The sequence below is a fragment of the Trachurus japonicus genome, chromosome 4 (assembly GCF_045865225.1).
Source record: "Trachurus japonicus isolate A0001 chromosome 4, Traja_1.0".
Taxonomy (NCBI): Eukaryota; Metazoa; Chordata; class Actinopteri; order Carangiformes; family Carangidae; genus Trachurus; species Trachurus japonicus.
Window position 1 is genome coordinate 28,465,838 of NC_140910.1, and position 116,938 is coordinate 28,582,775.

Consider the following 116,938-nt stretch of genomic DNA (forward strand, 5'->3'; position numbering starts at 1 on the left):
AAAGATGATAATGAAAATACATTAATGACATGATGTTGGAGATCATATTCCAGCTCTCATGAGTCCAGTCTTTGTGGATGCAGTTAGCTCCTCTTGCTGAAACACTGATGAAGCCCTTTATTATACGTTTTCTGATATCACCAGACAATAAGATGACTAATGTTTTGACAACACGTAGCTCATGTGCACTGTGCTCAGGCTGCAGAAACAATCACCAAAAGTTCTCTAATAATTCATGATGAAAAATATTGGCCAAAATAAATGTATGTCCTGGAGAAGGCCTTTGCATTTTGACCACTGAACTGTCAATATCACACAGAGCCTGCACTGTGTTGTTTGTATTTTATTTTTTACGACAAGCACACCTTTTCTTACAAAGAGAAAGACATACTACAGTATATAGAAAACCCTAAAGCTAATATGGTTTCAGCACATAAGGACATTAGTTTAATCACATCATATGAAGTCATTTTATGTAATGGAGAACAAAATGCTGAGGCAATGCACAGTCAACTAACACATCAATATGTATTTTTTACAGTGGTACTAACAAGTAGTAGTAACTATACTATTTACAAACCACACAGTCAATTGACCTACTGATATATCTCTGAATCAATAGTAGAGGTTGTATTTACCCTTCTTTTTACTTAAAAAATCTACAAAATGTGTATAAACTTTATTCAACTGTGCCACAAACAACATAGTGTGTGGTACCAAAGCGCCCTCTGCTGGCGCTCCTCCGTGTTTTGAACGTGTTTGTTGGTTTGTTTTTACCTCGCTGTTCCCGTTGACGGGCTCATCTCTTCACCGCTGCTCACTGTGATTGGCTCATCTCCTCACCGCTGCTCACTGTGATTGGCTCATCGCCTCACCGCTGCTCACTGTGATTGGCTCATCTCCTCACCGCTGCTCACTGTGATTGGCTCATCTCCTCACCGCTGCAATGCACTGCTCTGCTGTGGTGAATAACAAACACTCTTCCTGGTTGCGAACAGCTGATGGTCCTGCTGCTGGCTTCTGTCTGACAGGTAGTTAAAGTTAATAAACTATTTATATATAACATAAGGAATCTCTCTCTTCCTTTCGGAGATACATAGCCTCTGGGGACCGTGGGGTACGGACTCTTCACGCCGTGACGTGACGCAGCTGTGGCCGTTTCCTTCGGGTACCTGCGCCTGTTCGCATGTTAGCTTGTAGCTGGCTGAACGACTAACGACAGGCTGCGTGGACGTGTGTCGAGGAAATTCCACACTTAACTTGTTAATATGGTCGTGACATGAATGTTTTAGTACAGAAATCACACTTACCCCCCCTGGTTCATGTTATAACAAGTGAATACAGTGATGTTAGCAGGCTAACTTTGCGCTAACTGACCTCTTGACCGCTTGGCTTTATATTAGCACAGTGACCTCGATCATGGCTGTCTCATTGTGTGACTGTGGCAAACCAAACTCTTCTTAAAAGCTTCAACAAACAACAACAGTTTTCACCACGTGATTTTCCATCCATTTTAGGAACTTTATAAGTTTACACTCTTGCAAACTACCTGGCAAACACCTGAGCAGGTGAACTGAGGAATGAGGAAACAACAAAAAAGGATTGTACTTCCTCCTGCATGTTTACTATTACTAACTTACTATTCTAAACCATCTTCATAATTATTAGTGTGCAAAATTATAAAATAAATAGTGTTGTCAGCTCTGTTTTCATTGCAAGCTGTACTTTTCTTTCTCAGTTGCTATAACTTGATGATTGTGCGGCAGCTCACCTGTAGAGCCGTAGCAAACACTCATCTATATGCCTACCTGAGAAAACCCTGGGGCTGCCAAGGCATGGCCAGACCCAGTTCAGGTAGACACTTCCTTTTACCGCATTCACATCCTCTTTCTGAAAGAGAAAAGATATCGATAGGGATCATTTCAACATAATATCAACAAGTGTTTTTATGTATTTGTGTTTGCTTTCAGATTTGGCAGCGTTCAGGGAGATTTTCTCCAGAGCCAAGAGCATAGCCATCATCACTGGAGCAGGGGTGAGTGCGGAGAGTGGAGTCCCCACCTTCAGAGGAGCAGGAGGCTTCTGGAGGAAATGGCAAGCACAGGTAGGAACATAGCCTACCTGTCTGTGATTTTAGTGCAGAGCCTTAATGTCATCCATTTATATACAGTAAGAGAGCTTAGTAACTTTTAAAGTCTGTGACAAAGTGGGTGAGGCCACACCATTTGTCCCTTTACATTTCATTACATTTCATTTCTATTTGAGTTCTCTTACTTGTTTAGTTTGTTTATCCAGTACAATATTATGCAGACACATCCTATCCCGGGTTTGGTTTGAGTTTGCAGTATATTAAGTACAGATCATTTACATCAACATGTCCAGATAAATCAAACACAGACAAGTAATGTTAAGTTAAATATGTTTATTGGTTCAGTTTATGTGCAATTAAGTTTTACAGATACATTATTGGTTTCTTTGTTTTATACTCACCATGTGGTCCAGGGGCAAAAGGAGGAAAGGTGCAGTACTTCCTGCTTTTATATCCTGGTTGACATCATCAGTGAGGTCATCGGGTAAACCATCTATGGGGGGATGGAGATATGTGTGTGAGTGTTAAATGTGTATGTTTGATATTCCATAATGTATGGTGGCACAGATGTGTGTGTATGTGATATAGATTATATAAAATCCCTTTGTGAGGAAGTGAAGATTAAAAGTGTATGCTTACCTGTTTCAGGAGAAATGCAATTCTTCCCTGCAGCTTGGTTGAGTCCAGGTGGATTCCTGTCTTAGACTCCCAGCATGCAGGGGAAGTGAGTTGAGTGTGTGGTGTCAGAGAGAGAGGACATCAGGTGTGCAGGAGAGTGCACAGTGTTTTCACTTTTGAGTTGAGTTATTTTCAGTTAAGCTGAGTTAACTGTTATTTCCTTAAGACTTTTTGTAAATATCTTTTTTGTTTATTTCACTGTGCATTTTTGGTGGCACTTTTTGTAAAAATAAATCTCTATTTTTGATAATTGAAACCTGCTTCATGAGTCTGCCTCCTACAATCCTTCACTCAGGCCTGCCCTACCACATATGGTGGCAGTTGGTGGGTCCCAGGCCATTAGGAGGCAGTGAAGAATATGTCAAGTACAGGTAGAGGAAGAGGAAGAGGAAAGAAATTCGGAGCAGCCGAGTGCTCACCAGCGCCCACCATGTCCCAGGATGTCGATGATCAGCAGGGAGCAGCAGCTGGTCAACATGAGGAAGAAGAGAGCATGGCTGAGCTCTCAAGTCTTCTGCGGTGCCTAATACAACAGCAGGCAGAACGTGATGCCAAGGCAGAGCAGGAGGGAAGACGACAAGAGGACAGGTGGCAACGATTCCAACATCAGCTTACCAAGCTCCAACAGGAAGTTCATCAGGACCGTGTGGTTCGTCAGCTGCCTAGGGACGAGGCAGGAGCACCTGGCCCATCCACCTACTCTATAGAGCAAGCATCTGATGGAGGACAGCCTCCCAGTCTGGTGAGGTTTTCGGGTTGGAAAGGCCCGAAGATGCAGCCATATAGTGAAGGTGAGGACATTGAACACTATTTAATCACCTTTGAGAGAATTGCTCATGCCTGCCAGTGGCCACAGGAGGAGTGGGCTCTCCACCTAGCCCCACTGCTGGCTGGCAAAGCACGGTCAGCGTATGTGGCAATGGACATTAATGACACTTTGGACTATGAGAAAGTTAAAGGTGCTGTTTTGCAGAAATTTGAAATCTGTGCAGAAACGTACCGTGTGAGGTTCCGTTCCAGTTTTCCAGGAGAAGAGGAGACCCCAAAAGAACTCCAGGTCCGTCTCAAGGACCTGTACGACAAGTGGATGACACCAAAGAAAAAGACAAAGGAGCAAATTGGAGACATCATCGTCATGGAGCAGTTCCTTAAAGGCCTGAATCCTGAGCTCCGCACCTGGATCAAGGAACGAAACCCAAAGACCTCCAGGGAAGCAGCAGAGTTGGCTGAATCATTCCTGGCTGCACGGCGCCCCCCAAAAGAATACCTCCCAGCCAACCCCCGCCCACCCATACCACCAAGTAAGACTGTCGGCAATGAGTTGAGACCTAGGTCCATAAGACATAGCCCCTCCTTTTCAAATCCTGCTAAATTTGAGCCAAGAAATAAAGCTCTCTTAGCATGTCATTCTTGTGGTCAGAAAGGTCATTTTAAGACAGAGTGCCCTAAGACACATGTTAGCAAAAATTACATGTGTTTTGCTCCTCAGCTAACTATTAAAGGGGTAGAAGGGGATAATGTCTTGGAATGTCACCGTGAGGAGCTCACAATAGGTGTGTTAATTGGGGACAGACCCTGTGTAGCCCTCTTAGACTCAGGAAGTGACCGCACCCTGGTCAGGCAGGACAGTCTCCCAAAGGATGTTGTTTTTTGTGGGGGAACTGTTGATGTCTTTTGTATCCATGGTGACAAAGTAGGCTATCCCATAGCCGAGGTAACTATCCAGATTAATGGCCAACAGTATACACTATCAGTGGGGGTATTTGAACATCTGCCCTATCAGGTTGTGTTGGGCTGTGATGTTCCTACTCTTGCCGATTTGATTGCAAGGCAGTCTTGTGAGGCCAAAGCTAGCTGCACCAGTGACAGTTTGCTGGTGGTCACAAGATCCAAGAGCAGCCAAGAACAGGTCAGCTCAACAGGGGGGTGGGAGGAGTTACCATTTTCAAATGAGGAAGTGCCTGTTGTTCAGCACAGACAGCTTAAAGAGCGGAAAAGCAGGAGACAGAGGCGACAGGAGAAATTGAGGGGAACCAAGGTAGCTGAGCATGTAGTCAAACCTGTAGACCCTGACATTTCTGCCATTCCAGGGGACATTGCTAAGTTACAGAGAGAAGACCCTACACTCACAACCTTGTTTTCTAAATGTGTGCCTGAGTCAACCCAAGTAACAGACAAAGGAAAGGAAGTGTTTGTGATTAAAGGAGACAAGCTGTATCGCCGTAGTCAAATCAGTGATCAGCTAGTCATTCCCCAGAGTTTGAGATCCACAATCCTGAACCTGAGTCATTCTATCCCTTGGGCCGGACATTTAGGGCAGGCAAAAACATTTTCAAGAATGATCCCCCGTTTCTATTGGCCCCAGCAGTATTCTGACACGGTTAAATACTGCCAGTCTTGTCCACAGTGTCAGCTAACAGCTCCAGGCAGGAAGGGAGAAAGAGCTCCTCTGATTAACATGCCCGTCATTGATACACCCTTTTCCCGCATTGCCATGGACATCGTCGGCCCACTAGAAAGGAGTAGTGGAGGCCATAAGTATATACTAGTAGTCTGTGACTACGCCACAAGATATCCTGAGGCCTTCCCCCTGAAGAAGATCAAGGCCCGCCAGATTGTCAACTGTCTCATTCAACTGTTTTCCAGAGTCGGCATTCCAAAGGAGATCATTACAGACCAAGGTACAAACTTTACATCAAGTTTTCTAAAAGAGGTGTACAGTCTGTTGGGAGTTCAAGGTGTGAGGACCAGCCCCTACCATCCACAGACTGACGGCCTCGTTGAACGCTTTAATAAGACACTCAAGTCCATGCTGAGGAAGTTTGTTAATGACTCTGGGTCTGATTGGGACCAGTGGCTTCCATTTTTGTTGTTTGCATACAGGGAAGTCCCGCAAGCATCAACCGGCTTCTCACCTTTCCAGCTGTTGTATGGTCATCCAGTGAGGGGGCCAATGGACGTCCTGAAGGAGGCTTGGGAGTGTCCCAGGCCACAACAGCAATGCAGTGAGTTATCATACGTGCTGAAGATGAGAGACAAATTAGAAATGTTTCAAGAGCTTGCAAATAATAATCTGGTTCAAGCACAGGAGAGACAGAAGCAGAGTTACGACAAGTCTTCAAGGAGGAGAGTGTTCCAGGAGGGCCAAAAAGTTCTTCTTCTGCTGCCAACATCTGACAGTGGTCTTCTGGCCAAGTGGCAGGGGCCATACATTGTCAACAAGAAGACGGGTCCAGTCACCTATGAACTCTTGCTGCCGGATCGCCGGAAAAAGCATCAGGTGTTCCATGTAAACCTGTTGAAAGAGTGGAGAGACCAACCAGAGAACTCCGCCACCTTGTGGGCACGCACAGTAACTGATGAGGAAGAGCTGCAGGAGCAGTATTTTCCATCGGCATCAGAGACCGCTGTGTTTCCAGATGTAAGTCATCTCATACCAGATAGACGCCAGGAATTGCAAGCCCACATGACAAAAGAGCTCTTCAGCCTTAAACCAGGTTGTACTCACCTCATCGAACATCAGATCCGCCTGCGGTCACCTGAACAGCAGCCTATCAGGGACACAACCTGCCGCATTCCAGCCAGGCTGGTTCCTGAATTGAAGCAGGAAGTGGAGGAGATGCTGGCTACAGGGATCATCGAGCCGTCTCACAGTGAGTGGTGCAGCCCTGTAGTGTTGGTCCCAAAGAAGGACGACACTAAATTGAGATTTTGTGTCAATTTTTCAAAGTTGAATGCTGTGTCTGCTTTTGATCCGTATCCTATGCCGAGGGTGGATGAACTGATCGAGCGCTTGGGAAATGCCAGCTTCCTGACGACCCTTGACCTCTGCAAGGGATACTGGCAAGTGCCCTTAACAGACTCTTCAAAGGACTTCACAACATTCAGGGTCCCAAGTGGCCTGTTCAGATTCAGAATGATGCCCTTCGGTCTGCATGGAGCTCCAGCAACATTTCAGAGGTTAGTGGATCAGATGTTGAGAGGAGCAGAGGACTATGCAGCGGCCTACATTGACGACATCGTCATCTTCAGTCAAACCTGGGAAGAGCACATGCAACATCTTGATGATGTGTTCCAGCGCATCAGGAGTGCGGCCTGGTTATCAACGCCAGGAAGTGTCACATTGCCAAGCCAGAGGTTCAGTATCTTGGCTATGTGATTGGAGGTGGAGGTATCCGGCCTCAGGTAGGAAAGGTGGAGGCGATTGCAGCTTCTCCATTGCCCAACACCAAGAGGAGGCTACGGTCATTCTTGGGGTTGGTTGGATGGTATCGCCGTCTCATTCCTGACTTTTCAACAAGGGCTGCTGTATTGACTGATATGACTCGTAAATCCAGCCCAGTTAAGGTTAAGTGGACTCAAGAAAGTGAAAATGCTTTCAATGACTTAAGAGACTGTTTGTGTCAAGAACCTGTTTTGCAATGTCCAGATTTCACTCTTCCCTTTGCTGTGCAGACAGATGCCTCTGACGTTGGTCTCGGAGCGGTGTTACTGCAGGGTGAGGAGGGGAACCAGTTGCCTGTGCAGTACATCAGTCGTAAGCTTTTTCCAAGAGAAATGAGGTATTCCACGGTTGAAAAAGAAGCTCTAGCTATTAAGTGGGCTTTAGACACTCTGAAATATTATCTTATTGGCAAAGAGTTTCTTCTTGAGTCTGATCATCGTGCATTACAGTGGATCCACAAAATGAAAGACACTAATGCTAGAATCACAAGATGGTACTTGTCTCTCCAACCTTATCGTTTTCAGGTCCAGTATCGACCAGGTCGTGAAAATGTCATAGCTGACTTCCTGTCCCGTGACTCTGAGGAGTAACGGTTTTAAGGGGGGGGGTGTGTGACAAAGTGGGTGAGGCCACACCATTTGTCCCTTTACATTTCATTACATTTCATTTCTATTTGAGTTCTCTTACTTGTTTAGTTTGTTTATCCAGTACAATATTATGCAGACACATCCTATCCCGGGTTTGGTTTGAGTTTGCAGTATATTAAGTACAGATCATTTACATCAACATGTCCAGATAAATCAAACACAGACAAGTAATGTTAAGTTAAATATGTTTATTGGTTCAGTTTATGTGCAATTAAGTTTTACAGATACATTATTGGTTTCTTTGTTTTATACTCACCATGTGGTCCAGGGGCAAAAGGAGGAAAGGTGCAGTACTTCCTGCTTTTATATCCTGGTTGACATCATCAGTGAGGTCATCGGGTAAACCATCTATGGGGGGATGGAGATATGTGTGTGAGTGTTAAATGTGTATGTTTGATATTCCATAATGTATGGTGGCACAGATGTGTGTGTATGTGATATAGATTATATAAAATCCCTTTGTGAGGAAGTGAAGATTAAAAGTGTATGCTTACCTGTTTCAGGAGAAATGCAATTCTTCCCTGCAGCTTGGTTGAGTCCAGGTGGATTCCTGTCTTAGACTCCCAGCATGCAGGGGAAGTCAGTTGAGTGTGTGGTGTCAGAGAGAGAGGACATCAGGTGTGCAGGAGAGTGCACAGTGTTTTCACTTTTGAGTTGAGTTATTTTCAGTTAAGCTGAGTTAACTGTTATTTCCTTAAGACTTTTTGTAAATATCTTTTTTGTTTATTTCACTGTGCATTTTTGGTGGCACTTTTTGTAAAAATAAATCTCTATTTTTGATAATTGAAACCTGCTTCATGAGTCTGCCTCCTACAATCCTTCACTCAGGCCTGCCCTACCACAAAGTCACATGCTGTGAAGATGGAAGCATAAGTTTCTTTTTCTTAAAAAAAAAATCACTTTAACTTAGCTATCTAAGTATTGTAGCTGTGCAGAAAAGATGAACCACTGAATAAAATCTGCAAGACAGCGTATTAAAAAAATTAAATGCATCGTTCTGAAAGTTATAAAACAGCAATAATCTTTTATAAAGGAGAAGTTTTTACTAAGATATGAGTCTGTAGTCATCAAGACACTTAATAAATCATGGGAAGTGCACAGGAAGTTTGAATAAGAGAGGAAACCATATGCATGTGCTCTGCAGACAACTTGAGAAACATTTTCTGTCGTCTTGTCTATCTTACTGAGCATAACTATCATGGAAAAGCAGCATTGGATTTGACATCTGACCACCTTGTTCTGCTGCTGTTGTGTGTTAGGAACTTGCCACCCCGGAGGCCTTCTCCAGAAACCCGTCCCGCGTTTGGGAGTTTTATCACTACCGCCGCGAGGTCATGCTCACAAAAAACCCAAACCCCGCCCACCTGGCCATCGCTGAGTGCGAGGAGCGGCTCGCCAAACAAGGGCGTGAGGTCACCGTCGTCACTCAGAACATCGACGAGCTCCATCGCCGCGCCGGATCCAAAAACATCCTGGAGATCCACGGTGAGCAGGAAACTATGAGATATCAGTGGACTAATTACTATGGACTAGTTGTGAAACCAAACATTATCAGGTTCCAGCTTCTGCACTTTGAAGATGAATGTTTATTTTCCACTGTATTCTGATTATTTAAAGTCAATCAAAACGAAAATGATGATTAGTTGGAGTTATAATCTGAATACCTGTTTTCTCTTTTAATCTTAACCCTTAAGTCTCTCCCCATGTCTCTGATTACTTTCAATAGACTATTTATAATGAATGATAATCTGTCTATTCTGGATCAGTGGCTTATTCCATAACATGTCATTAAGTCATGAATTTTGTAAACTTAATTAAAAGGTTTTGACGATAAAAAGATGCAAATCCTCAAAGTGCAGAAGCTGGAATAAACTCAGTGATTGTTGATTCATTTTCCTTATTTCAGTGCTCACTAATCTTTTCTCCATGTCAGGGAGTCTGTTTAGAACTCGCTGCATGAGCTGTGGTCATGAAGCGGCCAATTACAACAGCCCCATCTGTGCCGCTCTGGAGGGTAAAGGGTAAGAGATTCGTGGCGTTTGCTGGTTTGCTGACTTTCCCTCAATAATATGAAAAATGTGTCATGATACTGATACCGATCGTATTCATCTGAGCACAAAATGCCAACAGAGACTCAGTTTGTCAGGGAGCTGAATGACACGTGGACGAAACCGTGACTCACATGAATGAAATGTCAGTTTAAAAGCCACTTTGTCATTTATCTGACATTTAGATTTGATGTTTTTGATAAGTGACAAATGTTTCAACCATCTCACCTGCAAGAATAAAAATGAAAGAAATCATGATCTGGATTTAAAAATGAACATCAGAGAGTTAAAGAATGTGATCAAAGGAGGAGGAAATATATATATAAAAAATACAAGAAATTAATAAATAAGTGAAACTACTCTAGTGGTGAGACGGCCTGTAATAAATGAGTTGGGTGACCTCTAATGGTCATATTAATTATGACAGGATCCATCAGTTAAATCATATACTTCAAAGTGTTGAAGCTGTTGGAGATAGAAACTTATCAGACAGTAACATCTGTATTAAATCAAATCCCTGCTGCTTCCTTTGTTAAAGGGATAGTTCAACATTTTGGCAAACTGGCCCATTGCCATATAGTCTTAGCAGTAGGTTCGTTACCTTTAATTGTCAGTGCAAGCTATTTTTAGCACTGCTCAGAGCTACGCTACGGAGGCTCATGGGATTTCTTGGTTTCCCTCATCAAACTCATCAAATACACAATCCAACAACTCCAAAACGTTCTCGTGGACAAGTTGTGACCTGCACATTCACCACGCTATGAGATAATAACAGAACGTTACGAGACAGAGTTGTTTTAGAGGTAAATACAGAGACTGCTTGCTGAAAAACTGTCCCTGAAGGCAACGCTCACCATCGGTTTTGCATGAATTTACCTTGAAAACAACTCTGTCTGGTAACGTTCTGTTATTATCTCATAGTGTGGTGAATGTGCAGGTCAGAACTTGTCCACCAGAGCGTTTTGGAGTTTGGATTGTGTATTTGATGAGTTTGATAAGGGAAACCAAGAAATCCCATGAGCCTCTGTAGCGTAGCTCTGAGCAGCTCATGGCTCTGCTCCGCCGTTCTAAAAATAGCTTGCATCGACAATTAAAGGTAACGAACCTACTGCTATGACTATATGGATTATGGCAATGGGCCAATTTGCCAAAATGTTGAACTATCCCTTTAACATGGTTTGAGCATGTTGAGAGTATTTGTGTGTATTTAATTGCCCCCCCCCCCCCCCCCCATCTCCTCTTCATCAACCTGCCTCCTCAGAGCTCCAGACCCAGACACACACGATGCCCAGATCCCAGCCCAGCAGCTGCCCAGGTACAAAACACCTGTGCTCTCTTTTAGTGCTCTGCTCTTTTCAAATTAGCTTATTTGTTTTGACATAGTGTGTGTCAGTGTGTATTTGTGTGTTTCAGGTGTGAGCAGACAGGCTGTCACGGTCTCCTGAGACCAGCTGTGGTTTGGTTTGGAGAGACTCTGGACTCCAACATCCTCAAACAGGCAGAGAAAGCGTTGGACAACTGTGACCTCTGCCTCGTGGTGAGTGTGTGTCTGTGTTTGTGTTAATCAGTGATAACTGTGACAATTTTCTTTTCTGTCAAAATTTTTCTTATATTAGATTATTGATATTAAAGGAATCTTTCAACTTTCCATCTGGCCTTCAAATGTCTTGTTTTGTCTGCACAACGAGACTCTGTTTATGATGATTAAAACATTTCAGATGCTGCAATATGACAGTTTCTTTTCCTTAGCAAATCACCCAAATATACTGATTAGTTTCATATATTGAACTCTTGAGTTTTCAATAGTATGATAGATGTGTAATCTCTCGCAAAACTCTGAATTAAAATCGTTGTCGGTGTTACTTCTTGAAAACAGAAATTTACTTTCTTTGCGCTCTCATTATAGTTTCTTTTGTCATGATTTGAGTTAATGGAACAATTTACTGAATAACTCTGATGTCTGCAGGTCGGTACGTCATCAGTCGTGTATCCAGCGGCCATGTTTGCTCCTGAGGTTGCAGCCAGAGGCGTCCCCGTGGCCGAATTCAACATGGAGGACACGCCGGCCACCATGCGCTTCAAGTACGTTTAATTCTCTGTCACGTGCAGGAAACATTTTCACACACACACACTCAGGCCACATTACTGCAGCATTACCGGCAGAGATGGTATTTATTTTCGTGTTTGTGTTTTCAGGTTCCACTTCCACGGCCCCTGTGGGACGACGCTACCCGCCGCCCTGGCTCGCCACGAGACGGAAGAAAACTGATGAGCTAAACTAAACTCAGAGCAGAGAGTGTAACACTGGAGGACTACAAATACCAGTACAAATACCAAAAATAATGGGTTTAATGTGGAATGTGGAAAATGTGCAGATGGACGAAGAGTTCATGAAAAATAAGAAGAGGTCAAAATGTTACGGGTGTTAAGGGAAACTTTATCTTAAGAGGTACAATGAAGGATCAATATGAGGTATCATAGCTACACATACAAAATTTTACAGATTAAAATTGGTGTTGTAGCTTTAGATGTCCATAGTTTGTTTTCTCTTTGGGGTATGATAAGAAAAAACTGATTTAATAATGCAGTTCAAAACTACATGCAGCAAATACAGTTTTTCTGTGGTGCCAAATCACACTAATCATCTGTGCTTTCTTATAACAAAACTGTGCAACTGAATCAGCAGAAAACCTTAAAAAAATCACTCCCACAGGCTTGAGAGTAAAGTTGTATCACTTCTTTTTGCACTAAATGAAAAGCGACTGTCAGACAGTAGGGGGCAGTGTTGAGCTGCTGCTGTTGTTGGCGCTGCAGCTAAAAACAAAGATCCCTTCTGGAGGATCTGTGGCCTCTGTTGAGGATGTGAGTGTGTGTGTGGTGTGTTTGTGTCAACTCAGTGTCGTCTGACTTTATGGGCCGTGATGATGAACGCTGAGGTTCATGATGCCGGGTCAGCTCCAGTCAGGCCAGAGACACCAGTGACTGTGCATGCTCCAGTTACATGTATGTTAAAAAGGTGTGAAGGTGATTGGAACGGTTTATAACAAGAAATAAATGAAAACCGATTTAAACCGAGGGGTGTTGTGTATTTGTACATCTAAAATATACAACATAAGATGCAACACACTGCTATGTGTGTGTGTGTAGCTTCTCTGTTACAATGTTCTGCTTTAGCTGGGGAAAAGATCGTGTCTGACACTTCCCTGCTTGGCCACAACCAACCAACCCCCCCTTCACCCCGCCAACTCCCATCACCTCAGTATAAACACACACACAGCGTGCAAAGGTTCAGTCTAGAGCTGTTTGATGCACAACTTGAGCAAGACTTGAGCTTCACATTAGAAACTAAACAAATAAGCCAGTTATTGGAGAGACGAGAGAAAGGATCTTCATCAGGATTAGAAGACGATACATGAACCTGTGATGTTGGAGCTTTTGTATTTAAAATAATCATGTGACACTAGTAAACTGAGGAAGTTATTGGTCGATTTAATTACTGTTGATACTGGAATATTTTACTCTATGTGCACTGACTCTTTATACAATATGGCCAGGAAACACGACATGAATCTCACCACAAATTTCCGATTACTTTGTGTTTCATTGATAAAATCTGATTGTACTACCCTTTAATATATTTGTGTAGGTGTATAATCGCTATAAAATAAAATTTGTTTGGTTTTCGTAGCCTTATAATTATTCTTTTATATCTACATATAGCAAGGGTCTTGCTTTAGAGAGTGTCGCCATCTTGCACCGCCATGTTTGTGTGACAGATGTTGTTGGTTCGGACTTGCCCTAGGCGAGGATCGAACCCGTGTTCTCCCGCACCGCAGGCGACGATGCTAACCATTTCGCCAAGAGGTTAACAGTCACTTGGCAAATTGGTTAGCACATCTTTTACATTTGTACAGCAGCCCGAACGGAAAATCCAGCCAGCCAGAGAGCACGTTTCTCAAGTATATCTTCACCTCATCGCTCCATGCTCCTGAAATACTCCCAGTCGCAAGTTTTTTTGTCCTTGGAGGCAACCGTCACTTTGCCGACGGGACGAGTGACCACTGCAAACTAGAATCTGAACGCTGGATGTCACAGTTTTACCTCCATATTACACACTGGACCTTTAAAACGCTACCACACATACCCTAATAAAAGATGAGTCAAACTCTGTAAAATTAGCATAAAGTAGAATATGCACTGGCGCCTAGAATCCTATTTATTGTAGGTGTTATTTAACTTCATGTGCTGATAACTGTCACAAAGCTACCACTCAGGACGGGTTGTTATAGTGGTTGAGTGGTGCCTTATTCTGGTCTGGCCCATAGTGAAATGCTGCTCTGCAGACGATGTTCTGCTTTAGCTGAAGACAGGATTGGGCCTGACACTTCCCTGCTTGGCCACAACCAGCCCAACCCCCCCTTCACCTAACTTCCATCATCTCAGCACAAACACACACGGTACACCGGCCAAGTCCAGATCTGTTGATGCTCATTTGCACGAGTGGAGGATGACAACAGAGGTTATTCATATTTCGGTGGATGATAGCGATATTCATATAATCATACCGGCTTTAAGAAGATGCACCGTCTCCTTCCCTCTTTTCTCCCTCTCAGCTCTCATCTGTACATCTGCCATGTGTGTGGCGTTTGAGACGCCATGCATCCCTCCCTCCCCGGCTACGCCTCCATCACCTGCTCATTAGAGAGAGGATGATGGTCCGACGGTCCCCCATGACTCTGCTCCAAAAATAACAGAGCCAATTTCCCGCCTGTTAGGCGGCGATTTCACACCAATCTGAGTTGTACTGCCCAGCTAGGCCCGTCAGAGAGACGGAGAGAGAGAGGCAGGAATAAGGTGGAATAAAGAGCAAAAGAAAAAAGAGAGAGGAAAATGTAGGTCAGAGTGTAATGTGTCTGAAAATACAAGTTCTTTATCCTGTAAACACCCTGCCCTCATCAGTCAGCAGATACAGAGAGCAACTCAGGAAATTCAACATCTGTGCACAGATACTATTCTGAGCTGAGCTGACAGAGATAGTTTTGCATTTTAAAGAAATAGTTTGACTTAAAATAAAAATACTTTCAAGGAAAAATCTGGATTTTAGAAGACTGATGGCACTCTCATAGTGTATAAAGCGACAGCCACCAGATACTTAGCTTAGCTTAGTTTAGCACAATCTGGACAGAACCACCTTTAAATCTCATTGATCAATTCTTTGTTTGGATGAAAATGATTTGATACTATGGCTGTAAAAAAAGATGGAGGTAACCTGTGACACCATCCACAGAGTGGGCTGCTCCACTGCTGCCATCTTGGCAGTGCCCGACTCCGCCCCCCAACTCCATACAGATCCATAAAAAGGCAAAGTGGAGCTTTGTGAACATATGCTCACCTACTGTACCTAGGCTGTCAATCAAAGTGTCATGTAATGTAAATGTGCAGTATATAAAACACCCGCACAGTCATCATGAAGGAGGAAATTATCTGTAGCAACCAAAACTGTTTTTCGTACCAGGCAGGTGTAAAGCTAAACATTTTAACATGGGAGTCTATGGGGACTGACTCACTGTTGGAGCAACACTCTAGTGGCCATTTGAGAAACTACAACACTTACGTTATTAGTGTAAAAATGACAATTTAGATGGTTTTTGTTCCGTTCATATGGAGCTTGGCTAACTATGCTAATGCTATGCTAAGCTCCTGGCTGCAGCTAGCTACATGTACGGGTGGTATCTTCTCATCGGACCGAACGTGTAGCTGTTCCTTTGAAGCTAATTTATGCAGCCGAACCAAGTCTAAACTGCCAAAGCAGGCAACAGCTCCAGAGCCCCGAGGAATCCTAGCACTCCAGATTCACTTGAAATCGCTTTAATCGAATCAATTATTTTAATTTACTTTAATTAATTCGAGTGATTATAAATTTGTTAGGGCATTTAATTAAGGTTGCACGGTGCTCACTCAGTGGCTACTCTTAAGTGAAGTTTCGTCCAGAGACTCTCTGCTCTCTCACAGGTCAAACCCGGCCGCATAACTTCACCACATATTAGACAATTACATTTCATTGGCAGCTCGTTATCATGCAGATTAAGATTTTACTCAAGAAACATATTAGTCGCTTTTAAACTTTGATATTTTGTTGCAGATTTAACCATCACCAGCCACATTTAACTACTTACTCTTAACCTAGATGTATGTGTCCATTTATCTCTGTCACTCTGCCTTCTTTCACAGATTACGTAAAGATACAGTAATACTGAACAACCGTCATCCAGTTCAGCTGCTCACAATCAAATCATCATATTTAATTTCTTCACATCAGAAAGTTGGCAAAGCAGTGAGAGGTGCTGGCTGCCAGCTTTATGCCTCAACGGCACTTTAATGACATTTTTAAGTGCATAATCAATATCATTTTCCATAAACCTACTTTTTTTTTTTTTTTTTTTTTTAGCTCATAACACATTACAGTCCATTTAATTTACAGGAACCATTATAGTAGTGTGATGTTTGTTTATTTGCTGGGAAAACAGGGGAAAAAGGACAACCAATGCAAGATTAAAAATGAAGCACAAAATGATGATTTTCTTGGCTGCAGTCTTAGAAACACTAAGGTCAGGGGTCCTTGTCCCCAACACAAGCCCCCGCCCATCCCCACCTCAGACCTCAATAATAAAATCTCACAATGTTCTCAGTTGATCAGTAATGGAGACATACTGAATTATCTCTATCTTTACCTACAAGGAGTCACAATTAAATTCATGAAATCAAAATACAGTAGGGTCAGCTACTCACACCTCGTCATATGGTGTTATTTAAGTTTTATAAAGTCAAATTTCCTTAAAGAGAGACCCTCGGAGTGGTCAGTGATGGCCGCAGCCCTCTGATTGGTTGGATTCAGTTACACCTTTCAGTGCAGCACAAGGTCACTAATGAAGGTTACAAAGTACTAAATGCCAACCCTGTCTCTTAGAAATGAGATTTATATACAGCTAATTCACTTTTAAGGCAAAAAATAATTGCAAACAGATCATGTGTTTTATTAATTAAATGTTATTATTAATTTACATATTCACAAGTTGTGAATGGGTTGATACTAGCAAAGGAAAGTGTTCACAGATCAATATCAGTGTGTAAATGTGTGTGTATGGCAGAAAAAAGCTCAATACTGTATATACGGAAAAGCTGTGTGTGAATGTGGTCGTTGAGGTTCATTAAATGCATTTATTACCACATAATTGGAAAACGTTTTAGTATGTGAGGATAATTTCGAGGAGACAGGTTTTTAAATGCAGCGTTTAAATGCAACGTTTACTAAACGTGTGACTAAAAAACATTTTTACGTCGTGGTTTTCAGACATTTTCCTTGTCGGGGGCCCTTTAGGTTTCAGGATTTAAGGATGTCTGACCTTGATGACCCCCGAGTGGTACTAGAGACCCCCCAAAAAAAGACAGTGACAGTGAAAGGATTCAACAGTTCTCACCAGGATTATTTAACTTTTCTGCAAACACAAGCTTCTGACATCAACACACCTTTAAAGATGCTAATCACATATAAATGTTTCTCATAGGATTTTATAAGCAGAGCATCTATATACCTACAACCTACAACCCCCCCTGTCAGTCAGACAGTCAGTGATGGAAACCAGAGTGACTTCCTTTATAACATGATGGCGGGTGGTCGCTCAGACTAGAACAAGTGTTGCAATGAAGAGAAGAATTACAGCCCCCCCCCCACACAACCCCCGTTCAGCCAAGGCCGGAGCGAGGTTACGGTAAATATCTCCGTCAATGTCAGTGTGTCACCGACACCCACGTCAGTACGGTTACACCCCCCCGCCGCCCCCGCTGCAGCCCCCTCTCGCCACCACTTTTATGAGCTGTGCGCCCACATGTGACCTCTAATGGACGGGGTGGGGTGGGGGGGGGGGGGGCTTGTTGTTTGTCTGTGTGTGTCTGCCAGCGGCTGCGTGACTTGGGGGGGAGCAGTGTAGGCGATTTCCCAGAAGTTTGTCGGCTTTATTTTATACAAACATTTTAAAATATTTAATGAGTATTTGTTCAGAATTATCGCCTCGGGCCACATGTTTGACTTTCTGTATTTCTGTAGCCGTTAGCATCGTTAAAAGGAGAGAAAATAAGATGCAAAGTAACAGTGGATAAATGAATAAAGTTGTGGAAATTAGTATATTTATAGAGTAATATTTAAAAAAGCAAATGGCTGCACAGGAGCATTTTTGTCCTAATTTCATGAGTGTAGTTGTTCACGTTCCCACATCCCCGAGGATGCAGCCGCATGCCAACACCTCGGGTTACCTGATGGACCGACTGATTAAACGCACAGTATGTATGTGTGTGTGTGTGCATGAATAATTTGTCTCCCCACAACTTCTTATTCAGACGACAGAAGCTCCAATTAGAGAATACAACCCCACCCCCCCCCCATCCTCCTCACCCACTTTTCCCTTTGCAAACTGGAGCATCATATTTAATTCATTCGTTCGTTTGGCAAAATGTGGAAGTGAATTCACTTCCACAGACGCCGTCGTCGTCGTCCACCGACGTACCTGCATCGATTTTTTAGTTTAAATTCATCCTGAGGACAAAAAGAAAAACTTTGCCCAGTGGATCCTCGGTACAAGTGTGTGTGGGATGTTCTGGATGTGTGTGTACGAAATGTTGTGCAGATTTCTCTTCTTGTGAGGACCTTGTGTCCACACTCCCTCTTTGGGAACTTTCATATATACTGTAATGTAAAAATGCTTTGGCTCCAGGATCAGTGCATGTCCATGTTACTGTGTGAACCTTCACTGACCTAATGAACCTGGAGTCTAATCTAACACATTGTGTGATCCTCACATCTTCACGTCCTCATAAATGTCCTCACTATCTAAAATTTGACATATCAAATAGTAACACTTTATAATAAGTACACACTATTAAGCATTAGCTAAGCATGAATAAATACTGAATTCTTCATTTATAAAACATGAATACTCATTAGTGTGTAGTTTCTAAATAAAGTTAGTGCTTATCAATGATGAGTAAAACATTTTAACTGTGTTTATAAACTACATACTAATGAGTATTCATGTGCTATAAATGATTAATTAATGCTTAACTAATGCTTAATAGTGTGTACTTACGATAAATTGTAGATTGTCAATCCAGATTTAAACCTTTATAACTGTGAAATGTATAAATGACAGACAATCTAGTATCAGTGTAAGAAACTGTAGGAATGCTTTAATGAATGAATTAAGTATAGTATTAGTAATGATCAACTAATGCTTCATAGTGTGTGGTTATTATAAAAGTGTTTCCTCACTAATGAAACGTCACAACTTTAGTTAAGAAGCTTAAAATTTGTGTTTCCAAAAATGTCTTTAATACAGTACACACTTCAAACTGTCCCCAGTTCCCACACTGTCCTCACTTTCAAGGTCTGATCATTAAATTGGGTCCCCATGAAGGTAGGAGTTCAGGACTACGTGTGCACACACACACTTTGTTTACTGGCTCCACCATGGTAGAGTTGAGTGCTAATGTGTTGCTGTGGGAACTAAGATGTGTGCAGCGCCTCAACAGAGGGAAGCCTGCAGCCACGCTACTGTACTGTACTGTATACACACACACACACACACACACACACACACACACACACACACACACACACACACACACACACACACACACACACACACACACACACACACACACACACACAGACTCATCCCACATCATTTCTTGCACTCTGTTGAGCAGTAAAGGGGCATGTGCACTGACAAAAACTCAAAATCTTTCAAAGAATATTTGTCTTATTTCTTGTCAAAATGTTTCATTTATAGTCAAAACGAATCTCTTTCCACTTAAAATAAGACTCATCACCTAAAAATTAACTTGTTTTTAGATCATTTTTAGATCACTTTCACAAATTTTCAGTTGAAATAAGTAGAAAAATCTGCCAGTGAAAGCAAGTTTTTTGTGCTTGTAATAAGAAATAAAAACTTGCTCCATTATCAGATTTTTCTACTTATTTCAAGTGAAAATAGGCTTGAAATAAGTATTTTTTAGAAAGTGTCTAAAAACAAGCTACTTTTTTATGTGATGAGTCTTATTTTAGGTATAATGAGATTTGTTTTGTCTAGAAATGACATTTTGACTAGAAATAAGACAAATATTCTTGGTAAGATTTTGTGGGGCCTCTGCATGTACACTCGAGTACATTGACATTTATTTTGAAAATGTAAACTTTTTGTCGACAGACAAGAGACTGGTTTCAGCAGGTTCATCAGCAGGTTTAAGAACGGAGCTTTTTTAGCCCTCTTTAGTTTATTGTTTTGGCTCTATGGGATTTTTTTTATTGTTTGGTTCAGCTGTTTCCACCTGCTCAGCATCAAACACAACACAACTTCAACTTGGATTACAATACTGCTCCGTCTGTTGAATGTGAATATAAATAACTGTCCAGTAGCAGGTTAGCTGTTTGTACTTTCAAGTCAGGTCATGTGAAGTTTTACTGCCCTCGAGTGGCAGCTTAATCCTAATAACTGTCTCTGTCTGATCCGCTAACAAGTCATTATTCACCACTGTGCTGCACAAAAGGATCAGATAGTGCACTGTTATTATTTCCTTTTGGCAAAGGCAGCGATGAAGCACTCCCATTATCACTGGCAACACGGCTAATTAGAAAGTAGCTTCAAACATCCACCTTCACTTTTCTACTGAACAGAATCAACAAGAAGTTACGACTGGTTATGAGTAAGTTTGAAGAGGAACTATGCAAGATTTTTAATTTAACTATGCTATAGGTTTACCTTAAAGGAATAGTTCACCAAAAAATTTAATTCAGTCATTAGTGACTCACCCTCATGCTGATGAATACTCCAGAGTAGTTTATTCCTCAAAGTGCATCTGGAGACCCGGGAGGCCAGTTCGTAGTCCAACGAAAACTTTATATGAGAGTCAATAGCGCCAGACACAAAAACCTCCACACTGCTCTTCCACTGCAATCCAAGTGTCCTGAAGGGATATAGTCCAGAGTTTACACAAAATGACGTACTTTAGGACATTTTTACAGCCTAAACAGTTCTGTATTGAATTTGCCTGGGGCACGCTCTCATGTTCACGCGATGCACGCGGACGTGACCGGACATACTTGCTCTGTTGAAAACAAATGCACATGGCTGAGATGAGGGTTAGCAAAACAGTGGAAAAGCAACCGGACTTTCATAGCTCCCCTTTAACATTTCAGTGTTTTTATGTTGTGTTAAGGCTCAACGTTTTAGTTTCTTTCATTTTGTGTTTCTGTATGTTTGAGTTTCATGACAGAAGCTGTGTCTCTCTGCCCGGTCGTCTGCTTGGTGAGAATTTGAACTCGTGTGTAATGTGTAAGTTTAACACAAGATTCATACCCACCAAGGTAAATACTAATACTACTAGTAATACGTCTGACTTGTTAGTTAATATTTTCAGGATCTTGTGACGCATTGCGAATTGTTGCACATTTTCTTCCACTTGAAACCAGAAGTGTTCTCGTGTGTGTTCGCCGTGCCTCTCGGCTGTTGGTTCAGGTCATTGGGTTGATCCAGGCAGCGGTCATAACCATGTCGGTCCAAGACATGATGGTGTATGTGTAGATTTGTCTCGAGGCATCTCTGCTCCCTAGTGTCCAAAAAACTGTGAACACAGCTTGAAACTTTTTAAAATCTTTTTTACATTCAGATAGTTATTTTTTTTCCATTTGAGGAATATACCTAAATTGTTTTGTTTTGTTTGACGGTTATTCTTAGCACCTCACTCTGAGCGTGTGTGTGTGTGTGTGTGCTGCCGAACAGTGATGTTTAACAAGCTTAGCAGGATCAGGTGCTGAGTAATCTGCTGGTAATGATGCTCACAGAGATGTGTGTTCGTGTGTGTGTGAGTGTGTGTGAGCACATCTGAGTCTACATCTTTCAGTAATGACCAGGAACAGAAACACTCGGCTGCTTTTCATATAAACTCTCTCCGACACCTCGGCTCCTCCTGCTTCACCTTCTGTGTTCCTGTTTACCGTCTTTCTCTGAACGTGTTTGCGCGTTCGACACGTTTGCATCTATGTTTTCTATCCGTGTTGGGAAGGGTTTAACTGAATTAAGATGACTGAGGCTGGTGCTCTTCCCAATCGCCCCAGATTGGGCTTTTGGAGTGAAAATCCTCCAGGGAAGCACTAATCCCTGACTGTCGGGAGCAATTTTTATTCCGTAAGCAAAGCTTTCTCTCTCTATCTCTCTCCTGCTTGCTCCCTCTCTTGCTCTATCGCTCTATTTATAGCCCTCTTAAGCTGCTCTGTGTGCCACTGTTTACATTTAGAGCCCCCACTCTTTAGATTTAGAGGCCCCCCCCCTCCCCTCCTCGACCCACCCTCCTCCTCCTCTCGCTCCCGGTCGTCCCTTGGTTCCCAGGCAGGAGAATTAAATGCAGGAAATCTCTATTGACTAGCGTGCTCACATGAAGGGAGATGGGGACGAGATGGACGGATAGAGAGATTATGAGGAGGAGAGCTAGACGCAGAGAGGTGGAGAGGAGGAGAGGAGGAAAGACAAAGACGAGGGAGATGTGAAGTGACAAGCAGATCCGAATGTGTATTCCAGGCGGTCAGGCAAGCTGTCTGTGTTTGAGAAGACAGATTGTGATAGGGAGGAGGAGGAGGAGGAAGAAGAGGCAGTGTTTTCAGAGGAAAGACAGTCAGAGCATTTGTGTCTTGTTTAGCGGAACAGAGATATGGAGAAGGAGGAGAGATGATGCAGATATGGAAGCTCAAAGCAGAGTTCAACGTTTGAGAAAAACACACTTACATCATCTGAAGATGGATGGATACCACTTTGGTGTCTGCCGGGCAATCAGCTCGACTCGTATCTCATTAGTTTCTGTTTAAGCACAAACACTGAAGCGTGAACACAACAGTCTGAGGTTTGTGAATGGTCGTCGTGTGTGAGGCTGTTTCTCAGCCTGGTATCAGGACCTAAACGTAGGATGAACTTGTAGAACAGCAGATCAAACATCAGTGAGGTTTATAGGTGCTGGTTCACTACAGTTCTTATTGGAAGTTACAGGATGCCAATTTCCCAAAAATCTCACAAAAATATCCAAAACCATCCCATCTGTTTCACCTGAGGATGTAAAACTTTAAAAGATCTTCACATACTGTATATGTGTACACATAGTGTCGGTGCAAGCTATTTTTAGAACGGCAGAGCAGAGCCACGAGCTGCTCAGAGCTACGCTACGGAGGCTCATGGGATTTCTTGGTTTCTCTCATCAAACTCATCAAATACACAATCCAACAACTCTCGTGGGCAAATTGCGAGTTCCTGTCAGGGGCAGTCTTTCATCAAGCAGTCTCTGCATTTACCTCTAAAACAACTCTGCCAGGTAACGTTCTGTTATTATCTCATAGGATGGTGAATGTGCAGGTCACAACGTGTCCACCAGAGTGTTTTGGAGTTGTTGGATTGTGTATTTGATGAGTTTGATGAGTGAAATCAAGAAATCCCATTAGCTTTTGTGGCGTAGCTCTGAGCAGCTCGCCGCTCTGCTCTGCCGTTCTAAAAATAGCTTGCACCGACAATTAAAGGTAACGAACCTATTGCTAAAACAATAGGGATTATGGCAATGGGCCAGTTTGCCAAATTTTTAAACTATCCCTTTAAAATACAAACATTATGTGAACCTGTGTATTATCTGAATTGCTTAGTACAGGATGCACAATAACAGGGTACATAGCACTAGACCCAGTTCAATATAAAACAGATTTATACAACCTGTGTAGTGGTCCCTGCTCCATCTCTCCATCAGTTGAAGACCGATGCTCCACTGAGTATTTGGGGCAGCAGGACAGTGTCTGATAGTAAAAGATAAACTTACAGTATGTGTGTTGATGGTGATGCAGGGATGTGTCGCCCTAATGGAGCTCAATGGCCCAGAGAAATAAGATATGAGTTTATATGATGGTGAGATTTATTATCGTTAGTCTGGGTCTTCTCATGGGATTTGTCGACGAGAAGAAAAACACTGAATATCAAACGACTTAACCTTTTTCTAAAAATAGAATATACTCCAGTTTTGAACCTTGAAATTGTTCCACCTCCTCTCTCTCTGCTTGTGTCTGTGGAGGTCAGCTCGCCCCCTACAGCTGCGAAGTAGCAGTTTAAGGCGGCAGCTAACATTTAGCTCATTATGTAAATGCTAATCATCAGTTGTAGTAGCACAGACCCTGGGGGGTTTCAGAGAGGCTCAGACACAACTAAAGGCTGGCAAACCGGCACACGCGGCCACATTAACAATTCTACTACATAAACAAACCGATTTATGGATCGCGAGGCTCCGCTGTGCTAATCTGTCAGTTTTGCTCCTTGCACGCAGTAAAGCAGCATCGATGTAAACTAGTTATGTAATTTAATGTGATGGAGCAGCGTCGTCCCTCTGTGTATTTTACACTCAGATGAGGCACGCTGCCACTTGTATTTCCTGCCCAGTGTCAATAACGTAATCAGATGTGGGGCTCACAGCTGCTCTACCTGTGTGTGTGTGTGTGTGTATATGTGTGTGTGTTTAGGAAACAGAGGAATACAGTGCAGTGTGTGGACGGTGATACAGTCTGGTTGTGCCGGCTCATTGGGGTTTGAAATGAAACGGTGACTAAGAGGTGAAGCTGCTGACGTTGGGTTTTTTTTTGGAGGCTTGTTCTGATCACACCGAGTAAACAGCGGAGAAACTCCAGACCTGACTGCACTATTAAAATTTAACAAGGCTACAATGAGGGATACAAACCCCTTACAACATTACACCATTTGCATTTTTGACATTTGCATCACAGCTCTAAACAAAACATGAGGTCAAAGATTCGTTTGGTGATCAAACAAGACATTTAGTGCATAAATATGTTAATGGATGTTAATGTACTGTAGATTATTGCTCGTGCAGTAAATGTTGCAGGAAGTTTATAGCGTGTTTTGTCTTTTATTGGGTCTGTAAGTTAATGTTATTATCACATATCTGCTGTATAGTTTTTCCAACAAGCTCAATAGACCAAAGAGTTTGTTTCTAGTGTTAAAATAGAGACGTTTCAGCTTTGGAAATTGAAATTTCACTGGGATATAATCTTTTTATGTGGACAGAATTTATTTATTTATTTATTTTATAAATCATTGATTGACTCTATATGATTGTCTGGTTCAATAACCCGAGCATGACAGATAAAAACACATTGTGAAAGCATCTGAGGTGGTAGGAACCAATAATCCTGGTCTTGGGGTTTCTATTGCATATTGTTGCAACTTCTACGTATATTTCCCACTTAGGACACAACAAATCTGATTCTAAATAATCCGACAAGCTTGTTAGCGACACACATACTGTACTGTACTGGGCACAATCATTGTTTAAGAGGAAATCGTCAGGGAAAAGGTCCAAAAGTGTAGCTACAACTGAGCTGTGTTTGGAGATCGATGCAGGATTGAAGAGACTAGAGAGCTTGGCTCAGATGAAACAGAGTGCTTATTGGTGAAACTGGCTTATTTCTTACAGTTTGATCCATTTCTTGGATCTAAAAAAAAAAAGCATGAAAGCTCTTACAAATTGGATGGAAAGAAAGAAAAAAAGGCAGAGGAGGGCTGGCTGATTTTTACTTTAATTCTGAAAATCAAGAAGAAAGAGACTAATACGCGCTATGTGGAGTAAATCCGACCGACGCTCCTCATCATCTTGTGAAATATGAGCTGTCTTCATGAACGTCTGGGTTAAAGGTGTTTTTGTGACTCTGTGGCTCTACAGTGCTGCTCATCTATCCATTTAGCCCCCACTCATTAGCTCCCCCTCTGCCAGCTGAGAGCTCTGATCTGCAAACATTGATTGAGATCAATAATTCACGCCACGGCTTTAATATTTGATGTGTGGAGCTATAATCTGTTGGGGATAAGTGCCAGTGTTAAGTGTGAAGCACACACACACACACACACACACACACACAGAGCTCATGGTGATAATGAGTATTTGTGATTATGTCCCTGCTCTGTGTCTGCGGTCGAGCCGTTTCAGAGTCACAGAGCCGCTGCTGAATATTTGATGCGTCAGGCTGATTGTGGAGTCGACCCCGGACCGCGGCCACCGAGGGTTTCTCCGTCTCCTGCATTGATCAGACCGGCCACCTGCTACTCCCCTCATATGAAAATAATGAAACTATCGAACTGAAACTCGCAGAACAGGTAGTACAAGAGAAAATATGCTCCACTCGTGTTCATGGCAGGACTGTGAGAGCTCTGAGACGACGTCATGTCTGCATCCGGCTGTTGTTGAGCTTGAGATCTGCTATGACAACATTTCGGCCACTTTAGATAATCATGATCCCTAATCACTCAATTCTAGTTGTCTGTAAGTTGTTTGACTGGTTAAACTTTGACATTAGCTGATAATTGATCTATTTCCTGGTAATATCTGCCCTAGTTGCTCTGAAACATCTGATCAGTTGGACTGAGGTCATGTGACAAACGTGGCCACTGGCTACACTTTATTTTACTTTACTTGTACTGCTGTGCTGTAATTACAGTTGTCAGTAACAGGTAAAGTTGTCTATGTGTGTCTATGTGAAAAAAGAAAAACAACTAACTACCTCAGTGTAAAGCAACAGCTCTAATATGTTTGATCTTATACTGTAGTCAAAAAGATTTGCTGCATTTTGAGGTATTTTTAAAATGCAGCCTGCACGAACCGTTTTTCCCGGATTTCCTACCCTACATTTAAAGAAGAACTATGCAAGTCCCCTCGCTTTTCCGCTGTTTTGGTTACGCTCCTCTCGTCCATGTGCATTTGTTTATAACAAAGCTGGTGAAAAATCAATAAATGGAGCGGTGGATAACGTTACATAACATATACGATGTTAGGGCGTGTGTGTTTGTGTAGTCTTAACCGTCATAAACAAAAAGTTACGGATTACGGAGCGCGTTTGTGTCACGGTGCCGCAGAGACGAGAGCTGGGACACCGGGGCGGTGGCCAGGTACTACACTGATGTTACAAGGTTGGTTTTCAGCCATGAGACGCCAGGTGAAGGCAGAGAGCCTCCGTTGTCACTCGTAACAAGTCACAAGTCATGTAGTTAACGATCACAACTACTCCGGAGCTTTTTAATAAAGGTACAAATGTAGCATAGCCACGGGAGAAATCCTGCTTAGTTCCTCTTTAATTAACTAACCATCTCAATGCTCTCTGCTCCTTCACCTGTCAACCTGGAGCCACCAGGTGGTGATGGGCGGAGCTTAAGGCCTGAGAGGAACATCCTACTTTTTTATTGTACACGAGGTTGCTTTGGGAAAATGAGTGGACAGAAAATGTTAATTTAAGAAGGGTAGGCAACACCTTTTCGGTCAAAGAGCATTGTATTGCTTGTTGTGTTTTGTTTTGTATCTATACTTTGTCTATTGTACTTGTTTTTAAAAGACCGAAATAAACCCACGAAATAAAAATAATAAATAAAACATATATGGATTTTTTTAATTTTACAAAATAACAAACATTGTTTTTTTGCTGTTGAGGAAAATCTTTTAAATGAATGTGAAGCTGACAGTTTTATCTCAGTCACTGTGTTGGCGTTCATAGTTAGAAAATGTGGTGTAGTTTATATGATGATCCGCATGAGCAGCCTCCAGATCTAGATTTAGCTTCTTCTCTTTTTCTTTTTTTTTTTATCAACAGGCGACACTTTGAGATTTGCACAGAATCATTTGAGGAACCGTTTTTAATCTTCTCTCTGTGACTCACCTTTGGGATCCATCCCAAAAGTATAACAGCCTCGGAGGTGTGCTGGTGATACGTTGTGTGGCACATCCAGAGAGAGGCTGGAAACCATATGTCTCAGCCTGAAGATGTCAAATACAAACAGAGATATTAAGATATTAAGAACCCAGAGTGAATCCACTTCACGTCCCAGCTGCACCATGATTGAAACAATTGTGTGTGTGTGTGTTTTTTCCCACAAGCTGCACTGAGAATAAGCGTGTGAGCAAAAATCCATTTACCTTTTACTTGAGAGAAATCCTGCGCCGTATTCCACCAGGATGACCCTAATCCCACTTTGCGGTCCACGGTGACTTTGCGTGCTCCTCCTAAAAGCAGTGGCATGGAAGAAAGTCATTAGGTCGGCGACAGCTGCTCTACAGGGAATTATTATTGTCATCATCTGCTGTGTGGTGAAGTATTATTGAGTCGCTGCGGCTCAGGAGGTGTCAGCAGAATTAAACGCTTCCCATTTTTCTATCAAACTGAAAAACACCTCGAGTTGTTGATCTTTTTTTTTTCCTGAGTGGCGAGGAGAAGTTAGTCTGTTTAATCTTTTATCACCTTCAGTTTTATTATGTGTGTGTGTGTGGTGGTTTGACAGGCAGATTGTTATCTCTCATTTATCTTCATCTAGAATTGTTTCCAATCAGGATCATGTTCATATTTTAAAAGGGATAGTTCAACATTTTGGCAAATTGGCCCATTGCCATAATCCCTATAGTCATAGCAGTAGGTTCGTTACCTTTATTTGTCGTGCAGGCTACTTTCAGAACGGCAGAGCAGAGCCGCAAGCTGCTCAGAGCTACGCTACGGAGGCTAATGGGATTTCTTGGTTTCCCTCATCAAACTCATCAAATACACAATCCAACAACTCCAAAACGCTCTGGTGGACAAGTTGTGACCTGCACATTCACCACGCTATGAGATAATAACAGAAAAACAGAGTTGTTTTCGAGGTAAATACAGAGACTGCTTGATGAAAAACTGTCCCTGAAGGCAACGTGCATCAGCGGTTTTGCATGGATTTGCCTCTAAAACATCTCTGTCTGGTAACGTTCTGTTATTATCTCATAGCGTGGTGAATGTGCAGGTCACAACTTGTCCACCAGAGCGTTTTGGAGTTGTTGGATTGTGTATTTGATGAGTTTGATGAGGGAAACCAAGAAATCCCATTAGCCTCCGTAGCGTAGCTCTGAGCAGCTCGCGGCTCTGCTCCACCGTTCTAAAAATAGCTTGCACCGACAATTAAAGGTAACGAACCTACTGCTATGACTATAGGGATTATGGCAATGGGCCAATTTTTTGAACTATCCCTTTAATCGTGTTCATGTTAAATTCCCTCACAAGCAACTCTGAGGGAAATTCATGAAAAAAAAAAAAAGACACAGACAATCTGGTGTGCTGTTTTTATCTTTCAAAGACGCAACTGGTGTCATGTGAAAGAGTCCTAAAACTGTGTGTGTGTGTGTGTGTGTGCATGCAAGCGGGCACTGTGTGTATGTGTGTGTGTGTTTAAATGGTCGTTGCATTGGAAATGTTTTTCAGCTTTCCTCCGTCGTCTCTTGCTGAGGGAGATGAGGGGAGCTGACACACAGAATAAAAAATATCTCTCAATAACACTCCCACACACACACACACACACACCGCAACCCAAGAGGGGCCACACACACACTTACACACACAACCTACTGCTGAACACTCTTTTTCTGTGTCTCATCTTTTTCATTTCCCCTCATGCGCATATGGATGCATACATACATAAACCTGCTGCTTGTTGTTAAGCCTTAAAAAGACATTAAAGCGGCGGCGCAGACGTGATGCTCAGAGCTGCTGGTGGCTTCATTAGAACAATTTCAGCCTGTAAAGATTTGCAGAGCAGTTATGTGGACAATGCGGTTCACGAGGTCTTCCAGTGGTCGGATTCATTTCGGCGTTTGTGAGAGCTGGATCTATTCTGAGTGTTGCGCATGCAGGAGAAGCTACGGAGCTAATTGTGTTTGTGTGAATGGCAGCGAGCAGGTTTATTTATGAATGTAAACAACGCTGCCACAGAAGCGGCGGCAGCTTCCTCAGCCCCGGTGGAGGGCTTCCTATTCATGAATGTGCTGAAGAGCCCAGTCTGCTGCTCAGTTCCCATTTATCTGTCTCTGTGTCTCCGTGCCAGCTGGCTCCCATCACACACACACACACACACACACACACACAGACACACACAGCTACACACAGCTACACACAGAGTGGGTCCATGACCAGGAAATCACCTGGCTGTGACGACAGGATCACAAATCAAAGCTGCAATCTCGGGGTCACCTGGTTTGAGGTGGCGCTAGACCTGCTCTGACATTTTCCAAGTTTATTATAAATGTATGACTTTACTCGCTGGACACATATGCACACACACCAACGCGCACACACACACACACACACACACACTCTTTTCCACCCACCCTGTGTTTGTTTTCGCCGTGGTCGCTCCGGTGGGAAGGGAAGGGTTTTTTTGTTGTTGTGCGGTTCGGTCACCTCTGACGCTTTCATCTGCGCCGCCCCTGTCCTTCATGTCAGAGCCTCAATTTGGAGAAATGTCAGTGAGCACAATGAGCTGGCAGGGCAGGGCGCCGTGTCACCGCCGCCGCCACCACCACCACCACCACCGCCACCGCACAGACGGATACAAACACATCAGCGGCACTCATCATCTCAAACCACCTGAAAGAGAGTCAGAGAGAGAGAGAGAGCAACAATTGAGAGACAAAAGGATGGGGGGGGGGGGGTGTCAGATTGGGAAACACCTCAGCAGCATATCAGTCACAACTGCTAGCCTTACTGCCTCTGTTGCCATGGCAACGGGATGGGGGGTGGGTGGGAGGGAGGGTGAGTGTAGTGGTAGTGGTGGTGGTAGTGGGGTGTGTGGGGGGGAGAAGGGGGAGGAGGGGGCTGTCAGGCATCCTGGAGGGAGGGATGGTCCAAAAAATCTGCAGCTGTCACTTACTTCAGGAGAGAGGGAAATGGATCCTGTGTGTGTGTGTGTGTGTGTGTGTGTGTGTGTGTGTGTGTGTGTGGCCCGGCTGCTGCTGTTGCTGCTGCTCTATCACTTCACTTCATGTGTAAGATGCTGAACAGGAGACATGAGCCGGTGGGGATGCGGAGAGATGGAAAATAATGCAGCGTGTTATGTTCAAGGCCTGAAACTGAGAGCAGCTAAAGTGGACGGACGGATGTTTTCACAGAGAGACGGACGTCAGCTCGGTGTTTTACACACACAGGAGACAAATAACTCCACAGAGGAAGTAGACAAGTGATATGACAGGTGCAACAAAGTCAAAAAAAAAAAAAAAAAATTAAATTTAAAGGACAATTCAATGACGCAAATTCAACTCTGGGCTGTATTTCCCTATCATTTTAGGTCTAAAAGAAGGAATCTGAAGATTTTCTGTTTAATTGCTCCTGTTTTGCGGTAGTTGTGCCTGTCCCTGCATCACCACGGCAGCGATGAATGGGAGTGGATGTATGTTCCGCTGCTTAGGCTGTTTACATCCCTCAAAGACGTATTTTTATTCCAGAGACAGCATCAGATGGCGACTCAAACATGCACCGAGAAGTTTATTTACTTCAAGTAAGTCAAGAGTTGATATTCCTGTGTTAATGACACAAACGGGAGCTTCCGACTGCACGTGAACACACCGAGCGTCAACTTGGGTCTCGTGCGAGACTTTGAATTAGATCTAGTTTTTTTTCGGCTTGCTTGAAGTAAATAAACTTCTTGGTGCATGTTTGAGGAGCCATCTGACGCTGTCTGTGGGAAAAAATTGCGGCTTTGAGGGATGTAAACAGCCTAAGCAGCGGAACTTCAATCCGCTCCCATTCATCGCTGCCGTGGCGATGCGGGGCCAGACACAATTACCGCAAAACAGGAGCAATTAAACTGAAAATCTTCAGATTCCTTCTTTTAGACCTAAAATGTTAAGAAAATACAGCCCCGAGTTGAATTTTCCCGGAATTGTCCTTTAAGTCCAAAAATGTAAAGGGACTATGAGGAGTTTCAGAAAGCGAAAGTGTTCTCACACTACATGAGAAAGTCGGAGGTTGGAAGACGATCAGATACTGTCGTAGTTCCGACCATAAACGATACCAACTAGCGATCCGGCGGCGTTATTCCCATGACCCGCCGGGCAGCGTCAGGGAAACCGAAACTAGGAAATGCTGGGCGAGTCGACCACTAATTAATAATAACAAAATAACTATTAAGACAAAACGATATATTTATGGAAAATGGATCTATTAACAAGTGGTAACGTAGATTCATCCACATTAATATGAGACTCTTTTATAACCAAAAGCAAACTCCTCGGGGTCTCTTTAAGTGAAATTTAAAAGGAGGAGGAAAAATCGACCTTAAACCTTTATTTAACAGTCAGTGGAACTCAAATCTTACTGTCCGTCACTTGACAAATTAGTTTTTTTTCTTTGATGCCCACAGGGAGATTTTTTTTTTTTTTTTTAAATCTTTTAATCTTGTGTTACCAATTGGTGCTAATGAATGTTTCCTCTCCCCGTCCTCTGGGTGTGACGGGCAGCGGAGACCGGAGAGCGAGCGTCTCTATCTGGGACACATCTCTGCAGCACGTCAGCCATGAAAAGGTTTATAGACGAGTCTGGAGCTTAAAATCTTTAGAGGAACTGTACGACAGTGTGAGGCTCTTTCTGCCCTGTTAGCAGGAGCACTCCACAAAAGTCTTATTAGTGTCCCTTCAGCTTGAGGGAGGAGGGGGGGTTAGATTGGTCTCTCTTCTTACTGTTGTGATCTCGATTCTGCAGCCTATTGATTTAAAGCACGCTGGATGATAGTGGCTATTGACCACATAGTAATTGAGTGTGTACATGTAGAGATGTTTTTTTTTGTTGGCAGGGCCCAAAGTGCTTCGCATTGACCTCTTCATTGATGAGCCGGTCCATTGACTTTCACGCAACATCTTAGCGATCTGAGAGGCAAATGAGCAAGGTCAGTGGTCAGTTAACACCTGCTTTTGTCCTCTGAAGACGCTCGTATTGTTGTGTGCTCTGACGAGGAGCCGGTTGAGACTCTGAAAGCCTGTTATTTTTGGCTTCCTGACTGATTGGACCCCCCAACACTGACGTAGCGCTGCGACGTCACACAACGCCAGCAACCCGCCGGTAAAAACAGGATTTTATTAACACATTTCAGTTTAACTAACAGGTCTTTGTGTCCCTTGATTTGAACTGTTTCTGGATGACAAATTGGGTGAAATAAGACCAGGTGAACTTATATGTGGATTGTAAACAACACTTGTTTCCAATATTAGGGAGTAAAACATCCCAATAACTAACTAATTCAGTGTTCTTCAACCTTGGGGTCAGGACCCCATGTGGGGTCGCATGGAATTCAAATGGAGTCGCCTGAAATGTTTTTTTAACTTATAATTATTATTATTTGGCAGTACGGTGGCACAGTGGTTAGCACTGTTGCCTCACAGCAAGAAGGTCCTGGGTTCGAATCCCGGGCCGCCCAGGGCCTTTCTGTGTGGAGTTTGCATGTTCTCCCCGTGTCTGCGTGGGTTTCCTCCGGGTGCTCCGGTTTCCCCCACCACTAAAAACATGTCGGCTAGGTTAATCCTCCAGTCAGTGCCCCTGACCAAAGGCACTGGCTCATAATCTGGAGTTGGTCCCCGGGCGCTGCACCGCGGCTGCCCACTGCTCCTCAGGGATGGGTTAAATGCAGAGAAAGAATTTCACTGTACTAGCTGTATATGTGACTAATAAAGTACCTTTACCTTTACCTTTATTTTTAAATTATGATTAAAAACACCACACACACAATCTTAAACAACTGTATTCTATACTTTCATTTTCTTGAACATAAATCGAGTTCAAATAAAGTGCAGCATATAAAAATATCTGAGCTGGCGCATCTTGATTGACGGTTGCAGGGTCGCCAGAAAAATGTGATGTCAAAATGGGGTCACGAGCCAAAAAAGGTTGGGAACCACTGAACTAACTGATCGATATTCCTGCATGTCCTATGGTTCAAACACTTGTGACAAATACGTATTGGAACTAAAATATTTAACTGTTTAATGACTAATCACTTATATTAGGCTATTCAAAATGGCCCCAGTGCAGCACTGCAGTAGAAAAAAAAAAAGTTGATAAAACCAGGTCCTCAAGCCTCCATCAGTAGCAAACCTCCACACAAACTGAATGAACACAACACTAAGCTTTATTTCTCTCCAGTGGATCAACCAATGCAACAACATTATTTCTAAATCAAGCCCAAACTGTTTGCACAGTTCAAAGACATAAAAAACGTCTCCACATCGGTTCTTATCAGACAACATGAACTCTGAGACCTATATGACTATATCATTCGGTCAAGTTATTTGTTTATTTCTCTGTTTTGCCTCTTGGCTTCAGCTGAAGCAGTTGCTAATCCTCCGGGGGTCGACACATTACAATTGCCCAAACAACGTCAACACAGTGATGAAAGCAAAGACGGGTGGTTCTAGTTTTTACTTGACGAATGAAGATTCTGCTGCCTACATTAATGTATTTAAATCAGATTACCACACAGCTGAGGTCATCTAATCCAGAAGAGGAACAAACACTGCAGTTCAATCTGGAGATTCAAGTTTCTGTCATATAGATAAAGATAATATTATTGTTACTACAGACACAGAAAACAAAACCTCAGTGTTCAGCCTACACATGTTATAACTGTGACGGTGACACTGAGAGGAGTAAATGATGCACATGAACCACGGTGTTACTGTGGTAACGGTGCATCTATGTTAAATGTGGAGTTCTATGAAAAGACGAATAAACATAAAGCTCAGATACGTAAATGTCATTAATATGCATGTAAACGTGTCCTACAAACCTCAGTCCTGAGCTAAACTTGCACATTTTTATATAACGGACATGATTTTTCCTCCCTCTTAATCTTTAATTTCACTTCATGACACATTTTTACTTTAATATTATCTGTTCTTATTGCATTTCTGCTTCCGTAAGTTATAATATTTTATATCCCCAAGTCCTTATTATAGTTTCTCAGATATATTGTTCTGCAATAACCAAATAATCTAATGTTAAATAACCTATATTAGCTGAATCATAAAGGTGCAGGTTAACACATTTAAATTCCAGTACATTTTGATGGATATTGTCATGAGTGTCATGTTATAATCAGGTTTCCTTCATGTCAGTTATTGTGACTGCATCTCTACGGTTGCAGCTGCTGCTGTTTTGCACCTTTCTCTTATTATCCCATATCTCACTTCACACTTCTAACCAACGACTCCTCTCAGGTGAAACTGAGACTCTTTTTTTTCACTTTGATCTATAACGAGTTTATCCTGGTGGGTGTTTTAAGTTTGAATGTAATGCAAATGAAAAGAACTGAGATATAACTCACATTAAACGACCCCCTGTGTAATGAATGTAAATATATATTCTATGCATGCACAAAATAATATGCTAAATGTGCACACAGCGCGCATTAAGCACAACAATGGTGCATCACATTTTAAGATGCGCGACATCATTCTCACGTTTTCACTGTTAATTCAGGGGGAGCGCGCGCTATTTTTATCTCCCTGCAGGACCATTCCTCTCTCTCTCCCCCCTTTATCTCTCCCTCTCTCTCTCTTTTTAACATTTCCTCTGTTAATTGTCAGTGTGAAACGAGCACTTGATTCTGCCATTATTTTAAAAAAAAAAAAAAAAAAAAAAAAAAGAGAGAGAAAAAAAGAAAAAAGAAATCTATGAGGGGAAGAGACGCGGGAAAAACCAAATTGTTGCTATATTGGAGCATCCACCGGTGCAGCTGCTCTATTTTTAGCCGGGAACTACATCAGCTCTGACTGCAGACACAGTGAGGGGAAATCACCAGCGCTGTTTTGCTGCTGTCTTCTTCACCCCGACCGCTGACATTTCACTGGAGCGAATTAAAGCAGGGAGAAGGACACGGAGCAGCAGCACACAATATGAGATCTACTGTGTGTGTGTGTGAGAGAGAGAGGGAGAGAGATGTGTGCATGAGGAGGGAGAGAGATAGAAAGAGAGAGAGAGGGTGAGGGGTAAGATAGTAGAAATATTTTGGTGGGTGATGATGAGTGCTGTTCACTGAGCCTCGTTGTGACTTGTTTTGATTATCAACATCACACACGAGCGAGAGGGTTCTGCACCGTGTGAGTCCTGCAGGAGCGCATGCAGGATCCCCGGTAACCCGGTCTGAGGCACCGCAGGTGGTCCGAGAGAGAGAGAGAGAGGGGGGAGGGAGGGAGAGAGAGAGAGGGGGAAGAGAGAGGAGGAGGAAGAGAGAGAGAGAGAGAGAGAGAGAGAGAGAGAGAGAGAGAGAGAGAGAGAGAGAGAGAGAGAGAGAGAGAGAGAGAGAGAGGCGGTCGGGCTACTTTCCTGACGACAGACCAACAATCGTCAACCTGTGTGGATAGAGCCGGCGTGCGCTCCACTGCTGCCACCCTCTCCCTTCATACGCCGAGTCTCCCCCCTCCTCCTGCCCGACCCCCCTCTTGCCGACAGCCGGGAGGAGGAGGACGCATGTGCTGGGAGAGGGTGCCGAGGGTTCGACTCCCGAAAGGCGGCGGAGGACAGGAGGGAAAAAAGTTGAGGGGTTTGTGCGCCATCCCCGCTTCATGAATGGCCGGAACATGGAGGAGCTGCCCTGCGAAGACAGAGTCAAGAAGACCCGGCGGAGGAGGAGGAAGGGTCACTGCCCGGCCATCAGCGGCGGCGGCGGCGGCGGCGGCGGAGCGATCGCCTGCGAGGACGAGTTCAGCAGCCGGGAGCTGGAGTCGCTCTTCCAGAACTACAACCTGAAGCTGGAGCAGACCGCCACGCTCAAGGCGCTGGCGGTGCTGATCGTGGCCGCGTCGTCGCTGTCGCTGATGGAGCTGCTGTCCAGCCCGCGGCTCACCTTGTCCAAGGGCTCCTACCCGGTGCACTGCGTGGTCTTCCTGTCGCTCTTCATCGTCACCAACGTCAAGTACCTGCAGGTGACGCAGCTGCAGCAGATCGCGAAGCTGGCCCTGCTCTTCAGCTTCACCTTTGCGCTGCTCTGCTGCCCGTTCCCGCTGGCGCTGGGCGGCGCGGCGTCCGAGCCGTCGGTGAGCGCCGCGGCCCCTGAGCAAGGCGTGTGGCAGCTCATGCTGGTCACCCTCGTGGCTTACGTGCTGCTGCCGGTGCGGACGCTGATGGCCGTGGTGTTCGGGGTGATGCTGGCCGCGTCGCACTTCATTGTCTTAGCGACGTCGATCACGGGGAGGAAACAGAAGCTGTGGAGACCGGTAAGTGCTGCACCTGCACCCGCACCCCGCACCCCCAGCACTTTAACACATCGCGGCATCGAACAGGTATATGGGGCTGCGGCGCGCCCTCTCACTCGGCCACTTTCGGTCCAGGTGCCGCCGAGCTGAACTTGTGCCGTGGGTGTGTGTGTGTGTGTGTGGAGGGAAGCGACTTGTATGAATGTAAAGTGGTGTGTAGAGGTAGCGCTCTTTACTCATGATCCGACTTCCCCCGGAGAAGCTTCAAACACCCTCGCTGATCGATTTCAGCCGCAGGAAACAACAACAGCAACAGCAGCAGCAGCAGCAGAAACCTGGAGACGAGCTGCACAAAGTTTCACTTTAGCGCAGCGGAGTGATGAAGCAGAGGAGGAGCTGTCCAGCTGCCGGTGCTGAAACCGGAGCTCTGCAGAGTGCTGATCCCGGCCTGCTCCCCGAGCCCAGACTGTGGAAAAGGAGCTGTCACTTATTTTAGTTTTTTTCCTTCTCATCCAGATATTTCATTGAATCCTCTCCCCTGAGTTTTTACAACATCTTAATCTTTATAATAAGGTGGCTGCAAAACGTTTTGGCCTCTGAAAATGAAGCTGTGTCAAGTTGTGACTCCTCAGAGGTCACAAATCATCAGTTCTTCAAATGCTCTATTTGTTGTTGTTTTTTTAGGAGCCTTAAGATGAATCTGAAATAATCCCCAAGCAGAGGGAATTAGAAAAAAAGTCTGCTGCTTCTCTGCTCTGCTCACTCTCAGCCTCTCAGATTTATCCCTTTTCAAGTTTGAAAGCACAGCTGTAGTCGCAGCCCCCAGACAACAATGTAATGTCCATTTGTGAGCCTCAGTCAACGAGTGATCTTTTTCTTTGTTTTATTTTTAGAGTAAAATGGACAAATGCAAATAGTCAACCAAAAAGTCAAAGGTCAATCTGAGGTGAAAGTCTGAAAAAATGCACTTAATTATGTCTGTTTTCTTTTGTTTATTAGCTACAGTTTGAGCTGAGGTGAAGGAGGTGGTGTTGTTCTTTTATACTGGTGACATCCATCCATCCACCCATCCATCCATCCGTCCATCCGTCCACCCATGCTGGATTAGAGTGTTTTTCTGACCTCTCACCTCTGACCTTTCCTGGTTTGACCACACAGAGGGTCGTCCTCCAGATGAAGTGTCCGGCAGGATCGATAGTCTCTGATCATTGATCAGTAATGCACTTTGTCTGCCGGCCGCCGCTCCGCTGCTGTATCGCTCCTGCGGTTTCCAGTCACACCTCCAATCCATGTTGTAATCCACATGTTGACCTTGATGCCTGTCATTCAGTCCATCCTATGGATTAATCAAGGATTGCAAAGTCTAATCTAGCCAGGATGTATGATTGCACTCAGAAACACATATACATGCACAGTGTGGACAAAGTGTGTGTGTGTGCTCCTTCAGTCCCATATGTACATACAGTGTGTAGACATCACCAGCCAGCTGTGTTTGACATGTCTGTTCTTGTTTGCGTGCAGCTGGTGGCCAACGCCGTGCTGTTCACCAGCGTCAACTTGTCGGGGGTGTTTGTGCGGATTCTCACCGAGCGCACCCAGAGGAAAGTCTTCCTGCAGGCCCGCAACTGCATCGAGGAGCGGCTGAGGCTGGAAGATGAGAATGAGAAACAGGTGAGGTGTGAAAAAACACACACAAACAGTAACACAGGTAAACAAAACACACAAGCTGATAGAAAACAGCAGTGTAAGACGCCATGCATCCACATCATGTTGGGTTTTTTTTTTCTCTTCTTCCTCTTCATGAAAGCTTCACAGTCTCCTGAGAAGTTTTTTTTTTTTTTTTTTTTTTTTAAAGGTTTCAGGTGCCAATGTATTCTAACAACCTGCCCACAGGCACGCAGTAACTATGACAGCAGCTATTTAAGGAAAGAACAATTACTGTGGCACATGCACCAGCAGCGCCACACATTCCACCCCCTCCACGCACACACCTACATGCAGCGATTTAACTAAGCAACAATCAGCCAACTTCAACACACAGAAACACTTTGTTATGCGCCACACCCTCCTGCCTGCACACACACACACACACACACAACAAAAAAAAAGACGGCCACCTACACCGGTTGTTTAACAGAGAATTAATTATCCCATGTATGTAACGTGTGCTTCCTTCGTTCATACATGTGTCACCTTCATGCGCGGCACACGAGGCCGGGGCGAGTGAGCGAGCGCACATGCACCTGTGCTTTGTAGATTAGATGATGATATGCTGTGTTTTCCCCGGCAGTAACAGGCTCCCTTCTGACAGGTAATTACACAAGCAGATTGCTTTCATGGCCTCCCTACTCCAGTAAAGGTCACAGTTTATCTGGGTGAGGGAAACACACACAGACCCCTGATTTGGATCTATCATCAGCAGCAGCAGCAGCCAAGAAGCCAGCAAGCAGCCACCATGATGTACCCACGAATCAAAAGTCTCACATTTGATATTCAGCAATCAAACACTAGTTACTAGTTAGTTACTGCTCTGTTGTTATTGTTTTTTTTCTCCGTTGAGCTGGATCCACTGGTTGTGTATTGATTGCCGAACATGTGTAGGCTACGTGCCGTATATGTCTGGGTGGGAAATTGACTTCTCAGTTCAATAGCAATCTCACAACCCAGAGGCAACGTGGCGTTTCCTCTTCGCTCGCGTGGAGTAGGAACAGTAATCAAGGACGGAAGGAAAAAACTAAAACTAAAAAATCTATTATGACATCTCTTAAAAAAAAAAAAAAAAAAGTCAGCAGATCTACAAAGACAAAACAGGAAGCCAGGATACCTGCAACAAAAATCTGAATTCAAGGTCGACCTTTAAACACTGTCACATGGTCATGGGAACAAAGATGCCACTAGTCTTTTGCACTTCCAGGACTGCTCCTCCATATTTTGCCTCATCAACATCTCCATGACAACTGAGCAAACTCCCACCTGTGCTGATGAAGACTGTGTCATATGGATAAAAAGCTGTGTTAATGGAGCTTAGGTTGGGGTTTGTTGTGTCCAGAGTAAGTCGTCTCCACGAGCGCTCTCTGATCTGACATCTCTGTGGTTAAGAATGAGTTCTGGACAGAGATGAATGGAAGGTCAAAAGGTCACGCCACCCCTTCCCCTCCCCTATAGGTCTCTGTGGTGCTGTAACAATGTCATTACTGCGTCTTTGGTTAAGGCAAAAGTTAAACATAGCTAATTTGCTAAAAAGGTCGACGCAGCTTTCAGCTGCATCTCACAGTTTCTGTTCTGCTCAGTTGTTATGATTCGATTTGGTTGAACTTGACTGTCACAGCTTCTGTCCTTCAACTCCTATAATCAAATATACGAGTCCAATAACTGAACTAACTCCACATGATGAAGACTATGAAGATGCAGTTGAAAGCTTTGTGGAAAACCACTATAGTAAATGTATTTAAAGAATCAACTGTTGGTGACGTTTAGACAAAACCAACGTTCCTTCCAAAATGGTGAAACAAGAGTAAAATTATGGTAAAACATCAATATGATGAAGTTCTTTGAATACATTTAAGTTAAAGTGATGCTTCACCCAAAATCGTTAATTAACCAATTTTCTACTCACTGTCAGGCCAAGGAAGGGTTCGGAGAACTTTCAGAGTCATCAAAACGCTTTAGGAGTTCCAGGGGGGGTCCGGCTGGCAACGGATTTTCATATAATGGCGGCGGATAGAGTTCACTTTTGAATCGTCCAAAACACACACTATGAAACATCCAGATACCTCCATACTGCTCGTCTGTACTGACCCAAGTGTCCTGAAGCCGCCACATGAAAAAGTTGTTGGGAAAAAATGTGTGTGATCTCTTTAGCCTTGGCTGCGTAAGATTTGCTGCGAGATGTTCTTCTGTGTTTACATCATACATCCAATGGTTTACAAAGACAAACGAACAATCTCGCAGCAAATCTCCCGCATGCGCACAAACATCAACAGAGCCACTGGGAGCTATTGCTACAACAAGGATAAAAACTCAAACACATCAAATTCATTTTTTCCCCAACAACTTTTTCATGTGGCGGCTTCAGGACACTTGGGTCAGTACAGACGAGCAGTATGGAGGTATCTGGATGTTTCATAGTGTGTGTTTTGGACGATTCAAAAGTGAACTCTATCCACCGCCATTATACGAAAATCTGTTGCCAGCCGGACCCCCCCTGGAACTCCTAAAGCGTTTTGATGACTCTGAAAGTTCTCCAAACCCTTCCTTGGCATGACGGTGAGTAGAAAATTGGTGAATTATCGATTTTGGGTTAAGTATCCCTTTAAGTTAATTAACTGGATTTTCTGAAAGCTGTTTTATCCATAGATCACACTACTAGTAACACATCACACTACACGTGTTTATGCCGAGCTCATCTCGTTTCGGTTTGGATTTCATGAACCAGTGTTAGATGTTAAATTGTCTGTGTTATTGTTGTCTCCTCGTGATGGAAACAGGTTCAAAGAAAAACGAACAGTTTCCTCCTTTTAACTGACCGAGTGTTGGTTTCTCTGCAAAAAAGAAAAGTTGCTAAATTCCTTCAGTTTCAAATTGTTAATGTTTGAGATGCAAAGTTTTAATGGGAATTTCGGCTTCTTGTTGCAAAAAAAAACTGCAGGGTGGAGGATCAGTGTGTTCATGTGAGGGGGGGAGGGGGGGGATGAGCCAACGCGTCATTAATAAACCACCGCGGTTCAGACAAAAGCTCACAACTGAGCCCGGGACAGATCAGAGAAATAAGAACCATTTATGTGCGATGGCAACACGTTCATAGGTGAGATGAAGAACACGGATGCATGAATTATGTTACTGACACAAACACACCTTCACACTTTGGTTGACATGCAGACACATACAGGTGTACACATGCAAAATGTGCGACACAAACACACACATACACACGTCCTCCGTCAGTAGGTGTGAAGGCTCTTTCTGAAAGCTGCTCTGCACTTCAGCTTTTTTTTCTGTGCAGGTGAGGTGCGGTTGTGTGAATGGATGTAGGAAGTGAAACCAGTGTTGGAGGGAGACACAAGCAGGAGAAGCCCCGGCTGCCTCTCAGCAGCTGTTCAGCAGAGACGCCTGATGATTCATTGTGCATTCATAGCCATTTGACATCCTGCTGGAGTTTCATGCTCACTGTGCTGCTTCTGCTGCTGCAACACACACACATACACACAAACACACACACACACACACACACTGATCAAAGTGGATACAACTTTAGACTCAAGCTGAAAAGGATTCATGTTTAAATGTTCGACTGGGAATTAATTGACAGCAATTCTGTTGAGTGATGAACTCATTTTCAGGCTTGTTATGATCCGAGTCTGCACCTAAAGCCAAAGAGAGTAATTTTATCCTTAACATACCATAATAGCGTCATTTATTTTACACAACTGCAATCAGCTGACTTTAATGATCTTGGCTGCCATGAACATAGATAGAATTTTATTAACAGTCACACTAGGAAAATTAATCTGGAGTTAGATTTTTCTCTGTTTTACATTATAATGTGATTAATTTAAGTTTTAGACTCACATTGTGATTCACAATTCAATATAGATGAACATATTACATATATATATAATTATGTAGTATATGTATATTGATATGGATATTTATGTAGTAGATAGATATAGGCAACTGGACTTGTATTTCTTGTATTCCTAGACAAATACAAGTCCAGTTGCCTACGATTCAATTTGATTTGATGATGCTTATATTATTTTTTTGTTGTTATATATATTATATATATATATATATATGTTTTTTTCTTCTTTTTTTCAATATTATACACAATCGTTCGCAAAATAAATTAATTCATTCATATAATTCATTCATTCATATATATGCATGTACATATGTATGTAAGCTGAGGTCTTAATTCTTGGTGGTCTAAATATTAACAGGATCCAATACATAAGATTTCTCCAGCTTTAATTAAGGCTGCGAATAATGATTTTTCTCATCATTGATCTGATTCTTTTAATTGATCGGTCACAGCAGATAATCAATAGCCAACCTTGTCCAAGCATTTAAGGTGACAACAGAATAATTCAGCAGCTAACAGTTATTTGTCCAGATTCCTAGAAGCATTTTCCTTTTGGTTTGTTCTATAAAATGTGAAAAAACAACTGTAAAAACAAAAAAAAAGTGATGACATCCAAAGTGACGTCAGGTTAGTGTCACAAAAGACAATCGTTAATTTTCTGCTGATAAATTAATCACTTATATTATTCATCTTCTTTTCCGTTCAGATTTAAATAAGCCCAACATTAAAATTTTGTTTTAAAAAAAAGTATTCCTTTCCAGCTTAGAGGCTTTAATCAGTGAATCTTTGACATGTGTGTTAAAAAAAAAAAACTTCAATAATCTATTAATTACAGTGAAATTGATTTTAAAAGGTTTTGATTGATTGATTGATTGTTGTTTACATTGAAGCATAGAGCAGTTTGTTTACATGTGCATGAAAACAAACTCACTGTTTGTCCACACATCTGTCCACGTCCTCCTGGCACAAACTTCTAACACCGTCCTTTAACCCCTCCCTCCTCAGGAGCGTCTGCTAATGAGTCTGCTGCCCAGGAATGTTGCCATGGAGATGAAGGAGGACTTCCTGAAGCCGCCTGAGAGGATATTTCACAAGATCTACATCCAACGTCATGACAATGTCAGGTACGGTGGGGGTGGGGGGTGGGGTGGGGTGTCATGACAACTGTGGAGGGCAGACGTATGCGGAGGGGCTGGAGTGTTTTGATCCAGGTGTCACCTGCTGTGACGTCAAGGTCAGGAATAGAAGGAGAACAATTAAGATCGGCCATTAACGCCGATGCAATCAAACTATGTAAAGGTTAGAAGGAGAGCAGGGACGGAGCGGAGCGGCGTTACCAACCACCGAGAGTCTCCTCTGGCTCGGATCTAGATTGTTTTTGTTGTTTTGAAAAAGGATCTTTACCTCAAAGCAGAGAGGATGCAATAATATTCAATTATCAAAGATTTGATTATCAATATTAAACCTCTGAGAATGTTATTTTATTACAGCAGCCACGAGGAGCTGTTGTCTTTTATAAAATAAAGTCTGGAGAGATCGACTGTATGCCTGTAAAGCATATTGGTCATACTGGTGACACTGGTTTGTCGGCGCTGAAGTTTATCACAACACTGATGTGATTGGCTGTTTATATTTTTGTCCCTTCCATCTTTTCATCATGATTTCATCACATCCTTGAAATTGAGCGGAAGCAGCTTCAGGGTTTAAAAAAAACAACACATTTAAGGACAACACGATCAGATAATTCTTGTTTTCCTGGACTGAGATGGAGAATGACAATCTGCAGCTTTTGTAACTTTTGCAGATTTTACGTATTCATATTAAAGAGGACAGAACAAAAACCCCAAAGACCGCAATGAAAATAACACATAACACTTATGAATAGTGTCAAGCTGGTGTGAGACGTGTGAAAGAAAGTTGAAAATCTGACAACCTGAGTCAATTGATCATAAAAGTGTTTCACAGCTTCTGAACAGCTGAAGTTGAATATTAATTCACAAACAAAGCAATTTGAAGGAGTTTTGACCATTACGACCAGCTCTATGACCTTTTTCTTTTTTTTAAAATAGTAAATGATTCTTTAATTAACTGAATAAATGATCAGTGACGAGTAATGTCATTATTTGCAGCCTTGTCCTTGTGAGTTTTTCAGCCTATTCAGCAGCGCCCCTCACTATTGCACTCGTAATGAGGAGAATATTAGTGAGCGTGAGAACAGGGCCTGACTCGGAGCTGATTGCATTCCAACGAGGCAGGAAGGAGAAAGTGAGAGCTGTGTCAGAGCTGCTGAGTGTGGGAGTGGAGGGCTCGGTAGCATGTCAACAGCACTCCTGTCAAGAGACGATCCTCTCCGCTCTCTGTCTGCCTCCCCCTCTCTCCCCGTCTCCCTCTCTCCGTGTCTGTCTGTCTGTCTGTCTCGGCTCCCACACTCACCCACAGCTCAGGAACATCGCCGCCCGTTTGCCAGCCTCGCTGCTGCTGCTGCTGCTGCTGCTGCTTCTGCACTGGCACTCGGCCAAAACATCACGCTGCTGCACCCAGCGAGCCAGCTCCAGCTCATCTCCAGGGAGCTGCTGCTGCTACAAACACACACATGCACAAAACACATGGTGGTAAAAGAAAAAAACAACACACACACACACAAAAAAAAAACACAAACATGAGCTTTATGTTGCCGAGCAGGGCCGTGACATCTCCCTGATCAGGCCCCTCTTTGATGTGGCCCCCGAGAACGTTTGATCGCACGCCTATTTATCTCTGCCACTGCTCTGCTCTCGTCTCCTCCCCCCTCCCCCCTTGCCCTCCTCTTGCCTTCTCCTCCTCACCCGCCGCACATCAGCACGACCTGCAGCACAGCGCCATTCAAAGACAAATCACACAACAGAGCTCTTCTGTCGAGCAGCAGTCGTGATCCCGGCTTTGCATACATCAGGCTCCTGAGCAACTATACCGTGCTGCCAAAAAGAAGAGCAGCAGCGTCACAGTCACGAAGCGGAGGAAGGGCCTCTCCACACAGCTGGGGGACAAACCTCAATACATGCTGGGAGGGACTGAAATGTTTTCTTAGCACTGAGCATTCAAATCTAACAAGTGCTGAGAGCTGGTGCTGGAAGTCTGGTCAGAGTTTCCTTGTGTACTTCATCTCTCGTCTCTGGGTTGGGATTTAAGGCACAATTTTGTACAATTTCAGACAATTTCTTTGAGGCAAAGGAACAAAACAACAAAAACAACCCTACATGGTTGAAAGGGTTATGAATGTGTGGTTTACTTTTTTCTTTTTACAATATCCTTCGCTCTAAACATGACGGCCAGCACAATACAACAACTCCAAAACGCTCTGGTGGACAAGTTGTGACCTGCACATTCACCACGCAGTGAGATAACACAATGAGGCAAATGCAGACTGCTTGCCGGCGGTTTTGCATGATTTTGCCTCTAAAACAATTCTGTCTCGTAATATTCTGTTATTATCTCATATCGTGGTGAATGTGCAGGTCACAACTTGTCCACTAAAGCGTTTTGGAGTTGTTGGATTGTGTATTTGATGAGTTTGATGAGGGAAACCAAGAAATGCCATGAGCCTCTGTAGCGTAGCTCTAAGCAACTTGCAGCTCTGCTCCGCAGATCTAAAAATAGCTTGTACCGACAATTAAAGGTAACGAACCTACTCCTAAAACTATAGGGATTATGGCAATGGGCCAATTTGCCAAAATGTTGAACTGTCCCTTTAAGAGATATTTCATCCATCCACCCATCCATCTTCAAAAGGATCGGGTCACGGGGCAGATCCACCAGTGAGCCTCAGACTTCCCTTTCCCCAGCAACATCGTCCAGCTCTGACTGGGGGATCCCGAGGCGTTCCCAAATACCAGGTTGGAGATATAATCTCTCCATCTAGTCCTCGGTCTTTCCCCGTGGCCTCCTCCCAGCTGGAGCCCTTCTCCCTGGGGAGGCACCTTGGATGCATCCTCACCAGATGCCTGAACCACCTCAACTGGCTCCTTTCCATGCAAACGGAGCAGCAGGTTTACTCTGAGTCTCTCATGGCTGTCTGAACTTCTCACCTTATCTCTAAGGGAGACCCCCAGCCACGCTTCTGAGAAAACTCATTTCAGCCGCTTGTATCCGCGACCTCGCTATTTCGGTCATGACCCATCGCTCTTGACCATAGGTGAGGGTAGGAATGAAGACTGACTGGTAGATCGAGAGCTTTTCGTCACACTGATGCTGCTGCACCGATTCAGTGTCCCCTCACCCCTGAACAAGGCCCCTGAGATACTTCAACTCTTTCACTTGGGGCAATGGATGAGATATATCAGTCAGGACCGAAGACAGAATAAAAACAGTCATATGAAAAAGTAGCTTTGATTTTGACAACATCTTGTTGTCATGGAAATAGCTCATATATACTGTACCTCCTCCAAGGCGAGAAGAGAGTTAATTCCATCTTTTCGGATGAGAAATGGCACAAATGTGCTTTAAGAGATGATGATGACAAAAGGTATTTGTAGCTTAGACTTGTCTGGGCTTTTTGTGTGGAATGCAATTAGCATTTTTACAGTAAAATGTAAAAGTACTGAAAAAAAGCATTGTTTGGATAAGAGAAAACAAACTGATGTATCATATCAGCGCTGACATGAAGGCATTTCATTCCCCAGCTCTTCAGGTGCCTCTACTCCAGAGTAGATGCAGTGTTTTTGTTTTTTCTTTGGGACCAGGAGTCAATAAGATCCATAACACCTTGTTCTGGTGCCATCTGCTCGGCCTCGGAGCGAATGAATGAGGGGCTAAGTAGCTTTCAACACCTTCCTCAGCCTCACTACAGCAGCTAGCCAGCAGCAGGCAATTTAGCTGTAATTGATTTAGTGGTTGGCCTAAAAGACACTTTCACTTATCAGGGATTGGATTATGGTACTTGCCGCTTGCTTCACTTTTGATCTCCATTAGCCAATTTACCCGTGGGTGTTTTGTGCCAGGGGAAGGGGGGGAGGAAAAAAAAATACAGTTTGATGGTGTATAGTCAACATACCCTGTCAGTTTTTGTAGCTTTTGTTTTTCACTGTGTCGGGAACTGCGGAGTGTTTACTTCCTGGAGAACAGAGCAGAACGGAGAGAACACAAATCAGCTGTCATGATGAGCTGAGCTCTTCACTTTAGATTAAGATCTCTTTTCCTCTCTCCTTTCGACAGCATCCTGTTTGCAGACATCGTGGGATTCACCAGCTTGGCCTCTCAGTGCACCGCTCAGGAACTGGTCAAACTGCTCAACGAACTCTTTGGGAAGTTTGATGAACTGGCAACAGTAAGTGCTGTAGCGTTCCCTCTGGGTTTTTACTCTGACTGTGCCCACAGCCGCTGCGTAACGAAAATGACCGAATGAATAACACAACGATCATTGTTAAATGTCTTCATGAAAGTTAGAAGTATTTACACATTTAAATTATCCAAATAATACAATTATAATGTCTTATCTCAACAATACACAACATATATCCATAGATACGTATATAAAACATTCACATATCACCTTATGGAGTTTGTGTGGTGAACGTGTCAGCAAACAATTGCTTACAGCAATCGGTTCCTGAGGGAAATATCTGGCTCTTTATTTGCTAAACGCTCCACCAGTGAGTCTCTAACTGTGTCAGTCTGCTGCTTAGATAGTGTACAGTGTTTGTTTTTGTTTTGTTTTTTTTTTACAAACTTTTCTCTGAAATCAGCTGCAGCGGAAAGCAACACTATGACAGAGGTGAGAGTAAAAGCTGTGGATTGAGGGTTTCTGCATTAGACACCAAGTTAAATTTATGGCTCTAAAAAGACGTTTTTTAATACCAAGTACAATGCAATTTAATAGCCGTTTCACAGCCATACCAAATTATAGAAACCCAGTAGGAATGAAAAGGTCCTCAATTATTTATGTACATGAATTTGTGAGCGCTCGTATCTCACTCACTCACATTCACTGCAAGGCACAAGCTACTGTTTCCAAAACACCAGTTTTAGTTTGCGTGTGTGTTACAGCTGAGCTGCCAAAAGCAAATCAGATAAATAAAACAAACACACAATGCAAAACTACTGTCACCATCTATCTATGGCAGACAAAGACATTTATTTCAGATTTTTAGTGCCTTTTAAGACCTTTTCTGCTGTTTTTTTTTTTTACTTTGTAAGACCTGCAGATACTCTGAGGTCACAGAAAAACAATGAGCTGTAAGTGTTGTAAGATTATTCACTTAAGGTTTATCACTATGAGGGAACGCTTTCACATTATTTATTAGTTATTTTATGATTAGAATAACATTAATTACAGCTGCTTTAACAGCTCTCGTTTAAATAAACTGTTGTCAGCAGGGAAAATATAAAAAACATTAAACATTATGACATATTATCATCAGTCAATATGGTTATCATGTTACTAAATCATATCTTTCACATTACCAACTGTATGTCTGGCTCGTTGGCTTCCATCTTGGAGATATACTGCATGAGATTAAGTGTAGTAGGTGGTGCAACTAACAGAGTAAAGTGGGACCATTGAGATCACAGCTTCTGCTCTCACATCCTGTCAGTGAGCCGTCAGTGAGCCGTCAGTGAGCCGTCAGTGAGCTCCCTGTTTCAGCCTGTTGTTCCCCTGCAACACACACAAAAAAAAAGCCTCCAAGAAAAAAACCCGAAATGTATTATTTAGTCCTGGAGCTCATTTGTTATGCCGAGCCATATATTGATCCAAGAGCGAAAAGTAAAGCTGTGGAGAGGCTGACACAGAGGAAGAGGAGGAGGAGATGAAGGTCAAGAAGGAGAGGGAAGTGGAAGGGTGAGAAAGGAAGAGAGATGAGTGAACCGATGTTTTAGACAGAGGTGAGATAAGGGCTGAGGAAGTGGAGATTTTGTGTGTGTGTGTGTGTGTGTGTACTGTAAGTGTAAGTGTGTGCTATTGGGACTCTGAGTTGATAAAGAGTGTGTGTAATGTAGCATACACTGTTCGTCAGTAAGCCTGTGTAGCGTTGTTCTCTGGGAAAGAAGATTAGGTGAGTGATAGGTTATCTGCCGCCAGACTACTGTAATCATATTAATACTGAACGAGCTGAGCGCACACACACACACACTCATTCACTCATCATTTTTATTGCCATAGTTTTATCCCTGCTGTCAGTAAACATACAGCACAGTCACCTAACACCACCTCAGCACATCAACATCACACACACAGGTCAAAGACAGGATGGAGTTAAAGGACAATTCCGGGCAAATTCACCCCGTGCTGTATGCTCCTAACATTTTAGGTCTAAGGAAGGAATCTGAAGATTTTCAGTTTAATTGCTCCTGTTTTGCGGTTTGTCTGTCCCCGCATCGCCACGGCAGCGATGAATGGGAGCGGATTGAAGTTCCGCTGCGCTTAGGCTGTTTACATCCCTCAAAGCTGCAATTTTTTTCCGCAGACAGCGTCAGGTGGCTACTCAAACATGCACCGAGATTTTTGTTTACTTCAAGCAAGTCAAGAGTTGATATTCCTGTGTTTATGACACAAACGGGAGCTTCCGACTGCACGTGAACACACCGAGCGCGTCAACTTGGGTCTCGCATACAAACATGTCGGTTTGCTCGAAGTAAATAAACTTCTCAGTACATGTTTGAGTAGCCATCTGACGTTGTCTGTGGGAAAAAAATTGCGGCTTTGAGGGATGTAAACGGGGTAAAAATCTTCAGATTCCTTCTTTTAGACCTAAAATGTTAGGAAAATACAGCCCAGAGTTGAATTTGCCCGGAAATGACCTTTAATACTACACATCAAACAATATGCACTAAAAAAAAAAACATTATAGTAAATTATCTCAATAATACCACACAATTTAAAACAAGAAAGGTCTAAACGGGATAAAATCAAGTGATGGCTTTTTATATCCAAAAAGGTCAAAAGGTCAACTTCACTCTGACATAATTTTGTTCTGCAAAAACACTTTGTGATTCTGGTTTCACTCTGAAGTTACCTCACATTTTCACTTGGCTTTCAGGTCACAGAGTTCACACGGAGGCTTTCCAATAAGAAATAAAACTCAACTCGTGTCCAAAATGTCAGTTACACCACATTCACACTCGGCCCTCGGTCTGCCACCTGCCTGACCTCGTCTTCCACCGGGCCGAGTTATCTCTTCAGACAGTTTACTCTCGCTTTCTACATGCACACACACACACATATATATATAAACACGCGTACACACACACAAAAGATCACATGATCAGCAGGATTATCCCTCTTGAGTTCATTCTGCGTCTTAGCAATCAGTCATGGCTTAACGCGAGAGAGGGAGAGAGACAGAGGGAGAGGAAGAGCGAGATACAAGGTGATATGTGGCTCGCTATCAGTGCAGTAAGCCATTATATGGAAATCTTGTGATGAGGATGTATTGTGTGCATGCGTGTGTGTGTGTGTGTGTGTGTGTGCTGCAGCTGCATCCTAATTGAGATTTATACCCTGTCGTCGTGTTTAGCGAGGGAGAGATTCACTTTCAAACTGGCTCTGTCACAGCTGCTGCATGCTACACACACATCTACTCACCTAAACTTTAAAGGAGAATTCTGGTCATTTTTGACCCCTAAATCGTTTTCCTGATGGTCACCCAGTGTTGGGGGGAGCAAAAAACACGACTAAAATTGATGCAGGCAAACCGGAGTTACACCATGGCTACCCGGCACTCAGGATAGCGACAACACTAACCCATGGGGGCAATTCTTTCAACCACAACAAACACTCAAAAAACAATCAAATATCTATGGTACATGACTCAAATCCTTAGGAGACACCACTGAACTCATATAGTGTACAGTATAATCAGTATTTGTGTTTTTGCATAGTCACTCACCTCAGACAGCCGAACTCTGAAACATCCTGGAAAGACATTACTATCCGATCGCAGAGCGCCTGCTCTCCCCACCACAGAAACAAACACTTTTTCCTTGTTGTGATGATTTCTTTACAAAAATAAACGGTCAGAGATATTATGGACATTACCACTGCACTGCTCGACCATTTATTTTTGTACAGAGTGTTTGTTGTGGTTGAAAGAATTGCCCCCATGGGTTAGCGTTGTCGCTATCCCTAGCGCCGGGTAGCCATGGTGTAACTCCGGTTTGCCTGCATCAATTTTAGTCGCGTTTTTTGCTCCCCTCAACACTGGGTGACCATCAGGACAACGATCATCAGTCATCTGACTGAACCCTCCTCGTAACGGAGACGAAAAATATAATTCGAGTCATGTTGGAGGGGGACACAGGTTGGTTTCGGCCCCACCCTCCCCTGAATTAGACAACCCTGTCTCCAGTCAGCGGATTTCAAATCTCAAATTTGTCTCCTAAAGCAAATACTGGTACCTTTCTCTTGAGACATGGCTTGCTGTCAGCTGATAATTTCTCTCTCATTTCTGTTCTCACACACACGCACACACATACAGAGGATTCATGACAACTGCAGGGTAAGAGGCGGAGATGAGAGGAGAGTAGACGGGGTGCTCTGGTTTTCTGCTCACGGGAGCAGAAAGATTCTGGCGGGGGAGGATATGAGAATTCAGAACGTGGATGATTATCTCAGCGCTAGGAACAGAAATGGAGAGCGTGTGTGTGAGTGAGAGCGTGTGTGTGAGTGAGAGCGTGTGTGTGTGTGTGTGTGTGTCACTCAGAGGCTGCCTGCAGGCTAAGCTTTGTAGGGTCTACCATTACGATTTTCTGATGACTGTGTGTGAAGCAGGGCCAAATGGAAACCCTGTATGTGTGTGTGTTGAAGTACCTGTACAGTATGTTTGCATGTAACCGTGCAGCCGTTTGTGTTTTTCTCCAGGTATGCGAGTGTGTGCATCACTGTGTCGGCAAGGTGTGTGCATGTGTGTATTGGTGTTTGTGTGTGTGTGTTATCATTGCTGAGTTTGTGCACAATGTGCACTGTGACAAATAGCTGATATGTCTGGGAATGTGTGGGCGGGATTCTACTTCAAGAGCATGTCGGAGCAATTAGAGTTGGCCTCAACTACAAACACACTCATGGTTGCACACGCACACAACACACACACAACACACAACACACACACACATCTGATTTACATGAGCAGAGATGCAGCTGCAGAATCAATGCAGTTTTTCTGTACATTCATCTAACGATTGGTTATAATGTAAAAATGTGAATAACTCCCGGCTGATAAATATAGAGACGGACCACGGATGAACGTCATGATTTAGTTCCCACAGTGTTTCCAGTGAGACTCTGCTGAACTTTTGCTCCTTTCCCAAGAGAAACTATTTATCAGTCATCAAGTTTTGCTTTTTTATCAGCCGAGGAAGTTTATAGAAATATAATTGGTGCAGTAATAAGGAGTAAATTGAGAGGCATTAAAACTTGAAAAACGTACAATCTGATCCGTGATAGAGTATGGAGCAATTTGTTAATTAAAAAACATCATGATAAGGAAAAACCTATAATGTTGATTCAATTTCAATTAGCCCCCCCCCCCCCCCCCCATCAGTAGCTGTAACACAGTATCTATCACACCCAGAATAGATTGTCATTTACTACACATGCTAAAGGAAATCAGCACTGTGCAAATGCAGGGCAACCAGTCCAAACTACGACATGAGGAACAAGGAGTCCTGAAGCAGGTGGTCAAGCCGACAGAGTCCTGATCTCAACATAAGGACAATGATGCTGCTGGCTGCACTACAAATTGCCCTCCGGGGACAATAAAGATCTCTTGACTTGACTTGACTTGAATAAGGACAATGAGGTTTCCAGCAAATATTATCTTATGCTGTGTTCGTTGTAAGTTTTTTTGTTCTCCATTGTCTGACGTCACACACACACACACCATCTGCATCAGACTCAAAAATCTGGTATCTGTCATTACAAGTGTCAGGCCAATGTGTGTGAGAATCATGAATAAAAAGCAAATGAATATTTTGCTTTGTAAGTTGATTTACAGTGTGCGCTGGTGCGCCCCTAAATTTTCTAGGGGCGCACACTGTAAAAGTTTAAGTTACTCCCACTGAGTAGCACCAGTGTTTCCTCCAGGATTTTTTTAAAGAGTGGCGGCGAGGGTGGTCTGATGGGGGGGGGGGGGGGCGCGACCGGATCGTCGACTAGTCGCTGATGACATCATTCATATTTTTCCCATCATAACTGGGATAACGGAGGGATAACAGAAATTAGTCCACAGAACAGCAGCTTTATAAACAACAAACTGTAAATCAGTTTGTTTTTTTGTAACATATAGCCTACAGGTGCAAAAGATAATACTGTAGCTACTGTTCATTAAACAATTAGGGAGGAAAACGACACACAGGCCTCGTCACCATCACAGTCCTGCTCAGTCACAGTTTCACTCACAGTTTTTGTTTTTCCTGGTTGGTTGCTGCTGTTGTTGTTGTGCGCGACGTAAAGCTGTCGATATGAGCGGAGTTTTTTTTTTTTTTTTAATTGCCGGCAGCCCGGACACACAGCCCGCAGAAGCGGCAGTTTCTCCTGCTCTCTCTCTCCACGCCGGTCAAACATCGACCTGTCTGTAGGCTACTCGGTTTTCCACACACACAGGTCTGTCTCTAGCGCTGTATGTAGCCTATGGATGTGTGTCTTGTGTGCAGGCGCAACTCACAAATATTTATAGACGGACAAGCAAACTTAATCATCATTTATTTTATTTTGAAAATTGACCGGATTCTCTCGCCTTTTCTGTGCCCGACTTCCTGTCTGGTACGATCTCGTTCTATCCAGCTTGACGGCGCTCGTATTTTTTTCATTCAGCCACTCAGCTGTTGTTTCAAGCCGCTACTCTTGTAGCCTACTGTTACATGATCAGCGACTAGTCGACGTCAAGCTCAAAACGTCATTGTGGAGCAGGGGACTAGTCTGTGCAACCCCTAGTGGAAAACCTGCTTTACATTGTTTTAACATTAAAAAAAAAAAAAAAAAAATCATCATTCTGAAGGTGTGGCGGCTTTTATTTTGCCGTGGCGGTGCGCCACGATCAATTAGGCTACATGTAGCGGAAACCCTGAGCACTATCATTTTGAATGTGAAGTGTAAATCAACCCCAGGCTGCACTTTTAGCTGAATTTGTTACCATTTCAGATTAAAAATCATAGAGAGGTAAAAAAAAACAGAAAAAACAAAAAAACCAGGCTAGGTCTTGGATGATGATTTGTAAATGGTCTGTAAATGGTCTGTATTTTATATAGCGCTTTTCCATCTCAAACGACACCCAAAGTACTTTACAGTACATACATCACATTCACCCATTCTCACACACATTCACACACTGATGGCGGAAGCTGCCATGCAAGGCGCAAACCACGACCCATCAGGAGCAAGGTGGGTAAGGTGTCTTGCCCATAGACTGTAAAAAGAATGGACGTAGCACCCGTGACGTCACCCATTGGTTTGGGGGAGTCTGTTTTGTGCCGCTACTACGGGGGTTTGAACCGCGCCATGTTGGATTTGACTTGCCATATTTGGAGAGGTGCGGCCGTTAGCCGGCCGACGGCCCGCCCACTGGCCTCGAAGCAGCGGTCTCAGGACCTGTCACTCAACGTTTCCGCGCCCTGATTGGCCAGAACTTTAAACCTAATAATAGTAAAACGGTAGAGTTTAAAAAAAAATCACCCCCCTCAGAGTGTGTGCCAGAGTCCTGCATCGGGTCGGATCCCCGCGGGTATCCGACGGGTACCCCGCAAAAACGGTGTTCAACGGGTGGATAAGCTGTCTTGTGAAAATTCACGGGTCGGGCACGGGCGGAACTCAAATGAACACGGGTGGGTAGCGGGTGTATGTGTAGGCCTACAGAGGAAAACTCACGCGCAGCTGCATCAACCAGCGTAGCAAATCATTTTTTTTTATCACTCACGGCAACAACAGAGCAGCATCTTGATGTAATAAACGATCTTTGGCCGCTCGTGTGACCGCTCACAGCTTTCCCTGGAGTTTAGCCTGTCATGGCTTGACTGCTCGGCTTCTGGGTAAGCTACAAACACACCGATGGGATCAATGTAAAGGCTGAAGTGTCCTGCTTTCATTAAAAAAATAATTACGTCGCTATCATTCTCCGTTCCGGAAATAGCCGCGAAAGAGTACAGCTCCCCCCTCTCTCTCTTCTTTTTTCTTTTTTCTAAAGAGTACGGCTGTAGGCCTACCTCCGTTATCGCCGGTGAAGACGGCGATCTAACGGGCAGCGGGTCGGGCAACGGGTCTTAATATTGACGGGCGGGTCGGATCCGGGTTGTAGTCAGAAATAATCACGGGTGACGGGTCGGGACACGGGCTTAAAAACCAACGGGTCGGGCGGGCGTGGGTTTCCAAAATTGGACCCGTGCAGGACTCTGGTGTGTGCGGGGGTAGAAACTATCGGTTGAGACCAAAAAAATAAAATGTACCAGGCTGTAAATATGTTTTTTTAAGCTGTAAAATCGGCTATTTTAACATGGGGCTCAATTGGAGTTGCTCCCTTCTGGAGCCAGCCCCCAGCGACAGCCGAGGGGATTGCAGTTTTTTGAACGCGGAAGTGAGCTTCACTTCTCAGACCGACAACTGCCCTCTTGGTCTTGCCCATGGACACTACGGCAGCAACCGGGACAGAGCGGGATTCGAACCGCCAACTCTCTGATCATTGGACGACCTGCTCTACCACCTGAGCCACTGCCGCCCCATTTGTAATGAATGACAGATTAGGAACAAATGAAATAAGTTTGTAGTCGTTGTGTAAAGATCAATATTGGCAGTAATAGAGTGCCCCATATAAAAATTTTGTTTTGGGCCCCATGGAGACTTGAGCCGGCCCTGATCACCACCACCACTAGCTGTCGCACTAGGCCGCCATCTCTGCCCAGAAACAAATCTCCTCGTCTGCCAGGTGAAAACGGTCCTGGTAACCAATGCTGGTAACAACCTCTTATACAGCCTATGGTAACAAGACACTAGAAGCCCCTAATGAACACGGTTATCCTGTGTCCAAGAGAACCAACACAAGCAATAAACCGCGCGTTGCTGCTCTGCCCTACAAAGCAAAAAGGCAGTAACTACGCAGAGTTCCGAACAGAGAAAAATGACTTTAAAGTTATCCTGTTGGCCAGCCTAAGTAGTTGTAGGTAGATTATTGGACATGTGGCAGTTTTGTTACTTTGTATTAGCTTATTCTTTGTACATATTCATTTTCATATTTGATTTGACGTTTTACCCCTATTTTGCAGTTACTGTATTCTTGCTTTGTATTACTTGCCAAAAATGTGGCACCATACCAAGCAAAAAGGCAGTAACTGCAGATTCTTCAAAAACTATTCTGTCACAACTTGTGCTCTAGGTGTGTTAGATACACTGTATTTGGACTAATTGGAACCATTTGTTTCCCTGAACATGGATATACCAAACCCAAAGTAATCTGACCATTTTAGGCCAATATTTTCCACCTGGAAGCTGTTCTGGTGCTGAAATTGCTGCTAAAAGTGTCTTACATTGTTAACCTGTATCAAGGCCAAAATGGGGACAATTTATTTTGAATAGGACCACATTATTATGTGTGAGTATTAAATTAATGTGTATCTGGGTGTGTTTCTGTATCTGTAATGTATCTAATACCTACTACGAATCACATTAATGTTAAAGTACTGCAAAACAACTTAACTTTAAAGCAATATAGGCAAGTTATGCTAGCTCCAATTCAACAGAACCAAAACAAAATAGTTTTGCCTTAGTTTTTCTAAGGCTTTTCCACTCCACTGTGATGATAACTAAGATGAACAAGTTGATGATTTTATGTGGTGCAGTATCTGTTTCAGTAGGCTGAGAAGTGCCAACAGAATTTTGTTGTACAGTTGTACAATGACAATAAAGTAGTCTTAGTCTAATAAACACAAAGTACTGAATGAAATGAATAAATGGGACACATTAAAAATTAGTAAACATTTAATAACCTTTGCAAGGAATTACAAGGAATACAACTATCAACATATAATATATCTGAAAATTAAGTTATTGTTAAATAAATTATTTTATTATTATGTAACTAACAACACACTTTTCCTGCATAGCCTCAAGGCACCCATTTATATAGTGTATTAAATATATTAAATAAATTATTTTATTATTATGTGGGTTGAAAAAAGAGAACACAAGAAGCCCAATGCATGTACAGTAGATCATCATTACAACATCCTGTTTCAGCATTTTAATAAAAAGGCCAAGACCAAGGCCTTCACTGAGGATTAAGGCCTTTTACTTAACTGCATACTTGTAACTTTTCAGATGAGGATTTCACATAAATATGGTGAATGTATAAAATGACAGCTATTTCTGACCTTTTTCTCTTATAAAAAGCATGGAGTGTCTGGTGGAGTTCTACCCACCCCACATTCATTCACCACGTAAACGGCCAATATTTCACAAACAATAACGCAGAAGTACACAGTGAAAAGTGAAAGTGAAAACACCACAAAATGAATAGAAACCTACATAAACAAACTTGTTTTTCTCCTTCATGTTCCATTGACATTCTCATGACCTTTCTTATTCATCTTGAAAGCCTTTTAACTGGGAATCACTAGACTTTCCGGTTTTGGGCAGATGGGTATTTGAGAGCTTCTATGTATGTCTGTTGTCATGACTGCTTTGTGTGTCATGTTGGACCCCCTCAGAAATAATATGCCTGCTTATCTCAAGGGGCTATCCATACATTTGAACTACATGTATACGCAGTACTGTATAACAAGTAAACTATTTAAATCCAGCCTCACCTTCACCATGGACAATAGGAAATGCTGTTTACACGTTAAGGAATCTGTACAGACAATCTAATAAATCTGCCACAGAGGATATATTTTCTACATCAAGAGTACAATTTCAGGAGAGCATGTTGTGGTGTGTGTGTGTGTGTGTGTGTGTGTGTTATTAAGGAGTGTGAGATGGTGTTCATTACTCCTCATTCTCCACAACATTGCTCACAGGCAAAGATGACCAGAACACCCTCCTGTTTGGTGGCATGAGAGGACAAAGGTTGTGGACAATCTCTCTCTTCTTGGCCTCCTCAACCCCTATATCCCGTGGTCGCATTAGAGTGGGCACCTTCATCTCAAATTTTTTCAGGAGGAAGTCCAATTCAGTGAAGTCGGTCTCCGTATGAGAGAGCTTGAAAAACAAACTCTTGGAGCCGCGCCGCACCTGAATCTCCGCCATCTCCCCTAGCTTTGGTGCCTGTGCTTTTTTGACCTTGGTCGTTGAATGGCCAGCTCTCCAATCCAGCACATTTACATTCTTCAGTTGGACAACATCCACTTTCCTGGAGTTGGAGCTTGCCACAACACTGACGAAATCATCAAAGTCGTGCACCACACCACCTGGACGGTTCCTCATCTGCTGCTCGACACAGTGGTGGAAACTGTCGGCGCTCATGAAAGTGTGTCCCCGCTCAAAAAACTTAAGGGTGATGTCCTCCTGTGAAGTGGTGTCACTGTTGACAAGAGTGACGAGTGAGGACAGCAGGCACCAGTTCTTATTTTGCGCACTGCAATTGTCCACCCAGAAGATGGTGTGGCGTACATCCCTCTCCTTCTCCAATGCTGTGACGTATGCTGATGTTATTTCAGCTGCACTTCGCCCTGCTGTTCCCTCGTGCCACAAGACAGAGATGGTGTTCTTCTTGTTTTTTTTCTTTCCCACTGAAGCAAATGTCTCATGGTATGCCACGATGCGGCGGGTAAATACGGAGGACTTCACTCCTGGCATGCGTGGCAACATTATAACCTTCTGGAGGTCCACACTCCTAACCGATGTGTCTTCTGGCCAGTCCCTTTCTGCATCTGCCTGGTAGCTGAGGCGGCTCTCCAGGGCAGACTCCTTATGTTTTTGCCACCTTTGGCACTCCGGGCAATCTGTCTTTGCATTTTCTTCTGTGTGGCCTTTCTCATGTTCAGCATGCTCCAAACAGTCCTCACATTCCTCCTCCCCAAGTTTGGCAAAGCTGATTTTCTTATCTTTTACAACCTTCCTGTACGTTTCATATGAGCAGGCGTTTCCTTTATCCAGGTAGTCTGAATGCATCATCTTTATTGTAATGTCACTAGGGAGGTACCGCCGATGAGGGGCATGCTCCCGTCTGTAGTGGCTCACACAAGGATGGAAGGATTCAATGTGCTCATCAAGGGTCTTCACATCCAGCTTGTTGACTGCAGCCTGCCTTCCTCTCTGGTCCGTGGGTGGAGCCAATGGCTTGGTGTTCGAGTTGCCCATCATGGAAATGACTAGACTGTCATTTTTTGGGTGGTAGCCCAATGTAGAGAGAAAAAATATCTTACAGACCTGTCTTGGTGTTCCTTTGTCGTCTTGCAGTTGGTATATGAATGAACGGCCACGGCGACTTACTGGGCCAGTTGTTATTCTTTTGGTTGGCAGTGGGGTTATTGAGTAAAACATCCATGATCTTTTTTCTGCATATGTCATCTCCCAGAATTGACTCCATATGTCCCTCCGTCTTTCTTCTGAAATGTGGTCTTTACACTTTCTTTTACATTTGGCTCCACATGGCTCTTTCATTGGTTGACATGATTTACCTTTCCTCCCTTCTTCCTCAGGCTGTGGCCCTGGCCCTGGCTGATGCCTTGGCTGTGGCCCTGGCTCTTGACCTCCTTCCACTGAGTCTCCAAGTTCCACTTCAGTCAAAGTCATCGTCGGGGTATGGGTTGGGGTTGGTACATAGTCTGGGTCTGTAAAGTCATCGTCATACAGGCTGTCCAGGATGGTCCACTCCATCTCTTCAGCAGGTGGTAGGTCTTGCTGCCTCTTTGATGGGATTTCTTCAACTACAGCTTAAATGAAAAAGACAGAAAATCAGAGGCATGTATGTAAAACCACAGTAGTGCTCAAATAAATGAATGTAACATTGCATACAATAATTGATAGATCTGTCTGTCTATCTGTCTGTGTACTGCAACAAAAGAATAAATGTGAAATTATTATTATCATTATTATTTACAACAAGTGGACCTACAGGGCAACATCTTCATCATCAATATCTATATCATTATATATTATATTTTATTTTATATGGAAGAACTTATATCAATTAGGCCCATGGCCAAAATAATGCATGAATTAGGTTAACACTAATAGTAACACAATAATAAAATAAATGTGCACCCTTCATAAAAATGAAGAAAAAAGCATATTTCTGAGACACATTTAATTCCCAAACAAAAAGAAACTGTAATTGTTAATATGACTGAAGTAATAATTCCTTATTTGCAAATATCTTCTTCATCTTTATCTTCATTTCATAATTATGGAGGCCACTGTTTATGAGTAAGCTGCAAACTGAGCAGTATTATATTTATAATAGATCATGTTGTTTTCTAGCTGCTCCAAGAAAGCTTTATCTACCATAAACCATCCAATAACAGTTGTATTGGGATACATGCCATTGTTGACCACTAGATGGCTTTGAGACTCTACACACAAACAAACAGCCTGGCTTGGTAAATCACATTACAATAACGGAATAAAAAAATATAGAAGCTTGCAAAAATTCATAGGGATAACATTTTAATGAGGAACTATAATTAAGGCAAATCATATATTTTTTTTGCCTATATTCAGAAGAAGTCGTGCACTAAATAAATGCTTAGGAGCAGGAACCAATTTGTTTGAGCCTGAGAGCTAGGGGGACGTGAATACCTGCCGGCTCACTCAGAAGATTGTTTTTATTTTGATGCATACAGAGAGAAGCTTTGCTCCAACTCGCTAACTTCTCTAAACAGCGGACATATTCTACAGACATTAACAAAGAGTGTTTTAAGATGAAGCGGACGTGTGTCACGTTACGTTAAAGAATAACTGTTACACCAGCTGTGTTTATGGACAATATATTCCTATGATTATGAAGAAAATGAAGATGCCGTGTAATGAGACGGAGAGAAAGATCGCAGTCATGTCTGCTTTCTGTTGTGGGATTAACTTTTACACATGATGCCTGAGGTTCTTTTTTTTTTTTTTTTTTGGCCTTTCAAGTTTTTATTAAATATTTTTCCACCGCTGGTTGGATTATAACTTTGTGATGTGAACTACAAAATGATGACTGGCATCGGCGATGATGTGAATTTACAGCTACGAGCAGGTAGGCTAAGCAAACGCTAGCTAAAACATCGTCAGTTGGTTAGCAATTAGCTGACAGCTGACTGACAGCTGACATCTGACAGCTGACCGGTGTTTATATTGTGATTGCTGGTTTCTAAATGCTTAATGTCACTGTTACTTACCATACTCCGGGTATTTTCTTTTTAATGCCAGTTCTACCATCCTCTTCCCCCTGGATTGTGCCATCTCGAACAGTTAAATTAGATGGGATGAGAGTGAAATCGGCTGGTACAGTAGGATGTGAAAACAGTCGCGTGCGAAATCGTCTGTGGCTGTCATGGGAACAGTAACTACACTGTGTGGCAACACGGTTGTTTTTACGTGGTGTAAAACAAAGCAGAAGTACAGTAACTGACATGAAACAAAGCAAGAAGACAGTAACGGATGTTACTGTCTTCTTGCTTTGTTTTACTAGGGCTTTTTGCAGTTACTGTACAAACGACTACCATTTTTCTCCAAAACGACACACATTTGAGATAAGATATTTTGCCACATAACAAAGGATGCCTTGAATGTCATTAAAATGATAATAACTCATTTTCGACCAAAAATGCAGTTACTGCCTTTTTGCTTTGTAGGGCAGTGCTGTGATACGGTCCATAGCGACGCTAACAGCTAGCCAGCTAATGGTAGCAGCTGTTGTCGTGGTAACGGCAGGACGTTACCTAACGTTAGCAAACATTAGCATCTGTAGCGGCTCAAAAAAATAGAAACAGACGTGTAACATTGTGTGTAGATGACGTCGAATTACTTACACATTAGAAGAAATATCCGGTTCTGAATCAAGCTGCAGCTCCTGGGGTCGGGCTGGGAGATAAATGCGGCCTTGGACTTCTCAGCTGAGACCGTGTAGTGGGGCGGTTGAACCAATGACTCGGGACCGAACTGGTAAAACACAAACACTTGATGGATGTTCTGGGCGGTCAACCACCACCCATCATTCAGAGTTTGAAGTAGCAGTCGTCATGGTCAAGTCCTCTGTCTGTCTGTCTCTCTCCCTCTTTCTTTCTTCAAAACAAACATTGTGGAAAAAAAAAAGTGGTTTTCTTGAGTTGTGGAAATTCCCGGATGGTCACTGTCACCTGAACGCTGCACTAACGTTACACCTGCGCCATTTGTCACTTGTGTGTTTAACAGGTTTACCAGAGCGATAGGTTTACCAATGCCATTTAAAGAAATAGTTCCATATTAAACATTATTATAAACATTTGGAAACTTTCTCTTTAGGATGTGTGAAATTTTGCACTAAAAACCTTTAGTAACTTCTGGGAAATGACTCCTGAAATGAGTTCCTGACCAGGTGCAGTGAAGTGACTCACCTGGAGTCAGGTTGCCAGGTCTGTATACCTGTAGAAATTTTAGTTAGGGCTGCAACTAACGATTATTGTCATTATTGATTAATCTGTCGATTATTTGAACGATTAATCGATTAGTTGTTTGGTCAGTAAAATGTTAAAAAATGTTGAAAATTGTCAATCTGTGTTTTCCAAACCACAAGATGATGTCCTCAAATCTCTTGTTTTGTCCACAAACCAGAGATATTCAGTTTATCATAAAGGAACAAAGAAACCAGAAATATTCACATTTTAGAAGGTGAAATCAGAGATTTTTGACTTTTTTCTTTAAAAAAACCAAACCAATTAGGCCTATTCGATTATCATAATAGTTGACGATTAATTTAATAATCGATTATTGTGCGATCAATCGATTAATTGTTGCAGCTCTAATTTTAATGTAACCCAGTGTAAACCTGTAACTGGTCAGTTTTAGTCTATGGTTATTGGACAGGTGAAGTTAACAGGTTTAAACCACACTGTCATAACAAGTGTGAAGGGGTAAGGTCTAACTCACAACAAGAAAATACCATGTCAAGCCATAGACTGTGCAAAACAAATATCTGTTTATGAGAATCAGTTTCAAACATTTACATGTTTATTATTAGGAAAATAATAGGCTACACAAGGTCATTGCTTTGTAGAATTGCATTTATTTACACAGCTGTGTTAACCAGGAAACCATGTTGGTTTCTCCCTCTGGTCACTAGAAGTTTGATTTACCCACATTTGATCACAGCATGAATTTAGAAATGGCCATTACTTATAAACTCATTTATCATCATGGTAACCAGTTGCACACAAACAAATTTTGTTTGGTCAAAGTATAACTGAACCCGTGTGTGTTTCTGCAGGAGAACCACTGCAGGAGAATAAAGATCCTGGGGGACTGTTACTACTGCGTGTCAGGACTGACCCAACCCAAGGCAGACCACGCCCACTGCTGCGTGGAAATGGGCCTGGACATGATTGACACCATCGCGTGAGTCTCACACAACCATACACGTGTACAGTGCAATAATTCCACTGAACTCACCTCTCTGCTGCTTTGAGTTTTATTTTTTCATGCACAATTTATTTCACCGCTTCTACTTTGCTGGGTTTCGCTGTGAAGCTGCTGACACTGAGACACTTCCTTTAGATTTTTCACATTACAATTAAGAAGAGGACAGATTGATCCTAATGACCTGCTGTAGGAGTTTAAAACACACAAGAAAATGTGAGATCCATTAACAGTGGATTAGCCCAGACTGGCAAAACAATTAGAGAGAGAGAGAGAGAATTAGTGAGTTAATGTTAAAAGGAAAGAGTGATTTGAAGTAGAGTGTGATTATACTGTATTTATCAAGGTAACAGATAAACATTGTGTTTTTTTCAGTAAGCTTTTAACAGGAATTATCTCTGTTATAAACCATATAAGAGTAAAGTATTTGTTACTGAAACTGAGGTAAATAAGAGCCATTCCATCTGAATTTACCATCATAAATTTATGATATTTAGATGTTCCTATTCAAATCTTTTAGTGGTTTCTAGTTGCAAATATGTAAATAAACATAATATCCATTGATGCACATGTAATAATACACTTTATATATTAGTTCTTTTGTTCAAGCTGTGTTGGAAATATCCAGCTAAGTCTGCATACTGACGATAGATTCTGAGACAAATCCAATTTGTGACGTATTTACAATATAAAGGACGCACGCGGACCCCCACCCCCGCCCCCACTAGCATGTTGACACATACACATACACAGAGCGCAGCCTTTACCTCATTTCCTTGTGTGAGCATTCGTCAGTCGTGTTCTCTCCCTGCTGCTCTGTCTGAGTGGATGGATGCCGCTGTAGGAGTCCTTTATCTCAGAGGACAGGTGCTGCCATACACACTCATCCCTCCATGTGTCTGTGTGTGTGTGTGCATGCAACATCACTCCCTCAGCCTGATAGACGGACCACATTTTCTTTTCCGCCACCCTGTAAACACAAACACACACTTTGTCAGCCCTGCACCACTCTCCATTTCCTTCCCCTGCTCCTTTCTGCGACTCCGGCTCCTCTGAAGTGAGCTGACCTCCCGCTGGCGACGAGGAGCTCTGGTGGAGTGATTTACTGAGAGGAGAGAGGCCTTGGGAAAAGTCCCGCTTCATCTCCTGTGCACCACAGCATAAACAGTGTGAAAGTGGCCCGCATCTGTACACGTGTAAATGTGCAATCTTAGATAGACTAGACACAGAGGTGCACACTCACAGGATGCACAACAACAGAGGTGTTTTTTTTTCTCCATTGGTTCTGATGTTTCTGTTCATCACTATATAGACAAGTCAGCACTTCTTCAAACTATTGTGTTTTTTTGTTTTGGTCAATTTGAAGAGCCGCTCTCCCAGAAGGTTTCAGAGAGGAAGAAAATGGAATTGGAAAACTACTTAGAGAACACATCTCCACGGAGACGCTGTTTGGGAACACATAGTGATAGATGGTTGTTTGGAGAACAGAGCCAAAAGGACAACACTAGACTCTGTAGCTCTGGTAGTGACTCTGTGAAGCTGCATTCGGGTACAGTCATGATTTGGCTAAATACTAACATCTGCATGCTAACTGACACACACACACACACAGCTACAATGTTAAAGGGATAGTTCAACATTTTGGCAAATTGGCCCATTGCCATAATCTCTATAGTCATAGCAGTAGGTTTGTTACCTTTAATTGTTGGTGCAAGCTATTTTTAGAACGACGGAGCAGAGCCGTGAGCTGCTCAGAGCTACGCTACAGAAGCTCATGGGATTTCTTGGTTTCCCTCATCAAACTCAAATACATGCAAAACCGCTGATGCCCATTCCTGTCGGGGGCAGTTTTTCAGCAAGCAGTCTCTGTATTTGCCTCTAAAACAACTCTGTCTAGTAACGTTCTGTTATTATCTCATAGCATGGTGAATGTGCAGGTCACAACTTGTCCACCAGAGCGTTTTGGAGTTGTTGGGAAACCAAGAAATCCCATTAGCCTCCATAGTGTAGCTCTGAACAGATAAAGGTAACAAACCTACTGCTATGACTATAGGGATTATGGCAATGGGCCAATTTGCCAAAATGTTGAACTATCCCTTTAACACACTTGTTAGTTTGCTCCTTTTGCAGGTATTTAGTCATAAAGCAGTGGTTCTCCACTGTGGCACAAATAAGAGCAAAGATGATTTAAACCCATGACCAAACTAGGGTCCCCTAGGAACCCCTTCAGGGATCCCGAGGGTCCTCACTTTGAGAACCACTTAGGTAATCTATGTGTTCTTGGTTTTCTCTGAGCAGTTACAGATGAATCTTGAACGCTTCTCTCCTCCCTGCAGGTCAGTGGTGGAGGCGACGGAGGTGGATCTGAACATGCGCGTTGGTCTGCACACAGGACGGGTGCTGTGCGGCGTGCTGGGCCTCAGGAAGTGGCAGTATGACGTCTGGTCAAACGATGTCACACTGGCAAATGTGATGGAAGCCGGGGGGCTGCCCGGGTCAGTGCTGACTGTCATACACACAACCACACACACACACACACACACACACACAGTGAACTCTGAGCAGTCACAGTAGAAATACAACACACAGTATCTCAGCAACAGAGACATGAAGCTTGATGATATACGAATCATGGCATTAACCGATGGGAAAATCCACTTTCTGTATGTTCAATCAGCACAATACATGTATTTTATAGACTTGTCAAATGTCCAACATAAAGGATAATTACAACATTATTTTATATTTGATGCTGTTGTGTAAAAGACAGCAACTCAACTCAATTTAAATAAAACATTTAAGTTAGAAGTGGGAGAAGTCGTAGCAAGTCATTCAGTTTATCTGAAAAAGTACAAACACAACAAATCCACTGAAAAGACAAAAACAACAACCTCATTAATATCATCTCATTAGCCACAAAAGTGATTAAAAACCACAGAAAATCCCCTGTAATTATCAGATCTTTTTTTCAATGTGCATCTCAGGATTATAAATGCAGTTTTTGTTGAGCTTGTCTTCTCCAAAAGTCACACTTTCCCATGGTCTCAGTCTTTTTGGACCTCGCTGTTTATGAGCGACAGAGTTAAATGTGGTTTTTTATCATTTTATTTATACAGTTTATTATGATTAATCAATCTTAAATCAGATTGGAAATAAAACAGACGTGTTTACAAACTTGTCAGGCTAATCTGATGCAAGGTTTTTTCGTTATGTCAAAATATCAAAATATAAGCGTCCCCAAACCCCCCCAAGATGTCACACGGTGGGGTTGGCACAGAGAACTGTAAACTAACATTTAAAATGAGTCTTTGGCATCAGGCTTTACTTCTAATTTATTCATAGTAAAAAAGAAAAACTTGTCATGTCCTTTATGAAGAAGTCACCTTAGCTCATATTTGGTTTTAAAAAGTTGAAATGATTTGGCTTTGATGCAGTTTCACGAACGTCTTGAAGAGGACGGTGAAAGCAGCTTAAAATAAGGCTGACCGGTGATATTAAATTAATGTCACATCGCTTCAGAAAGCTCATCTACAGTAACAAGCTGGTTTGCATTTAAAAAGCAGTGGAATGAGGTCACCTCATTGGCTCAATTTGGTCTTGTTTCAAGTGAAGTAATAAGATTTTAAGACTCGTTACCAGATTAAATGAGTCGTTAGGATGGAAATTTCTTTGCTGTGAAGAATTTTGAGCAAGCTGAGGGGCTGTTAGGCCGATAAAAAATAATGAGGTTGATAATGATTTGAGACGTGGGCGCCTGACTTTTATCACTAAGTGCTTTTTGTCCTCTGCTCTCAGCAAGGTGCACATCACACGGACCACCCTGGAGTGTTTGAACGGAGACTACGAGGTGGAGCCGGGCTTCGGACACGAGAGACACGCCTTCCTCCAGAAGCATCACATAGAGACGTTCTTCATTGTGCCATCACACAGACGCAAAGTACGCTGAGCGATTTCTGTCTTTCTTTTTTTTTTTTTTTTCTTTTTCTCTCTCTTCCCCTCGTCAGCGTAGCTACAACTCGAGAAGTGACACATCTGTCAGTGTTGTAACAGTTAATCCTCTGATGCAGGCAGGGAGGTAGGCCATGTGTTAAGCTGGCATACTAGTATCACTATCTCACACCAACTGTACATGTGCACCGAAACCGAGTGAGTGACTGTGTGTGTGTCCATTTTAAATCCACAGATAAATGCACTTGCGCAAACACACACACACACAAACACTTGATACATCCAGGTTTTCTAACGTCGCACACTCACAGTTTACTGTAAAAATCCCACTCGAGCCGACTTTATTTCCATGAATGAGATGATTCGCCAAAGCACATTAATATTCATGTTTTAAAGAATGTCATTTATCTTTCCTGTCATGCTTTTTTCTCTCTCTCTCTTCCATTCATCCCTGAATAATCCAACTGCTCCTCTGAGAGTAAATAAACAGGAGGCAAAGGGAGGTCAGATGAGTTTTAAAGTTTTAAACTTTTCCTTAGAAAGGAAGTGAATATACTGAATATGAATATATACACTGAATATACTGAAATCAGCCAGACTAAAGAGAGCGGAAATATATGTGAAAACAAATTTGTATTGCTGTAAGATAATGTTCCAGCTTAGCCAGTTAAATAAAACCTACACATGCTACAGTAATGTGTCAATATGAATTAATTTGTCTTTTGCACTTTTTTTTCTTTTATTCTGACAATCCTCTTTTTATTTAGTAGTGTAGAATATAAGCATCTTTGTGTTTGGTATATATTATAAAAGGAGAAAGAAGAAATATACAATATATAAAATAACACATTTTAGCAATTAAAGCAAGTTAGAGAAGATTTTAAATTATATATTATAAAATATTTGTGTTTTTAAGATTCAAAAACCACCTCAGTGTAGTTTCGCAGCTCCTCTCTCAGCTTCTCTCTGGAGCTCTAGCAGCAATAGATCAATGAGCCAATGAGAGGAGAGGAGGCTCTGATCCTCTCCTCTGATTGGTTGACCGTTCCAATAAAAATATAGCAGATCTCAGGTAAAGCCGAAGATATTTTTTATTTGCTAGAAACCAAACACTGCAACGTTAGCTTGTCTTCTGAACCTCTCTGTCACCTCTAAATGCTCCTCTCTTTCTTCTTCTTCTTCATCTCACTATTTTTCTCGTCTTTCCCAGATCTTTCCAGGTCTGATTCTGTCCGACATCAAACCGGCCAAGAGGATGAAGTTCAAGACGGTGTGCTACCTCTTGGTGCAGCTCATGCACTGTAGGAAGATGTTCAAGGCCGAGATCCCCTTCTCCAACGTCATGACCTGCGAGGACGACGACAAGGTGTGTATATATGTGTGTGTGTGTATGTGTGTATAAGTGACATTCGTAGGTTCTTCACACAGAAATAGGTCACTTGACTTGCATGCATGTGTGCACCACTACTGTACAGAGTAGATATGGATATTTCTGGGTTACAGAGTAAAAAAAAAAAAAAAAAATCCCTTTAATGGGTTTGTATGTCCATTTGTGATGGAGCAAAATCCAGCTTGGATTCATAATCTGCTACACACACACACAAACACACTCCCAGTAATCTGGATTTCTAGATTTTCAGCATCGTAAGCGCTACAGTATGCCTGCATTACAACTACTTGTTGAGAAGTAAGCCAGTGGAATAGATATTATGAGAAACTTTTCATCTAAAGTCGTTGCTCTTAATCTCTCAGAGTGTGTGTTTCGGTGTGTGTTGCGATGTATCGGTGCTTATGCATCTGCCAAATGATGTTTACATGTGGACAGGAGGATTGATTTGTTCTTGTTGTATATTTACTTTTTTTTTTTTAAACCACTGTGACGCAGCAGTGAGTCAGTCCTCAGAGCTGCGGCTACGTCGGTGTTGGGAGATGGTTGTGTTGTTGTGGCATCACAGGGTCTAGCTGTCAGAAATAGACTGCTAGCTGTAATCCGCCCGACTGCGTGAGCTCGGCCAGGCATTAGTACTTCATGATTCTGATGAGGTTGCATTATGACTGCTGGTAATCACCCACAGCCTGGTATCATCTCCTCTAATAGCATTAGCCACATTGTTACATGATTATCCAAGTAGCCAAAATCCCAGCATTGTGACACAGGAATTTCATAATAGAATTATGACACCGCAAATTGTTTGGGTCAAAAACGTTAAAATCGTCTGATGGACGGCGGGTCGAAAAATGTTTTATTTTGATGACGTAGAGCAGCTGCTTCTGTCTGGATTCATGTCCAACCAGCTACTCAGCGCTGCCTCTTTCTATATCGGTGCAGCTGTACTGTCGTTATTCAGTTTGTCGACGGCAGGAAAACAGCTCAGTATATGCGCTCGCTTCTTCAACAGCTTGTTTCAATAAATTATCTGTACATGGGGGAAATTTCTCGCACATGAATTACCAAACAAATATTACAAGACAATCATTCTGACTCACACATTTATAAATCTTGTTACACAACCTGTGTCCTAAACACTGCGAATCCCAAATGCTGATTGGTTCGTATTAAAAACGTATTAAACAATGAAAATAAAAAGTCTTCATTGAGTGAGAGACAAATGGGCGACAAGGAACTGAAAGTCCATAAACACAGCACACAGAAACATGATGAATCACAAGGGAGATTCAGACAGACAGGTGAGGGGAAAAGAGACACTTAAATACACTCAAGGGGGGGCAGGTAACGAGACACAGGTGCAACTAATTGGGGCGGGGCAGACGATCACAAAAGGTGGGAAACACACTGGGGCAAGAAGTAAAATACTAAAAAACATTAATGTGAACTGTAATATATCAGATACATATATTACATTTAATATTATTTGCTTAAATTGGTTTTAAATCACCGAAAAAGCAATGTAGTGCAATTATTTATCGTATACTGTCTATTATACATCCAGACATGTCTGAAATTTAATTTTCTCGGCTGCAATCTACTTTATTCTGTTTCCCCCTGATACAAACTCTGTACATGAGGAATGAGCCAAACCCACTGGCATGTTTATGAGAAACACATTAGGACACGAGGGACGTAAATAAGAGTAAATGACTTGTTAATATGGATGTAGAAGCTGTAGGAACAGAGCAGCGTAGGAACAGAATCATATTACGGTCTTTTGTATCAGCTCCTGTGAGACTTGAATGACTGAGTTAGAGAAACACTGTGTGTTTAATTTACTTTCATAGACGCAGGTGTAAATTTAAAGAATATTACACAATGTATTTTTAGCACAGTTGCTGCCAACTACTTTAAATTGAGATTGTCATATTTTATTACATTGACAGTCCTTTATATCCACAAATAGGTTCAGTACTCTAGCCTTCTGCATTTGTTTGAATCATCTAAATTAAAGACCATTTAAATATTTAACCAGCAGTCCAGACTCCAAAAGTGTTCAGTTTACTATTATGTTCACAAAAGTCTGAACCAACAAATGTTTGGTATTTTTTAATTTTCTCTGCCCCGCTGATCTAAAAATAGCTTGCACCGACAATTAAAGGTAATGAACCTACCCCAATGACTATAGGGATTATGGCAATAGGTGAATTAACATATTATACGGTCAGAATGAACACGGTAAAATCCATGCTAATCACATGCTGAGAATTATAATATATTATAAATAAATATATATAATATAATATAGTTGTTAAAGTTGCTCTGAGTGCTAGAAGTAGTCACACAAGTTTCATGGGGGGACACACTGAGCTCTCTCAGGCCTTTTTCAGGACAAATAGCCAGCCAGCAGCACACAGGAGTAATTAATTACATCAAGGCTGCACCACATTTATCCTGACTGGTCTCCAGGCCCTGGTCATGTGAATGGTCATTGTCTTACTTAAATGGAACAGAGCCATCATACAGGTATTAATTACATCTGTGGTTTGTTTGCTAAGACAAATGTGAGCTGTGAATAAAGATGTACCGGTATATGTAAAGTAGAGTAATACAGCTGAGTCAAGTCTGATGGTATGGAGCTGAATGTCTCACATTGACCCTGAAATTAGACACTTGTTATCCCCAAATAAGCAATTTACAGTACTACTGTACACTGGTATGTCTCCTCTCAGTCTTACATCTTTTCCATCTTCAGTTTGTTAATATGCTGCTGTTGCTGCTTCACATCTGTCCAGCAGCTAGAAAACACTCCCACATTTTTGCCTTCTTGCACCGGCACTTTGTGGCGGTGTCAAAATCAAACTCAAAATTCTTGTTATTTGTTACGGCTCATTAACACTTTCCACCAGAGCTTTTTTTGGCCCAGAGCGCCTTTTTAGCTGCAGCATCCACCCAGGCCGTGCTACAGTTCACATGAAAACATGAGATTGGTTGAGTCTGAGTCATTTAAAACATATTTTTAGCCCCTTTTTCTTACAGTTGTTGTTTTTTTTTTAATGCTTTTTAGGTTTCCTTGTTCACATACTGTAACTGCAGGCTTAATCCAGTGTAGTTTATACAGTCTGACAGGGCTGCTGGTGTTGCTGTGGTCTTGTTTATATGAGTTACAGATCGGATTACTGTTGTATAAGTGTTGTTTAGATTCACATAACTAGTGGTAAAAATCAGATATAAGAGAAATAGATCAATTTGGCCCATGCTTGATTTCCTCTGGCCCAGTTCTGTGGCCCAGATCTGGCCTGTGCACAGCTTGTCTGTCAGATGCTACTTCCACATCTGGACTGATTTAAGTGCACACACCAGAAGATCTTGGACTCTGCAGCTGGAGCCGGCGCATATGTTGAACCAGATGTTTCACGGGTCATGGACTCTTCACCTTGTTCCCACTGATGCTTATAAAGTAAAAGTTTTCATCTAAAAGAACTACTTTGATGATCACATGTGTTAAGAAAAACACGGCTTCAACACATCCCACTATAGCTGACCTGTGCAGGGACTCGTTGTGTTTTTTGTGTCTCAACAGCGGAGAGCCCTGCGCACCGCGTCGGAGAAGCTTAGGAACCGGACGTCCTTCTCGGCCACGGCGGTGCAGCACTCGCCGGGAACACGAGTCAACCGCTACATCGGGAGGCTCATCGAGGCGCGGCAGACCGAGTCCGAGACGTCAGACCTCAACTACATCACCCTGTTCTACAGGAGCAGAGACAGGGAGCGGAGGGTGAGGAGGACACACATTTACAAAGGAGAAACACAACAGAACAAATAGAGTATATACTTTCCTCATTACACATAAGGTAACGTGTCGTGACTGCGGCCCCCCTCCCCCCTGTGTCTTACTCTCTCACATAAACACACCCTACACAGTCTCTAATTCTCTTTCTCCCCTTTCTCCCTCTCTCCCACGTCTGTTGTCTGTGATGTGTGAGAGAGAGAGAGCATGTGTGTGTGTGTGTGTGTATGTATGTGTGTGAGGAATCCACCCACCCTCGCAGGAGGGGGTGCAGATAATGATTTGGGAACGTCTGAGCGGCACACGTGATATCTTTCTCCTATGTGTGCGTGGGCTGAGCCATAAAGGAGACACAGAACAGAGATGGGTTTGTGTGTGTGTGCATGTGTGTGTGTGTGTGTGTGCGTGTGTGTGTGTCAGTATCTGTGAGCAATCTAGACTTCCAAACTGGCAGCAGAAGATTTTAAAAGCCTGTACAAAGTAAAAGCTAGTTAACATATTTTCGACGTGTGATTGTTCAGGAAAATGCCTCCAGCAGAAAAAGAAATAAAAAAAGATACAAATTAGAATAAAGAATTTATTTACTCCCACACAACTACAGTTAAAAAAGGAAAGATTTTTTCTTTTATAGGTTGTTTGTAGAGTTCAGGACACCGAACACCAGAAGAACGTTAGAAGTTAATACACGGTAATTATTTATCAAGGCAGGAGAAAGAGGGTATCAATCCTGCGAATGAGCAAAAGTGAAAAAGTACAGAAGCAGAGCATGTCATTTGCTCTGGAAAACTCAGATCTCTTATCTAACTTTGAGTGCTGTGATTTAAGATGGATTATAACACCCGGGGGCCAAGGTTCAGTGTGTGTTGGTTACTGTTTTTGAATTTTGATTACTTACAATATTGTGCTCACATGGTGCATTTATTTTTTACTGAATTAAATTGCACTTGTGCTGGTTTGGACAAAGCTGAAGTGGACGTTGCAGTCTGCGCTGTAAATGTGGAAGTGAACCTCTAAAACAACAACTCCGTCTCGTAACGTTCTGTTATTATCTCATAGTGTGGTGAATGTGCAGGTCACAACTTGTCCACCAGAGCGTTTTGGAGTTGTTGGATTGTGTATTTGATGAGTTTGATGAGGGAAACCAAGAAATCCCATGAGCCTCCGTAGCGTAGCTCTGAGCAGCTCACGGCTCTGCTCCACCATTCTAAAAATAGCTTGCACCGACAAATAAAGGTAACAAACCTACTGCTAAAACTATAGGGATTATGGCAATGGGCCAATTTGCCAAAATTATTAAATAAAATAGACTGTAAAAAGAGACCGTGGTTGAGTATTTCTCATTTTCCCTGAGAGCGGTTCTGGGGGACGTCGGCCGTCTCACTTCTTTGGTTCATTAATGCTCTTCGGTTGTGACAATGAATGTGTGAAATAACTGCAATTAGATTTAATACAAACATTTATAGATGATGTTAACTTTTTTAATCTCAAGTTTTACCTACTTTATTAACAACAGGGCCCAGCGCTCGAGTTAATGACAGGATACTGTACTGTCTTGTGAGATTAATCTGCAGATGGAGATTGAAGCTAACACACACATCACGTTACCACGCTCCAACTAACTGTTAGACGTCAGCAAAAAAGAAAAGAAGATTACCAGCAGAAACTGCGTGTTTTAAAAAAAGCTGAAGTGAAATTTTGCTGCAGCAGCTTTTTTTTTAACCTCAAGACCAGCGGGGCCTCGACAGCTGATTTTGAGTTTGTGATAATTTGTGGTTTCTCATCCATCTGTCCTTTTTTTTCTCTTTATATCACTGGGTCTTACTCATGAGGGTAAGACAGAGCGTGAGAACAGCAGGTGGAATTAGATGCTGTGTTTGAGGCTGAGTGTAAAGGTGAAGCTCCTTTTGACACCACCAACCACAGGGATAAGGTCATGGGATGTGTGTCTCTGGGCTCTAGGGATAGTTTTCTTCTTCTTCTTCTTCTTTGCATTCAAAGCTGCATCCAATCACGACGACTCATCAGAGCTGGTTTTTGGAGGTGTTCTGCAAACCCAAAACCTCTTTGGCTTGGGTAGTTTTTTCAGTGCAGAACATAAAAAAGATCATTGCATACATCCCTCAATAGAATCAGACAGAGGAGTTACTGCACATAAAACCAGAAAGGCTTCCCCCTTACATTTTTATTTATAATGCATTGCCATTATACCATTATGTTATCTTTGTCCACACTGAAATGCCATAATATGATGCATTTAGAGACTTGACATGGTTGGGACACTCTGCAGGTCTGCCAAGAAAAGGTGCAGTAATAGGCAGCAGAGCCTGGGTGTCAAAAAAGCTGATAGTTTGATCCAACCTTATACTGTAATATAATTATAAATTGAAAGAAAAACAACAAAAACGTGAAAACAATTCACATGAAACCATACAACTGATTCCCAGAGACTTGTGTGCATATTAGCTGCAGCCTGCAGAAGCATTTTCCAGCAAGGGAGGGAACAGTCACTCTCTACATTGAAATTAACAGATGGACGCTTGGATGCTTCTTATAATGACATATTCTCTCTGTTTTGTCCTCTCTCAGTATCACCAGGTGTACGACGACCATTTCATCAGCGCGGTGGTTCTCTCTCTGATCCTCGCTGCTCTGTTTGGCCTTATCTATCTGCTAATGATCCCACAGTAAGTACACACATACACACACACACACACACACACACTCACACTCACTTACCCACATTTGCAGTTTGCCCGTTCGTGTAGCATAATTGGATCGATCCTGCCAAGCTGCAGTGAGACAATTAGACAGGAAGGTGTTTTCACTGCGGTCAGTGGAAAAGTGGGAAAGCCCTCATCACTCTGGTCTCTCCTCTCGGCTCTCAGGGGGATGCTGGTGCTGCTGCTGCTCGTGCTGTGCGTGTGTTTCCACGTGGCCTGTGTCATGTACCTGCATCTCACCAGCGTTCAGGTAAGACTCCCAGGCTTGTGTCTCTCCGATACTGAGGGTACACACCAGTTTGATTTATGGAAGAAGTAAAGAAACAAAGAGTTGGGCAATTACTAGGCAGTCAATGGCTTGTGGACGATGAAATATGACCAGGACCATATTGTTTTTTTTGTCTATAAAACATCAGAGAATTGTGAAAATCCAGCACTGACTGCACATTTTATAAGTGGCAAAGACAACAAGCTAACATCTTTTATAGTGTTTGACCAACAGTGTAAAACTCAAAGATATTCAGTTTACAACAATACAAAACAAAGAAAAGCAATAAATCCTCACACGTTGTTGGCACAACTAATGAATATTGGCCGTTTTTGAATGATATCAGCCACAATTTAAAAAATGGAGTAGTCATTTGTTTTCTGTCACTGTGCTGACAACTTAAAGAGGAACTATGTAGGCTTTGTAGCTTAACTATGCTACATTTTTAACTTAATTAAACAGTGTTGGAGTAATTATAGTTTAACAAATGGCTTAACTTGTTACAAGGGTAAATGGAGGCTCTCTGGCTTCCACGTAGCGTGTCACTCATTGCGTGTCCCTGTAACACGTTATCTCTTGTTTATGACAGAAAAGACTACACAAATATGCATGTCATAACATCCTATATGGTATATAATGTTATGTTATGCTCTATTGATTGATTTCTCGACGGCTTCATTGTAAACAAATGCACATGGCTGGGAGGAGGGTTAGCAAAACAACAGAAAAGCGAATAGATGGTCTTATTTTTTGGCATTATTTCTACAATAGTGAATGTCCCTGACTGACTGAGTGAACAAACTTCCATCATTGGTCAGCTGAATACCATGTGACTGTGTATGGACGCTGTGCTGAAGACTACAGCCAGTCACCCAGTCACTCCCCTCTATTGTGGCAAATAAACATCTTGCTGTTAGCTACTTATATATTTGTTGCCTTTTGGATAAAGCCAAGCTCACTAATATTTCCCCCTGCTTCCAGTCTTTATGCTAAGCTAAAATAAACTAATGGCCTGCTAGCTCAAGCTTCCTATTTACCACCCAGACAGACATAAAAGTGGTATTAAAGTATATTTCACCTCGAAAATCACGAGAACATTTGTGTAAATATGCTGCAGCTTTTTCTTGTGAATAAATACGTCTCATTCAGAAAACTGAGCGCGTTTGTTTATCAGCCTCCAATGGGCTGTAAGAAAACACAAAAACAGCAATACACCATTCGAGTGCAGTTTTACATAACCATTACTACAAGGAAGGTTTTTGCACCGTGGTCTGCTTTTATATCCACTGTGCTGGATCATAAACTCTGATGAGGGGGCTGTATACACGCACCGTATATGGTACCGGTGCTATTTGCTTATATTACTTTTATGTCATGAACGTCTGAGGAATGAAATTTTGCACACAAGTGGACAGTGTGCAGGTTTTTTTGTTTTTTTTTGTGCCTTTCACAGATGTTGACTGACTGTGACATACTTACCAGTGAGGTGGGAGTGACCGTGACGACTGCCGTGCGCTGTGACTCATCCCGCTCATACCCTCTTATATGACACTGTGGCATCATGCTACATTGAACTGTCATCATACCCTTTAAGCGTCTCCTCTAATAGGTCCCTGCCCATAATGAGCCACGCCACAAAATGATGCTCATTTCATTTCCACTCCTGGCTAATGATGTGTCCAAAAAACGCTATTGAGGTAGATAAACAGGTGCTTCATTTACTGACTCCATCTACCCCTCCCCTTCCTGTCTCGTTCCTCTGGTTTTTAGTGCCAACCCGGCTGCCTCACCATCCAGATCCGAACAGTGCTGTGTGTGTTCCTCGTTCTGCTCACCTACTCCGTCACCCAGGCCTGTGTGGTAAGTCTGTGTGTTGAGTATCATTCAAAACTGACTCAAATAGCTTTACAGAGCAATTTATGAAAAACAAAATGCTGGGTGTTGCAATTGCAAATCATTATGAACTGCTTAAATACACAAAATAGAAGGAGTTAAATATGTGGTGTTATATAATGGATTATAACCCTGTGTAAAACAGTGATAATAAAAGAATAGAGTGAACAAAACAGCACACAAAAAAAGAAGCTCTTGAGTGAGATGAGTTAGAAACACTGTCATGGTTTCATTGTTCATCCAGCAAACTGTATGGTTTACATGTCTCTGCAGCACATCGGCTGTGCAGATAACACATCACAGCGGAGCAGATGGTGCTGCCGAGTCTCTGAAGAGTACAACACTCATTGTTCAAGTGTAAAATACCCATTAAAATATTTTAAACGCAAATTGGCTGGTGTCAGCGTCGGCCTCAGAACTCAGTCAGGATCCAGGCTCTGTGTATATCTGTGTGTGTGTGTGTTTGACTACTGTGAATGATGTGTAAAATACAGTGCAGCAGCAGCAGCAGCAGCAGTAGCAGCAGCAGTGACAGGATAACAGTGTTAGCTACAGCATTTGATAATGATGGGTAGGCTACAGTGGCACTTTGAGCTAACATTAGCATGCTAACAAACTTGCCAATACACTGATATTTAGCAGGTTTAATGTTTAAAGTTCACCATCTTGATTTAGCTCTTTAGCATGTTAACATTACTCACAATAGCAATGCTAATATGCTCCAGATAGCCTACAGTATAATATTTAAATGCTAGCTCTTGTGAATGCGGGGTCATCCCTATGTTCCCACAGCCCTATGTTCCCTCAGCCCTATGTTCCCTCATTTCTAACTTTTGTCGTCACTGAAAATTAGGCCCTATGTTCCCTCAGCCCTATGTTCCCTCATTTCTAACTTTTGTTGTCACTGAAAATTAGGCCCTATTCCCACAGCCCTTTGGTCCCACCATTGGTTGGGTTTAGGCAATGAAGAAAGGAGTTGGTTAAGTTTAGTAAAAAGACCAGGTAGAGGCTAGACAGGCCAGATAGACAGAGTCCAGATAGGTCCAGAGGGAACATAGGGCTGAGGGAACATAGGGCTGAGGGAACATAGGGCTGTGGGAATATAGGCACGCTCCCGTGAATGCTAATGAGCATATGAATGATATTTGAAGCATTCACTTGACAACACTATTGATCTGTTCACAACTAACACCATCAAAACAAGTTAATTTGTCTGATTTTCTGCAAATCCAATGACAGGATGTCATTATCTTAGCTTAGCATACAGATTGGAAACAGTGGGAAGCAGCTCTGATAGTTGCTTTTGTCATGTTACCTAAATATATTACACAAATAAGATAACTAGATTAGATTATCACTGACAATTTTACTAACTGCATTGGTGGGCCGTGGTTTTAAAGGGGTCATAGTATGGAAATATAACTTTTCAAAGCCTCTGTAACATATATTTGGGTGTTTAACTTGCCTGAGAATTGACAAAAAGATCTGTAACTTTCAGGCTCCCTAGGTTGAAATCCATCTGGTTTTATGAGCTGTTCCCTCAGTTGTCTGACAATAGGTGCGTTTCCATCAGCTGTTTAGATGCGCATCGAGATGTATCGCATCGGAAAATGATGATGGAAACGCCGTGATTCGCATTAAAATCCTCTGATTCGCACAAAATGAAATACGCTCGCTATGGCCGGGTTTTGGTTGATTCGAATGGGATGGAAACAGCTGTATGCGAATCAAGTGTGACGTAGCGCACTTTCACCCCATCTGCTCCCATGTTTGCAGTTCACTCACAAGACAACATCAGGGTTTCCGCTGTCACACAACAATTAATTAATTGTGGCGCATTGCCACGGCAAAATAAAAGCCCCCACACACCTTCATATGTGATTACTGCACAGTTCTTCATAGTTCCTCCTCAGTAAAAACCAAACTTATCAACCAGCGAATCCAGCGTTTATCATTAATAAAGTCTGGGGCGGCGCAACTCTCTCTCTCTCTCTCTCTCTCTCTCTCTCCCACACACACACACGGGTCGCGTTATGACGGTAATAAACATATGCGCTAAATCGCGCCAATGTGTTCAAATCAGACCGTCCGTCCGTCCGGCCGGGGGGGGTGCAAAGTCCGTAGATGGAAACACACATGATTCGAATTTCTTTTAATGCGCATTTCCCAGTAATTCGAATCACTTTGGATGGAAACATGGCTAATGATGTCATTAGTTTTCGAATTTGCATAATACCACCCCTACCTGTGAGTAGCAGTACCGGTAAAGGGGGCAGGGTGACCAGTGGCTCATTTTGCATTTAAAGGGACAGGCACTGAAACCAGCCGTTCTGAACAGGGCTGTTCTGAGCGGATTAAAAGAGCTGTGATGTTTGATCCTTGGGGTATTTTGCTTGAAGCATGTCACAGACATGTATTTAAGACACCTGGGAACTATTTTAATTTGTGGAAAAGGAGCATAATATGACTCCTTTAAGGTTAGGATTAACCATTTCACGCCCTCCCTCAGGTGGGATGTGTTCCTTGGGGTAAAGTTGGGATGAACTCCAGTTCCTTGATGGACGACGTCCCTGCAGACCTGCTCGGCATCGAACCCTCCAACAGCACGGCGGTGGACAGAGCGTGTCCCAACATGGCGTATGCCCTTCTGTCCTGCGTGGCCGGCACCCTCACCATCATCCCCTACCTCAGAGTGTCCTCGCTCCCCAAGATCGTCCTGCTGCTCCTCCTCTCTGTCGCCTACAGTGTCATCATGGAGACCAGCGGCTATCGGCAAGCTGTGGGGTGAGACTGATGTGTTCGTTAATAAGCAAAAGATCGTATTTTTATTGTTCTCCGTCTTATTCTGTTGATTATTGGCCCATTATTATTACCCTCATCGCCTGGTGCTATCTTAAAATGTCTGGTTTTGTCCTATTTATAGTCCAATCATTTAAGATAGAAACTAGAACCTGCAGAACAAACTTTTAAATATCTTTTTTCATAATTTGCCTGTTACTGACCTGCTTTCTTGTCTGTACATCACAATTATTGACCTATATGTTATCAATAAAAGTCTTGTATGTGTAATTTCCAGTGGTGGTTTTCTCCACACGCGAGGTTACGACCCGGTGCTGGCAGTCCTGTTGTTTTCTGGAGCTCTGGCTCTTCATTCAAGACAACTGGACCTGAAGCTGCGGCTCGACTACCTCTGGGCTACTCAGGTGTGTATTTCTACATCCAGAGTTTTTTATTTGGTTATTCTGTCTAATTCAGTCATAAAGCATCATTAAGGTTGTGCAACATCTAAATGGAAGAGTTCAGACCTTATCTGAGCTTTATGTTTTCAGTCTTTCTCTTTAGCAGACACAGGAACAAACATGTTGGTCTATCTGAGTCATTATCAGAGTGAATGTTCTCGTTTTCCTCTGTTGGTTTCAGTCGTAGCATCCCGTTTTAGTTCGACTCCAGTTGTGATAATGAACATCATGATGTGTGCAGTTTGTATTTTTACATCTAGTGAGCTCTTGTGCAATGCAATGCAATGCAATGCAATGCAAAAAAAAATCTTAAATTATTTTTGTCTTTATTTGAGTTACAGAAGGGGCGGCAGCAGCTCAGGTGGTGGAACAGTTTATCATATTCACAGGGTTTGTACTTCAGTTGCTGCTGCCTCATAGTTACATGTCAACGTGTCCTCGCACGCTTTAACCAAAAACTAAATTACTGCCGTTTGGTGCAGGAAGTTATTTTGTATAAAAGCTTCAGCCTGACCAGTGACTGTGAGGATGATTGTGTGGACTCATCACAAAAAGCACCTTATAGTTATTGGAGCAGATCTCCTCATGTCTCTGTAATGTCACTGTGTTCTTAAGAAAGACACTGACACCTGAACTCTTCCTGCTGTCTAAAGTAAAAAAAGAAAGAAGTAGAAATCACTTCAGTGCAACAATGTCTGCTCTAACGCAGGTCGGTCGTTAGCTGTAGAGATGGTGGTTTACTCCCCGACTCCTCCCGTTGAAGTGTCTTTAGGCAAAGACGCAGAATCTCTGTGAGTGTGAAGCAGAAAACTCAGCCACTCTGGATAAAAGTGTCTGTACATAATATATGCCGTTTCATGGCAGTGCAGCAATATTTCAACCCGTTTTTTAAAGTCATGTTTCATGTTTTTTTTAAGGTTCTAGTTTGTGTCTTGTTCATGCAGATATGTTGTTTACTGTTTTTTTTAGGGTTAGGGTTAGCTCTTAAACATCAAATTAGTATCAGCCTTACTGTCAGAGCAAGTCTTGATTATTCAGTATAATTTTCCTGCGTTGTTTACAGTGTGGGTTATTGTTATTAATAGTATGTGTGTGTGTTCATGCTGCAGTAGTGATTATGTCAAGTTGACAGTTCCTTCCGCTATGTAAATAGGTTTATTCATTCATTTTTTATATCTCTTTTGTGTGTTAAACTCACTCTGATGTCTTAACATAATGTTATTCACCCCCCAAAAAATTAAAACTCAATATTAAATATTCATCAAACAGGTTGCAATATTATTGCACTGGCAGTTAAGTTTCAGTTTTAGGCAGAAATGTGTTTGATATGAGGCGTTCTTCCTGTGTGATTGTGTTGTGTAGCTGTGTGTTTACATGCACAGTCTTGTTGTACAGTCCCAGTGGCTCATGAAAGTGTTTCTATTTTAAGAATGACAGTGAACGTTTGTCTTGTTTGCAAATCATTATCTCCCTCTAGTGATAAGGACGAGTAATTACATCTGAGCTCATTGTGGCTCTGAGCTACAATGAAGAGGGATTGTGTTTCCACCACAGGGCATCAGTTTCATATCACCTCCTCCTCTCTCTCCTCTTCCTCCTTCTCCTTGTTCTCCTTCTTCTCCACCTGTCCATCCCGTCCAGGCGGAGGAGGAGCGAGATGACATGGAGAAGGTGAAGCTGGACAACAAGAGGATTCTGTTCAATCTGCTGCCGGCTCATGTGGCTCAACACTTCCTCATGTCCAACCCCAGGAACATGGTGAGAATCCCACAGTCATGTCCGGGCTCGTCCAACAGGGATCATCATCGGTCTGACAAGGAGTTTAGAGCCTGTGAAGTCGGCACAGGCTCAAAACAGGAGGTGCTGCTCCACCGATTTGTAGGTCAAACGACAGCTGGAAAAAATACACTTTGTAGACGTCTAAGCCAGTGGTTCCCCCTCTCCACTCTGTCTTTATGTTTTACCTGTTACCTGTTAGTTAAAAGAGGTTTTATGTCAGAATCTAACTTTTACAACAAAAAGCAAAAACTAGAGAAAATTCTGAAAACAGTGGCAGCAGAATTTCCCCTTTTTGTGATGCCATATTTCAAATGTTTTAATTATATTCAAAGCATTATTGTTCCATGTTTATTATTATCTCATAATTATATATACGTATATATATAGGAACCTCAATTCCAGACCAGTTTGTTACTGCTCAAGTTTAATGAGACTCTTGGCTTATTATCTGCTGGTTAGATAGATACTGATTAGATTCACCTTGACCTGAGCTTGAATGACGCAACCACTGACATCAACAGGTCTTTAAAGCTCTAAAGCACTGCATGTTGAAACATCCAAAATATTAATATACATCGCTGCTCGATTGTCTCCCTTCTATGACAGTGAGAGTGCACTGATATGAAAGGAAAAGACAAGACATGACATAATGTTTTTTGGTAGTCAGAAATTATAATAAAACATGATAACATGATAAAACATTGCACTAACTACTATAGAAGGATTTTAATGACTTCACTAAAGTTTCACATCTGTATTTTCTGCTGCCGTCACGAAATATATTTGGTGTTTTTAGTATCAATAACAGATTCTTCTTCAACATGTGTTGATGATGTAGATTTGTTTTCCATTCACTGTCATTATAAATAAGATACAGAGTCCGATGATGATGGAGTGAATGATTCCTGAGCAGGTGGAGGTAACGTTTTGTTTGTCTGGATCTCATCTAGTGGATGATTAAGATCAAAAGTTGTGAGATGTGTGATGTAGTTGTAGCTGAGATGAGTGTTACAGGAACAGCCATGTGCAGATTGTTAGTTTTTCGTTGCACCTTTTCAATCTTCCCGGCTTGTTGCCTCAAAATCTGTCATTTCTGCACATTTGTTGACCCATAAATCAGAGAATCAGTTGTTATCAGCTGATGTGATGTTTGATCTTACATCTTAAACGTCACGTCAAGCTGATTAATTTGATTTAGTAGTCGCTACCGCCGTAGTCCTGCCGTATTACGAAAGACACTCTCTCGGTGTCCGTGTGGTGTTCGGTTCTCAATGTGGGAAAATACCCTCTCTTAAGGACAATGGCTCTGCTTCCCTGAACATGTGTTGTGGTGTTAAAATGGAAGTGTGAGCTGTCTGTATCCACTGATTGATGAACATCCCCTCCACTGATCTTGGTTCCTTCCTTGCCCCCCTACCCCCCACCCCCTCTCCATCCCTTTCACCCCCTGGCTGAGGAAGTGATGAAAACATACATCCTTTGGCCTGCGGACCAGGAAATGCACAGCCCCTCATGAGGACAAGCTTGGTTTGTAAACAGTAGAAGCTGTGTCCAGATTCTTTATGCTGCGAAATCAAAGTATGGACATTTTAATATCCATTTAATCTAGTGTTAATGTCACCAGTACCATCCACAAACTGTTTTTATATTCCTATTTATATTTGCACGACACATTCAGAAACGAAACTAAGATGCAAAGTCACACTTAATGTATTTATTTTGTAATTTCATGCAACCATATGCATTCTTTTTGCAGCAAGAAAACGTTTCTTTAATTTTAGTTCTTATTTTTATCTCCTGCTACATATAGGATAATACATACAGTTTTGTATGTTATTGCAAGGAAACAAGTCTCTTTTCTTTCTATCATCTCACATAATGAAGACCCATATTCACTGGGGCGATGCTGCTATAATTGAAATGTTTATGTGTGAGTAAATAGAACAAAACTATAAAAATGATCAGGGCTCAGCTTTGATGTTGCAAAGCCAGAACTGAGCCTATTTAGCATATTAATGTGAAACAATTGTAGCATAATGAGCCCGAGAGCAGGACGATGGTTTACTAAATATACAAATATACAAACCAGCAGATGTAGGATTGTTCCAGATTTCCCTTTCCTACATTTCCCACAATGCAGCTTGACTCTTTACCTCAGGCCCTGTCTTCCAGGTGAATGCCCCCGTTTTTTTAAACTCCGTGCCCCGAGGTTGTGACGTAGATGTCCCGTTAAACATTGACCTCAGGCTCGTATAACCCCCGATGACTCACAACTGACACAGAAGACGTTACACAACTGAGCGTTGTAGAGATCAAACACCCATGTTTATCTTCTGCACTCCGTTATTACTCAAAAGCTAATAAAAACATATCTGTAGTTTCCTCTAAAACAGGTTTTTTTTATGTGGAGCAGACGTCACTGAGCATGCTCAGGACTCCTACGCCGAACATGTAGAACACTATGGAGCAATGTATCAGTCACTCAGATGCAGCAGCATGACAGTGGAGGTCCAGGCCAGAGCAGCTATACGTACATTATAACACATCTGCAGGCTGTGGCCGCACAGACGGCGCGGGCTAGTCGGTGAAATTCATTGTTGGTTTTGGTCTTTTCATGGTTTTCGGTAACAATAATAAAAAGATAAAGCTGTTCCTATCCCTCAACAATCAACGGGCTGTGCATCAGACGATGCAGTGATCATCTGAGGCTCAGACTAGTAAACACTGGGGACAGGAAGTATGTTTCCGGCACATTGGTGACCCCACGGAGCGGCAGTGTATAGAAAGGCTTCCTCTCTTTCCTCTGGGCTAAAGTTCACCCATACACTGTATTCATAACACAACGCAGTGGGACTCTGCTGCCTGGAATTCAAAGTTTCACTGCTCCAACACAACATTTACCTGCTATTAGGCCGCGCTGTATCTAACCACAGCGCATGAGCAGCTTTTCACAGCGGCGGGCAGAACTTTGTTTGCTCTATTTCTTGTTTTTATCGTTTGCTGAGCATCATTTTATGAACATCAGTTCACCCAACACAAACATACACATACACATATATTTCACAGACAGCCCTTCCATAGCTCTGGTTTTATTTATCCAAGTTTTGAGGAGTTTCTGCAGCAGCATCAGATCAGTGCTTCAACTGGAGCCAGAAAAGTCCCAGTGCTCTGGTCCGACTACATCCTGATGTTAAGTTTCTGAATGACCCAGAATTAGAACCAGCAGCATCTTATGTAAAATGCACTTTTATCAAAATTCAAACGTGGATACACACTTAAAGGGATAGTTCAACATTTTGGCAAATTGGCCCATTGCCATAATCGCTATAGTCATAGCAGTAGGTTCATTACCTTTAATTGTAGGTGTAAGCTGTTTTCAGTACGGCGGAGCGCAGCAGCTGGCTGCTCAGAGCTACGCTATGGAGGCTAAGGGAATTTCTTGGTTTCCCTCATTAAACTCATCAAATTCAACATCCCAAAACTCCACAGCGCTTTTGTAGACAAGTTGTGACCTGCACAACCACCACGCTATGAGATAATGACGGAACGATACGAAACGGAGCCGTTTTCGAGGTAAATACAGGGTAAATACGGAGACTGCTTGCTGAAAAACTGTCCCTGAACGCAACACGCATCAGCGGTTTTGTATGAATTTAACTCTAAAACGGCTCCGTTTCGTATCGTTCCGTCATTATCTCACAGCGTGGTGGTTGTGCAGGTCACAACTTGTCTACAAAAGCGCTGTGGAGTTTTGGGATTTTGTATTTGATGAGTTTGATGAGGGAAACCAAGAAATTCCGTTAGCCTCCATAGCGTAGCTCTGAGCAGTCAGCTGCTGTGCTCCGCCGTACTGAAAATAGCTTACACCTACAATTAAAGGTAATGAACCTACTGCTATGACTATAGCGATTATGGCAATGGGCCAATTTGCCAAAATGTTGAACTATCCCTTTAATGGATTTATCGTCTTTAATGACTTAGAATAGAATAGAATAGAATAGAATAGAATAGAAGCTTTATTGTCAATGTATCAGATACAACAAAATTGGAGATGCTACTCCTAATGGTGCATAAACACAATGCATATACATAAATAGGATTAATTAATAATAAAAAAGCAGCAGTCATCTCATCCAAACACACTTGAAGAGACTTGAAGAGAAACTCCATGTGAAACACATTTTCTAAAGGAAATGTAAAAAAATATATCGGTTTGACATATTGGTCACCATAAAGGAAGAAAAACAAGTCCAGCAGAAGTTCACCATATGCAATAAGAGAGTTCACAGATGTCGGAGCAGTGAAACATTAAATCCAACATTAATGCAGCCGACATCAGTTCCACTGTTAATCCACAGCAGATCATAAAAAAGGGGACTTTTTCTCCAGTGGAAAGAGAAGTTCAGATGAAAATAGTGTATGTTGAGGTCTGTGGATTCTGGAAAGAGGTGATGACGTTGGGATGAAACGTCTCAGACCAAACAGGAAACCACCGGAGCTTCTTCATTTGTCATCATCATCAACATGATCTGTAAGCTCGCCGGCTTTTTGTAGCTTTCAACTGCTTCTCACTGTCTTCTTCAGCAGGTGGAGTCGGCTCAGGTGTCTTCATACACATCAACCACAGTATCAGACTCTGTCCGCTGCATCTGCCTCTCTGTTGTTACATTTCCACCAGGATCAAGTTGTAGACAGTACCTGGTGAAACCCGCAGACTTCTGATTGATGGGAGAGAATCATAAAGAGTTGTCTTAATGTGAGATCTATGGTGTCATATTTCTATTAGTTGTTGTTTTATACTTTTATAATGCAGATACTTCTCTTTTTGGTCCTCAACTGTGTGTGTGGAGTTTTGCAATCAATTGAATTTTTGATTGTGACTTCATTTTTAGCTCCAGATGATGTCAAAACTTATATAATGAGGAAAAAACGATTATTTTTAGACATCTGTCAAAGACACACTGTATACATCAACTATTCATTCAACAAATTACTACAATGGAACATAGGTTTTTATATTTTTATTTTATTTTAAGGAGACCTCAAAACATTTAATGGGAAGGGTACTAGGGGGAAATTTCAAAGTACAAGGAAGTTCTCAGTTACATGGCCGTTTTTCCTGTTTGTCGCGTCTCCTTCCACAAGTTTTCACGAGATGCCGCACAAGTTTACCTGAGTAAGGAAAACTAATTTCATTGGTCGTTATCAAGTAGGCGGGATATTCAATGTTTGGGGCGAGACCGAGCTCGGTGTGTGTGTCTGTGTGTTGTCTCAGACGTTTGGTTGACGGATGATGGATCCAATATCAGTGGCTGATGAATTGTGAGCAACGTGACACATAATTCGTGTGCCTGCATTATCCAATGCGAAAAAAAATCCAATGCGGAAAAAAGCTACCCCACTTTCATTCCGGATTTACTCGAAAATAGAATTTTGCACAAAGTTTGGGCTACATCGTCTGATAGATGAGTGATTACACTAATGTTAAAACCCACAGTGGGCTCAAATTCAATTTTCTTTTCTGAACACCTTTTAATGAATGCACCATGGCCAAAGTCAAAGACACAATCAAGTAAATAATCGTGATTTCAATATTGACCAAAGCAATCATTGATTATGATATTTGTTCTATAATGGAGCAGCCCCATGTGAAGTTGAAGGTGACATCATGATATGTTTGAGCTGATGCTGATCTGCTGCCTGGTAAAAGTGAGCAGAGTGAGTAGAGTCGGGTCGGGACCATGTGATTGAAAAAGGCTGTGATGAACTTTGGTCACATGGTCCGATCACTTTCTTTCACCCATTCAGATGCGATGATGCCTCAGCCGACTTGATCCAGTGAAGATCACAGTGAGATGTGGTTGAAAGTGCTGCAGCTCTGACATGAGATTATTTAGTTACACACTGTTTCCAGCACTTTCATACTCAAACATTAATTTGCAATTTTTGTGTCCTAAACAAAACAGCATTTCTTGTTGTAGTGCAGCTAAACCAACCACTAACTAAACCAAACCTCATCCCCTTCAGGACTTGTACTACCAGTCCTACGCTCAGGTCGGAGTCTTGTTTGCCTCCATCGCCAACTTCAACGACTTCTACATCGAGCTGGACGGGAACAACATGGGAGTCGAGTGTCTGAGGCTGCTCAATGAGATCATCGCCGACTTTGACGAAGTGAGTGACGCTCGCCGCTGTAAATCTTTTTCCGTTTTTTATTTTTTTAACGTCTGGCTGTGGGGAGGCCGGAGGTGAAGCTCTGGTGCAACGTGACGTCCTTAATGTCACTTTCAAAGACTGAGGGTTTAGAAAATACTGTGTTTATTGATGTAGGATAATAAGCATTGGTCACGGTTGGGAAACTTCTTCAAAATAGGGAATAACTCACAGATGACTTTTGGCCTGCGTGAATCTATAATCAGCAACATAAAGCATTAATTTACTCAAACACGCAGTCGGTTTTAAATTGCATTTGGATTCGTTTTCCAACACAGCCTATAAAGTATATGAAGATACACTGAAATATGTCGTAGTGGTGATATTTTCCTCCTGTTTTCATCCCTCCTCTCTTCTCCTTCCTCCTCCAGCTGATGGATAAAGAGTGCTACAGGGACATCGAGAAAATCAAGACCATTGGCAGCACATACATGGCTGCAGTAGGGCTGGTTCCTACAACTGGCTCCAAGGTGCACATGCAGTGGCTATATTTAGACTCCTTTATGAGTTGTGTGTGCGTTTGTGTGTGTGTTTGTTGTGTATTTGCACGTTTTGAAACTGTTCAGAGTGCACACAGCGTTTTCCAGGTATAGTCGTTGTCTGGGTGTTGATATTTCCAACACTGTCACGTTTTCGCTCCACAAATCCTCTGCGAGGGATTACCGGCCCCCGTGGCGTCAGCATATTCTACATTCATGTAGTTTCTTTAAATCCTGCAAAGCTGACAAACAAAAGAGCTCTTTCTGCAACTTCTGCAGAACTTTTACGCCAAAAAAAAAAAAGAAAACGTCACTTGTCAGTCACAGCAGCGGAGGTTTGACTTTGAGGAAAACCCCTGCTGCGTTCTTTTGTGGCAGCCATAGATAAGTAATGGGTTTAAAGGGATAGTTCACCCAAAATTGAAATTTCACTCATTATCTACTCACCCTCATGTCGACTAAGGGCTGGAAGAAGTTTCAGAGTCCTCCGTGCAAAAAACATCCAAATACCTCGGAACAATTTCGCATTTCGGGGCTTCAATACAAGACGGACATTACATACGAGCAGCATGGAGGTATTTGGATGTTTTTTGGTGTGTCTTTTTGTTACGAAGACAGTTGGTATCCATTTGCAACCGTTATATGGACATGCACTGCTACGCCGAGACCCCCTGTAACTCAGAGAAGGCACGGAGGACTCTGAAACTTCTCCCAGCCCTTAGTCGACATGAGGGGTGAGTAGATAATGAGTGAAATTTCAATTTTGGGTGAACTATCCCTTTAACCATCAATCTCAGGCTAATATCACCCTGCTTCAGCTTGTTATATGCATACACATGTGTGTTTTTTTGTTGATTCGCAGGCAAAGAAGTCCATCGCCTCACATTTATGCACAGTGTCCGACTTCGCCATCGAGATGTTCGACGTCCTGGACGCCATCAACTACCAGTCTTACAACGACTTTGTCCTGAGAGTGGGTAAGCGAAAAGAAAAAAAAAAAAAAAAGGACAAACACACATATTGGTTCTATATAAACATCGGCGTCAGAGCTCCTGACCTATTGCACTGGACGCTGTCGATGCTCAGTGCCGGTAAGTGTGGTAAGGAAATGCATCACAGAAAGAGCGCTCCCCTCCAGGAAGCTCGTCACAGCGAGACCTGAAGTTCTGGGTTCCATTGTGTTGGGTATCCTGTGGGGAGCCTTCGACAGGAGCCCTTGTTTAATCCCAGTGTAACCTGGTGTACACAGTGCCATCCTGTCTGCAGACGGCGTGGGGCTCCATGTGTAAAAAACTGCAAATGTTTGTCTGCTCCGCGAAAAACCCAACTTTGCAGAAAAAAAAATACAACTTTTGGTAATTCGCGTGAGACGATGACATTTCCAGAAAGTGCAGAAAAACAAACCCTGGTCAGGTTTGGCCTTCATGTGCCCAGAGCTGCAGAGCTGTGGCTGAAAAGGCTGCAGCTGTATCTTTGGTTTTCAGTGACTCATCATCACAGTGGTGCAATTAGTGGTATTTCTTTTTATTTTTGCTTCTTTTGCAAATCTAAGTCTTAATTTAGATGTCAATATCAGCATCAATAGGATCGATGCCAAGGAATAAAAAGACAGATCTCAGTCTCTGATAGATCCTCATGGATGAAGGAACGCCACCTTCAGGTGCATCATCCATTCATCATGACATCAATATCAAAACAGCCAATCAAAAAGCCACGGTGTCATGTTTGATGAGCTCTCCTCTCTCCTCTGATGCATCTGTCTTTCTGTCACACTTAGTGAATAGATATAGTGTTAAATATTTACACTCAGGTTTCTACTGCACTGATGCTACTGATGCAAGCTACTGATAAAAGTGTCAAAGTAAAAAGAAATATCATTTTCAGCCTAGATCAAGTTGTGTGTGCAGAAATCGCCCTCTAAGTTGAGAGTTTTTAGTATCACCAAAAACAGGCCTGTGTTTTAATCTGCAGTAATTCAGTAATAAAAAAGAAAACATAAAAGCCAAATATGGCAAAACATTGAGTAGTAATGAAGAATAATTAGATAATCACTTCATAAATCATTTCACAAAGCAGTTTGTCAGATATGGTAGACTCTCTGGTTGCCTTTACTCCAGGTATCAACGTGGGCCCGGTGGTGGCCGGTGTGATCGGAGCCAGGCGGCCTCAGTACGACATCTGGGGGAACACGGTGAATGTAGCGAGCAGGATGGACAGCACCGGAGTACAAGGAAAGATACAGGTACAGCACTGCACCCACTCTACGTCTGTCTTCTTCTACTGTTTAATCTCTTCATTTAACCACATAAGTTTCTCTTTGAGAATCTGGTTTTAAAGACAATATAAAACCAGCATTATGACAAGACGTGGAACACAGACATAATAATGACATATAAAAGGAAAAACTGCAGTGAAAGTGCAAAAAGAAGAAGTTGAATAAGAAAATAAGTCTTGCCTTGTTTGCCTTGTGTTGCATCTTTTTGGCTTTGTTTTGTTTAGCTTAGCATAAAGAAGCTATAGCAGGAGGTCTGACACTCAGTGGTCTGAAAATCAAAACACAACTTGTAAACAACATTTACACTGATGTTTGTGTTTAGATAGTGAGCTTGTGAGATATTGATAAACTGTGAACTAACCTTTATTATGTCTTATACTATCTATAATCTTTATTCCTCGTAAAGTGCAGTGTAAATGATCAGTTGCCTTCAGGTTCACCTTAAAACTCGTCCATCGCTGCCTCTTTAAAGGTCCAGTGTGCAATATTTGGCAAAGTTTATTGGTAAAATCTAAATATACTACCCATGACTATATTTGTATTAGTGTATAATCGCTATAAAATAAAATAAAAAATAATTTGTTTGGTTTTCGTAGCCTTATAATTATTCTTTTATATCTACATATAGCAAGGGTCTTGCTTTAGAGAGTGTCGCCATCTTGCGCCGCCATGTTTGTACGGCAGCCCGAATGGAAAATCCAGTCAGCCAGAGAGCGAGTTTCACAAATTTCACGTTCATAAACAAACCAATGAAGAAGAAGGAGGAGGAAACAGCAGACATATCATAAAATGGTTTAGATCTTCACCTCATCGCTTCATGCTCCTGAAATACTCCCAGTCGTGGTAAACAAGTTTTTTTGTCCTCATTTTGCCGACGGGAGGGGTGAGCGCTGCAAACTAGAATCTGAATGCTAGATGTCACGGTTTTCCCCCCATTTTACACACTGGACCTTTAATGCTTCAAGCCTCAGAAGTCTTGATGCTAAGATGAGCTAACGCCCCCTCATACATTAAACATACAGTCAATCTTATCATCTAATTAAAAAGATGATTAGCATGTTTCTCAAAAGACCAGACCCTTCTTGTCATGTACAGATGTAGAATTGGTATCAAACTTCTTATTTAACTTGGAAGAGCATCTTATCATCATGTCGTGTTTCCAGGTGACGGAAGACGTTTACCGTCTCATCACCGACCACTACAACTTCACCTGCCGAGGCCAGGTCAGCGTGAAGGGCAAAGGTCAGATGCTCACCTACTTCCTGGAGGGGCGCAGACAGGGCGTCAGGCTGTCCCACACCCCCGGTATCGCCGTCGCCGAGCGCCGGTCCAGCGCCTTCGCCCACGGCAGCGTGTGCACCAGACTGAGCCCGGCTCCCACCGTCGCCACCTACACCGCCGCCATCAGGACGCCGAGCCCCAGCGTGGCCAAGCCCACCGCCTCCACCAGCACCACCAGGTACCTTCCCTCCGCCCCCACGGCGATGGTGTGACGGATGCTGTCTCCGTTGGCAACCGTGGAAAACAATTTTAAAAAACGGCAGCGGAGGTGGGGAAACGGCACAGACGCCGACACGATTGCAGTAGCAGAGAGAGAGATTGTTTTAAAGCAGAAGTAAGCAGAATGTTTGTGTTAATATAAGTCTTAAATAGTTATATCTTCCGACAGCAATCACTTATATAGAGTGTTTGGTCTGAAACACGGGTCTGTCAGTCACTCTGCTCTGCTGTAAGCCGAAGAGAAAACTTTCCTTGTATCCTACAACCTTTATCCAATGAGGAGAGAGAACGGCATAAAGGGGCGGTCCTCTCTGTGTGTGCAGCCAAGGGATGCGCGTGAATGTGGTGACGTAGGGACGAGGGCGGGGACTGCTAACTAACAAAACGACCGGATTGCTTACTTCTGTTTTAAGGAAGAGGAAAGGAAAAGTTGCTCTCCACTCTTCTTCTTCGTCTTCTTCGTCTTCTGCTGCTGTCTGTGCAGCACACGGAGGCTGAGACACTGATCGTCCAATGGGAGGCCGGGACCGAAGGCAAGAGTCTGAGGCGGCGGCTTCGATCAGCCCCTCCCTCCTCTTCGCCCCCCAAGAGCCCCGTTTGTTGTTTCACACCCACTGGGTGTCAAGAACAGGATGCAGGACGCTTCAGCCACGTTACTCTGTAATCAATCACAGGCCAAGGACGTCTCCGGGGTTTCAGAGTTGAGTCGACTCCCAAAAAAAACCACATCAAGGAAAAAAGAAAATCAGCGACAAAAATGAACACATCACAATGCACAATTGATAGTGTAGCACGCAAGCCTCAAACACATCTGTAAATCCTCCTCCAGCAACTTAACGCCGACCCTTTTTCTCTCAGTATAAAAACCAAATCAGTGCTGTTGCCTTAGCGACGACCACTTTTCACTATAAGTTTCTTGCCATTTTGTTTGTTGCCTTTGTTTCTTTTCTTATTAATTTAACGGACACCAATTCAGATGAGTTTTTAAAAGCGAATGAAGCCAAATGTTTAAAAAAAAAATGGCAGTTGAAGGTGTAAACTTGCCAAAACACAACACACGACAGGGCTTTCTTTGCCTTCGATCATCATCTCCCCGGGGTCGGTTGATACCTACAGTCCATTTCTGCCCCCACCCGCCCCTTTTTTTTTTTTTCCCACCTCCTTAACGGCACATGACCCCCCCCCCCCCCACTCCCCCTGAGCCGAGCTGCTCGGCGTCTTTAAGTGCATGATGCCACTGCTGCATTTCAGTCATGTTCGCTGTCTGTTTCCCTGTGATGCTTGACTTCCAGATTCTTCCTTGTCAAAGTGTAGCAATAAAAGCGGTTTGTCTCCTTTCTCAGCCTATTTCACCCCCCCTCCCCTCCCATACCCCCCCTCCTTTGCATGCTCTAGCCAGCTGGATCCTATTTTGACCTGATAGTGTATGTAGCCAATAGAGTGTGCATAGCTAGCCACACACCAGTCTGTATCTCTGTGGAATTGAAGCATGCCTTAGGAATCTGACTTTTATTTTTTATTTGTTTATTTTATTTTCTTTCTGTATCATGTGAGTGTGATTCCCTTTCTCATGGATGGTTATATTTGAAAAAAAGAAAAGAAAAGAAAAGAGAAAAACCTTTTTTTCTGCGTGCTTGTTTATTAAGAAATATTTTCTATATTTAAAATATTCTGTTCTACTATTTTTATGAACTTTTAAGAAAAAAATAATAAAAGCTGCTTTGGAAGAGAAAAGTAAATCTGCTGTTTAACGAGGAGACACCCAAACCTCCGTATCTGGCTTCCTCACACAAAATCCAGATGATTTATCCTATGGTATAGCATGCTACTCACAGTGCGGCTTGCCACAGCCATTAACTCTCCTCTAATCTGTTCTAGCATGCACTGCCTGCAAGCCTGTGGCTCTTACATGCATGCTTTGATGATGAAACATTAATAATACAAGGCCGAGCAGCGGACACACAGTGACTCTGTTTTTTTAACCGTAGTCCTCATGCATGCGCTAAAGGTAGCGGTCCTCTTGAATGTAAGGTGCTTCTTTGACCCGTGTCTTCTTCATGAGCTTGGTGTGCGAACCTTTTTACGAGGACGATATTTTTCAGGATAGTTTGACATCAGGCTGCAGGTGTGGGGGGAGTGGAGGGGGTTCCCATCTCCTTCCTCCTTCCTCCTTCCTCCTTCCTCCTCCTCCTCCTCCTCCTCCTCCCCTGCTCCTGCTGTAGTCAACAGGTAGCTGGTTTTATCAAATGTGCCAACCTATTTTCATAAACATATCAAAAACTTTTTGGTGTTGAGCTGTAGCACAGCCGAAACTACGTGGCTACAGTTGTTGTGGATTTTTTGTTTGTTTGTTTGTTTCTCTTTCTTTTGTTTAAAATGCCTGTATTTTTACTTTTTGAGCTGTTACTTGACAGTTTTGTAAACTTAAAAATGACGGCAAGTGTTGATTTTTTTGGAGAGATTTATTTGGACACCATAACCTGAACTGAAATGTTTATTGTACTTCTTATCATATTTGAAATAGATTTAAAGTCTATATAGTAGCTCGAATGCTTAACTTTGAGATTCTGAAAAGGTGAAAAATGAGGATTTTTATACACACTGCTTTCAACAGTTGATGGAAAGTTGACGGACTGGAGTTATGTACAATATTTTTCCTGTAAATTGGATATTTTCATACTGTATGATACGGGTTTGAATTGTTATATGTAGGTATTACTAGCTATTATTGTACATTGTAGAGTCTTTTTCAGAGCTATATTATGAATGATCCGATATTTGTCAAGTTTTTTTGGGTTGAAAATGTATTTATTGAGATGTTTTATGTGAATGTAAATTTTGTTAAAGATGATATTTTATACTAAGTGTTTGCACTGCGATGATATTGACGTATTATGATTATAAAAATAAAGCCAGCGGAGACGTGTCTCCAGGAATAAATGCACCCTTCCTGTCCTCATTTTCAACAATGCACACAAACACACACACACACACACACACACACACACACACACACAAACACACACTGTGCATATGGAGAGGCCATCAAACCCAGTTATAAAGTTACATAACAGTAGAAAAACAGAGTAGCTGATGTAAGAAGTTTGGAGCAACATCGGGGTCAATGTCAGCCGGAGTCCAACGGTGTTGTTTAGAAGGAGCCTCACACTGATGTTATGAACATGTCTGCCGCCAGAAAAACATGGCAGCAGAGAGTGTGTGTGTGTACACAGAGAAAACAAATACTGTACAATGTGTTTTAGATTACAAAGTGTGACAACCTGCATGTTTCTGGGATTCAGTGCAAGTTTGTACAGTGAGTGTGATGTGAGGTAGCGAAGCAGAAAGCAGCTGATACTGTGCTGCTACCGAGGCTTGTTCTAATATAATCAATAAGTCTGAAACCTTTCAAATTAATCATTTTGTTTTAATGAAATACAAATTGATTAACTGTTTGTTTTTAAAACAATGTTACAAACTAAAAAAGAAAAAAACAAAACAATGTCATGAGTACAGAAAATAAAAGTAAAAAGTGAGTCTCACCCACAGAAAAGATCAATCAATGCAACTCTTGTTGAAGTTGTAAGTTGAAAAAAACGAACACTTTACAATAAAGATCCCTTAATGAATGTTAGTCAATACATTATTAAGCATTTATTAAAGCAGAAGTAAGCGGAATGTTTGTGTTAATATAAGTCTTAAATAGTTATATCTTCCGACAGCAATCACTTATATAGAGTGTTTGGTCTGAAACACGAGTCTGTCAGTCACTCTGCTCTGCTGTAAGCCGAGGAGAAAACTTTCCTTGTATCCTACAACCTTTATCCAATGAGGAGAGAGAACGGCATAAAGGGGCGGTCCTCTCTGTGTGTGCAGCCAAGGGATGCGCGTGAATGTGGTGACGTAGGGACGAGGGCGGGGACTGCTAACTCCATCGGCTGACAAGAAGTTAGCCAAAACCACCGGATCGCTTACTTCTGCTTTAACTGTTTACAGATATATTATCAATCATTATTAAGTATTACTTAGGTTTAGGAAACACATTAATTAATGTAGCCTATTAAGCAGTTAATTAATGTTTTCTACTCAAAGTTAGTTAATAAATTATTAAGTAATAATAAAAGTTGAATAATGTAATTAGTTATCAGTATGCATTAGGGGAGACCGCGGATGGTTGTAACACTTTTTGTCTCAGCTCCCATAACTTGAAGTGTGTTCATGGTAGAGCTCTCAAATTTTGACACAGAGTTCCCTCATTCGTCCTCTACAAATAGTAGTGCCTTAAACTTCTCAAAGTATATCACATAATTCACTATTTGATGTCAAATGCAAGGAGTGCCACTGTTACAACCTACCCCACTACCAGGGTAGGTTGTAACGCAACCTGGGGTAAATTGTAACAGTGAGATTAAAAACAAACAAAAAAATGAGACCAAACCAAAAAAAAACATGTATCTATGTAAGTTTATTGTGCATGTTCCAACACTAAAGCATCTTCCTATGGTTCAGTATGAACAAAAAGAACTCATTACTGATGGCTTAATGAAGAACAGTGACAGTGGTATGGATCCTAACGTTAGAAAGCTTCTTAAAGAACATCTTCTCATAATACAGATGAATGGTGAACATGGATGAATGGAAACCTTCAACAGGAGGTCAGAAGCAGATCCAGGAAAGATGGTGACACTTAATGACACTTACAATAATAAAACAACAAAGGTAAAAGGTGTAACAACCATCCCACCCCTGCCAGCCATTGTTTGACTAACTGTACCACCATGGTGGTTTAAAATAAATATTGATGAAATGACTCATATTTGACCTAATAACCTGCTCTTTCCTCTTATACAAGTGACCTAATTCAAACATCAACGGTATCGATACTAGTCAAACTTTAGGCTTGGTCCAAAATATTAGTTTTTGACCTAAAAAAAAGTGTTTTTTGGCTGTAAAACCAACACACTTATTGACACAGGCATGCAAATTCACATGCAATGTCAGGGAGTTAGTGCGTACACATGATATTGATCACATAACTCTAATGTTATCCCGTATTGGTGAAAGTGATGCTGTTACAACCATCCCTTTGTTACAACCATCCACGGTAATGTACTAACTAACGTTAATTATAGGGACCCTTATTGTAAAGTGTTACCAAAAAAAACCAAACACAAACCTGCTTTGTGACCTCTACAACTAAAAAATCACAGTTCTAACCAGGAATCATGTGTATCAGTTTGCACAATTTGACATATGCTTCTTATAAAGTATAGCACAATATATAAACAGTACACTAAAAGTCTGAACAGCCTCAACAAAGAAGCCCAGTGTTCAGGTGTTTTACATCATGATCAATGGGTCTTTTCTACTAAAGAAGCTCTGACATGTTGATGCAGGTGTCAGTGTTGAGTAAAATCACAGTGGAACCGTGAGTATTTAGATGAATAGACAACATTTTGTCATCTCTTGGCCCAGATTCAGCCTGTTTGCATGAAGACGTCATCTTCCTCCCGCACCGGAGGTATACAGGTTCAATGACACCTGGGACTTTACGCCATCAATGATTCTCATTGTTGTACGTAAGATGTCTCACTTCCACGGAAAGGTGAAAGAAAAACACTGACCGGAGCTGAGTCATTGATTCTTATCATTTTGTTTCAGTGACTCAGCACAAATTAGAGACACCACATAGATTGAACTGAAGTAGGCTATTGTTGTCGCTGAATCTGTGAAAAGTGGCCTTATTTATAACCTGATTCTGATTGGACAGTGACATCAAGTGATATATGTTTTGTATCTGTTATAGTAACACTTTAGGTGTATTGATTGATGCTGGAGGCCTCTGAGCTGCACAGCAAATTAAACTGTTGCAGTAATTATCGTAGATGAAAACACACAACATTCATTTTCATTCATCTCCCGCTCTTGTTGAAACGGTTCGTTAAGTCCGTCTGACATCTGATCATGTCATCACAGTTGACCGATCAAACTATGTGAACAGACGCCGTTACATAACCATCAAAATGGGCTATAGCTACACTCTGGAGGTCCAATCAGGTGGGAGCTGCTTTTCTGCTTCTAGTAGCTACCTGATAAATCCTGGAAAGTGTGGGGGATTTACAAGAGAGGGTCTAGACGGCTGCAGCTGCAATTAAGTTCCCTCAAGTAAACAGCTGTTGATGTTACAGTTTTTTCCAATTGCTAACACACTAAAATGACATGCAAAGCACAAATATTTAACCAAACCTCTTCTCAAGTCTCCAAAATTTCTGTTTTACACACATTTTGCATTTCAAAATGGCACTTTTTAAATGCACTGAACATGGTTTTCTGCATAAGACACAACAATCTGACATAAAGTCACATGTTTGCCATTTCAAAATGACACTACAGTACATGAGCTAATTGACCAGTATGTGCCACAAGGCCAAACACCTCAACAGTTGCAGTAATGTTAGCCACAGCAATCACACAATTTACAAAGCTTCTTTTAAAATAAATAAATGATTTACATTCACTGCTTGACCGCCTTTTCAGCAAACAAATATGTAAACACGGGGTTCAGAGGAAGAACAGAACAAGACTAATGTGGGGACTTCATCAGTGTGTGTGTGTGTGTGTGTGTGTGTGTTTGTGTACGTGCGTGTGCTGTTGTGTAGCTGAGTGTGAAGTCCTGTTGCAGGAAGAACCCACTTCCAAACATTCATCAGTGATATGAAAATGTGTGTGTTTGCTGCTGGTTGCTGTCTTTTTCTCTATGTGTGTGTGTGTGTGTGTGTGTAGTGCAGCAACTGGAAGTGCTAAGGCATGCGGAGCATCCTGAGTGACAGGTTGTCATGGCAACACAACAAGATCATGCCCTGACATGAGACCATCAGGGTTGTGTTTTTCAACAAGTGAATGATAACCCCCCCACACCCCCCACTCCCCCTCTGCTGTTAGCTTTGTGATTCATGCTGATTGTGTGCAATCACCACAGAGGATGTCAATACTCCACTTTCTGTTGATAACCCAGAAAGTTACAACAAGCGTGTGTATGTGTGTGTGTGTGTGTGTGTGTGTGTGTGTGTTTACCACCTGCTGCACTCACATGATATGATCAAACACACCCGGCTCAGGAGTGCCAACGTAAACACTCACACACTCTGAGATAAGCGAGCGGAAATGGGCCTTTTCAGGCCTCGTTTACAGCTGCAGTGGTGCAGCGGAGCGGCCGTCCATCAGCAGCCGAGGGGAGATCAGGCCGGGACACTCTGCAGCAGCAGCAGGGGCAACCATAGTTTTACTGCCCCCCGTTGCCCCCGCCACACCTCCCCTCGCTGCTTTACCCAGTGACCCCGTGTGTCACAACATCCCTTACTGTAAACCCTGCTGGAACCTGCGAGGACAAACACCACCCGCTGCCAAAAGTCTGAAATCTGTGCGTGCGTATATCGACCGTGCAGATGCTATCTGTCACTTTTTTTTATATTTATTTGCAGGCAGGTTTTGTGTATCTGGTGTTTGAGGGAGCACATTTTTGTGTGTGAGTGGAAGTCAAACAAAGTGGTGAACTCGCAGCTCCACATCAAACATGGCTTACGTCTGCAGCACCGACATGAGAACAACCCCACGACTTCCTCGCCGTGAAAAATAAAGAAGTCAATTCCCACAAACCGGCGGTCGCCCACTTCACCTCACAAAGATAAATCATGATTGATTACAGTAAATAGGAAATATAGGATTAAGGATCCAATTAGGAAGTTGAAACTTAGAGTGAATACATTTCTGATTCTCATTAGTCAGTGTGTTGTATGAGTGGCTCCTCTTGAATTTATAGACTTATATATTGGCTGTAGTTTGACTTTGGACAGAGGGTTGTTAACACGGTGCTGTCACAGTCTTTAAACTCCGTCAGAAATGTTCTTTGTGCTTGAACAGCTTCAGAAAACCTCACACATTTCTGATGTCGGAGCAGGGGTGGGGGCATGGGGGTCTGTGTCCACTGTCCAACCAACGTCTGTAACTTTCTGTGACGGACAAATCTGACATTCAAACCTAGAAGTTGTATATTTATGTGTCCGAGTTGAGTTGAGCGCGACGCCTTCCTGCAGAGACCGTCTGGCTCCGTGATGCCTGTGTCCTCCCTTCTCTAAGCGGAGCCAGCCATCTTCACTCCACCTTCCAGTGTTCGGGAAAAACTTTTCCAGCAACACGTCACGTGCTGACGAACTGTAAACTGGCCTTTATTATATCTTACAAAGTCTTGTACTGTTTACACCCTAAAGTACAGTGTTAATCACAAAAGCTCAGTTGCCTTCAGGTTCACCTTAAAACTTGTCCATCACTGCCTCTTTAATGCTTCAGACCTCAGTTATACTCTCTTATGGAGGCGTTCATGGATGTCACAGACACATACACTACTCACAAAATGTTAGGGATATTTGACAAGAATGTCCTTTTAAAAAGTTCATGCTACAGTGCTATTCTATCATAAAAGCCTTTTAAGTAGAAGGATGCAATGATAATTTCTTTATCTCAAACAAAAGCTAACAATAGTGGTGGCTATAGCACAACAAACATCTCAATGTAGAAAGGAAGGAGTTCCACCGCACACAATGTGGTCATTTCAACACTGATTTATTATTGAAATTAAAAGTAAAGTAACGCGTTGCAATGACAATTGAACCACTAAATCAGACGGTGCTTGTGATGTGTGTGGTTAATCACCTTGTTAGAGAACAGCATGTTATTCAATAAGGACTGAAACATTGAACAATTCGACATGTGCATTCAAAAGTTTAGAGAAGGTTAAATTAAGTTCACCTGTAAAGGTTATAGTGTATTTTAGGTGCATTCTGAAATTCAATCCAAAAGCCAAACATCCCTAACTTTTTGTGAGTAGTATATCTTGTATCCACAATGTCTTGTACTGTTTACGCCTTGTAAAGTACAGTGTAAATTATCACAAAAGCTCAGTTGCCTTCAGGTTCACTTTAAAACCCATCCATCACTGCCTCTTTAATGCCTCAGGCCTCAGTTATACTCACTTGTGGAGGCGTTCATGGACGTCACAGAGTTTTCAGTTGTGCTCCTCTTGCACAGTGCGTCATTGTCTATATATTTCCCTCATGCAAAGACGCAAATGAAAATGGCGTCATCCATGCAGGAAGTAGAAGAGCCGCTCTCCAGCTCACCAACAACTGATACCTTTGTGTCATGAATAACTGGTGCGTACATCGGACAGAGGTCAAAGGGAGTGAGTCCACCGGTCCAGGTAAACTCACCTCAAGATGCCTTTCATCGTATTTCTTACAGAGCTTCAGCGCTCTTGGACCGACTTGGACACCTGTACTAAAGGGATGTTACGGATAAACTATTCTCTCTCAAGAAGGAGTCGTGTTTTTAACGTTTAGACTAAACTAGCTGTTTCCTCTTGTTTGAATCTAAAAACACTGATTCTCAGTGAGAGACACATGATGATGATGATGATGATGTTTCACTCTGCAGAGCTGTTTGCTTCGGTCTCAGCCTCCCGGGGGGCTTCACACTGCCAGATGCAAAACACAGTTTAGTGTTAAAGCACGTGATTGTTGTTTGAGAGTTTTTATCAGATCCATATGTAAGGATTCAGCTCCGAGATTCTTTCATTGTGCCAGAAACCAGAAAATGTTCTTCCAAGAACTGTTGTTTCACAACCGGGCTTCTGCAAGGTTGTGAAGCAAAACATTTCCTCGAGGTCTCCGATGAGGGCCAGAAACACAGATTACTGTTTTTCTGATTAGTGGAGGAAAAACATCCTCCCGCTCGCTTTCTTCTCATCAATGATTTGGATCTGTTATTCTTTTTTTTGCCTCGTACATTATGTTTTCCTCTTACAAGCTCATACACACGGGGGTCATTGAACTCCACGTTGTGCAAGAACAGCAGTGACCCTTACTAACCTTCTCGTACCACTCCTGCATGTTTGGTCTCTTCTGAGTGTCCACACTGATGGAATGTGACGAGCCGGGAGAAAACACCTTAAAACACGCAGAAAATGTCATAATAACCTCCAAAACGGAGCGGATCACCGTGACCTGTAGTAAACTGATAAAAGACCCTGTGAAAAACAGACCTGGAGGACAATACGGCGACCTACAGTCGTCCAGACATGGGACGTCCCATCGCCGAAATTACACAACTAGACATGTTTTTCTGATCATCCAGCCATGCGGATAATTTTGGCTTCATTTGCCAATGTTTGGAAATATCTCTCTCTCTCTGAAGCTTCCGCCTCCTCCATACAACACAGGTCTTTAGAGAAACAAACAGTGTTTAGGTTAATCCAACACTTTTGTGAGTAAACAATTAGTAGGCGTCCACGTGGAGACGCTGAAAGTGTGCACCGTGCTCCCCATTTATACCATTCATTCCCCTCCCACCTCCTCCTTTAGTTTATCCACTTAACAGTTTGTTTGTTTGTTTGTTTGTGTGTTTGCTCATGCTTCAAAACCAAATGACGCCTGAGTATCTAGGTTACAATACTAGTATATGCAGCTGCACACATTTATTCGCCTCTCCTGGGGACAATAAAGATGAAAGTGGAGCCAAATGGAGGGAGAGAGAGTGGATGATGATCGTAAAGCCTTTATTTACTGGTAAGTCTGTGGATCTGCATGTTCTGGACACACTGTTCCATTGTGATGGGAGGAAGGATCTACTGACACAGATCTGATCAGAGAGAAAAAAAGAAGGGGGGGCGGAGAAATAACAGCGGGTTTGGATGGAAAACTCCACTCTCTTGCATGCGGACATAATAATGGTAAATCCCACTGAACACAGCTTCTCTGACCCATTCATGAGACTGTTTCCAGCTCAGTCTGCCAAGTGCAATCCTCTGGCTCGGACTTCCTCCTACCTCTCATTAGAGCCACAACGAAGAGAGGGAAGCACTGCAGCTAAACACACACACACACACACACACACACAACACACAACACACACATACACATACACAGTCACTCAGAGAGAGAGAGAGAGAGAGAGAGAGAGAGAGGAGGAAACTAAACACAATAGATGCTGGCGCATGGGAGCCTGGATTTCCTGGGTTTCCCACACACAAGTGTACAATCACAAGCTCACAAACATATACACTCATTCGGAAACACAACAAAACACACAATTACACAGACACAGACACACACACACACGTGAACCATCTTGCAACATGCCAAGACGCTGGAGTCTAACGAATAAATCCATTTCCCCCATTCACAACTTTAAAACGGTGAGAGTGGCCCGAGACTCTGCTGCCATGAACGACCCCGGCTCTGTTTCAATGTTTTTCTCCCAGACCTCAATCTATGATCTGCGCTGCCTGTTTAATAGGACATGGATTATCCGATTAAGGAAATCTTGTGAGAAGGAGAGGAGAAGAAAAAGAACAACTTTGCTGGGGATTAGCGTCATTGTGCTCGCTCACATCACATTCCTGGCTGCTGATTCTCAGCTCCGGGAGAGGACACTGGTTGAACCAGACCATGCCAGCGAAGTGTCCCGGGACCGGAGACAACACTGGTCCACGCACACACACACCACACACCACACACCACACACATCAGGGGCCTCCATGTGCTCCAGCTTCATCAGCTTTAAATATCCATCGCTAGACGTAAACACAGGTCACTAGATGACACGTGATTCTGTACCTAAGTGTGTGTAAGTGTTTTGGCCTCAAGTGAATCCATGTGTTATCTAAGGCATGTCGATCAGTTGATTAGTTTATCAGTTGTTCATGTGTGATGAATGATGAATGGATCAATGATGTTATAACACCTGATGTTGTAACATCTGTTGCATAGGGGAGAAAGGTGATGACACTTCTAGACTAATACTCATACAAATGCTGCATCAGCATCAAAACAAAGCCACAAAACGCGAAATATTTATGAAATACGTTTTTTTTCCCAAGCAATAACCTCCTGCCTTCTCTGAACCCTCCTGGAAGAAAGAAAGAAAGAAAGAAAGAAAGGACGAAGGGAAAAAGGTAAGGAAGGAAGGAAGGACAAAGGGAAAGATGGGAGGAAAGAAGGCAGGGGAAAAGGAAGGAAAGAAAGAAGGAGGGAGGGAACAGATTGGGTCAGTTGGGTCAAAAAGGAAGGAAGAAGTAAGGATGAAGGGAAGGAAGGAAGGAAGGAAGGAAGGAAGGAAGGAAGGGAGGGAAAATGATTGTGGAAAGAAGGAAGGGAAAAAGGAAGGATTGTGGAAAGAAGGAAGGGAAAGATGGAGGGAGGGAACAGATTCTTTCAAGGAAGGAAGAAGGGAAGGAAAGAAAGACGGAGGGATGGGGAACAGATCATGTCAATTGGATCAAAAGAGGAAGGAAGAGTAAGGACGAAGGGAAGGAAGGAAGGAAAAAAGGATTGTGGAAAGAAGGAAGGGGAAAGGGAAGGAAAGAAGGAAGGATGGAGGGAGGAAGGAAGGGAACAGATTGGGTCAATTTGACCCAGAAGGACAACAGGAGGGTTAAAAAATGATTTAGTCCATGCTGAAGCAACAGTAGCTCCCACAAACTCTATTAGCTAAGGTAGCATAGATAAACGGCAAAGGGCAGTTTTCTTTTTGTGACCAACCATGTGGCCTGGGGTGTGATAATAATCCTGGATATCCTGTATAATACAAGATGGTCATGTTTGAAGCAAAACTATTAAACATAAATTAAATCCAATTTCTCAAATTGGATTTGCTAGGTAACAAGAGGAAGCAGCTGTTACTGACTGATCATTAAAGAGGAACTATGTAAGTCCGGTCGCTTTTCCTGCTGTTTTTCTAACCCTCCTCTCGGCCATGTGCATTTGTTTACAACGAAGCCGGCGAGAAATCAATCAATAGTGCGGTAGATAATGCTATATATCATATACGATGTTACAACCTGTATATTTGTGTAGTCTTATATGTCATAAACAAGAGATTACGGGTTACGGGGCGCGTTTTTGTTGCGATGCCGCAGAGATGAGAGCTGGGACACCGGGGCGGAATAAGTGACACGCATGTGGAAGATAGAGAGCCTCCATTCTCCCTCGTAACATGTTAAGCCATTTTTTAAACCATCACAATAACTCCAAAGCTGTTTAATTAAGGTAAAAAAAAATTAGCATAGTTAAGGTACAAATTCTGCATAGTTCCTCTTTAAAGTGTAAATATCATATACTTCTGCCTTACAGAGCAGTAAGAAGCTAATAATGAGGAAACTTTTTGTGTTGCCATGTTGCGAAAAACTCTTTTCCACTCCCACATGATCTGCTATTGCTCCTTAATTAATCGACATAATCAACCAAATATACTTCCTACCTATATATATGAATACATCAATGAGGCTTTAATAACCACTCGGCTTCTATGGGAGTGAGTAATGTCAAACAATTCATCATCAACCTAACATTTACCAACCATAGCTTTGATTAGTTTGTGGTGAAAAATGAAACGCTTTGTGGATGACTCACTGACATTTGCGAACCTGAGGGCTGATTATCAAGTGGGAAACCTGTAACTCTTTAATAACGACTTCCCGGTGAGTCATCAGGTCGGCAGTTAACGGAGCTGGAGAAGTGACTCTTGAACTTGAACTGAGTCAGAGTTTGGAAAAAGGATTAAAGGGAAAGAGAAGAAAGAAATAAAAGTAAAATGTTATTACCAACTTTTAGAAAAACATATGTAGAGACTGTAGCAATTAAATTGATTTATTGAATTTTTACGGTATTGATTTATATAACCGTTAACACTGAAGAAGATGGTGTGACACTATTCAACAGATAAAGGGGGGATGAATTTGCCTACAATCTAACTCTTTAATCCCTCAAACATTATATAACATACCGTATTTATACATCAGATCCTCCCTGAGTCAGACTGAGGTATAGCTATACCATAAAAACTTTACATATAGGAAACAGCCCATGATAAAAGGAAAAAAAAAAAGGTCAAGGTCACAAAAAAAGTCAAATCATTAAAGTCAAGGAGGAAGTCATTTGGATAATTTACTGTTTCCAGTTTCCCTGCAGCAGTGAAAACAAGTGAAGCCTTGAAAGTTAATGCAAATATTTCCATCACAGTTGATGACTCACTCACCTTTCAGTCTGTACAAAGGCGGAACAAAAAGGTGGAACAAACCGTGTTACGACACCTTCTGACGCTTCAACGGGACATGACAGCACTTCAGGAAGCACCGTACTGTAAACTGCTGCTGTATTGACTGATGGGCAACAAAAAGAGTCCATAATTTCCTTCTTTAATCTTTATTTTGTATGTTCTGCCCTGACTCTGAAATCTCAGTGAATGTATAGTGTATTTGCAGCACCGAATGGAGGAGGAGGAGGCATCGTCCTGAAACTTTTGGGCCGGTGGTCTCTGTGTACACGGTAACTTCAGAGAAGCTCTGGGTGTCGGCCCGTGAAGTATTCACGCAGGTGTGCATTCTTTCTGTGGGTGTGATCTCAAACAACCCTGTTTTTCTGAGCTCATCTGTCGTAGATACCCCCCTTTTGACGCCCTGCAGAGGCCAAGGTTTAAATCACCATAAATGGATCCCGGAGGGTGTGTAGCCTATCTGTGTGTGTCTATGTGTGTGTGTGTGTGTGTGCATGCTTGCGTTTGTGTGTGAGCGGCTCCTGAGACAACAGGAGTGTTTTTCCGCGGTGCTCTTGTCAAAGGTAAACATTCCAGTCTTGGGACGTTCAATGCCAAGCGCCGTTTGATCTCCGTCATGTGACATCTGAAAGAGATGGGAAACCCCCCCCCCTCCACCTTATCATCACTCTCCCAAACACCAGCCGTACGGGGGGATTTGTGGGGTTTTTGTGGACAAGCTCAGAAGAGTCCTGCTGTGTACATGTGTATTTTGAAAAAAAAAAAAGTAGGTCTGTCCATGACCTGAGATAACTCTGCTCTGTTTGACCACAACTGTCTCTGATCCTTCACACAACCTGTGCAACAACACACACACGCGGCTCTCCTCCATGAGAATACTTCACATGTTTTTAATCCCTCATGTCTCTCCTTCTTTACATCAACCTGCTAATTATATAGACGATCCCATGCTTTGCTTTTTTACCACAGCGGCCACGCGCCCATATAAGGCCGCCGTGGTTCCCAAGAGTGTGACGCATGAAGGCACGAAGGCAAGGCAGATGTTTTATAAAGTGAGGAGGCTTAAACAGGCCGGACATGCAAAACATCCAAACAGGTGAACAAAGTACAAACAGCCAGGGTGAAAGATCAATCCTAAAAAAGAAAGAAAGGGAAAAGTAAAAAAACAAAGTTAAAGGGATAGTTCAACATTTTGGCAAATTGGCCCATTGCCATAATCCCTATGGTTTTAGGAGTAGGTTTGTTAGCTTTAATTGTCAGTGCAAGCTATTTTTAGAACGGCGGAGCAGAGCCGTGAGCTGGTCAGAGCTACACTACGGAGGCTCATGGGATTTCTTGGTTTCCCTCATCAAACTCATCAAATACACAATCCAACAACTCCAAAACGCTCTGGTAGGAACGTGCATCAGCTGTTTTGCATGATTTTCCCTCTAAAACAACTCTGACTGGTAACGTTCTGTTATTTTCTCATAGTGTGGTGAATGTGCAGGTCACAACTTGTCCACCAGAGCGTTTTGGAGTTGTTGGATTGTGTATTTGATGAGTTTGATGAGGGAAACCAAGAAATCCCATGAGCCTACGTGGTGTAGCTCTGTGATCCAGTCATCTGCACTAAAAAAACTATTCATAACTCTGTGAAAAATAAATCAGTATGTAGCTATTACTTTAACTATTTGCATAATGTCACTATAATGTTACTTTTACCAACAAAATGAGTCATCTAGTTCTTATATATATCTATGGCTCTGAGTAGCTCATGGCTCTGCTCCGCTGTTCTAAAAATAGCTTGCACCGACAATTAAAGGTAACGAACCTACTCCTAAAACTATAGGGATTATGGCAATGGGCCAATTTTCCAAAGTGTTGAACTATCCCTTTAAGGATCAAAACAGGTCAAAGACCAACAGAGGACACACAGGTGAGCTAATGAGGGAGCAGGTGAGTGTGTCGGCATATATAGAGAAACTCACAGCTGAATTACAACACGTACGCACAAACAACTTCACTGAACCAGTGACATAAGACATGTGGAGGCCTTTATGAGCTATCTTTATTTTTTATGAGTTGTAGGGTTAGGGAGCACAGTCTATAAAAACACACACACACACACACACACTCAGATTAACATTTGTGTGGAATGAGGATAAATGTGCTGTCACGCAGCCGACCGATGCCGCTCAGCTCTCCCAGCTGCCCTGAAGTCCTCGTTCCCCCTCTCAGGGATCCAGACTGCAGGCGTCATCCTCAGATCCTCTCACAGTTCATCCGAGGACAACGCAGAGCCAAACACGTCAGGAAACATGTGACCCTGGTTGTAAAATTTTAAACTTTTAGCACTTTGGTGACAGCGCAATATTTTAGTGGGCGGTGGAACTCAGCATTCTCAGGCTCAGAAGATGCCTCCTCTCCTCTGATTGGACGGCGCTCCAGAGAGAGACGCATGAGAAAGAAAATGTTAAACTAAACACACAGAGGATGGATTCATATCTTCTTATGGATCAACACTGGCAAGGCAAGGGGCCTTTAAGCACACATGCTTGATATGTCCTGACTTGAATCACCTTTAAACCAAACAGACGCCTCTTTAAGTAAAAGCCATCTGCTGAAGAAGGCCATGGCATATGAGTTAAAAGGTGTGTTGCATCACTTTGTGCAGCTCTCCTTAAAGAAAAGGCAGTGGATTCAGTCCATTTTAAGATATAACACAGTATTATAGTGAGATGCAAAGATCTCGGAGGTCCTGCGCTTCAGCGTTGGGCCCTTTTTCCCCTGGTGTTTTCATGACGAGAACGAACGTTGCACACTGAAGGACTTCCTGTTCAGTGAGAGTGAGAAAAAACAAACATTTGGACATCCCGTGCTCTCTATAGGCTGCACACGTCACGTTTTATTGATAGAAACACTGCCTCCTTCCATCACTACCCCCCACAGCCACAGCCGTCACAAAACTTGTGATGGTGCAAGTTGAACTTTCTTCAAAAACCATCAGAATATGCGATTATTCATAAAAATCTGTCATAAAAACAAGTCCCATATGTGACATAAACTCTGAATGAAAAGCCGGAGGAAGGTGGCACATAATATACTGTGAGGGATAAGAGGATTTTTACCACCTTAAAGCTACTTAAGGGGGAATAAAAGGGAAATTGATGGCTGAGAGTAAATACACAAGTCTCATTGTCCTTCTCAACACTGAACAACCCTAATCTAACTTAACTTAAGTTTTCTTAACATTTGATTTGGGTCAGTTTTTTCTCCCCCTCAAAGTCCAACTCTTAAAGACAGATTATCCCTTTAAGCATTTACTCACACTCCATGACATTTTAAAGAAAAGCCCCACGTTTAGGTTTTATTGCAGTTAAAGCACACAGTCCCATCAGCAGTGTGTGTCTAAGGATTAAAGTGAGAGGTACTCAGTCAGTGTGCAGGACTCAAGTACAACTTTAAGGTAGTTTTACATCACTTATATTTACATTACGCGTCTGTATACTTCTACTTCACAACTGTGTTCACTATTGTACTTTCTACTGTTTATCCAAGAGCTATAGTCACTGATTATTTACAAAAGTAAAAGTATATATAGGGACAGAAATAAATAATAGCTACAGTATAGATAATGTAGGCTAATGCTGTATATGACTACAATTTTAACAGGTTTAACTTGTTCTGTTGATACTTTAGGTCTAAAAAGGGGAAATCTGTAAAGAACCTGTTACAGTTTTCCATCATAAAACACATTAGATTAATTAATTATTGTATTATTGATGGTTTAACACCTTGCACTTGCTATAGGGTATCCAGACAGGATGGAGCCATTCAACTACTTATTACATGAAGTTAAGTGTCATTCATTAAGGAAATCATTAACGAAAGTCATAATCTGCAAGTAGCCTGCAGGCTAATTGCACTTAAACACAGCACTTGAGTAAATGCACTACTACACTAATTCTCCACCACTGTTACCTGCACCATAGGTGTTTAATTGAACTGTATTGTGAGTGCAGGTCCTGGAGGGTGTGAGGAGGCAGTGGGGTCTAGAAAACGCTCTCACGCCACATCAGATTACACTAAAAGCTTTATTTAGCCCGGGGCTCTGAGAAATACAAATCTGTGCGTCACGTGAGTGCGACTGTTAAAACGCCAGTTACTAACAGATGATGCAATCCAATCAAGCAGTTGCATGGAGCCGATCACACTGATGCGGCCCGTTGCATCAGAGAAAGTCAAAGTGTGTGTCTGAGTGTGCGTGTGTTTGGGGGGTAATTAAGGGAAATCAGGGGGTGGAGATGTGAGAATAAAGAGTGGAGGAGGAGGAGGTGGAGGGAGGTGGGGGTGCTGTGAGTTTGCAAAGTCTTTTTTTTGGTCCTTTTGCAAATGGAGGGAACATTATCACAGGCCGTCCCGGGGTCAGCGGCGACACTAGGACACCATATTATGCCCTGTAGCTGCAGCAGGCCGCCGTGAAAACGTGCAGCACATTGTCCACCGTGGGAGCATCAAAGCCTCCAGAGAGCAGGCGATGCTTGGGACGTGTCTGTGGTCATGTCAGCGCTGCTCCCATTCAAAGCTGCGCGCTATTATTATCCCAGGAAACGGGGTAATTACAACGGGACATCTCCTGGACTCAGCCCAAAGCCGCGCGGCTTCACAGTCACAGCGGAATCACATGCCGCAGAGTCCAGAGCCGGTGACTCACTGGCGTAAACGGTGACCCTCATTTTGCGCAAAGCTATTTCTGAAAGTTGGGGAGATTTATTATCCCCCTGTGCTGTGCAGCGCGCGCGGATGCTTTCTCATGACAAATTAAGAGCCGCGCTGGCTCTCCGCGCGCAGCGTGGGCGGTGCGTAATGTGCGCTCATTATTACTTTTCTCTCTCTCGCAAAGTTGTGTAAGAAGTTGGGGGACAGGACAATTAATGGAAAACACTGATGAATAGACAACGTTGTTTCAAAAGAGATGGTGGAGGTGGAAGTGGGGAGGGGGGGGGGGGCGAGAAAACAAGGAGCCGCTTCTCCCCCCCTTGATATCGATGAAATGAAAGTGGCTCCCGAGCGACACCGCGCGAACTTCTTCTGATTTTAACTCGTGGAAACAAAAGCGGAGAGGATCCGAGCGGCGCCGTGTGGCTTTGGTGCCGCTTTCTACAAACGTGGGGTACAGTTTGGTGTTGCACTCGGGTGAGAAAAGAGGAGGGGAGAGGAGGGGGGAGGAGGGGGGAAGAGGGGGGGGGTCCTTGATTGCTACATCAAACAGTTGGTGTCGTCACCGGTCGTCGATACGTGCGGGCACTGCCTGTTCCAAAATAAATATTGACGTTGATTGTTGTATATTCAGATGAGCTGCCTGACCGGACATCGGCGGGCCAATCAGAGCCCATCGTATCATTACACCTTCTTTTCAGAAATCATTCATAACGCTGATGCGTCAAACACTCAGAGAGGACCCGGCTATAAATACGGCTGCGCGCAAGGCACAGTTAGACATTTTCCCCAAAATCAAACGAAAGACACAACTGAGCAAGAAACCGTGGGAATCCTTTGGCTCCTTTCCTTTGATTCCTTCCTCTCTCCACCACCTTGCTCTACATTTTGTTTTCTATATTTAGTCTCCAGCTCACTATGCCTTTTGCCATGGGTGGATTATTATACGTGCAGCACGTCGTGGTGGCAGCGGCGGCAGCAGCGGTGTGGTGCTCCGTGCTGCTGGCCACAGGCACGCTGGGGTCCCCGGTGGCGATGGGGGGGCCGGGACCGATCCGATGCGCCGCGTGCACTCCGGAGAAGATGAGCCAGTGTCCAGCGGTGGCGCCCGGATGCGCCGAGGTGCTGCGCGAGCCGGGCTGTGGATGCTGCCTCGCCTGCGCCCTGAAGGCTGGCGAGCTGTGCGGGATCTACACGGCGCCGTGCGGCTCCGGGCTGAGGTGCACCCCGAGACCCGGCGACCCCCGCCCGCTGCACTCCCTCACCCAGGGACAAGCCGTGTGCACGCGGAGCCCCTCAGAGCCGGAGGCGACCCCCGAGCCCCAGAGTCAAGGTAAGAAGGCCGATCACCTCCACGTTTAGGTATCTTTTTTTTCCTTTTTTTTCTCAACCACATCCAGCAGCAAATGCGCTTTAATATGACCCCCTCTCTGACAGCCTATGGCTATATATCTCTATTTATTCACTTTTATATTTGATTTTTATATACTTTTTTCATATACTCTCATATTTTACCCTACTAGCACAATGCACTTGCACTTATCACTTTACCCATACGCATACTCATACTGAACTGAATGTCGGCACTGATGCGTTATTGTAATTGTATGATTTGTTTCTACAGTATGTGTGGTTACACTTTAAGCTTTAGCTTTTAATCTCGTTGTGCTGTTGTGCAATGACAAATAAATTCTGATTCTTTCCAAATAATTAAATAAACACAATAAAAACCCCACTCGACCGTTAAAACCTGAATCCATTCTCAGCTCCGCTCCACATTCATTCATTTCATTTCTTTTTCCCTTTCCCTCCTCCTGCAGATCAGGGAGAGCCAGAGGCGGAGATGGAGAACGCTGCCATCGTCTCGGACCCCGGCTCCAGCCTCTTCCTCCCCGGCCACAGTAAACCCCCCACGGACGCCCAGGAGAGCATGAAAGCCAAACTCATCGCCATCCGCAAGAAGCTGGTGGAGGTGAGAGCGGATCACTGTCATTGTGTGAATTGTGTGTGTGAATGAATCTGTATGATGGTTAAAAAAAGTTTTTTTGTGTGTGTGTGTGTGTGAGGGGGGTGCGCGCTCAGAGGAGGAGCAGGGCCACCACGAGGGGGAGCCCGCGCGCTGTTTGAGATGCTTAGAGATGCTTGTTGAGACAGTGTGGATGGATGCTTATTAATACAACTTTTATACATGTCTATGGATATTCTCAGTCATCCAGGTCATTGTTCTTTTCCTGGGCAAATTGAATTGTAGGCAACTGGACTTGTCTGGGAAGACGTTTCACCTCTTATCCAAGGGGCTTCATCAGTTCATACACAACAAGTCTCACTAGTCCACTAGTAGTCTAGCTAGTGCGGACTAGTGAGACTTGATGAAGCCCCTTGGATAAGAGGCGAAACGTCTTCCCAGACAAATGCAAGTCCAGTTGCCTACGATTCAATTTGCCCAGGAAAATATTTTTTTTACATGAGCTCAGTGTCAGGCCACTTGTTTGCTGATGATGTGAAGCAGTGTTGGTTGTTACTACCCCCCACTCACCTGTGTCCTCCTCTTCCTCCTCTCCTTCCTGCTGCAGGGACCCTGTCACCTGGAGCTGCAGAGAGCCCTGGACAAGATCGCCAAGTCCCAGCAGAAGCTCGGAGACAAGTTGACCAGATTCTACCTCCCCAACTGTGACAAGCACGGGCTCTACAAACCCAAACAGGTTGGTGTCTCCTGCAGCACGTGCTCCCAGTGTGTGAAACATCTCCTCATGCATGCATGTGTGTGTGTGCAGTCAAGTTTATGTCAAACCACCACACACTGCAAAAACTCAAAATCTTTCCAAGAATATTTGTCATATTTCTTGTCAAAATGTCTCATTTCTAGTCAAAACTAAATCTCTTTCCACTTCAACGAGAGACGAAGACTCATCACCTAAAAATGTACTTGTTTTTAGATCCTTTTCACTTGTTTCAAACTAATTTTCACTTGAAATAAGTAGAAAAATCTGCCAGTGAAAGCAATTTTTTGTGCTTGTAATAAGAAAAACTTTTTTTCTACTTATTTCAAGTAAAAAAATGCTTTAAGGAAGTAAAAAGTGTCTAAAAACAAGTTACCCTTTATGGGATTTTACGTATAATGAGATTTGTTTTGACTAGAAATGACATTTTGACTAGAAATAAGACATTCTTGGAAAGATTTTGAGTTTTTGCAGTGCAGCTTTGGGATGATTGTGAGAGGCAGGCAGGGATCTGTTCTGTTGTGTTTTTATTGGAGCTCAATGTGTCTCTCTCTCCCTCCTGCAGTGTGAATCCTCCCTGGACGGGCAGAGGGGTCGATGCTGGTGCGTGATCGCCTGGAACGGCAAGAAGATTTTAGGCTCGACCGACCTGCCTGCAGACGCCGAGTGTCCCTGAAGGATCGACCACTGAGCTCACACACAGAGAAGAACGAGAAGATGTTGTAGGAAGAAGAAGAAGACGAAGACGAAGAAGAAGCAAGCCACTGATTTCTTTCCTTTTTGATAGCTGTTTATTTATTGATCTTGTCCATGGTGGTGTTTAATTCAGGTACACCCCCTCCTCCTCCCGTCCCAAAGAGAAAAAAAATATATCTATTTTTGTTTTTCTGAAAAGGAGATTTTAATATTGATGCATTTACTTCTACTCTCCAGCCTTATTTATTTACTGCATTTTATTTGTTATTTGTAATTATTTCATGAGTATTTATATCTGTTTTTTTGCTTTATTGTTATTATATTATTATTATTATTATTATTATTATTATTATTATTATTATTTTTGTGAGTGTATAAAGTGTATATATGTATCTTGGCCCTGAGGAACTCCACTGCTGAGTTGAGCTCGCTCGAACCCTTAAGGAGTTGTCTGGAGGTTTGGTTTGGGACAAACCAAGCAAGAACAAAAAAAGCACTGAGTGACCAAATGTCGTTTAGAAGAATTTCTAAATGTTTGTTTTTATGATTCATTTTCACATCGTTGCCATTGTTACGTCTGTTTTTTTGTTTTGTTTGTTTGTTTTATTGTCTTTTGTTTTACTCTTCTGTCTTGATCTGTCACACATGATCAAATCTCATCAACGCAAAAAACTCTCAGTCTCTCAACTTACAACAGTCTCAGAAAACATTTCCCATGGTTCCATGGGGCTGCAGATAGCATGACAGGAGGTGCCTCCCTGCGCTGCCTCTCAGACGGGTATTACTACATTTACCTACCTCCAATATTTAAGTGTCTGCTGTCACTTGTGTTGATGTATCTGTCAAAGAAAAGAAAAAACTTGCTGTTGCTGTTCTCTCTGACCAAGAACACATGACCACAAAGAGCTGCCGCCGCCGCCGCGCTGCCGCCGCCATGTAGGCCCACGCGCCGCCGCCGCCGCTGCTGCTCTGCTCTATCTACATGCTGCTGTTGGAGAGAGAATTATTATTATTATTATTATTATTATTATTATTATTAATGTGAGTCTATTCCAAAGTGACTAACTGCTCACTCGTGTGTATGTACACTTTTGTAATTGAGATGTAATGTAAGAAGAAAAAAAAGGTGATATATTTAATAAAAACATTAACCTCAGCTATTTGCCTCTGGCCTCTCTTTCACCTCAGGAGGGTTGTTTTTATCCATATGGTGGCAAAACAGGAGGATCACAACAACAGCTTCACTAGGATGTGATTGTGAAAGTCTCATGTGTGTGTACCTGTGTGTGTACCCGTGTGTGTGGAGATGCACTATATACCCGGAGCCACATTTTCTATTTTCAGTTGTGTTTGTGTAGAGT

At 42.7% G+C, this 116,938-nt stretch overlaps 3 protein-coding genes and 1 long non-coding RNA gene across 4 annotated transcripts; 3 read left to right on the top strand and 1 right to left on the bottom strand.

Moving 5' to 3' along the window:
• The first annotated feature begins 961 nt into the window (after positions 1–961).
• sirt5 (sirtuin 5) lies at positions 962–12,298 on the top strand. Its single transcript, XM_085775095.1, has 9 exons — positions 962–1,168; positions 1,739–1,854; positions 1,971–2,104; positions 8,899–9,124; positions 9,573–9,660; positions 10,949–11,002; positions 11,101–11,224; positions 11,654–11,769; positions 11,884–12,298. Exons 2-9 carry the CDS (start codon positions 1,752–1,754, stop codon positions 11,954–11,956), a joined length of 918 nt encoding a protein of 305 aa, XP_085631221.1. The 5' UTR covers positions 962–1,168; positions 1,739–1,751; the 3' UTR covers positions 11,957–12,298.
• Positions 12,299–27,499: 15,201 nt separating this feature from the next.
• On the bottom strand, positions 27,500–30,055 carry LOC146989128 (uncharacterized). Its single transcript, XR_015035744.1, has 3 exons — positions 30,014–30,055; positions 27,733–27,819; positions 27,500–27,573 (listed from the first exon to the last, which is right to left on the bottom strand). It is a non-coding gene; the product is annotated as an uncharacterized LOC146989128 (long non-coding RNA).
• Positions 30,056–35,925: 5,870 nt separating this feature from the next.
• On the top strand, positions 35,926–93,432 carry adcy1a (adenylate cyclase 1a). Its single transcript, XM_085775092.1, has 20 exons — positions 35,926–36,813; positions 38,314–38,463; positions 43,379–43,497; positions 47,564–47,675; positions 63,712–63,839; positions 66,197–66,355; positions 67,656–67,797; positions 69,019–69,174; positions 72,782–72,976; positions 75,575–75,672; positions 75,874–75,958; positions 77,747–77,836; positions 80,379–80,653; positions 80,946–81,072; positions 82,750–82,866; positions 88,915–89,061; positions 89,472–89,570; positions 90,442–90,556; positions 91,697–91,821; positions 93,018–93,432. The coding sequence occupies exons 1-20, from the start codon at positions 36,163–36,165 to the stop codon at positions 93,345–93,347; spliced, it is 3,420 nt and encodes a 1,139-aa protein (XP_085631218.1). The 5' UTR covers positions 35,926–36,162; the 3' UTR covers positions 93,348–93,432.
• A 19,346-nt stretch (positions 93,433–112,778) lies between these two features.
• On the top strand, positions 112,779–116,733 carry igfbp1a (insulin-like growth factor binding protein 1a). Its single transcript, XM_085775100.1, has 4 exons — positions 112,779–113,494; positions 113,982–114,133; positions 114,735–114,863; positions 115,447–116,733. Exons 1-4 carry the CDS (start codon positions 113,080–113,082, stop codon positions 115,555–115,557), a joined length of 807 nt encoding a protein of 268 aa, XP_085631226.1. The 5' UTR covers positions 112,779–113,079; the 3' UTR covers positions 115,558–116,733.
• The last annotated feature ends 205 nt before the right edge of the window (positions 116,734–116,938 follow it).

Bases quoted from the DNA above. Each gene is read 5' to 3' on its own strand.
- sirt5 (XM_085775095.1), top strand. From the start codon at position 1,752: ATGATTGTGCGGCAGCTCACCTGTAGAGCCGTAGCAAACACTCATCTA. The intron at 11,003-11,100 runs GTACAAAACACC...TGTGTGTTTCAG, and splicing joins CCAGCCCAGCAGCTGCCCAG to GTGTGAGCAGACAGGCTGTC. The intron at 11,770-11,883 runs GTACGTTTAATT...TTGTGTTTTCAG, and splicing joins CCGGCCACCATGCGCTTCAA to GTTCCACTTCCACGGCCCCT.
- igfbp1a (XM_085775100.1), top strand. From the start codon at position 113,080: ATGCCTTTTGCCATGGGTGGATTATTATACGTGCAGCACGTCGTGGTG. The intron at 114,134-114,734 runs GTGAGAGCGGAT...TTCCTGCTGCAG, and splicing joins TCCGCAAGAAGCTGGTGGAG to GGACCCTGTCACCTGGAGCT. The intron at 114,864-115,446 runs GTTGGTGTCTCC...TCCCTCCTGCAG, and splicing joins GGCTCTACAAACCCAAACAG to TGTGAATCCTCCCTGGACGG.
- adcy1a (XM_085775092.1), top strand. From the start codon at position 36,163: ATGAATGGCCGGAACATGGAGGAGCTGCCCTGCGAAGACAGAGTCAAG. The intron at 63,840-66,196 runs GTGAGTCTCACA...TCCTCCCTGCAG, and splicing joins GACATGATTGACACCATCGC to GTCAGTGGTGGAGGCGACGG. The intron at 82,867-88,914 runs GTGAGAATCCCA...CATCCCCTTCAG, and splicing joins TGTCCAACCCCAGGAACATG to GACTTGTACTACCAGTCCTA.